This window comes from Apium graveolens, chromosome 8 (genome assembly GCF_009905375.1).
Source record: "Apium graveolens cultivar Ventura chromosome 8, ASM990537v1, whole genome shotgun sequence".
NCBI lineage: Eukaryota > Viridiplantae > Streptophyta > Magnoliopsida > Apiales > Apiaceae > Apium > Apium graveolens.
In genome coordinates this window covers 251,168,143-251,312,321 of record NC_133654.1, presented here as the reverse complement: position 1 = coordinate 251,312,321, position 144,179 = coordinate 251,168,143, and the positions used below count along the sequence as shown (strand labels likewise).

The 144,179-nt window shown below is 35.9% G+C and overlaps 8 protein-coding genes, 1 long non-coding RNA gene, 1 other non-coding gene and 2 pseudogenes across 12 annotated transcripts; 8 read left to right on the top strand and 4 right to left on the bottom strand.

Annotated features, from left to right (window-relative positions):
- The first annotated feature begins 15,273 nt into the window (after window positions 1-15,273).
- Window positions 15,274-15,380, top strand: LOC141681585 (small nucleolar RNA R71). Its single transcript, XR_012559012.1, has one exon. It is a non-coding gene; the product is annotated as a small nucleolar RNA R71 (small nucleolar RNA).
- A 22,600-nt stretch (window positions 15,381-37,980) lies between these two features.
- On the top strand, window positions 37,981-40,272 carry LOC141678555 (uncharacterized). Of its 3 annotated transcripts, XR_012557796.1 has the most exons (4): window positions 37,981-38,360; window positions 38,637-38,888; window positions 39,033-39,151; window positions 39,314-40,272. It is a non-coding gene; the product is annotated as an uncharacterized LOC141678555 (long non-coding RNA). The 3 variants fall into 3 exon arrangements; XR_012557794.1 differs by having other exon boundaries at window positions 39,033-40,272; XR_012557795.1 differs by having other exon boundaries at window positions 38,637-39,151.
- A 6,087-nt stretch (window positions 40,273-46,359) lies between these two features.
- LOC141678073 (cytochrome P450 76A2-like) lies at window positions 46,360-48,761 on the top strand (annotated as a pseudogene).
- Window positions 48,762-49,998: 1,237 nt separating this feature from the next.
- LOC141680631 (uncharacterized) lies at window positions 49,999-51,724 on the bottom strand. Its single transcript, XM_074486805.1, has 6 exons — window positions 51,549-51,724; window positions 51,283-51,456; window positions 50,559-50,666; window positions 50,378-50,447; window positions 50,193-50,291; window positions 49,999-50,094 (listed from the first exon to the last, which is right to left on the bottom strand). The coding sequence occupies exons 1-6, from the start codon at window positions 51,722-51,724 to the stop codon at window positions 49,999-50,001; spliced, it is 723 nt and encodes a 240-aa protein (XP_074342906.1).
- A 6,834-nt stretch (window positions 51,725-58,558) lies between these two features.
- On the top strand, window positions 58,559-60,391 carry LOC141680629 (uncharacterized). Its single transcript, XM_074486804.1, has one exon. It carries the CDS (start codon window positions 58,559-58,561, stop codon window positions 60,389-60,391), a length of 1,833 nt encoding a protein of 610 aa, XP_074342905.1.
- Window positions 60,392-82,388: 21,997 nt separating this feature from the next.
- On the top strand, window positions 82,389-84,281 carry LOC141680628 (cytochrome P450 76A2-like). Its single transcript, XM_074486803.1, has 3 exons — window positions 82,389-83,300; window positions 83,406-84,000; window positions 84,148-84,281. Exons 1-3 carry the CDS (start codon window positions 82,389-82,391, stop codon window positions 84,279-84,281), a joined length of 1,641 nt encoding a protein of 546 aa, XP_074342904.1.
- A 1,398-nt stretch (window positions 84,282-85,679) lies between these two features.
- On the top strand, window positions 85,680-87,266 carry LOC141677207 (cytochrome P450 76A2-like; annotated as a pseudogene).
- Window positions 87,267-88,642: 1,376 nt separating this feature from the next.
- Window positions 88,643-90,262, top strand: LOC141680627 (cytochrome P450 76A2-like). The gene is made up of 2 exons (XM_074486802.1): window positions 88,643-89,551; window positions 89,651-90,262. The coding sequence occupies exons 1-2, from the start codon at window positions 88,643-88,645 to the stop codon at window positions 90,260-90,262; spliced, it is 1,521 nt and encodes a 506-aa protein (XP_074342903.1).
- Window positions 90,263-90,983: 721 nt separating this feature from the next.
- On the bottom strand, window positions 90,984-96,026 carry LOC141678847 (inactive leucine-rich repeat receptor-like serine/threonine-protein kinase At1g60630). Its single transcript, XM_074485252.1, has 2 exons — window positions 94,187-96,026; window positions 90,984-91,816 (listed from the first exon to the last, which is right to left on the bottom strand). Exons 1-2 carry the CDS (start codon window positions 95,508-95,510, stop codon window positions 91,158-91,160), a joined length of 1,983 nt encoding a protein of 660 aa, XP_074341353.1. The 5' UTR covers window positions 95,511-96,026; the 3' UTR covers window positions 90,984-91,157.
- Window positions 96,027-104,737: 8,711 nt separating this feature from the next.
- Window positions 104,738-110,162, bottom strand: LOC141677684 (uncharacterized). Its single transcript, XM_074483719.1, has 7 exons — window positions 109,385-110,162; window positions 108,828-109,230; window positions 106,586-106,641; window positions 106,264-106,494; window positions 105,746-106,037; window positions 105,283-105,479; window positions 104,738-105,154 (listed from the first exon to the last, which is right to left on the bottom strand). The coding sequence occupies exons 1-7, from the start codon at window positions 110,047-110,049 to the stop codon at window positions 105,001-105,003; spliced, it is 1,998 nt and encodes a 665-aa protein (XP_074339820.1). The 5' UTR covers window positions 110,050-110,162; the 3' UTR covers window positions 104,738-105,000.
- A 7,624-nt stretch (window positions 110,163-117,786) lies between these two features.
- LOC141680626 (uncharacterized) lies at window positions 117,787-121,623 on the bottom strand. Its single transcript, XM_074486801.1, has 6 exons — window positions 121,531-121,623; window positions 120,953-121,275; window positions 119,633-120,496; window positions 118,925-119,269; window positions 118,262-118,381; window positions 117,787-117,904 (listed from the first exon to the last, which is right to left on the bottom strand). The coding sequence occupies exons 1-6, from the start codon at window positions 121,621-121,623 to the stop codon at window positions 117,787-117,789; spliced, it is 1,863 nt and encodes a 620-aa protein (XP_074342902.1).
- A 2,478-nt stretch (window positions 121,624-124,101) lies between these two features.
- On the top strand, window positions 124,102-124,731 carry LOC141680625 (secreted RxLR effector protein 161-like). Its single transcript, XM_074486800.1, has one exon. The coding sequence runs from the start codon at window positions 124,102-124,104 to the stop codon at window positions 124,729-124,731; it is 630 nt and encodes a 209-aa protein (XP_074342901.1).
- Window positions 124,732-144,179: the final 19,448 nt, after the last annotated feature.

Here is a 144,179-nt window from a genome sequence, read left to right as displayed (position 1 = left end):
TCCTGTTATTCAAGATCTGAAAACTAAACACAAATCATTATTAGACATGACATCACAAATATATCTAACAATCTCCCCCAACTTGTAAATTAGCATAATATACAAGTTCAATAGATATTTGATGATGTCAAAAACATTAAGTACAAATACATATAAGAATTTGACTAAGTAACTACAACTCACAGTCCTTGTAGCTTTTACCATCCTTAAAGTCTGATATCAGCTTTAGCCTGTATATCCTTCAAAATTTATCAGCTGTAGTTCTTGACTTGGCTTCAGTGTGTGATCTCTTTAATGTCAGGAGTTATTCCGAGATAGTTCTTCAACAGACTTCTCTCAGCATATTCAAGTTCATTCTGCATCCTCCTTTTTGCATCTTTAAGTTCAACTGTATCTTCTCATGTCTGAAAGATAGCAACCCTAAGATCATTTATTTTTGCTTTCCTTATCTCCTGATCCAGTCTGATGACATAGGCTTTATCAGACTCTAGATTGAATTCAAGTCCCTTAATACCAAGAAATGTAGTGATTTTGGCGGTACTTAGGATAGTATGGCATGTCAGACTTTACAGAGTAAAGTTTCTTCTGCCTTTGAATATCAGATTTTAAGTAACTGGCAGCACCATCTGTTGATCTGTTTTTCACTTGAAGTAGAAATAGCACATGTTGCAACTCTTCAAAGTACTTCAAACGAATAACATTCTTTCTAATCTGGAATACCCTCCCATTTGTCATGAAATATAGCATGATATCTTCTTTCAATACAGAGTGGTAGACCATTTGTACAGACTCCAGTTGATTCAATCTTTCAGGAGTTGTTCCTACTTTTGGTTCACTCAAAGAAGTTGGATCAGAGGTAGTATTATTTACTCTCTTTTCTTTAGAACTACCCAATCCTGATTTTTCTCTAGCTTCCTTCCCTCGAATAACTCTTGCTTCAAAACCACTTGATGTAGTCTTCAAAGGTTGAGTAGATTGTTGAGCTTTAGTAAACCCAGGTAGTAGAATTTTTGAAGGTTTAATATGAGCAATGTCAGAGGTTTTCTTTTCTTTATCTTCTGATATCAAGACAACTTGAGCTCTGTCAGAGGTTGCTTGCTTTATTGTAATATCAGAATTTACTAAGTCCTGATCTTGAACAATATGAGCTCTGTCAGAGGTTGTTTGAATATTCTTCTTTTTCAAAATCAGACTAGTATCTTCATCATATTTTGCTTGCAGATCCATAATTGGCATATTTATCTTTACAGTTTCATCAACTTTAACTTTGCCTTTGAATCTTGGATCTACCTCTACTTGTGATTTGGTTTTGGATTCAAATTTGGTTGCCTCAGAGTTTGTCTTCTCTTTAATCACAATGCCCTTAGGCTTTGGAGGTTTCTTTGCAGTAATAGAAGCTTTAGACTTGGATTTGACATTTTCTGCTTTAAGTCTGGCTTCTTCTTCCTTCAGACTTTCAAGGTCCATTCCTGGATTGTCTTTGAGAAATAGTCTTTTTGAAATTTCTTCATCTAGCTTCTGTAACTTGGGGTCTTGATAGTAGACTGATGTTTTCTTCCCCTTAAGCTTCAGTGTCTGCATAAACTTTTGTGATTCTTGACTTTCACCCTATATCAGAACATCAGGCTTAGTCAGAACTTGCTTATCAGAACTTTTTCTTCTATCAGCATCAGAACTTGATCTCTGTGTAGAAGTTCCTGCTTTCCTGGATGAAAAGCCTTTGACTTGACCATAACCTCTACCCCTTTCAGAGTTTCCCTGGTCTTCATTATCATCATCCTTACCCTTCAGTGGTTGATCAATTTTGCATTTGGACTTAATCACTTTCTCCCCCTTTTTGGCATCATCTGGTAGAAGGAGAGAGACAAGCAATTCCACAGAGTTTTGGATTTCATTGAGTTGATCTTGTTGAGCAGCTTGATTCTTTAAAATATCAGATATTTTAGCTTGCTGCTTTTCTTGAGTCTTTTCTATATACCCAATGCGGTCAAAGGCTGGCTTAAAAAACCTGTTCTTTTCCAATTTTACATTCATGTCTTGTTGAATCAGGGTTTCTTGAATTTTGTTCACTTTGGCTTGAGTTATTGAGTGTTGACCTTGAAGGTGCCTTGTACTCAATGCAGTAACTCTGAGATGTGATTTGAAGTCATCATTCACCAGCATCTCATCAGCTTTAGCCAGGTGCTCAGTAAGAATATTTGCAGTAGGAACAAAATCAACTTTGTTTCACTCCTTGATCCATTATTTTCCTCTTGGAGTTTCACTCCAAGGTACTGGTACATCCTCTATAACAAAGTTCTTGATTAGATCAGCTTTTCCTAAAACTTGTTGAGGTGCATGTCCTGAAGGACCAGCTGCATCAGCATATAGATTTGTAGCAGTTTCACCAGTATTGTCAGCATTTGCAGCATCGGAACTTACAGAGCCTGCAGAATCAGCTTCCTCTTATAAAATGATAGTGTGTGAGGCTATAGAGGTTTCAAAATCATCCTCTAAGTTCTGATCTGGCAGAAAATTCTAATCAACATCCAAATTCTGATGCTCACCTAATATCTGATCTTCATCATCTAGATTTAGAAGAGGTGTTGTTGGAATATCTGCATTGAAATCGGCATCTAAAATTGGTGTTGTTGGTAGAGTATGTTGAAGAATGGTTGGAGCTTCTAAGTACAGAACCTCAGACACAACCAAGTTGTGAATATCTATTTCAGCACTTGTACCTGGGTCTTCAGCATGTACTTGTTCAATGATAGGAGACACGGGAGGTGTAGTCACTCTGTCTTGAGCAGTTTCTTCAGCTTGAATTGGTGATAGTGGAGGTGTAGATTCAATGGCTTCAGTAAATTCTGGTAGTGTAGATGGAAGGGATTCAATCACAATTGGCTCCTTTGGGATCAGAGATTCCTGATCCCCTTCCTTAGCTGCTGCTTCCACATCCTCTGAATCTGACTCAACTGTGTCCCTGTTATCTCTTTGTTTCTTCCATCTCTTCAAGGGTGGAGAGACTTTGGGAGATTTGTCATCAGAATTTCTTTTTCTAAGCCTTTTGATGGGCCTAAAACTCCCAGTTTCCTTTGTTTTCTGAGGAGACACTTCCTCAGCTGCTTCCACAACAGGTTCTGATGTTTGAACCTGTACCTCCTCATCATCAGACTCATCTCTTAAAATTATTTTCCTTCTTTTCTGTTGTGTCTGAGGTACAGTCTTTGTCCTCTTTGCTCTAGAAGAAGAAGGCTTCACAGGAATATGTGCTGATGGTTGATTGGCATGTTCTGATGTGAGTGGTTGTTGAGTGACAGGAGTAGGTGCTGATGGCTGTTGTGTGTTGGTGGGCTTGGCATCAGGATATAAATTTGTATAGGTTTCTGGATCAGCATTTACCAAGACTTGTTTTACTGATTGAGGGATTTGTAAAGGTCTCAAAACTCCCTTCTTGTTGTCAGTAGATAAAAGATTAGTAAATGTCCTTTTTGCTAACCTAAAAGGTTCTATGATTTCACGTGCTAGTTGTGGTTCATCTGATGTACAGTAATTGTAAATTAACTGACAGAACCTAGCAAAGTAAACTACATTCCTGTCCTCGTTCATTCTATCTCCTATAAAACATAACACAGTCTTTGCATAATCAAAATGAGACTGGTTTAGGAGTGCATACCCAATTTGTTGTGTCAGTATGGGAATGGCATCAAAATTGGAGCATTTGTTGGCAAACGTCTTCGTGATGTAATCGAAGAAGAAGCTCCATTCATTTCGAATATATGGACGTTTGAGTTGACCCAACTTAGCCAAACTCTTTTCATATCCAAGATTAGCCATCATTTGCTGTAGCAAGGGCTCCTCCACAGCAGAACTGAATTGACAGGATTCAGGTAGGTGTAGAGCTTTTCGAACTGCTTCCGGAGTAACAACATACTCAACCTCATTTGCTGTAAACACGATGCCTGGAGTCCCATTCTTACCACCATCATCATAATGTCCAGTACGCCAGAATGTCAGAACCTGAGTTCCAGATATACTGGATGGCTGTGTCAATGCGAACCCAATTTCACTATGAGATAAGAAATCCTGAATAAAATGAAGTTCCGAAGGAGCTTCACTCTTAGTGAGAGTGGCAGCATAGTTGTTGGGGACGAACTTTGCTCCATTAAAGATTATATCCTTGGCTGCCATTGAAAATAGGTGAGAAGTTAGAATGCCAGAAAAATGTTTGATAAAATGTCTGTGTAGAAAACCGTCAGAGAATGTGAGAAGATAAGAAAAAAGAGAGAGTAAATAGAATAGAAATGTAAATAAAAGATTTGAAAATCTTGTATCTCTTTTACTTAGACACCCCACGTGACAACAGTTATTGAGAAGTGGAACAGACGTTACACTTATCAGGCATGCAGTAGTTAAGACAGTAGTTAATGGGCACAGGAAATAAGTAATGATTACTATGCACATGCAGTTTTTAAAAAAAAACTGTTCCCACTAAACAAATGATCATGACTGTCTTTATCTCACATAAACTAATATTCTGATAAAATATAACCGTTCAAGTATTGACTTGAAAAAAAATCAAGAAAATAAATACTGCCACGTCAGCATCAGAACTTGATTGTTATCAGAATTTAAAAGTCATCAGAATATGGCTTCTTAACTTAAAAAGTGAATGTTTATTTCTATAATTCTTCACACAAATACTGATATGTTTTCAACAAAACTTAATCATCAGAACTTCCATCAGAACTTGTCCTCAGAATTTATGCAACTGACACTTAAACTGTTCATCTAAAACAACATTGATCACCACAGTAATTTTCATCATTCATATGGAGTGTAAGTGTGTGCATTAAGCTAAATATCAGACAAAGAGTAAATTCTGATTCGCTTCAGTACATCTTAGAAATAAGGCATAACTAAGAAATTTGCTCAAAATCTGTCATTAGTCTGAAGTCTACTATAGAATGAGGTCATGCATGAATCCACCTCAACTGTTTTGTGCTCATTTTATGCATCTTTTGAAATTTCTTTTTACAGTGGCTTCTCAGTGTAAGTGAGTCACGACTGCTTATCAAAATTTATGTTGTTATCAAAGTATTTCTCCAGTAATCAGAGAATGTGAAAAGTCACTAAAAAAATTTTATTTTGCTTTTCTAATGCATATTACTTAATACCAACAATGCACTTGGGTCTTCCCTTCCACATACATTTTTCTCTAGATCTCAAAGGAGTACCTGATATTTATTTCTTTTTTTTTTACTTTTTCTTTTGATAAGTGAGGCTTATCAGCACTTAGTACGCCCATAAGATTTACAAACATCAGAACTTAACAGATAAGAAGCACCATTCTAGTTTTTGACTTAGTAATAAGATACACAAAGTAAACCTAACCAAGCTCAATATCAGAATTTGCTTGTGTTAAAAGATTTCCACATAAATAATTACTTCAAACATGGGATCTTTAGTATATTAGAGACTAATAGGTCAGCATCTAGCACAGTTATTCTCATTGGATTGAATAGTCACAGAAACATTCATATCACTATCAGAGTTTAGAAATTCACATCAGACAACAATCATCACTTAGATAAATTTCAATTTAATCACAGATTACACAAAGATAGTAATATCTGTCAATACTGATCATATAGTCTGATGTATCAGAACATAAACTAAACAGATTTAGAGAAAGAACCTGAACCATTCTAAGTTCATTTACCAATCTTGTAAAAGTAGCTTCACACAGTGGTTTTGTGAAGATAACTGCTAGTTGTTGATCTGTTGGAACAAAATGCAATTCCACTGTACCCTTCATCACATGTTCCCTTATGAAGTGGTACCTTATGCTGATGTGCTTTATCATTGAGTGTTGAACTGGATTACCTGTCATAGTAATAGCACTTTGATTATCACAGTAAATAAGAATTTTAGAAAATTCTAACCCATAATCTAGTAACTGATTTTTTATCCAAAGAATCTGTGCACAACAGCTTCCTGCAGCAATGTACTCTGCCTCTGTAGTTGATGTGGAAATTGACTTTTGTTTCTTGCTAAACCAAGAAACTAATCTGCCTCCAAGAAATTGGCAGCTTCCACTTGTGCTTTTCCTGTCAATTTTGCACCCTGCAAAATCTGTATTTGAGTAACCTATTAGCTTAAATTCTGATTCCCTAGGATACCACAATCCTAGAACAGCTGTACATTTAAGGTACTTGAAAATTCTTTTCACAGCTGTTAAGTGAGGTTCTCTTGGATCTGCTTGAACTCTTGCACAAAGACAGGTAGCATACATGACATCAGGTCTACTTGCAGTTAGCAAGAGTAACGAGCCAATCATACCTCTGTAATCAGTAATATCTACTGATATATGTTAGGGCGAAAACACGCGCTAATATTCACGCAAGTATACGCGTTCGCAAGTAATATAGAATATTTTCTAGTTCGTTCCCTCAGAGACTCAGACTAAATTATTGTCTAATTAAACTCACTCACCAATGTATGATTACTTCTCAATGTTAAGACACTAACACTTAAAATTGTTGATTAAATATTAACTATAATTAACTACTTAATTAATCACTTAACTAACACTTCAATTTATCAATAATAAAACACTCATGAGATCACAACTTCATTATTACTTCCTTCTATAGCCATTGTTATTACCTTTAGCATGTGACATTGATGATATTAATCGAATAATATGAAACTGATAAAAGCCAACTTTCATTGTACTAATACCATTCTACCAAGCATCCACAATTAAGATAGAAGTTGAATAGTCATCAATTATGTTGAGTTCCTATATGTCTACAGAAATTGACAACACAACGATTTAAGCACAAGTTATTCCTTTTGATTACATAGGGCAAATAAAACTGTTAGAGTTACCCACTAATCATGCACAACGTACATGAACCTATGCTAGCATGGCAAGTTCTAAATCTCAAGATCCACCGTCGCTTCACAAGAGATTAACACCCTATCTTATATGTTCGCGACGCACATAAGACGAATACGCACAACCAATACTAGATATCATGCAATCATCATACACTAAAGTATTAAACGATTAACTAAAGAATTCCATAATAAATCCGTTGCAACCCCATGATCACGATTAGCCCATAATAGCACTTATCGTCATCATGGGTTCATATGAAATCATGATAAACAAACACAAGAAAATAATAACTAAACTAATTATATTAAAACAGAGTACGTCACAAGAGTAAATAAGTTCAAAGCAAGAAAACTAGCATCCAACGTTATAATGAAACAAGAATCACAAGAAGATATGCTTCCTCTTCATTGCGGTGTGCTAAATCGGTCTTCTTCCTTATCTCCTTCGCTTCTTGCGTAAAAACACAATCTTCTTCAATCCACCCTTGTGAAAACGTCTCAAATCTACTTATATAATAGTCCCATAAAACTCAGATTACATAGAAGTGGAAACCAAACAGAAGTAGAAGTCCTAAAATAATTTGTCTTTTTTCCAGACCCTGCGCGGCCGCTCAGCATAGCTGAGCGGGCGCTCAGCTTGCTGCGCGGCCGCTCAGCAATGCTGAGCGGGCGCTCAGACCTCTACTGGAAAAAAAATGATTTTGCTCCGTTTCTTCGCCGTAATCTGCCCGTTTCTTTCCTCTCGCTATGGTGAACACATGCCAAGGCTTATTCTTGATGATTCCTCCCCCGAAATGCAACTAAAACCCTGAAATGCATAAACACTAGAAAAACGCATCAAATACACAAAATACTTGATTTCAAGACACCAATTTAAGCCATTTTAAGACGTTCTAAGTGGTATAAAATGCCACTTATCACACCCCCAAACTTAAATCGATGCTTGCCCTCAAGCGTCACAGACTCAAAAACAAATAAAAACATGCATGAATGCAATCTATATGAAAATGCAGCGATCCCCCTTACTATGATTAACCAACCAAATTGCCACATCTCAACGAATGCAGTTAGACAACCAAAGATCAATAAACTCATGCAAACGGACATACAGCCAGAAACGTGGTGTGTGCAAATGCTTAACAGATATGCTTCGGAATTAGACCAATTACTATGACTAGACTATCCGCAAGGCAATCCTACGATTATACAAAGAATAAAAAATTCTAGGCACAAAGTGATATACAACACTACAAGAACTCTGGAGCTTATTACGGAATCGTGCTTTTTATTTACAACTCAAATGCTTGTTTGACCGTGCAATGAGTGAGGTCCACAAAAGACTTATACAATGGTATCCATGTAACGAGCGTTAGGTTAGCGGATCCCAGACTCTAAAAGCCTTAGGTCACTAGGCACAAAGTCCCCTAAGAACTTAATAACTCGAATACCAAATAGCACACTCTTGATCAATTATGCATAAACTAATTTTTTTTTTATAACTTCTGAGCAAGTGCGTTTTGCTCCTTGCTCAACCCTAGACTACTCGCACCATATGCGAGCCGGCTACTAGCCATTTGACGCCTAGCCACAACTAGCAACAACTTCCATATTTTTTTTCTCCAAATTTTTTTTTTCTTTTTCATGCCTTTATCACTAAGAACCTATAATCGAATTCTAAGCATAATAAGTAGATTGACCTTGAAAACAACCAAATCATAACAACAATCTAGCCCTTACGCATTCTCTAAGACTTAGTGGACTTACAATTATTTCTAGCATACATATCAACCTACACGACTTAATATCACTTTAATGCTATCACTACACTCGCATCAATATCACAATTCAGTCGATAAATCATTACAAAAGGGATCATGGTAAATGCATGAGCTACATGACATTAATAACAAAAAAAAACTATATGGCATAAATTATGCAACTATATGAACTAAACTATCATGAATATGCAACTATATGACACACACAATATTCCTTAACTACCACCCCCAAACTAAAAATCTTCACTGTCCTCAGTGAAAGTAGTAGAAAGGAACACAGGGTATACCTACTCGGAGTCATCATCATCATCACCTCAGTGGGTGGAGTATCAGGCGGCGGGTATGCAGAGTCCTCACCAAAAACTGGCCACTGGATATCAGCTTCAAGGCCTCGAAAAGCAGTCCCTAACGCAAGGGTGAGCTCCTGAGCAAACCTGCTCTGCGTCTCATACATGGCATCCATCCGCCGTGAAAGCCTCCTATACTGGGCATCAACCATCCCAGCACCCTCCTGAGCTCTCGAAGAACCAGCCTCATCACGCCCTGGCCTAGCCATAGTAGCACCTCGTGCTAGACGCCCTCCTGGAAGACGATAACCCAGCCCATGCTCCTCAGGCTCACCACCGGTCCACTCCTGCATCCCATTCAGAGTGCCAGAATCAATCGGAGCTGCTGGCAACTGCAACTGCTCATGAGCCGGCCAGTTCACTCCCACTGCTCGGCATAGCTTCGTAACCGTAGATGTATAAGGGATGTTCATATGCTTCACTCCCCTAAAAAACTTCAGAATTCCTTGGTAGATAAACTCACCAAGGTCCACATAGTATTCCTCATTCAGAATTCCCCACAACAACTGTGCTCTCTCAACTGTGACCTCGTGTGCATGCGAAGAAGGCAAAATATTAGCACAAATAAATGCATTCCATGCACGGGCATACCTGTTCATGGCGATCGCCGGAAAGTGACGATACTCATTAGTGCCGGTCCTGCAGGTCCAAACTGTGCCCGGTCGACAGAGAGTCGCACAAATCAAATCCAAGTCAAAATCCTCAGCAGTCTTTTCATTCCATTTCTCCTCCTCGGGCTTCCTCTCTCGCTGTCCAATCACACGGCGAATCGCCGCAGGATGATAATCAACCGTCAGCCCACGGACCACAGAAAACCCATTCTTTTCGGCCTTCGCGTTCGCGTAGAACTCGCGAACAACGCTCATCGGTACCGCTTCGGGTGACTCACAAAAAGCTATCCACCCCTTCTCTGCAATCATGGGCAGCAACTCACCATCCCTCCCCGATGGTAAAAACCCCCTCTCCTTCAGAATCGGCTTCCCCAACAGCCTAGTGTACTCCTCCTCCGCGGCTCTGTCAGTTAACCGAGGCCTTGCAGCAGTACCCCTCGATGAATCAGTAGTAGGAACTGTGCTGCTGCTGTCAATAGTGCGTGCTCTCTTGGGTGCCATTGATTCGTGAATAAAAGTGTGTAAGAACTGATTTTTGATGTTTGTGAGAGGGTTTAAGTGTAGGAAGTTTTGTTGGAGATATGTAGGATAGGTGTATGTATATATAGGGTGTGGATTAGATTAGGGTTTGGGAATTAAGGGGTAAAATGATGGGGTAGTGGTAACAAATCGTGGGTTTATGGGCTAAAACTGTTTTTGTGTTTTTTTTTCTGAACTGTAAAAAAAATTCTGGTACTCGACCCCTGAGCGGGCGCTCAGGGGGTCACTGGGAAAAAAAATTTTCAGCCCCTATTTTCTGATTTTTTTGTGTTTTTGGATAGGTTATTAACTTCTAAGGGTTCCTGTAACAACAATTCATGGGTTGCCTCCCACGCAGCACTTCTTTTTCGTCATTAGCTTGACGTTTCGTACCTTTCTCAAGTAGTCAACAAAATGGCACTAACCACTTCTCGGTTTGCCATGTCCCCATAGTACTGCTTCAACCGCTGACCGTTAACCTTGAATGCTTGGTCCGGATCATTCTCAAAAATTTCCACCGCTCCATGTGGAAACACAGTTTTGACAATAAAAGGTCCATACCACCTTGATTTCAACTTTCCAGGAAAAAGTCGGAGCCGAGAGTTGAATAAAAGAACTTATTGCCCTGGCACAAATAACTTAGGATGTAGCTTCCTATCGTGCCACCTCTTCACCTTTTTCTTATACATTTTGTTATTCTCGTACGCTTGAAGTCGAAATTCATCAAGTTCATTAAGCTGAAGCATTCTTTTCTTACCAGCTGCATCTAAATCCAGGTTCAACTTCTTCAATGCCCAGTAGGCCTTATGCTCAAGCTCCGCAGGTAGATGACATCCCTTACCGTACACCAACTGAAATGGTGACATCCCAAGTGGAGTTTTGTATGCTGTTCTGTAAGCCCAAACAGCTTCATCGAGCTTTAAAGACCAATCCTTCCTTGACGGACAAACAACCTTCTCTAGAATGCGCTTTATCTCTCTGTTAGACACTTCCGCTTGACCATTTTTTTGCGGATGATAGGCAGTGGCTATTCGATGATTCACATTATAACGCTACATCATAGAAGTGAACTTACGATTGCAAAAATGCGATCCTTCATCACTTATGATTACCCGAGGTGTTCCAAACCTTGTGAAAATTTGTTTATGAAGAAAATTTAGCACTGCCTTTGCATCATTTGTCGGTAAAGCTTTAACTTCGACCCATTTTGAGACATAATCGACTGCCAGGAAGATGTACTGATTATTGCAAGATGAGATAAAAGGCCCCATGAAATCGATTCCCCACACATCAAAGACCTCGACTTCAAGCATAACATTTAATGGCATCTCATCCTTCCTTGACAAATTTCCCACTCTTTGGCAACGATCACACCTTAAAACAAACTGATGAGCATCCTTGAACAAAGTAGTCCAGAAAAAACCTGCTTGCAGAATACGAGCTGCCATCTTCTCACCACCATAGTGTCCACCATAAACCGTGGAATGGCAGTCTCGTAATATCCCCTCCGTCTCACAGAACGGGATACATCTCCTGATGATCTGGTCAGCTCCCTGTCTAAACAAATATGGTTCATCCCACATATACCACTTCATCTCATGCAGAAACTTCTTCTTTTGAGCGGATGTCAAATTAGGAGGTATTATATTGCTGACGAGATAGTTTACAATATCTGTAAACCATGGTTCTTCCTCCTGAATTGCAAACAACTGCTCATCCGGAAAAGATTCGTAGATTAACGTCCTATCCTGTGAAGTAGAATCGGGATTCTCCATTCTAGAGAGATGGTCAGCTACTTGATTCTCAGTACCTTTTCTATCTTTGATCTCTAACTCAAATTCCTGAAGTAAAAGCACCCAACGAATGAGTCTCAGCTTCGAATCCTTCTTGGAAACTAGATAGCGAATAGCTGCATGATCAGTGAATACTGTTACTTTTGTACCAAGTAGATACGATCGAAATTTCTCAAAACCAAAGACTATAGCCAAAAGCTCCTTCTCAGTAGTGGTGTAGTTCAATTGGGCACCATTTAAAGTCTTACTCGCATAGTAGACCACATGGAAGAGGTTTTTCTTGCGCTGTCCCAGAACTGCACCTACCGCATAATCATTCGCATCACACATCATCTCAAACGGTTCTGTCCAATCTGGTGCTGTAATAACTGGTGCAGTGATCAAACTCTTCTTGAGAGTCTCGAATGCTGCCAAACATTCGTCATCGAATTTGAAAGGCACATCTTTCTCAAGCAAATTGCACAACGGCTTAGATATCTTTGAAAAGTCCTTGATGAATCGCCGATAAAAACCCGCATGACCAAGAAAACTACGGATTCCTTTCACAGAATTAGGTGGGGGAAGATTTTCAATGACTCCCACCTTGGCCTTGTCCACCTCCAGACCCTTGCTAGAGACCTTATGCCCAAGGATAATGCCTTCACGCACCATAAAATGACATTTCTCCCAATTGAGCACCAAATTAGTTTCCACGCATCTTTTGAGTATGGCGCGTAGATTATTCAAACATTCATCATATGAGTGTCCAAAGACGGAGAAGTCATCCATGAACACTTCGACATTATTTCCAATCATGTCAGAGAATATAGCCATCATACATCTCTGAAAAGTGGCCGGGGCGCCACATAATCCAAATGAAACTCTGCGAAAAGCAAACATGCCAAATAGACAAGTGAAGGTAGTCTTTTCCTGATCCTCTGGTGCAATACAAATCTGATTATACCCGGAATAACCATCCAGAAGATAAAAATACTCATGACCCGCCAATCTGTCAAGCATCTGATCAATAAATGGAAGAGGGAAGTGATCCTTCCTTGTGGCTTTGTTCAATTTTCTATAATCCATGCATACTCTCCATCCTGTAACTGTTCGAGTAGGGATGAGCTCATTCTTTTCATTTGCGACCACAGTGATACCTCCTTTCTTAGGTACACATTGTACGGGGCTCACCCACGAGCTGTCAGAAATAGGATAAATGATGCCTGCATCCAGCCATTTCAGAATTTCTTTCTTCACCACTTCCTTCATGATGGGATTCAGTCTTCGCTGCTGTTCCACAGTTGGCTTACTACCTTCTTCTAGCAGAATTTTATGCATACAATATGAAGGACTTATCCCCTTGATGTCTGCTATGGTCCATCCTATAGCCGATTTGAATTCTCTCAAAATCCTTAAGAGCTTGTCTTCCTCACTACCTGAAAGGTCAGATGAAATAATAACAGGTAACATAGATGAATCACCTAAAAAAACATACCTCAAGTGTTCAGGTAATGGCTTGAGCTCCAAGGTAGGTGCTTCCTCTATTGATGGTTTGAGCTTTCCTTCAGCATTCTTAAGGTCAGAAGTACCAGGAGATTCAAATGGTATGTCCAGCTTTCGCTTCCAGGGAGAAGCGTTCAGATATTGTAATTGCTCGTTGCCATCTTCATCATCACTGTCAAAATCCCCCATTAAGGCCTTTTCCAATGCATCAGACATTAGCATGCGATCGAGTTCCGAAGTAACCGCAGAATCAATCACATCCAATTTTAAGCACTCCTCATCTTCTGTAGGGAATTTCATTGCCTTGAATACGTTGAAGGTCACATCCTGATCTTGGACCCGCATAGTAAGTTCACCTTTTTGCACATCTATCAAGGTACGGCCAGTAGCCAAGAAAGGCCTTCCCAAGATTATGGGAATCTTCTTATCTTCCTCAAAATCCAGAATAACAAAATCTGCAGGAAAGAAGAGCTTATCCACCTTGACGAGCACATCCTCAACTATGCCCCTTGGGTAAGTAATGGAACGGTCAGCCAATTGTAGCGACATGTATGTGGGTTTTGGATCAGGCAGATCCAGCTTTTTAAAGATCGACAACGGCATCAGATTAATGCTTGCTCCCAAATCACAAAGGCACTTGTCAAAAGTCAGATTGCCAATGGTGCAAGGAATGGTGAAGCTTCCTGGATCTTTCAGTTTTGGTGGTAACTTTTGCTGCAGAACAGCGCTGCATTCTTCCGTGAGAGCAACGGTTTCAAGGTCATCCAGTTTCACCTTCCTTGAAAGAATAGTCTTCATAAACTTCGCATAACTAGGCATTTGTTCCAGAGCCTCAGCGAAAGGTATATTGATGTGAAGTTTCTTGAACACCTCCAGAAACATCCCGAACTGTCTATCCAGCTTTTGTTGCTGCAATCTCTTAGGAAAAGGAGGTGGAGGATAGAGCTGTTTCTCCCCTGTATTAGCCTCAGGCAGAGTGTGTTCAACAGTAGTCTTCCTTGGTTCCGCCGCTTTCTCCTTTTGCTTAGATTCTTCATCTCTTATTTCAGCGTCTACTTCTTTTGCCTTTTCAGCATCAGCCACTTTTCCAGACCTTAAGGTAATAGTCTTGACTTGCTCTTTAACTTCCTTCCTGCCTGGTACTTCCGTGTCACTGGGAAGAGTGCCAGGTTGACAATTGAGCACTGCATTGGCTAATTGACCGATTTGATTTTCCAAGGTCTTGATAGAAACTGCCTGACTCTTGCACAACAGCTTAAGTTCCTCAAAATCAGCACTAGTAGGTGCAGCTGTACTTCCCTGTTAAGGATATGATTGCCTTGTAGCATACTGCTGTGGTTGCTGGAATCCAGGTGGGTTAAACTGTTTACTCACTCCTTGCTGATATGGTGGCTGAATAGCATTCTGATTATTCCCCCAGCTGAAATTTGGATGATTTTTGTTGTTAGGATGATAGGTCGCTGGCACAGGCTGCTGTTGTCGCTGATAATTATTCACATACTGAACAGATTCGTTGACAAGAGAACACTGATCCGTAGCATGAGAACCTGCACAAAGCTCACAAACCATAGTTATTTGATTAACTACATATGTAGCCAGAGAATCAACCTTCATTGATAGCGCTTGGAGTTGGGCTGCAATAGCGGTGGCTGCATCAACTTCCAGAATACCTGCTACCTTGCCTGACGTCATCCTCTGAGTTGGGTTTTGATGCTCATTTGCAGCCATCGTCTCTATAAGATTATACGCCTCAGTATAGCTTTTAGCCCATAAGGCGCCTCCAGCTGCTGCATCGAGCATGGGCCGAGATTGGGCCCCCAAACCATTATAGAAACCAGTGATCACCATCCAATCCGGCATTCCATGATGTGGACATTTTCTCAACATTTCCTTGTAGCGTTCCCAAGCCTCGCACATAGATTCTGTAGGTTGCTGCGCAAACTGAGTAAGAGCACTCCTCATAGCAGCAGTCTTTGCCATCGGATAAAACTTCACCAGAAACTTTTGCGCAAGATCTTGCCACGTAGTGATGGACCTAGCTGGTTCAGAATGTAACCAGTCTTTAGCCTTGTCCCTCAGTGAGAATGGGAAAAGCCTCAACTTGATAGCCTCATCAGTCACGCCATTATACTTAAAAGTGCTGCAGATCTCGACAAAATTCCTTATGTGCATGTTGGGGTCTTCAGTTGCCGCTCCTCCAAAAGAAACAAAATTCTGCACCATCTGAATAGTGCCCGGCTTGATTTCAAAGGTGTTAGCTTGAATAGCCGGATGAAGGATGCTTGACTGAATGTCATTAATTTTAGGCCGAGAAAAATCCATAAGAGCTGGATCAGCTTGAACAATACGATCTCCCATGTTTACTGGTTCTTTCTGCTCAGTTCCTGAATCCGAATCCTCAAAATCTAACTTCTCCGGAATATCAAGAACTTCGTCTGTCTCCTCAGCTGTATCTAAAGTCCTCTTGCGAGCACGAGAACGAGTTTGCATAAACGCTTGCTAAAGTACCTGAAACACAACCGGAAAAAATAAGTAACTACTATGTCCTACTCACTGAGTCCTAATGACCAATGATGGTAAGTACATAAAATAAACAAATATGCCGAGTCCCCGGCAGCGGCGCCAAAAACTTGTTAGGGTGAAAACACGCGCTAATATTCACGCAAGTATACGCGTTCGCAAGTAATATAGAATATTTTCTAGTTCGTTCCCTCAGAGACTCAGACTAAATTATTGTCTAATTAAACTCACTCACCAATGTATGATTACTTCTCAATGTTAAGACACTAACACTTAAAATTGTTGATTAAATATTAACTATAATTAACTACTTAATTAATCACTTATCTAACACTTCAATTTATCAATAATAAAACACTCATGAGATCATAACTTCATTATTACTTCCTTCTATAGCCATTGTTATTACCTTTAGCATGTGACATTGATGATATTAATCGAATAACACGAAACTGATAAAAGCCAACTTTCATTGTACTAATACCGTTCTACCAAGCATCCACAATTAAGATAGAAGTTGAATAGTCATCAATTATGTTGAGTTCCTATATGTCTACAGAAATTGACAACACAACGATTTAAGCACAAGTTATTCCTTTTGATTACATAGGGCAAATAAAACTGTTAGAGTTACCCACTAATCATGCACAACGTACATGAACCTACGCTAGCATGGCAAGTTCTAAATCTCAAGATCCACCGTCGCTTCACAAGAGATTAACACCCTATCTTATATGTTCGCGACGCACATAAGACGAATACGCACAACTAATACTAGATATCATGCAATCATCACACACTAAAGTATTAAATGATTAACTAAAGAATTCCATAATAAATCCGTTGCAACCCCATGATCACGATTAGCCCATAATAGCACTTATCGTCATCATGGGTTCATATGAAATCATGATAAACAAACACAAGAAAATAATAACTAAACTAATTATATTAAAACAGAGTACGTCACAAGAGTAAATAAGTTCAAAGCAAGAAAACTAGCATCCAACGTTACAACGAAACAAGAATCACAAGAAGATATGCTTCCTCTTCGTTGCGGTGTGCTAAATCGGTCTTCTTCCTTATCTCCTTCGCTTCTTGCGTAAAAACACAATCTTCTTCAATCCACCCTTGTGAAAACGTCTCAAATCTACTTATATAATAGTCCCATAAAACTCAGATTACATAGAAGTGGAAACCAAACAGAAGTAGAAGTCCTAAAATAATTTGTCTTTTTTCCCGACCCTGCGCGGCCGCTCAGCATAGCTGAGCGGGCGCTCAGACCTCTACTGGAAAAAAAATGATTTTGCTCCGTTTCTTCGCCGTAATCTGCCCGTTTCTTTCCTCTCGCTATGGTGAACACATGCCAAGGCTTATTCTTGATGATTCCTCCCCCGAAATGCAACTAAAACCCTGAAATGCATAAACACTAGAAAAACACATCAAATACACAAAATACTTGATTTCAAGACACCAATTTAAGCCATTTTAAGAAGTTCTAAGTGGTATAAAATGCCACTTATCAATATACCAGTATCCTTATCTAATTTTGTTGTAATGGCCATAGGAGTGGATGCACTTGAACAGTCTTGCATTCCAAATTTCTTCAACAAATTTCTGGTGTACTTAGATTGACAAATAAAAGTTCCTTCTTCATTCTGCTTGACTTGAAGGCCCAGAAAATAGCTAAGTTCTCCCACCATACTCATTTGATATATTGACTGCATTAGCTTGGCAAACCTTTTACAAAGTCTGTCATTTGTAGAACCAAAAATGATATCATCAACATATCTGTGTACCAAAAGTAAGTCCTTTCTATGGTTGAGATAGAATAAAGTTTTGTCAATTTTCCCTCTGTTAAATCCATTTTCCAGAAGAAACAGAGCTAATGTCTCATACCATGCTCTTGGAGCTTGCTTAAGGCCATAAAGTGCTTTATCAAGTCTGTAGACATGATGAGGAAATTTTGAATCTACAAAACCTGGAGGTTGTTCAACATATACTTCTTCTTCCAATTCTCCATTAAGAAAGGCACTTTTTACATCCATTTGAAAGACTGTAAATTTTTTGTGAGCAGCATAAGCCAAAAATATTCTTATGGCTTCCAATTTAGCAACTGGTGCAAATATTTCATCATAATCAATTCCCTCCTGTTGAGAATATCCTTTTGCAACCAGCCTTGCTTTATTCCTTGTAATTATGCCATCACTATCAGTTTTGTTTCTGAACACCCATTTTGTACCAACAACTGATCTGTTCTTTGGTCTTGGCACTAGGGTCCAGACTTTATTTCTTTTAAATTCATTTAACTCTTCCTGCATTGCTTGCACCCAATCAGCATCTTGAAGAGCTTCTTCCACTTTCTTTGGTTCAGCCTGAGAAAGAAAAGAATGATAGAGACATTCATTTGATGTTGCTGTTCAAGTTCTAATACCTGCTTCAGGATCTCCAATAATCAAGTCAGGTGTATGTGCTTTAGTCCACTTCCTTGCAGATGGAAGGTTATCTCTAGAACTGGATGCTCCCTCATGATCCATGCTATCTCCATCAACATTTTCTGATGCTCCCCCGAAATTATGCTCTCTGAGTTGGATCCTTCAGAATTTGAGTTTCCAGAATTATCAGAACTTGGCCCATCAGAACTTGATGAATCAGAATTTGAGTTTTCAGAATTATCAGAACTTGGCCCATCAGATTTTGATGAATCAGAACTTGAAGAGCCTGTTCTTGGTTCTGATGCTTCTTGAGATGTGGTTGGATCTTTAATATGCTTCCCCTGTACAGGTGCATTTTCCTTTGTTGTAGTCACCACAGTTTCAATAACATCAGAGTTTAACCCATCAGAGTTTACAGTATCAGGATTTAGACTATCAGAATTTACAGAATCAGAATTTAAAGCTTCATTCTCAAATCTCAACTGATCATGATCATTGAAATCTTCAAGTCCAGTAATATTCTTATTATCAAAAGAGACATTGATAGATTCTATGACAACCCTTGTTCTTAAATTGTAGACTCTGAAGGCTTTTGTGGAAAGTGGATATCCAACAAAAATTCCTTCATCAGCTTTTAGATCAAATTTGGATAGCTGTTCAGGATGAGTCTTAAGAACAAAATACTTGCATCCAAATACATGAAAGTACTTCAGATTTGGCTTCTTTTTCTTCACCATCTCATATGGTGTCTTTCCATTCTTGTTGATAAGTGTTGTATTCTGAGTAAAACAAGCAGTCTGCACAGCTTCAGCCCAAAAGTAGGTTGGTAATTTTGCTTCATCAAGCATAGTTCGTGCAGCTTTAATAAGAGTTTTATTCTTTCTTTCAACAACTCCATTTTGTTGTGGAGTTTCAGGAGCATAGAATTCCTGCTTTATTCCATGGTCTTTGCAGAACTCTTCCATAACCATATTCTTGAACTCAGTGCCATTATCACTTCTTATGATTTTCACAGAGTCTTTGACCAATTTATCCAGTTGTTTGACATGATCAATCAAGATGGATGCTGTTTCACTTTTTGTGTGCAAGAAATACACCCATGTGTATCTGGTAAACTCATCTACTATGACCATAGCATATTTCTTCTTTGCAATAGACATGACATTTACTGGACCAAATAGATCAACATGTAGTAGGTGATAAGGCTCAAGAATTGAAGATTCAGTCTTGCTCTTGAATGAAGATTTTCTTTGTTTTGCCTTTTGACATGAATCACAAAGGCCATCAGGAGCAAATACTGATTTTGACAGTCCTCTCACAAGATCTTTCTTGACTAGTTCATTTATATTATTGAAATTTAAATGAGAGAGTTTCTTGTGCCCATCCCAGCTTTCTTCAATTGATGCTCTACTTAACAGACATATTACAGAACCATCAGAACTTGTTGAAAGCTTGGCTTCATAAATGTTACCATGCCTGTATCCCTTAGAACAACTTTGCATGTAGAATTGCTTACAACTTCACAGTGTTCTTCAAAGAAATCCACATGATAACCTCTGTCACAGATTTGACTAACACTTAGCAGATTGTGTTTAAGTCCTGAGACTAGAGCTACTTTTTCAATAATGACATTCCCAAGTTTGATATTACCATATCCCAGAGTTTTTCCCATGTTGCCATCTCCATAAGAAACTCCTGGGCCAGTTTTCTCCACAAAGTCTGATAGCAGGGCTTTATTTCCAGTCATATGTCCTGAACATCCACTGTCCAGAACTAGGATGTTTTTCATGTTGCCCTGCAATCACAAAGACCACTAATGATTAGTTTTAAGGACCCAGACTTGCTTGGATCCTTTGGCCTTATTAAGTTTGTTAACATTTGCAGCGGATTTAATATCAGAGTTTATGTTAACATTTTTTTTATCAGAATTTACAGTATCAGACTTTGCATCAGAACTTACACTAGAAGGAATAATGCTAACTTTCTCTAAAGAAGGTTTTATTTGATAATAATCATAGTACAAACTATGATATTCCTTACAAGTATAAATGGAATGCCATAACTACCACAATGAAAACAAGGATTTTGTGGCTTAAACCTAACAGACTGACTCTTAACTCCTGACTTAGAAGGTAAGGAGTTTATATTCTTATTCTTCCTGCAAAAAGAAGCCAAATGGTTAGAATTTCCATAGTTATAGAATTTCTTTCTAGGAGCATCAGGAAGAGGCATAGAATTATTGCTTTTATTCACACCTACCTTTCCATTCCTATTTTTCCTAGGTGGTTTTACCTTGTTTACATCCTTAATCTCTTTCAGCTTGTACTTAAGCTGCTTCTTTGTCATTAAGCCTATGTTAACTTCAGCTGGTTTATCCTGTTTTAATTTGTCAGAAGTTGACTCTGCCTTAACCTCTGTATCAATATCTTTCATCTTTTCAGAATCAGACTTTGCAGATTTAGCTACAAACTTAACAAGATTTACCTTTGGCTTAGTAGTCTGTTTAACAATAATTGGCTTAATTTGTTTAGTTCCTGTTTCACTTTTATCATCTCCATAACCTAAGCCCTCTTTCCAGTTTTCACTACTTAGTAAATTCTGAGTTGTTCTCCCAGAGTTAGTCCAAGTCCTGGTAATCTCTTTTTCCTTTTCTAACTCAGTTTTTAGAGATTGATTCAGTTTTAACACTTCATCTCTAACATAAAAAGCATCATCTCTTTCTTTCTGAGTTTGATGGAACATAACTAACACTTTTTTCTAAATAGTCATTCCTTTTCTTAAAAGCCAGATTTTCAGAAGTTAACCTATCACAAGTTAAAGTCTGATCTCTATAACTAATGAATATGGTTTTAAGATAAGATCTCAACTCAGTAATATCATCAGTATGAAAAGCATAAGTTGTTTGAGGTACCTTTAACTCAGCAGTTTCAGAACTGCTATCAGTATTTGCCATCAAGGCATAGTTCACCTCATATTCAGAATCTGAAGTGTATGTCCAACTTTTCTTCTTTGTGACAAGTGCCTTGCCTTTGTCACTTTTTCCTTTCTTGCAATCAGGAGATATATGGCCATTCTCACCACAATTGTAGCATTTGACATTTGAGTAATCTCCTCTATCAGGCTTTCATGTTTTGCCTTCAGATTTTCCGAATCCCTTTTTATCAGAACTTCCACTTTTCCTGGAAAACTTCTTCCCCCTTTTGAATTTCCTGTAGGTTATCTTTGTGATACCCTTCACCATAAGAGCACACAATTTCATCATCTCTTCATCAGCATCCATCTCAGATAGACTTTCAGTTTCCGAATCCTCATCATCATCAGAACTTGATGAATCTGAATCAGACTTTGTGATGAGAGCCTTTCCTTTGCCTTTCTTTGAGACAACCACTTTGGGGGATTCCTCCTCAGCCTTAAGAGCAACTGTTCTTGACCTTCTCCCATGCCTCTTGCTTCTTTGATCTATCTCAAGTTCATGAGTTTTGAGCATACCATAAATTTCATCAAGAGTAGTTTCATCAAGAGCATAATTGTCTCTTATAGTAGTTGCCTTCAAATCCCAACTTTCAGGAAGAGCTAAATGGAAATTAAGATTAGAATCTTCAAGATCATATTCCTTATCCACCAGTGACAGATCATTGAAGAGTTTGACAAATCTGTCATATAAACCAGTTAATGACTCATCAGGTTTTAAGTCAAAGTGCTCATATTCTTGAGTTAGTATAGTCCTCATGTTCTTCTTAATTGAATCAGTTCCCTGGCATCTTATCTCCAAGGCATCCCATATCTCCTTTGCAGTCTTGTAGTTACTTACCCTGTTTGACATGACATTATCAATGGCACTATGCAGCAAATTTCTTACCTTTGCATCCTTGGCAATAGATGAGATATCTCCAGCTGTATATTCATATTTCTCCTTTGGTACAGTCATTGCTGGCTGGTCTGCAACTACCACAGAGAGCTTGGTTGGCTTATGTGATCCTTCATTAATTCTGTCAAGGTATTCTGGATCTGTAGCTTCCAGAAACATAGTCATCCTCACTTTCCGTATGGGATACTCAGAAGGTTTCAGTATGGGAACCCTAATAGTCTCATATCGATTATGGATATGAGTCTTTGGAGTTTCTTCAGTTTTGTGGGCTTGGTTGGAGTTTTCTCTTCTTCGGACATGATTGTTTTGGATCTTTACTGTATATGTGTTAACAGACTGCTCTGATACCACTTGTTAGGTCACACACACTGTAGAAGGGGGTTGAATACAATGTATACTACAATCAAATCGAATTAAGAACACAAGTATGAAACACAGAATAATCTTATTAATAAAACAGTATTACAATGGAACCGTTCTCTCTCAGTGATGAATAAATATCACGAGAGCTGCTAGGGTTACAATGAATAATATTCTCGATTAAGATAACACATATAGTGTAAACCCTATGCTGTGTTTATATAGACACACAGTTACAAGATAATCTTCTAATTGATATCGAATATAAGTCTGCATCCTAAAATATATCAATTAGTTATCTTTTCCTCCAAGTATTTTATTCTTCATAGAATTCTCCTCCATGCATATCTCTTCTTGTTTTAGTCTTGATCTTCTTTCCTTTAAATCAGTCGCTTTCCTTATCTGAAAGTCTTCTCAAGTCCTGATATTATCTCCTGATAAATATCTTCTGATATCTTAAGTTCTGATAACTTAAATTTTGATATTGTTATTCCCAGTGGACTAACAATGAGATTTACAGAAGGGGGGTTGAATGTAAATCTCAAAACTTTTTCAAGTTTTGAGCAGTTTCTAAGGCTAAGTATTTGAGTGATCAAATGTGTGTGAATTGCTTGAAGCTGATGCAGACAGATATATATTCAAACACAAATGTAATGAACACAAAGAACTTAAAAAAAACTTTTCTGGTGGATTTGTTGTTCCACCAAAGATGTGTTATTTCAGAAAAATCTGTGATTCAAAGAATTAAATCACAGCTGCTTCCTAGTACAAACTAGATGATTTTCTCTTTTGATATTTCTAAACAGCTCAAGGAAAATTCATATCTAATTACTAGCTGCTACTTGGTTTATATATATCACCAAGTTTACAAGTGAAGATAAACTGTAAAATACAATTGAAAAGATTCTTCACATGTTTCTTCTTCATTTCTCTATCCAATGCAATCTAGAGTAATCTGTAAATCTTTGAATACTTCCTTGTTTGCATCAGAATGGAAATGCTGCATTTTCTTGATTCCTCCTAGAGGCTTCCACATTCCAGTATGTCTCTGTCAATCCATGTGCCTCTGTCAGCTTGTGAATTGTCACTATCAACTGCTAATGTACTAAGCATCCGTTGAAGCTTTCATCCGTTGATGCCTTATCCGTTGAGGCTTTATCCATTGAAGCTTTATCCGTTGATGCATTATCAGTTGAAGTCTTTATCCGTTGAAGCACTTATCCGTTGATGGATATTATCCGTTGAAGCATTATTTCTTATCCGTTGAAGGTCTTCAATATCCGTTGACACTTCTTCACTTATAAAAAATTACAAGGCATGAAACATTTACAATTAGCCCTCCTATTTGTACATCCATTAGTAGTCAACATGACTGATTATTTCTTAACAACATCTAAGAATTACAGCTTGATACCAGAGAGTGAAATGTGCTACAATACTAAACTTATTGCTAAGTAAAGCTACTCCTTCAACGGATAGCCAAGATGGTCTTATCCGTTGAGGCTACAAACACTAGATTTCTACTTAAGTGTTTTGCTTAACTTATCATCAAACTAATACACATATTCCTAACAATCTCCCCCTATTTATGTCTAATAGAACTGTAGGCATAAATTTGGGTTTAGCTTGATGATAACAAAACACTTAACAAATATATAAACTGTACCAAAGTAGAAATTCAAAAGTGCTACAAAAATGTATATGCTGAGATGGAATTGAAGAATTACATTGTTTCCAAGGGTGCTCCTTTAGCCTGAGCAAATTACTTTCTTTTCCTTTGATCCCTGGTTTTCTTTCCTAGCCTCCTGTCATTCTCCTCTATTTGAAGTTGAAGTTGTCTGTAGAATTCAGCTTCATCTTCTTCTTTGATATCTAACTTAGATTGCATATCCTTGAGAGTTTCATTACTGGCAATCTTTAGCTGATCTTCAATTCTGAAAAATCTTCTGACTCCTTTGTTGTCTCTGAACTCCATCAACCAATGAGGTGATTTGTGAATTGTAATTTCTCTTTCTTGAATGAGTAAAGTTCTAGGCAAGGCATTTGGCTCCCTCCAAGTTTTCCTTATGTTGGCAATCTTGTTGAGAATCTCAGTCTTGGCAGTCCTGGTAAAGCCAGAATCCTTCTGTATGGCTGAGTAGACTCTAATCAAGGTAGAGTAGCCTTCATTCAGAATTCTGTGAAGAGGCCATGTTCTTTCCCCAGCTCCTTTGTATTTGAACACTAGTCTCTCAGGTAGCTGTCTGTAGGCAGCTATTCCCCTTACATCCTCCAGCTCATCCAGATAGAGTTCAATATTTGAAAATTCTTTTATGTCACAGATGTGAACATAATCATCTTTAGAGGTTTGAGATTTAGGCTTAGGCTTCTGTGTGAATTTGATTGAGGCTTTAAAGGGTGTTGATTTGATTCTTCTTTTCTGCTTCTTTGATGGTGGAGAAGAGGTTAGGAAGGTGGGCAATTTGATGGTGTCCCAATCAATTGGTTCCTCCTTGGGAATGATTGTTTCACCATGAATATTTATGAAGGGGTCAGGTACAATTGGTTCAGAAATAGAGGGTAGTGGTTTGGATATTGATTGGGTTTCTTCAGTCTTATCTACCTTCTTTCTCTTTGCATTGACCTTCTTTCTTTTCCCTTTCTGCCATTCTTCCTTACTTCTTTCCTCCATCTCAGTACCAACCATGTCCCCCATAGCTTCATCTTCACCTTTGTCTTCAATTTCTTTTTGTTCTTCAGCCTGACTTGACTTTAGCTGTTTGGCTTCTTCCTTCAACCTTTTGGTTTCTTCCCTCTTGGCTATTGAGAATTTGGGATGTCCTTGCATCACACATATGCTATTTCCCTCTCTGAAGATAATAGCCATGTTTCTCCTTACAGCCTCATCCATGGTCTCTTTGAGATATGCAATACTTCTACCTAAAAGCTTGTCCTAATCAGCTTTTGGAAGAGGAAAATCCACCTCTTTTAGAGGATTCTTTGTAGAGTCCTTATTGGATCTGTTGTTGGGCTTGAGAACCATAGGTTGCAGATCTTTGGAAGAAGTTTCTCCATCCTTATGCCTCCCTACTGGCTTGAGTTCCATAATAATTGATTCCACTTTTGTGCTATGCTTCACAGATTGTGATTGGGAAGTTGTAGAACCAAATATTAGTTGCATCTTTTCATCAATCTTCTTCCTTTGCTCTTTGACTTGCAATTCAGCTGCTGCTATCTGGATTAGATCAATTCCATCTAGCTTTCCTTTGACTTGAATAGTTGGAGAAGTTGAGATGACAGGAACTAGCACTTGAGAAATCTGAAATGTTGTAGATGGCTCTCCTTCCCTTTCCCTTTTATTCTCCCCCTTTTTGTTATCATCAAGGGTAGGGGTCAAGCCTTGTGCTTGTTCCAACTGTATGAGTAGATTTGTTTGAGTTTGTTGATTCTGAAGAATGGTGACCATAGAGTCTTCAATGATTTGAACCCTATCTTCCAGTCTGGCCAGCCTCTTGTCAGCATCAGATACTTTCATCAGTCTCCCCAACAAATCTTGCATAGTACCATAGGGTATAAGTGAATCCAATTTCTCAGCATTGTAGGATTTCAGATCAGCAATGTCCAGCTTGAGCTCATCCACACTTAGATTTTGCTGGTAATGCTGCAACTGCAAGAGATGCAGAGAGTCCAGATGAGCTTGAAGAATTGCCTTGGTACCAGCATCCTGAGTCTCCTGAAGGGCCTGCTGAATTGTCATGACTTTTCTGACCAAAGTGACACCAAACTCGCCTGGTATTGATGGTTTTGCCCATGCCCATGCAGGAAGATTAGGAACAGAACTTGGGCCTGCTACTCCCCCTAAGTTCATGCTCTCATTCAAAGAGTTAGAGTCATCATCATTAGAATTTACTCCAAATTCTTCAGATGGCTCACCAGCTTGAGAAGGTAGCCTGTTGACAGCAGCTTTGTCTCTGAGAAGAGATTCTGAAGTGTGTACAATGTGTAGTGTCTGTTCTGCCTTCACATTGCCCTGTGCAGCCAATAATTGATTGGCTGAAACAGGGTGAGTAAAAGTGTCAGCATCCAAGGAAATGTTATCAATGACAGCTTTGTAATGTTGCTGAAATTGTCTTTCCTTATCTGCATCATCCACTTCATTAACTCACTAGCAATGGTTGGATCCACCCTTATAGCTTCTGTACCTGCCTTTCTCTCAATTTCTCCCTGTTCTTGCATCAGGGGCTCCCCCTGGCTCACACACACCCTCACACCCTCACCTTCACCTTCTAAGGTGGCACTCCTCTCACTCACTTTTGCCATGCTGGAAGAAATAGCATGCATTTGGTGACTCTCAACCTCTCCTTTTGCCTGGGAGCAACCCAGCCCCTCACTCAAAAGATCATTCCCTTCCCTCAAACCTAAAAGTGATTGTACAGTTGCCATGTCCTCTACAGTTGGAATTGTTTCTGTTAAGTGTGTAGAGACCATCAACGGATAGGGAGTATCCGTTGAAGTAGAAACTGATGGTATCAACGGATAACTGCTGTTAAGCTTATCCGTTGAAGAACAACCACTTGTCAACGGATGAGAGATATCCGTTGAGGAAGGAAAAGATGTAGATATAGAAAGTGACATAATTGTTGAATCTGTGTGGATTGATTTTAAGTGAGGTAACACAGATTCTTCAACTACATCTGAAAGAATTGGCTGATGATCCAACAAATCATCTAAAAGATGATGATCATCAGGTTTTGAGTGGGGCTCCTCCCTGAGTTTTAATGAGGGAGAATCAGGAATTGATGTGAATATCATATCCACATCCAGAGAGGGTGTTAGAGAGTTTGATGAATGGTGTGTTTCTATATTGAGAGAATGGGGCTGTGATTCCACATTTGCTGGAATCACATCAAGCTGAATTTGAGAAGGCACAGATACTGGTGGATGTATCTGTGCTGTGTGTGTCCCTTGTGTGGAGACTAGGGTTTTGACCTTCTTCTTCCTTGAAAAGGCTTTAAATGGTGAATGTGTGGCTTCAGTGTCCCTCCCTCTTTTGTTCTGTGTCCCTTGTTGGGGACTTTTTTCAATAGTTACATCCTTTTGGGAGGATGCAACTAGGGATGTGCTGGACTCCTTTTGAACCACCACAGTCTTTTGAGAGACTGGGGCTTGGCTGGTTTGGGTACCACTCACCTCTCCCACCTTATCCTGGGGGGCTTTTTGATGTTCAGCCCTCCCCTCACCACTCACACCCTGTTCACTCCCTTCAGGGTTTATGGTAGTTGTTACAACTGTTGTCTTTTAAGAAACAACAGAGGTAGGTTTCTTTGACTTGACTTTGGAAACTTTAGATTTGGTGGCTTTGGTAGGAGCCTGTTTGGACAAAGACACAAGTTCCATAGCCACAGTAGAAGGCAAAGAAATAGTGGGGTTGGAAGTAGTAGGAGTTATAGAAGTATTTACCTCACTTACCTGTGGTGCATTCATGAATGGCAAGTATACCAATGACACCTGGCTGTTGAGGTTCATTCTCAAAAGGTCTGCAAGGACCCTTTTCTCTTGTGCCCAGCATTTGAGTTTATTATTCTCATTGGATATAACCAAACCTTCAGCAACATGGTTAGCCAATAACATAAAGAATCTAGCATAGTAGATGTTATGTGGTCTATTAGCTTTGTTACCTAATCTGGAACCTAATTCTAGCATAACACAGTTGCTAAAATTAAAGTACCTATCAGAAACTAGCATGTAGAGCATATTAACAAGAGATGAAGTGATAGCATCAAAATTGCTAATCTTCCCAGAGAAAACCTTAATAAAGGCATCTCCAAGAAAACTCTATTCTTTCCTAAGGCCTTTCCTTCTAATACTACCTAAACTAGCAGAATCAAAAGCATAGCCTATGGAATCTAGCATAGCAGAGACATCTTTATCAGTGTGTGGTGTCATGGCATTATTCTCAGGCAACTTAAAGCAAGATTGTAAATCATCACAATTAATTCAATAGTCCTTACCTTTGAGAGAGAAGACAATAGTCATATCTGTGGAGTTGAACTCTGCAGTTGTCCAAAGCTCCTCAATTACCTCACAGTAGATGGTTGGGGCTTCCAGCATTGCATAGCTTAGTTTGCAGTTTTTGATGAAGTCCATCATCTTGTGATAATCAGAATGGGCTTCATTCTTTTCAACCAAGGCTATGAAATTATTCTTTTCATAAACAAATCCTGTTTGAGACATAATTTTGACTACTGGTGCCATTGTTGTGAGTAGAGGTTGCAGAGAAAAACTTGAAAATTTAGAGAGAAAGAGAATAAGAATTGCAAGAAAGCGTAAAATGAGAATAAGAGTTCAAATGGGTTTTTATACTTTCTTGAATTAAAACGTAAATAAAATGATTAAATGATACTTTTAAGTAAGTTACAGTCGTTCAAGAACAAAGAAAACTGTAGAAATTCTGAAAACTACCTTAAATACAATTACATACAACACTGTATATCTGTATCAACGGTTGAGTAAAAGAATCAACGGCTGTGACTCACTTATAGTAACTGACGTGACACTTTAACGGATAAGGGAAATAGTTATCCGTTGATGAACAACACCATTTTATCCGTTGAAGGATAAAATTACCAGAAATGTATTTGTCTTTCAACGGATAATGAATATCCGTTGATAGAACAATTTTGGCTTTCAACGGATAGAGAATATCCGTTGATAGGATAAGTCTTAATTAAAGCCAACTTTATTCTTGCAGCAAATTTCATTTCAGGCTTCAAGACAGTTTATATAAATGACATAGATTATGAATAATTAAGCATACCTAACTCACTTACTAATCTTGTGAATGTTGATTCATCAAGTGGCTTGGTAAATATGTCTGTAATCTGCTTTTCACTTGGAACAAAATGAAGTTCCACTGTACCTTTCATCACATGTTCCCTAATGAAGTGGTACTTGATATCAATGTGCTTGGTTCTTGAGTGTTGCACTGGATTTTCAGTAATGGCAATGGCACTTGTGTTGTCACAGAATATTGGAATTTTGTCAACAGTCAGACCATAGTCAAATAGTTGATTCCTCATCCATAGTATCTGTGCACAGCAACTACCAGCAGTAATGTACTCAGCTTTAGCTGTTGATGTGGAAACAGAATTCTGCTTCTTGCTGAACCATGATACAAGCTTGTTCCCTAGAAATTGATAGGTGCCTGTTGTGCTTTTCCTGTCTATTTTGCAACCTGCATAATCTGCATCTGAGTAGCCAATTAGATCAAAACCAGACTCTCTAGGGTACCAAATTCCTAGATTTGGAGTCCCCTTGAGATATCTGAAAATTCTTTTAATAGCCACTAAGTGAGATTCTTTAGGGTCAGCTTGAAATCTAGCACAGAGACATGTAGAAAACATTATATCAGGTCTACTAGCAGTTAAATATAAAAGTGAGCCAACCATGCCTCTATAACTTGTAATATCCACAGACTTTTCAGCCTTGTTTAATTCAAGCTTAGTGGCAGTGGCCATGGGAGTTTTTGCAGGTGAACAATCCATTAAGTCAAACTTCTTTAAAAGATCATAAATATATTTAGTTTAACTAATGAAAATTCCACCACTAACTTGTTTAACTTGTAAACCAAGAAAGTAAGTTAGCTCTCCCATCATGCTCATTTCATATTTACTTTGCATTAATTTAGTAAACTTTTTACAAAGCTTATCATCTGTAGATCCAAATATAATATCATCTACATAAATTTGTACCAGTATCTTAGAGCCATTAACATTTCTAAAGAAGAGAGTTTTGTCAACAGTACCTCTTGTGAAATGATTATCTAGAAGGAACTTTGACAAAGTCTCATACCAGGCTCTAGGTGCTTGCTTTAGTCCATAGAGTGCTTTCAACAGATAATATACATGGTCTGGAAAATTTTGATCTTCAAAACCTGGAGGTTGGCTTACATAAACTTCTTCCTCCAATTCCCCATTTAGAAATGCACTCTTGACATCCATCTGATAGACTTTGAAATTGGCATTAGCTGCATAGGCTAGAAAGATTCTGATGGCTTCAAGTCTGGCAACTGGAGCAAATGTTTCATCAAAATCTATTCCCTCTTGTTGAGAATAGCCTTTAGCAACCAATCTGGCTTTATTCCTTATGACAATGCCATTTTCATCCATCTTGTTTCTGAATACCCATTTTGTGTCAATAGAACTCTTGTTCTTTGGCTTGGGTACCAGCTTCCATACTTTGTTCCTCTCAAATTGGTTTAGCTCCTCTTGCATTGCTAAAATCCAATCTGGATCCAATAGAGCTTCTTCCACTCTCTTAGGTTCCTCCGGTGATAGAAAGCTACTATACAGACATTCATCTTGAGTAGCCCTTCTAGTTTGTACTTTTGATGTAGCATCACCAATGATCAGTTAAAAAGGGTGATTCTTGGTCCATTTCCTTTGAGGTGGTAGATTAGCCCTAGATGAGGTTGCCTCAGTATTGTCATGATGTGAGATAGAATGTTGATTTGTTGAAACTCCCCCTGAGTTGCTGATCCTTTGAAAGGAATTGGGAGCTCTATCAACTGATGAAGTGAATTGATTATCCGTTGACAGACTGCGATCAACGGATGCTTCATTATGAACTTCAACGGATGATGCACTTTGTCTTTCAACGGATGCTGCAATGCTTCTTTCAACGGAAGCTGAATTATGACTTTCAACGGATGCAGCATTCTGTGCATTATCCAAAGGCAGATTCTGAATTCTTCTTGAGATGCCTTCTTCATCATTCTCACTTTCACTATCATCACAGTATATCTCAAAGTTGTCAAATTTGAGTCCTTCATGATGTCCCTTATCTGTTAGTCCATCAATCTTTTTATCATCAAACACAACATGTACAGATTCCATGACAATGTTGGTTCTTAGATTGTAGACCCTATATGATTTTCCAGCAGAATAACCAACAAATATTCCTTCATCAGCCTTTGCATCAAACTTCCCTTTGTGATCAGATTGATTCCTTAAGATGTAGCATTTGTAACCAAAGACATGTAGAAAGTTTAAAGTTGGTTTTCTTCTCTTGAATAATTGATAGGGAGTCATGCATTTTGCCTGATTGATTAGAGAAATATTCTGAGTGTAACATGCACAGTTGACAGCCTCAGCCCAAAAATAAGTTGGGAGTTTTGACTCTTCAAGCATTGTCCTTGCAGCTTCAATTAGTGATCTGTTCTTCCTTTCCACCACACCATTTTGTTGTGGAGTTCTTGGAGCTGAGAACTCATGCATGATCCCACTTTCTTCACAGAACAACTTCATGGTTGAATTCTTGAACTCAGTTCCATTGTCACTCCTAATATTCCTTACTTTGAAATCAGGATGATTGTTGACTTGCTTGATATGATTGATGATGATTTCACTAGCTTCATCCTTTGATTTAAGAAAATAAACCCATGAAAACTTTGAGAAATCATCTACAATCACTAGGCAGTATCTTTTCCTTGAAATTGACAATACATTGACTGGTCCAAAAAGATCCATGTGTAGAAGTTGTAGTGGTTCATCAATTGCAGATTCAAGCTTCTTACTGAATGATACTTTCTTTTGCTTTCCTTTCTGACAAGCATCACACAGCCCATCCCTTGTGAATTCCACTAGAGGCATTCCTCTAAATAAGTCCTTTTTGACTAGATCATTCATTGTCTTGAAATTCAAATGGGACAGCTTCTTGTGCCTTAGCCAACTTTCAACTGGACTTGCTTTGCTGAGAAGACAAGTTATGGATTCTGCATCTGTAGAGTTGAAATCAGCTAAGTACACATTCCCTTTTCTAACTCCAGTTAGAACCACTTTATTGTCCTTTTTACTTGTGACAATACAGGCTTCAGAATTGAAGGAAACAGTATTCCCTCTGTCACATAGTTGACTGATGCTCAATAAAATTGTGTTTGAGACCATCAACCAATGCAACTTCATCAATGATGACATTTTTTTTTGAAATCAAGCCATATCCCATAGTGAATCCTTTGCTGTCATCTCCAAAGGTTATGCTAGGGCCAGCTCTTTCCTTGAACTCTGTGAGCAGGGTGAAATCTCCTGTCATGTGTCTTGAACAACCACTGTCCAAGTACCATAGATTTCTTCTTTGTCCCTGCACACAACAAAATCAATCAAGTTGATTTTGGTACCCAAGTTTCCTTGGGTCCAGCCTTGTTAGTCTTTTTCCTAGACTTCATTCCTCCTGCATCTTTTGACTTAGGTAACTTTGGGTCACCCTTGGTCTTAGATGTGGTTGGTTGAAGTGTAGGGTTAGCCACAGAATCATTTAACACATTTGTTTGAATTTGATAAGGCATAGGTTGTGCAAACATGTTATTCCATATAGGCATATTGTATGGCATTTGAGGCATACTAAATGCAGTAAAATAAGGATTGTTAATATATGGCATGTTTGCAAAATGTGCATGGGGATTCTGGTGAGACATAACAGGCATAGCATGCAGAGGTGACATAGACATTTTAGGCATGGAGGGATTTGAAGGCATGGGAGCATTTTTAACAGATTTGCAATTATCAGATAGGTGATTAACACTTTTACAATACACACAGCTTTTTCTAGGAGCATACCTATCAGGTGTGTAATTGTTATGTTTATTAATCCCTATCTTCCCATTTCTTTTAGATTTTCTTTTAGTTTCCTTCTTATCCTCAACCAACTTGAGCCTATCTTTTAGCTGATCTAAAGTCATGTGTCCTATATTCACCTTACTGACATCTCTGGATGTGCTAGCTCCTTCTTTGACCAAGTTCTTGAGAGTTGAATCATTCTTTTTATTGAGACTTTTATTTTTAAAAGAACTTGCCTATTTTAATTGATGAGCCTTCAACGGATGCTCCTTTTCTTCCTTCAACGGATAACTTTCATCATCCGTTGATTCCACATCCGTTGACAATCCATCAATTAATTCTAACTCCTTTTTATTTTTCTTCCAGGCATCCTCACAGAATGATTCAATTCCCTGAACCTTTGCAATCTGAACACTAACATCCCTAGATGTTTTCCAGGCCTTGATTACCTCTTGCTCACTTTCTAACTGTGTAGAAAGAATTTCTACTTTCTTAACAGCTTCTGCTAGTTCACTCTCAACAGTCAAGCATTTAAGTATCATCTTTTCAAGCTCAATTACCTGATCCTCTAACACAGCATTCCTATCACTTAAAAATACATTATTCTCTTTGATCCTAGTGTTTTCTTTTGCTAGTGATTTAAGGGAAACACGCAAATGATATAATTCATTGGTCATGTCATTTATGGCTTCATTGCATTCATGTTTAGAAAGCTGAGAGAGATCAGTAGTAATTACCTGATTGCTTGATGAACTAGTTTCATTTTCATCAGAATTAGCCATCAGGGCTAGGTTGACATATTCCATATCATCATCTTCATTTACCCCATCTGCTGCCCAATCATCTTGAGTGAGAAAAGCTCTTTCCTTTTGTTTGAGCAAATCAAAATACTTCTTTTTGTAATCAACTTGCTCAAATTTCTTTTTCTCAGAATTTGGCTTCCTACGCTCACTTGCAAAGTGTCCACTAATGCCACAGTTGTAACATTTGAACTTTGATTTGTCCACCATGTTTTTGTTTGGCTTAGTGAACTTTGTGTTTTTTCTGAACTTCATTTTTGCAAACCTCCTGGAAAGAAAGGCCAAATATTCTTCAATATCATCAGATTCATCCTGACTGGAATTGTCTTCATCCTCAGCAACTTGCTCTTTACCCTTGCTTGATTCTGATTTGCTTGTACCAATTTTGAGACTTGGCATTATCTTCTCCTCATTCCTGGCTTCCATCTTCTCACTGTCAGCTACAAGAGCAACTGTTCCTCCTTTTCTCTTTCCCTTTTCCAACAGCTCATCCTGCTCCATTTCAAGTTCATAAGTCTTCAGAATTCCATATAATCTTTCAAGTGTGAAGTTCTTATAATCTTGAGAATTTCTCAAAGAGACAGTCATGGGCTTCCACTCCTTTGGAAGAGACCTAAGAAATTTTAAGTTGGAATCCTTGACTTGGTACACTCTACCATACAGCTTCAATCCATTCAACAGTTTCTGAAACCTGTTGAAGGTATCATTTAGTGATTCACCTTCTTCAAAGTGAAAATATTCATACTGTTGAATAAGAAGCTGCATCTTGTTTTCTCTGACCTGCTCAGTACCTTCACAGATGATTTGTACAGTATCCCAAACTTCCTTTGCCGTTTGGCTATTGATGACATTGTCAAACATATCTTGATCTAAGCCATTAAATAAAATGTTCATGGCTCTCTTATCCTTGCGGATTTCTTCCATGTCTTCAATAGTCCATTCTGCTTTTGGCTTGGGAATGGACTGTCCAACAGCAACTGTTGCAGTAGCAGCTGTGGCTACTTTGTGAGGGATGTGAGGACCATTTTCAATACAGTTGATGTAGCTTTCATCTTGAGAAAGAAGATGTAAATGCATCTTCACTTTCCAGTGATGATAATTATCTTTTTCCAGGACTGGGATCTTTACACCAATATCCTTCCTATTCATGATGTTAGCAGGAGGATTCTTCTGTGCACTCATGATGTTAGCAGAATAGATCTTTAAACTCTTTGTATGTTAAGAGCTTGCTCTGATACCAATTGTTATTCCCAGTGGACTAACAATGAGATTTACAGAAGGGGGGTTGAATGTAAATCTCAAAACTTTTTCAAGTTTTGAGCAGTTTCTAAGGCTAAGTGTTTGAGTGATCAAATGTGTGTGAATTGCTTGAAGCTGATGCAGACAGATATATATTCAAACACAAATGTAATGAACACAAAGAACTTAAAAAAAAAACTTTTCTGGTGGATTTGTTGTTCCACCAGAGATGTGTTATTTTAGAAAAATCTGTGATTCAAAGAATTAAATCACAGCTGCTTCCTAGTACAAACTAGATAATTTTCTCTTTTGATATTTCTAAACAGCTCAAGGAAAATTCATATCTAATTATTAGCTGCTACTTGGTTTATATATATCACCAAGTTTACAAGTGAAGACAAACTGTAAAATACAATTGAAAAGATTCTTCACATGTTTCTTCTCCATTTCTCTATCCAATGCAATCTAGAGTAATCTGTAAATCTTTGAATACTTCCTTGTTTGCATCAGAATGGAAATGCTGCATTTTCTTGATTCCTCCTAGAGGCTTCCACATTCCAGTATGTCTCTGTCAATCCATGTGCCTCTGTCAGCTTGTGAATTGTCACTATCAACTGCTAATGAACTAAGCATCCGTTGAAGCTTTCATCCGTTGATGCCTTATCCGTTGAGGCTTTATCCGTTGAAGCTTTATCCGTTGATGCATTATCAGTTGAAGTCTTTATCCGTTGAAGCACTTATCTGTTGATGGATATTATCCGTTGAAGCATTGTTTCTTATCCGTTGAAGGTCTTCAATATCCGTTGACACTTCTTCACTTATATAAAATTACAAGGCATGAAACATTTACAATTAGCCCTCCTATTTGTACATCCATTAGTAGTCAACATGACTGATTATTTCCTAACAACATCTAAGAATTACAGCTTGATACCAGAGAGTGAAATGTGCTACAATACTAAACTTATTGCTAAGTAAAGCTACTCCTTCAACGGATAGCCAAGATGGTCTTATTCGTTGAGGCTACAAACACTAGATTTCTACTTAAGTGTTTTGCTTAACTTATCATCAAACTAATACACATATTCCTAACAGATATCTTAAGTTCTGACTTCAGTATAAGTACTGATTTTTAGTTAAGTCCTGATTTGTCATGTTATTCAAGATCTGAAAACTAAACACAAATCATTATTAGACATGACATCACAAATATATCTAACCATTTTGTTTTAAAGTCTATATTATTTATATAATGTAATAACCGGAATAAGGTACATTTTGGTTCAATAATTATCCCTTTATTTTGATTATTAAAAATAAAAAATATTATAAACATGCTAAATTACTAAATTGTTTACATTACTAGATATATTATTCTGCTCCCATAAAGTACAACTAAAACATATCCTATAAAACTACGATCCCAGCTACTTCCTAATTCTTTTATTATTTTTATTATAAATCTATAATTTTATATATTTATATAAATATATTAAAATTAATATATGATTTGATAAATAAAATTTATAAAATTTATTTAAATATTAAAGAAATCGTGCATCGCCTAATTATCTATCCTATTAAACATTAAAATTTTGGTTGTTGGTCCTTAATCACTCAATTTAGAGCCGTCAGATCAAATTGATGAAAACCGTTAAATTTAATTTTAAAATTTATTATTCAAATGATATAAAATCGAATTCTACCAGTAATATATTATTAAAATAAAAATTTATAATATATAATGATATGGGTTATATATTACTCCCTCCGTCCCCAGATAGTATACATTTACTATTTACACGTATTTCGAGACTTCTATAAAGTATAGTTTTATAATATTTTTTTGAAAAAAAAATTGAATAAAAATTTAAACATTAATATTTTATTCAGAAAAAAAATTAAAAAATATATTATTAAAATTATGCTTTAAAGGAGTATTGAAAATCGTGCAAAAAATAATATATATAATTTAATGACACATAGGGAGTAGTAATAATAAGAGCATCTCCAATAGGGGTTGCCAAGCTTATGTGGCATGACACCCTTAGTTGCCTACCTATTGGAGTTAGGAGGTTGCCAAAAGGTTGCCTACCAAGGTTGCCAAAACTTGGCAACCCCTTGATAACTTCCTAAATTAGCAAAAAATCATAAAACATCTAAAGTGTATATTACTTAACCCACTTTTATATTGAACTAAATATAAAATTAATATAGAGGGACCATATGGGCAACCTTTAAAGTTGTTTAACTATTGGAGCAAAATTTTAATAAATGTTGCCAAGAGTGACATAGATGTGAGAGAAAATTAAAAAATAATATATTTAATGATTTGGCAACTTTGTTAGCAACCTCTATTGGAGATGCCCTAAGAAGCCCATACTGTTTCTTTTGTTTTTCCTCTTAGAGCGTCTCTAATAGGGGTTGTTAAGAAGTTATCGATGCTTATGTGGCATGACAACTTTGGTTGCCAACCTATTGGAGTTATGGGATTGCCAAGAGATTGCCAACTAAGGTTGCCAAAACTTAACAACTTCCTTATTTAGTTAAATGTAACTTTTGTCTAAAAAATATATTCAAACTCATTTCCATTTTTAAGTTCCCAATTTGGCAATTTATTTTTATTATACTAATGTAGGGATCATATTGACAACTATTGGAGTGTATTTTTGAAAAAGATTGGAAATTTATTTTTAAAAATTGGATGAGTAAAGGAACAGAATTTAAAGATTCTATAGAAGAACAAATTGGAGATGCTTAATTGCCCCAGGCAAGGCATTAACCAAACTTTTTAGTTAGGATTTGAATGATGAAAACAGAGGAGATTGGGTGGTCCGATGAAGAATATGGGTGGTCCGATGAAGCATACGCCTTGAAGGGTAAACCTGGAGTTGTTTCAAATGTAGTTCATGATTACGGGATGTCGGATTCGGACTCGGACCCCGAACCCGAACCGGAACCGGAACGAAAATTGCAATCGGAATGGAAGACATCATACAAGTTCGACGTTAATGACATGGAAATTGGTGGTCCAACAATGATTTATCCAGGACTGGACCTTGACCATTACTCGCCATGCTCATGTTCATGATTTCTTCAAAACAGCCCTCGCAAACTATAATAGCGACCATGTACGTACTTAGGGGCATTTTTCTCTTAATTTTAACGATGAATTTGGGCGAGTCAATTGCTTGCTTTCGATATTCAATAGTAATGCACAATGTCCTAATTGTTGCTGTACTTATCTATATATGTATGTTAATGCTACGGTGTTGATGTTTTCTTTTAAATACGCATTTCTAATATTCCCACATACTCGAAAATGGGAATGTCAATTGTGTGAGTTAGTCGTTGATAAATAGGTTTGTGTATCGACCAATTAAATAAATTAATTATACTACGTGTAGGGACATAGATATGAGTTTGTGGAACTGGTGGAGGCTTTTGTTACTTGTGACTCGGGTACTCATGTAGTCACAACCATTTTCAAAGCAACTCAACATGATGATCACTTGAGTATGGCCTCCTTTGAGGCAGAGACGTACACTCCTTCTAGATCCTTAACTGACTCTAATCTAGATATCAAGGTTGTTCGCTTGCACTCTGAATCTCATTCGGGATTTCAAGCCCCTCATTCTCATCAATCTAATGTACCGTTGGTATGTGATCTGTCTTAAGCCTCCGCATTTCTAGTTCGCCTTTTTTCTGGATACTATATTCATATTTATATTATCATCTAGTAGATATATGTATATGCTGCTTCTAATCTCAGGTTGTGCTTGTCTAAATGTAATTGCTTTCAGTTGGTCATAATTTGTGAGGAATGGTGAATTGTCTGTTCTAGCTATTACAAAAAGGTGCATTTTTCTTATCAATGCTAATCAATTTCGGAAGGAATACGAGTTCCATCAATATTTACACAGTTGAGCATTCAAATTTTTAAATATTTTTTTTACAACTTTATTATCATATAGTTATTCTACTCATGGGAGCTCAGGTCTAACACGATTCTAACTTTTACTCTGCTCTTGCTTTTCCACCGCAAATTGGTTGAATCAACTAACTCTTTGGTGCTTCCTTTTAGCTTATTGATCCAGAAATGCTAAACTTTTGGTAAAACTTAAAAAGCACCAGGAGAGGCCAGAACAACACAATACCAATGGAATGTTAGACATTGACTTATGTTTCACGAAGCGATTTCAGAGATATCATTGCTTAGCTTGTCCATCTAAAACGTTTTTCTAATGCCTTCCTCCCGCAACACAGATTCATGCACATCCATAGTTCTTCGGTCTTGTCAAACGGACCCAGGAGTCCACCAGTGTGAATGAAAAGGACCCTTCTTCCTTCCCATTTGGTTGGATTCTCAGCCATCTCCTTCATCATTCCATAAGCAGCTTTTCCGCTGTAAACAGGGTCAAGTATAAAGCCCGTGACCTCAGCAACTTCTTTGACAAATTTAAGCTCCTCGGTTGTGCTCATAGCATAGCCAACTTCTTTGGCGTTCTCAATGTTAACTATATCATGTGATCTAACACCAGCAACATAAAAATCTTTGTTCAGGTTCCTGGCACTACAACTATTGCTCCATAATCTCAACAACAAACTCAAATGTTCTCTAACCCTGGTCCTGTGAGTCAGAAATAAGGAATGCATGCTAAATGGTTCTGATATAATCGAAAGAAATGAAGATTGCTCGGACAATAATGACTAAACTATAATGATAATGGGGTATTGCATGATACAGAATAAAGTGGACGTTGTCAAAGTCCTATTATTTCTGATCGGCTGCGAGATGAGTCGGACAATCTCATGACACATCTTTTTTCAGGTTTGTGTCCTCCATATTGTGTTTAGCAGGGGAGCAGTGTCCAAATTTTTCCCCAAATTACTTGACATTACACATGGTGAATTTTGATTTAGGACGCATATTTATACCTTCATGATCCTATATTATTATTAAAGAAAGTTACCATCTACATATTGACATATCATCATTTGGGAAAAAGTTTGAGCAAAAATGTGGAATATGTGGCAATTCTCTTAGGGAATGTATTCAATTCAGATTTTAGAGAATTTATAACAATCCATTAATTCTGAACGATTATTGCTAATTTTGCCTTATTTTAATTATACGCGGATTTTAGCGAAGTTGTTGAATAAATCTCGTAGAGTATTCCTGATTTGAGTAGTGATTTATACAAATCTATCAATCTCTTCGATTTTGCTAAAATTTCCAAAAACATAAAATACACTAGCAAATTCATCAAAATCTACAATTTTATAAAATACAAAAAATATTGACTTTTGAATCCCACCAGATTTTAAAATTTTAATTGAATACCCCAGATTTTAAAATTATAATTGAATACCCCAAATTTTAAAAGACTTTTTTCAATCTCCGTTGAATACCATCAGTTTTGAAAGGATTTTTTATAATTCAGATTGAATACCCTAGAATTTTCAAAATCTAAAAAAAATAATTAAAATTTCATTTAAATACACCCCTCTTAGTAACTTTTAGTAGAAATAAGCGTGGTTATATCTGTATTGACGAGCGAGCAAGTGGGAATAACTTTACATAAAATATTATTATAATTCATAATTAATATTTTATATTTGTATATGTATAGCAATAATAATTTAATTTAACATATATATTTTATAAAAATAAAATTATAATACATCCGATTTTATTCCGATTTCGTATTCCGATAAATCCCCAATTTCCGATAAATCGTAAATCGGTAGCTCAACTGATTTACTCTGATTTCTGATTTCCGATTTCCGATTTCTATAACACTGAGTTTATAACGTAATCACACGTAAATCACATGTCTGGCTGGGTCTACCCATTAAGGGTAGTGGCCCTTAGTATCACAATTTGAAAAAAAAGGCTCAAAATCTCATATGCGCTGAAATATGACCTTTACTATCACTCAGAAATGTATAATTTTGTTGCATTTTATTTTCAAATTCAAAAACACAATTTTTTCTTGCGTTTAGTAGCTAGAATCATATGATTGGTTTTGAAATTTATAAAAGGAAACGCAAAATTTTGATGTGTTAAGTAAGCTACACATTGCAAAAATGCGTTTACCTAAAAAACCCATTAAGTAATTGGCTGAATTTTCAATTGTTGGATAAACACATTATTTTTTTGGGTTTCGGATTGATAATAAAGGTCATTTTCCTGATATGTTATATTTTGCCATTACTCCCAAATTATGAGATAAAGGACTTTTTTTTTGCCAATTAGTGCAAGCGTAGGGGTCAAATTAACGCATTTTCTTACCTGTTAGGTGTATGATATTTCAAAAACTAATAGACAAGAGGACAAATAGCCAAGAGGATTTAAATATGACCCATATCATTTACATTATGTGTGTATAGGGATTAAGTTCTAATAATAGGCGAAATGAGGAAGCTGGACTGTTACATGGTTGTACTATTGCTAGGGGGCACCTCCACTATCGCATCTCTTGTTTATGGACGTTTGCTACTTTTTCTTCAAAGCTACTAGTTCTGAAGCCGGTGTAATGAAGCGGATTCTTGACAGATATGAAACTGTTTCTGCAGACTATTAACTATACGAAATCAGCACTTACATTTTCTCCAAACACAACAGAGATTGTTGGGGTTAAACCCAATAGGTAGTATGGTCTTGGTGATAGAAAACATAATTGAATTGGGTAATAATTGTATGGGTAGACAATTATTATCATAATTGAGTTGGGTAATAATTGTATGTGTTGACAATTATTATTATAATGAGAATGGGTAATAATTGTATGGGGTATACAATTATTATTGTAATCAAATTAGGTATGTCTTGTTGGCTAAATTTGTGATGACCATATATACATAGTCATGTTATTGTTTTGATGTATGTTTGAGTATTGTTTGACTTAAGTATCGCTTGAGTGAATACCGTTTGGTGAGATTGATTGTATTATTGATAATTGTTTTGATTAATAATACAAGTTGGGACGTAGGTTTTTTCGCGTCATATATTGAGTGTGTGTTTTGCATTGTTTGTTTGGTTCTATAATTGTGTGTGTTCCCCCTAACAATTGGTATCAAGAGCCAAGGTTCATGATGAAGAAGGTTGGAGGATTTTAAATTGAATTGTTTAATGGAATAAACAATTTTACCTTGTGGCAAAGTACGGTAAAAGATCTGTTAATTCAACGAGGGTTATATGCGACTCTCGGAGGGAAGAAGCCTACTGAAGTTGATGATACAAAGTGGGGAGACATGAAGTTACGTGCGGCATCAACGATCCGGTTGGCCCTTGCACCGGAAATCAAGTATGATGTTCTTGAAGAGGACAATCCCAAGAATTTGTAGGAGAAGTTAACGAAGACTTATCACTCAAAGTCTTTGGCCAACAAGCTGTTTCTCAAGAAATATTTGTTTGGGCTCAAGATGGAAGAAGACGGAGATTTAAGAGATCATCTGAATCGTTTTAATGGCTTAATCAACCATCTAAATAATTTGGATGAAAAATTAAAGGATGAGGACAAAGCTGTTCTACTACTAGTGTCTCTACCGAAGAAGTATAATATTGTGATGATTTCTTTATTGGTTGGGAAAACGAAGTTAGATTTGGATGAGACTATTGTTGTTCTTCTGGAGGCCGAAAGATTGATGAAACAAGAATCGAGTGACACATCTGATGGAAGTGCATTTGTGGTACGTGCGCGTGACACGGAAAAGAAGTATGCAAAGAAACATAACCCTAATATCAGGTGTTTTTATTGTGAGGAATTGGGTCATATACAATTTATGTGTCCAAAGGCAAGAGAAGACTTGAGAGAGTTGAAGAAAAATCGAGGGGGTAGTGTTTCGCTTGTAGAAGCTGATGAAGATGTTCTTTTGGTTCAAGAAGAGAAGGGATCAAAAGAAGAATGGGTGCTTGACTCGGGATGTTCTCATCACATATGTGGTGGGAGGGAGTGGTTCTCGTCCTATAAAAAGTGTGAGGGAAAGATTGTAACTTTACCAAACGGTAAAACGGTAAAGGTTGCTGGCATTGGTGAGGTAACAATGAAACGTCACAACGGTCGTGTTCAGAAGTTAACTCAAGTAAGATACATACCGGAGTTAAATCGAAATCTGATTTCGTTGGGTAAATTAGTTGATTTGGGATATACTGTTATGATGAAGAACAGTATGTTGAAAGTCACTAAAGGAGATTTAGAGATACTCAAAGGTCGAAAAGATAAGAGAAATCTTTTTGTACTAGAAGGAGGGGTTATTGTTCAAGAGGAGGTATTGGGCGATCGACGTCGATGGCTTGATGGTGACCGTTAATTCGGTTGTGCATGAAATCATATTGGGTTGAAGGGGAGGATTGTTGGGGTTAAACCCAATAGGTAGTATGGTCTTGGTGATAGAAAACATAATTGAATTGGGTAATAATTGTATGGGTAGACAATTATTATCATAATTGAGTTGGGTAATAATTGTATGTGTTGGCAATTATTATTATAATGAGAATAAGTAATAATTGTATGGGTAGACAATTATTATTGTAATCAGATTAGGTATGTCTTGTTGGCTAAGTTTGTGATGGCTATATATACATAGTCATGTTATTGTTTTGATGTATACTTGAGTATTGTTTGACTTAAGTATCGCTTGAGTGAATACCGTTTGGTGAGATTGATTGTATTATTGATAATTGTTTTGATTAATAATACAAGTTGGAACGTGGGTTTTTCCGCGTCATATATTGAGTGTGTGTTTTGCATTGTTTGTTTGTTTCTATACTTGTGTGTGTTCCCCCTAACAGAGATATGTCGCAAACTTGCCGCGCCGCAGATTCTTCCAGACAGCTCCAAGTATCAAATCTAATCTCCAGGTATCATTAATTCTTATTAATCTTCAATAATCAAAATAGTATATTCATCTTAATTTGGTAGTTTTTTCTCTGTCTCTTGTACTTGCTAGTTTGTTTAATTAATAGTTAAGTTCTTGATTTATATCATGTATGCTGTATAAGTATAACTACATATAATCAATATTGGTTGCTGAATTTATTTCATTGTTCACTAATTCACTTGTAACTTTATGCAGTCAGCCAACACTCAGTAGCAAAATGTCTTAATCGCAATCCCAGACTTTCGAGATTGAGAGAGAGATTTGAATGATCCGAGTAGTGAGGAAACCTCTGCAAAAAGGAAAAGAAAGCCCATGAAAGAAAGGTCGATGATGTGGGATCATTTTGACAAGTTTATGGATACGGAACACTAAAAAAGCGAGGTGCAAGTAGTATTATTCTTATAGTAGTTCAAATTGCATTTCATCACTTAATGCACACTTTAAAATTTGTAAAAAACTTTCACTTAGTGGTGAATCGAAGCAAACATAACTATCTTTGCAACCGATATGAGAAAACGAGAGCACTCTTAAGAAATGGTTTTTTGATAAAAAATTTCTAGGTATATATTAGCTTCTATGATTATTATTGATGAGTTTCCGTTTAGATTTGCTAAGGATGAGGGATTTATTGATTTTATGCGTATTACCCAAGGTTACAGTTAATCACGTTATATATATTATATACGCTTCTTCACTATTAGAAATTACCCCAGACATTGATTATGATGACAAAAAGAGTACTTTTAAATATGTTTTTCATATTAGTTGGATGATATTTTCATGGTTATTCAAGAAGTAATAAATAGTTGCTCTCGTAATATGTGCCTGTTTGGTACCACCTCCGTTGGCCATATATGGATGAAAAGCCCATTATCATTTTAACAGGACTGTTTGGCATACTGGGAAAAATGATCACATAGCATCATAAATGAAGAAAATCAGAAAATTGGGTTTCTTTACTTTTTCATTCTCATTTTGAGTTTGACTTCTTCTCTGTCTTACTTGTGCAATTTATATTTCTTTGTTATTTATATTTCAGTTTTCCTATTTTTCAAATTTTATCTTTTTAATTCTCTATTTATGTATTAAAATTATTATATTTAATTATCTATTTTCTAATAGATAATTATAACGTATAAGTTATAATTTACTAAACACATTATCAATTTATAATTAAAATATATATCATATTTGAATTTTAATTTTTTAAAATATTTTAATTATCTATATCATTTTTTAATAAGCGAAATTATATTAGTAGTACAAATTAAATAATCGGTTTAAGTAACTGGAATCTCCATTTTAAAAATTCTATAATTTTCTCCTGATGTAATTATCTTTTTTTTAAAAAAAAATCTCTTTTTTATTTTATATTCATGTATCAAAATTATTAATTCATGTAATTTGTATTTATATTTTAATTTTATTTAAAAAAAAATTATTTATCTTATAAGTTATAATTTACCAAAAACATTATCAACTTGTAAGTAATTTATACTTAAAATTATCCAAACACCTAAATAAATTATAATTTATAATATTCATATCACTTATATACACTTTACAACTTTAAGTTAAGAAACCCCAAACTGGCCCTATATTTCAAGAGTAAGATGTGCATATCAATTATGACAAACATAAATTGGCCGAGTTAAAACTTGTCAAGGAAGATTGGGATAATATAAATGTGAGTACTAAGTAGTTATTTCACTCGTGAAGTTTTTAAGTGTCACATAGTCAAAGAAACATTAGCATTGAAATATCAAGTGATTCGAGAAAAATTGAATGACAAAATAAAACAAATGGTGGAGCTGTAGAAGAAAATTTAGCAGATAATTTTGTAAAGCCATTGAAGCCGGACGTGTTTCGTATACAAAAATGAAAAAGAAACTTGAAATACAAAGTTAGGGGGAGTGTCAGGATTTCAAACTCTCCAGAAGCATAATGAATAAATAGAACAAATGTGTTAAATGAGATCAACTATACTCAGCAAATACGGAGCAGCTAGGTCAAATAAATGAGGTGGGTTCATGAAGATGAGATGTGTGGGCAGTCAATATTGGTCCATGTACATAGCTGAAGTTTCAAAGATAATGATCTAGAAAAAAAAAATTCAAACATAATGCAGAAAACAAAAACGAAACAACCTGCACAGTTACAAAAATTCTAGAAGAATGGAAATAAAAAACTTACATAAGTGGAACAAAGAAATCAAATGAAAGCTGTGTAATCAGGTGACTAGACATAGATGTGAGTATAAGACAAGAAACTCCTAAATAAAGAAGGCTGTCAAGGAGACTATACATACCAGAAAACTTGCAGTGAAGCTAGTGGTCTGTTATTCTTTATTTGGTAGGCTTGTATTAAGTAACAGGTATGTAATCAGTGATGTCGATCGTATTATTGGCCGAAGCCTTCAAATTACAAGTCTAATTTGGCAGGCTTGTAATAAGTAGCAGGTACGTAATCAACGCTCAGGGTGGAAGTAGAAAACCACTACACCAAGTTTTAACAGTATGGCCAGAAAACGAGCTGAAGCTTAGTTAAAAGAAAACAAAAGCTGTAGTCTTTGTTTCCAACAGTATTGAGCTATTCATCACTCTCGGTCTCAGGCATGCTACTCGCGATTTTGGCAGTTTATATTATGTTTCTTTGGTTTCCTTAAGCTGTTCCAGATCACTTTTTGTTATTGTTACATTTCCTGTTTCTTGTTTGCTGTTGTGCAATTCTTTTTTATGTTAATTTTAACTGTTTTTTCTTTACAGGGAACTCTAATTAATTTTGAAGCGCGGGATCTGAAATTTTGGCATGGAGTCGAACTGGTACTATGTTACGTGGTTGACATTAATAAGCTTTATTTCATTTGTTTGGCACATGAGGAAAAAGAATAGTTACAGAAGTTCTAAGCTCCCTCCTGGTCCTAGGGGATGGCCAGTTTTTGGCAATCTTTTCGATCTTGGAAGTTTGCCCCACAGGAGTCTAGAAGCACTCAGACAACAATATGGTCCTGTTATTTGGCTAAATCTTGGTTCTGTTAAGACAATGGTGCTTCTTTCTGCTGGGGCAGCCGAAGAGTTTTTCAAAAACCATGATCTCTCCTTTGTTGACCGGTTCACTATTGATTCCACGAGGTCACATGACTACTATACGGTGTCTATGGCTTTAGGCTCACACAACACCTACTGGCGCACCTTGAAGCGGATATGTACCACTGAGCTATTCGCTAACAAGAAGATAAACGACACAATGTCAATTAGGAAAAAGCGCGTGGATGAACTATTATTGTGGATTGAACACGACATAGAAAAAAGTCCAACTAATAAAATTGAGGTTAGAGACTTTGTGTTCCCAGCATTATTTAACATGATCGGAAATCTCACGCTGTCATGCAACTTGATGGATCCACGGTCTGAAATATCATCTGAATTTAGCACAGCTTTGGCAGGTTTTAACGAATGTTTGGGCCGTCCCAATATCTCAGATTTTTTACCCTGGCTTAGATGGCTTGATCTCCAAGGAATAAGGAAGACTATGGATTTCAGTTTAGCAAAAGCGATACAAATTACCTCCACGTATGTGAAGGAGCGTGTGATAGAGAGGCAACAAAAGCAGGAATTACCATCTGAGCAGAAGGACTTCTTGGATGTGTTGTTAGATTACAGGGGCACCGGAAAGGCTGAACCAGCTAAATTGTCAGAGTTCCAAGTCATAATTTTCCTAATGGTAAGCATAAGTAACTTTATCAAAGTGTAAATTATAGTTATCATTATTTCAAGCACAATTTGGGGCATAAAGTTTGTTATAACCACAGTACAGGTTAAGAGGAGTAACATTTGTGCAGGAAATGTTTATCGGTGCAACAGAATCATCAAGTGCCACTATTGAGTGGGCGATGTGCGAGCTCTTACAAAATCCTGACCAAATGAAGAAGATTAAATCTGAGCTTGATCTAGTTGTTGGAGCAAATAAAAAACTGTAAGAGAGTGACATTGATAATCTTCCTTATTTGCATGCAGTTGTAGAGGAAACACTACGCATACATCCCCCAGTCCCCCTGTTAGTTCCAAGGAAAGCAGTTCGAGAGGCTAATTTCATGGGATTTAGTATTCCTAAAAATACACAAGTTCTGATCAATTACTGGGCAATTGGAAGAGATGAAGATTGTTGGGAGGATGCTTTGTCATTTAAGCCTGAAAGGTTTCTGGACTCGACTATTAATTACAAGGGTCAAAGTTATGAGTATATCCCTTTTGGGTCTGGAAGAAGGATGTGCCTAGGTCTTCCATTGGCTCATCGAATGGCACACTTAGTTCTAGGCTCCTTACTTCACCATTTTGAGTGGGAGCTTTGTGATGATGGGAAGATAACAGATATGTGGGAGACAATGGGGACAGGGGCAAGAAAACTGGAGCTCTTGCAAGCAATTCCAAAACGAAAGAGGACATGATCATATAGGAATATTTTCTGTGCTTTTAGTGTTGTCCTAATTTGATTTAGCAGAGTAACTCTAGTTTACTTTATTCTCAGTGATCTTTATGTCTATGTATAGTCACAGCTTTTGAGATTTTCGACGTTAATGATGCATTATGTCTGGTATAATGTATTCTTAAGGATATTGCAGAAATCTACTTCACCCTCTGTCATGAAAGCACAAAGTAATATGAACAAAGAACTCAAACTTATGCGCACATACATGCATGTCATGCCAATGGAACCCCTCCACACTTCACCTACTCGAAAGGAGAAACATTAGTAAAACCATGCCTGATTTAAGCATAATGTACCTTTTTACTTATTAGTCTATCACCCGGTTTTGCATATTAGTAAAAACATTTTAAATTTCATCATAAAAATCAAATTAAGGGCAACATATCATGATATGTTTATATATCACTACAACATTTTTGCAATCATACAACTATTTTTTTTCCGTTGTCTGAAAGGTAGTTTTTCCGTTGTCTATCCAACACTCGTGTGATCGAAGGTTGGACAACGGTTGTTAATACAGTTGTAATAAGGGAGATTCAACAACAGTGTTTAACACTGGTTACAATCTGGATGACACAACGGTTGTTTTAGAAAAACAATTGTTGGAACATTTTTAACATGACAGTTTTCTTAGTAATAAACAACGGTTTATTTACGTCAAGAGAAAGTTCTAAATTTTCTTTCCAATTTTAAATATCTTTTCCAAACAACAGTTATTTTATCCATCTATTATTTATATAATAGAACACCAACAGTTATTTTCAGAGGTAGTAATATAAGTATCTTTTAGACAACAGTTTTAGGGTGGTGTTATAATGCAAAAGAGATAACGGATTACTTTTCGGGAACCATTAAAGAAACATTTGTAACACAACAGTTTACTAAGTAATAGACAACAGTTTAAAAAACCATTATCTTATTTGGTATATGCATTTTGCATATCAATTTCATATTTAATTAAAACCAGCTGCATAAAAAACCACAAAAATTAGTCCCCTGCCAAAATAAAAATACCATAATCCATACCATAATCCAAAACAAAATCATACCATAATCTAGGCCCCCGCCAAAACAAAACCAATTCACTACCATACCATAATCCATACCATACCATAATCCATCCGTTCAACAATCCAAAACAACCAGATCTACCTACCAAACTACCAGCAATCCACCGAACACAAAATACATTATCGCAAGTCTACTTATCACCAACTACATACATAAAACATCCACTTTACGATAAGTTCAAACGAGTCTACTTATCAACATACGATAAGTTCAAACGAGTCTACTTGTCAACATACGATAAGTTCAAACGAGTCTACTTGTCACCAACTACATACATAAAACATCCAGTTTACGATAAGTTCAAAAGAAAAGAAAGGCGAGGACCTAGCTTGCACAATGTTTCATAAAATATTTTGCAAACTCAACCCTGATCTCGTTGATGTCATCCTCAGTGTAAACCAGGTTTGATCTACGCAGCCACTGAAATATGATCCAAAATTTTATATAAGTAACATGTTCTGCCCTTATAAGAGTAAATACAAAGTGGATGAAAAGACCCATAGATAGTCAATTGTCACCTTATTAGCAAAGTCCAGCTCCTTATCATGAATGATTTCCATCATGTATCGCATCGTAAACAGGCCACAATCCTTGTTCCCGGTCTGCACTGGAACTCCCTAAAATATCAAACAAAAAATCATTTAAAATATCCAGTCTCCTTTAATAACATAATTAATATATGATCACAAAAATAAATAAATACCGCCATGTTCTCCCACAATACTTTCTTCTTCGGAACCTTTTTCAAATCCTCCTTGTACATTTTAATGGCACTGCAACCAAAACGAGATATATCAAAACACAAAATAACCACTACAAAATATGGTCGGACAAGATTTATAAGTCAAGACTTAATAATCAAATTTTATAACGTGAACTCTTACTTGTCGACAACATCCACCCATTCTCCATTTGCAATTCGGCGTTTAAGAGGGTCCATATAGTAGACTACCTCTGCGTCTGGATTGACAACTGTCAGGGTCCAGTGGTTGCTACAAAAAATAAACAGAGGTGCTTGTTAAATAGTAAAGCCTAAATTTGATGTTTTTTTGTCACTCAAACAACTTAAATATCATAAAAAAAAATTACATTTCTATTGAATTAAAATCAACCTAAAAATTATTTAAACTCACTATTTGTGAAAAATAATCTAAAATGTGATACTAGTAGAGTGTAATTTACTGTAATAAACATGATCAGGTATAACATCAAAAATTGAAGGCTCATACTGATAAAATTTAAATTCCAGTAAATAAATCAACTTTAAAACTGAACCTATACAATTATCATCAAATTTGAACTTCAAATATTATGAGGTTGAACTATACAATTTCCCCCGTCTTAGAAACAAACCTAACATCTAGTAACAAAATCAATTAAATACTGTAAGCCATTTGATTACTTTTATATTAACTTCAAAACTGTCAAGGCATTTGATTACGTTTATACTGAACCAATGCAATTAATATAAATTTCAACAAATATTATCGAGTTTAACTATACAATTGAACCCATTCCTTACAAAATAAAAGCTAAATTCTTGAAAAAAATTAATAAAAAACTGGCAAGGCTTAACAACTTAATAGCTTGGGATAGTAAAATACTTACACATCATTGTACGGCAGGAGAAAATGCTGCCCTTTCCTAGAATCTTTAAATCTTGTACACAATTCAAGCGACCTCTGCACTGCACTGCCACATCCAATGGCACTGATTGTGCCCGGATCTACAAAGCTAATCATGTTGACCATCTTATGCTTCTTCACATATTCATTCAAGAAGCTACAAATTAAATTAAGCAGTCCTTAGTAAAGATTGTCATATTTATTCCAAGGCTATATACTCCGAAAAAAAACTTTGAATGAAAAGCTTACTGAATAAAAAGGCAAATGACAGAGCCGGCCATTTCACCTCCAGAGCACATTGCATGTATATCAGATAAGAACATGATTTGCTTCTTTGTAAAGCCAAATGCTTCTTTGCTTAGCTCAAAAGAAATTGTTCGGCCACCACTCAAGGCTTCCTTTGCCCATGTCCACAAACGTTTCATTGCGGAAGGATAATTCAGACCAATTTGAACAACAAGCTCTGGTTCAACATCTTCAATTACTTTATACGTCTTCTTCATTTTCTTAGCACGGGCTTTCTTGGTTTTCTAAAATAATTGCAAATAAAAATAATTAAAAAAACAGACTAAACAAACACATAGTACATATATTAACCATACTAAAAAAGCATTCTGACCTTGGCGGCCAAAACATGAGAAGTACTGCTATTGTTTCCTGCAATTATCATGTTTCTCGGCCATGCAATAAAAGTTCCCATGGCTTCTTGAACAGTCAAAATTTCATCCCCGATAGGGAAGGGAATCTTAGCATCTCCTTGAATGACTTTAGTGATAGACACCCTTGCGTTCTTTTCTCCAAGACTTACTCCATGGATAGTCTTCTCATGTCCTTCGGGAACGCGTACTTCATCAATTGTTGCACAAGCAACAATGTTGCTCAACGATCCAACAGCCAATCGGCATACAGAACCACCTGAAGAATCCACTTTCATTTCCTCAACAGCCCTTCCATTATCATCCTCACCTGCCACCTTTTTATTATTCTCAAGCTCCACCGCTAAATCCACAAACAAATTATCTATCAATGTCACATTTTTATAATCACCTACAGCCACATCCACATCCACATTAACCCCACCCTTAGAGTGACAGCTTGCCTGCTGGGAATTTGGTTTCGGACTACCATCATGTTGTACACCATTTTTCGATGAATGTGCATTGTATTTTTCAAATTCAGCAGCCCAAAATGCATCTCTCTCTTTAATAATTTTTGGAGTCTCCTCTGCCATGTACTTTTGAATTGTCTCACGTACCCTTTCTTCCACTGTCCTCGCTTTTTTTCCCCTCGGAAGATCAAAATAAACCGACTGCTTCACATGAATTCCCTGACCACGTACTCTGCCTCCGTGCTCAGGCTTACCGAGCGCCATTGTTAACACATCATTAGTACCTTCAACTTTAAGCTTTCCTTCCTTAACCACCTCCTTCATCTTTTTCTACAAAAAATTCAGTAACATTTTTTACCATAAGCACATACATCCTTTAAGCACATTCATCCTTTAATTAAAATATTACACAACTAACACCAATTTGTTTTTACTAGTTATAAGCACATTCATCCTTTAATATATTTAATTTAATAGATTCAATTGCAAGCACAAGAGACAACTTAGTTTACTTGGTGGTACAGGGGACCTAGTAAGTACATTCATTGACAAACTAATCCAAGGATAAAAAATATTAAAATAAAATATTAACCAACACAGAATACAAAATCTAGACATTTAATATTATGAACCAATTTTCAATGTAAACATGTGTATTTGACTCTCTTAGTGAACAGGGGATTATTAAAATATATAATTAATTACTAATTTTAAATATGATACAATCAACATGCTACTAGCACTAAAGGCATACAAACAAATCCTAAGTTAAACTAGAGACCACTAATTCGAATTATACATTGTAATAGAAAAAGATAAACTATTGAAAGGCTTCATGTGTATATAATTTATTAAAATTTAACTTTTGAAACTTCAGTTCTTTATTAAAAAATACACAAATATGTGCATCAAATAGAATGGACAATTATATTAATAACTTACAATTTTCTTAGCTTTTTCTGCAACTTCATCATTTAAAAAATTACCATCTTCGTCCATCCTTGCTAGGATCCAAGTGTCCGACCGATCTACTTCCTCTGCATCTGGATGAGATTCAGTCTACATTTATATGTAAAGGATCACCTTAGTAATAACATAAACATGCTTGTAAAATTAATATGAAGCAAAAAATGTGCATGTTATTTCATTTCACCAACCCATTCATTCTCGAGATTAGCATAACCTTTTCGAGACATTCGATGTGGATATTTACTCAGCTTCCTTCTTTCTTGTTGTTCTTTATGAATTTTCTTCATAAAAAGCAGCAATAAGGCTAGAAGATCATAAGTAAGTAAATATTAAAATGAATAAAGCTAAGTAGAAATATACCAGAAACTCAGGCGACGTGCGATCAGCAACAAATATGTCCCAGTGTGATTTTTCTATAAAAGTAAAATCTGCAGGAGGATGTGCAAAAAATTGAGGTTGATCCAGATAAGGAAGAATGTAGTACTTGGTCAGCCGACATTTAAATTCCCTCCATTTTGCCCCGACCGATCTGAATACCAACTTTTTTGCAGACTCAGGTACAACATAAGCCATCTACGTACATATACCAACAAATTTAAAGTTAAAAGGTGCTAGTTAATGAAGAACAAATAATAAAAATAAAAGTTAAAATGATGGAAGTTATTTATATTCATTTTACCTGCACACAGTCCCAAATTTTTGTCTTTGTCTCTTTAGGAACACATTTCTAAGAATCATGCCAGATCGGGGTTTTGGTTCTTGCCAAAACTCCAATATATGATTGCATCTCTTTACCTTCTTCACCATATGGCTCTCCTTTTGCATTAAAAGACACAGTAAGTTTGATCCCTCAGATCTTGCGTTTCACAATTCGGTGCATCGTTACACAGCCTCGCTTCAATAGTTTTAGTCCTTGAGTATTGTCCGGTTTGGTAACAACTTTTTCTCGTTTTCTTTTCTTTGATATTTTCTTTTGTAAGTTTTCAGAAATGACCTTCTTCATAGTTTTTGGGGAAGAACTCAATGGAGTGGAGGTCTCGCTATTCGTGGACTTTGTCTTTCTTAAAGCCCTTAGCACACTCATTGTCCTTGGATGGGGTAAAGATTGTGTCTTTTTGAACCCATTCCTGTGAGACGCTTTCTTTTTCAAATTTCCCTTATCTGCCTTGGTCTTCTTCTTAGGAGTAGCCATAACCTATGAAGTACACAAACAAGGAATAAGTACAACATTAACATGACAGTAAACTCAATAAAACTCAAAGACATTACAGGTAAAAGAACCTAAAAACAACAAAAGAATAACCATCTGAGATATCTTAACTTTCCAACTTAAAAGCATATTATAAATTTTACTTAAAATGACACACTTTGAGTGCCTAAACTAATCAGAGATGTACACAAACAAACATTCAACCACCAATAAAATCTAGCTTATAATCGTACAACTTACGGCATGTGAATAAAGATAAATTATCCATTTATTATAGGACAGTAGCACATGGCACATTCAACTAACTAATCGACTGCAGAATTATAACAAACAAACCAGTAATTTCATCTCAAAAATCAATAGAAACATGAAACAAAAAACAAGAAATTAGCACAGTTACAAGATTTCAAACAGAAATTAGCACCCTGTTAATATCCATTTGGAACAAAAAATAAGAGAATAGCAAGAACCAGGGGTTTCATCATGAGATAATTACAGTTTAAAACCAGGGGTTTCATCATCAACACTCAACACTCCACAATTGCATGCAAAATTTACATAATAAAACAAACCAAAGACACTCCACAATACCATCAAACATTGCATGCAACATTCCGCAAAGCAAAGACACTCCACAATACCATCAAACATTGCATGCAACATTTAAATCTCATAAAATATTGAGTTAAAAATAAAAAAACCCCAACATAAATTGAAGAGGGTTTTAGAGTTCTAAAATAAATCAAAAAACCCCAAATAAATTGAATAGCATTTTAGAAACTTATTAAAAACATGTAAAAATCAAAAACCCCCAAATATAGATGAGGGCTTTACGGTCTCTAATTGAATTAGAAACATACCAGTATAATCAAATGGAAGAAGAGGAAGAAGATTGTGTGAAGAAGAGGAAGAAGATTGTGTGAAGAAGAGGAAGAAGATTGTGTGAAGAAGAGGAAGAAGATTGTGTGAAGAAAATCGCCGTGAAGAAGAGTAACTGATGATGGGGAAGAAGGGGGTTGGGGAGTTATGACGAGGAGTAACTGATGGGGAAGAAGGGGGCTGGGGAGTAAAGTTTTTGGGGGGATATTTCGGGGGGATACTAAAAAAATAAAGGGGGGAGATGAAATTTAAAAGAGAGGGAAAATGAAAAAAAATCACTTCAAACCAACAGCCTAGATACAGATCTGGTTTAATCCAACGATCAACAAAATCTGTTATTATTTAATTTTTTTAAAACCTAAAAATCAAAAATTAAAATATATATAAATTATCCATATATTTGGAGATATTGTAACTGTTGTAAGATCAACTATCACATAACGGTTCTTACAGGATACCGTTATCGTATGCTATATTATTTAAATAGTAGTTGTGTAACGGTTTCTTACACAAACCGTTGTCTCATATATTTTCCAACAAGAGTTTTTTGTCCTAAACCGTTGTCTATAATCTAAAACAAAAATAAGAATAATCTATTGTAAAACTTTTAATTTTTAAATGTTCGATGTTTGCGAGTGCACATATGTTGATAAAACATTTGACGTAATCCATAAAAGTTAAATTTTTGGTACCTTAAAAGTTCGATAATCTGATTCGAAGACTTCGATTATATCACTATAAACAAATAATAATAATAATTAAGAATATTACTATAAACAAACGTAGATTACGCTGACAGAGACGTTTGTGAATAAAAATTTATTAAACAACTAATAATTAAGGATATTAAGTTTCTCTTTGTAAAATTTTAAAATAATTAAAGATGGAGTTGTAACTATTGTGGAGCACGGTTTGGTTCGTGACATTTTTTGGCCAAAACTGAAACTAAAACCGTATGTCCTTAATTTTAATATTTAATAAATATAAGTTGAATTTACGACTTATAAGTTGATAAGTAATTTATGTTTCAAGATGTCAATCTAATCAAAATTCATTAATTTTAATTAGATGTTGAATTGTTGAATTATGATTTTAGTGAAAATAAATGTAAAGCTATTTTATTGAAAGCTGAAAAAGACTTTCATTCATAAGAAAAAAGAATTACTATCGTTGGGATCTGATTCTGCAGTAGAATCAGATCCCAGCGATAGTAATTCTTTTTTCTTATGAATGAAAGTCTTTTTCAACTTTCAATAAAATAGCTTTACATTTATTTTCACTAAAATTATAATTCAACAATTCAACATCTAATTAAAATTAATGAATTTTGATTAGATTGACATCTTGAAACATAACTTTATAAAATAAAGTTGATGAAGAAGAAAAAATCAAAATATATTCAGAACAAAGTACGTCGTTACTAACATTCAACTTATCAGCTTATAAGTCGTAAATTCAACTTATAAGTAGGGTCGACTGATAAGGTGACTTATAAGGGGTTGCGGTTACGATATAAGGATCACTAGGGGAGGAGAATTTATGATTATGCCTCCTGAGTTAGAGTCTGTCGCTAAATACGGTTTAGCTTGGTTCACGTGGTTTGCAGGCTATTGCGTGAACCCGTAGGGTTTACCCAGTGCGCACCTGAAGGGTAGCGGCTGCGGGTTACCTACAATAAAAAAAATTATTCGGGGTTAAGATAGGGTTTAAAGTATAATGTTTAGAATAATTGATGAATATGCTTAATAAGAAAGATTCAATTAATATAAAAACACATCGGAACATCTTTTTCTAGAAAAGGTAACAATATTGTATATGATAATCATATTCATATTCGAAGCACATCCATATGTTTGGATCATTGAAAGGGTGATTTAAACATCCGTATAATTGGATCGTCGAAAATATTTACAAATTTAGAAAATATCGATAAACATGGGATATCAACTCCAAAAAGTCGAACTTATCGCTAGTGAGTTATATGTAACAGTTTACAAACAACTATTTAATCTAGTGTTGGGCAATAGTTTTTCAAAAACACTATTATGTAAAACAATATATAGTTCGGAACTCCCAATTATCGATACGATCAAGTTGTAAAAATAAATAACAAACTAAAGATAATTAGATGATTTATTTATCGATCGTTTAACACTAATAATATAAAAAATATTGAAATTGAAAATGATAATAAAGACATTCTAAACGATTCAAACTACACTAATATATATTAAAGAACAACTTCACAATTTTTCGTGTAATATAAATTCGATATTCTTATTACCGACATACTATTTCGTTAAAATAATTTGTGATTATTTATTTTTTAATAAATTATATAATTTATTCCTCTATATTAATTTATTCAAATACATAAAATCCAAATTATTGTGGTCCTAGAAAATAAATGAATTAATATTATTCAAAATATTTTAATTTATGAGCCATGTAATTCTTATATAATAATTTAGTTGAGACTTAAACATATTATTAATTACTTTTTATTTCAGACATATATTTGTTCAGACATATGTATCTGTCGGAACAAGAACACATTTATTTACTTGGTAGTTAGGCCGTTCATCCATGTCCATGTGCTCTCAAATCCATAATACTCTCAAATCTATGCTCAAATTCGTGCTAATACTCTCAAATCTATGCTCAAAATCGTGCTCATACCCTCAAGTCCTCAAATCTAGATATCAAATCCATGTCACATCAAGATTCCAAGACATCAAGATCTCGGGTTTTAAATTTCTTTTCACACTTGAACAGGTAAGTACAGTCTTTTATGAAGTCGGGTTTATATGTACTCTCTTTTGAATTCATTTTGATGAATTCATTCTTTTGTGATTCTGAACTAGGGTTCATATTGATTTGGGGGAAATATAAAGACTTCACAATTCATTTTTAAGAAGCTATAAGGACAGGTAAGTACTTTAATTTATGCATTTGGGTTATATAAGTCCTCTATTTTAAATTCATTTTGATGTTTTTTTTACTTCAATTAGGGTTCAGTTATAAAGATTTTGGGGAAATATAAAGATTTCATAATTTAGTCTGAATTTGAGGTTCTATTCAGACTTTTAAAAGATGGATAGGTCATGGTTAAAAGCGGATAGAAGAACAAAAGAGTTCAAAAAAGGAGTGGAAGATTTGTTAATATTTGCATTTGAGAATGGTTATAATGCAGAAAAAATCAGTTGTCCATGTGTAAACTGCGCACATAGTAAATCATGGAGAGCGCAGATAGTTAAAAACCATCTTTTTCAAAATGGTATTGATCAAACTTATACACGTTGGATATGGTACGGGGAGAATAATTCTGTAGAAAGTTCTAATGAAACCGACACTTCGGAATCTATCAATCAAGGCACCTCAAGAATGGGTGAACGTGACGAGGACGACGACGATGATATGTCTTCTGATGAAAGTTCTGACGAAACCGACACTTCTGATTTCATTAACCATATTAAAGGTGAACATCAACCTCTTTATCCTGGATGTGGGAGGTACACTAAGATGAAAGCTCTGGTCCAGTTATACAACTTGAAAGTGAAGCATGGTATGTCTGATTCATACTTCAGTGATATTCTGTTATTACTTGGCTCTTTACTTCCAGAAGGCAACAACATCCCTTCTTCCTTCAATGAAGCAAAAAAAACCTTATGTGCATTAGGAATGGGGTATGAAAAGATACACGCATGTCCGAATAATTGTCTCTTATACCGTGGCAATTTAGATGAAGAACAAACTACTTGTCGCGTATGTAAGGCCTCTAGATGGAAATTGAACAAAAAAGGAGATGAACTTGAAGGGGTCCCTGCTAAAGTTCTATGGTATTTCCCGCTGATACCAAGATTACGAAATTTATTCAATACACCTCACATTGCAAAGGACATGACGTGGCATGACACCGAGCGACAAAAGGATGGTAAAATGAGGCATCCGGCTGATTCAATAACATGGAAGGATGTCGACCAAAAATGGCCTGATTTTGCATCAGAGACTAGGAACCTTCGATTAGCTTTATCTTCCGATGGTTTCAATCCTTTTCATGAAAACCGTACTGATTACTCAAGCTGGCCTGTTTTGCTATCAATTTATAACCTTCCTACATGGCTTTGTATGAAGAGAAGGTATATTATGCTCTGCTTGTTAATATCTGGACCGACTGAGCCTGGAAATGATATCGACGTGTTCCTTCAACCACTAATAGAAGATCTGCAAGAGTTGTGGCGTAGGAAACAAATGTACGACACTTATAAGAAAGAGTCTTTCATGCTTAAGGGCATTTTATTATGGACAATAAGTGATTATCCTGCCTTAGGGAACTTGTCAGGAAATGTTATTAAAGGGTATAATGCGTGTACTATTTGTATTGATGAAACGAAAGCTACTAGGTTGGTTAATTACCGTAAGACGGTGATTATGAGGCATCGAAGATGGTTGCCCCGTAATCATCCTTATAGAAGGCAGAAATCAGCTTTTGATAACACTGTGGAGAAGGGGGTCGCCCCTGTTCCATTAACCGGAGAAGAGGTTTTTCAAAGAGTACAGCATTTAAGGGCCCATGTATTTGGAAAGAAACAACGGCAACCACGATGGAAGAAAGGTGAACCTCGACCTGTTTGGAAAAAGGTTTCAATATTCTTCCAACTTGAGTATTGGGAATTTTTGCCAGTTAGGCATGTTCTCGATGTGATGCACATCGAGAAAAATATATGCGAAGCCCTTGTTGGAACTTTATTAAATATTCCGGGGAAGACAAAAGATAGGGAATATGTCCGTCTTGATATGGCTGAAATGGGAATAAGAACGGAGCTGAGACCTAAGACTCCTGGAAAGAAAGAAAAGGTACCGTTGGCATCATGGAACTTAACGCATGCAGAAAAAAAAAAGTTTGCTCATCATTTCTTAAAATGAAGTTGACAGATGGATTTTGTTCAAATATTAAGAATCTTGTAAACATGGAAAATCTTCGGCTTGTTGGAATAAAATCTCATGATTGTCACACGATATTGCATCATTTACTTCCAATCTCAATTCGATCAGTATTACAAAAACAAGTCAGGTGCACAATTATTAGGTTTTGCCTTTTCTTCAAGGCAATTTGCAGTAAAGTGATCGATGTAGACAAGTTGGAAAAAATGCAGAGTGAGTTAGTGGAAACATTGTGCCAGCTTGAAAAGCACTTTCCCCCTTCGTTCTTTGATGTGATGATCCATCTCTCAGTTCATCTCATGAGAGAGGTTAAACTTTGTGGGCCAATATTTCTTCGTTGGATGTATCCCTTCGAGAGATATCTAAAAGCGTTTAAAGGATATGTACGGAACCCGGCTGATGAGGATCAAGGAATGAATATGTTAATTTGGATTTGGTTATGCGTACTTGTGGTGATGTTCAATTGGAGAGGATGCAAACATGGGTTATGCAGCTTACTTGGACAACAAGGAATAAAGGAGCGATGCATGAAGTTGGACAAGTAGCTGATTATTATATAATTATTAATTCGAATTTTGCTTGTAAGTTTTTATCTTTCACTTGAAAGGGTTTTTCTTATTTTAAGCACTTAGGATTTTATTTTCCTATTTGGATTTGGTTTTTGTCTTTTTTCTATTCGGATTTGGTTTTTAAATTTGTTTCCTAAAAGGATTCAGATATTGGCTAATTCAAGCTGATATTGAATTTCTCTCGGAATCCTATTGGGTTTGGGTTATTGTCTAAGCCTATAAATACCCTTCTAATGTAATCTTTTAAGAGAGACAATGGATGATATAAAAGCAATTTGAGATTCAAAGTTCACGTTTCTGGATTGATTGTGTTCTTTTGAAATATCCTCTTCTTCTCTTATCCTTTTTCTTCTTCTTCTTTTCTTTCTTTGTGGAGAGATCCACATCAATTTGGTATCAGAGCCAAGGTTTTTTCTCCAATTTCTTAATTGTTGGGAGATCTAGGTTTCAAAAAAAAAAATTATTATTCACGAGTACTGTTCACGTGCCACTGTTCACAAAATTACTGTTCATCGGTACTGTTCACGGGCACTGTTCATCGGCACTGTTCACGGGTACTGTTCACCAAAAAAAATTTTCCCCGCTTTTTCTTATGGCTACGGATGAATTGCTCATAAAATTACTTGAAAAATTGGATGAGATTGATAAACGTACTCAAAAGCTTGCTAATTCAACGGAATCGAGGTTTAATGAATTGGATAAAATTTTAGTTAAGGTGAAAGATAGTGATGAAGTCTATGATCCTGGTATAGAGCTTGGTTATTTTACAGGTTTGGGTAGCATAGATGATTTTGTTGAATGGGTTACACAAGTCGACAAGATTTCTGCTTATACAGGTTGGACTGAGATGAGAATATTCAAGATTGCAGCGCTTAAACTTACAAAGAAAGCAGGCTTGTGGTTTGATAATCTAAACACAAAAAGAGTTAGATCTGGAAAAGAAAAGATTATGACTTGGACATCTCTGAAGAAGAAACTTCGTGCAAAATATATACCTTTGCATTATAAATTCGAATGTATAATGAAGATGACATCCCTCTCTCAAGGTACTATGAGTGTTTTCGAGTATACTTCTGAATTTTATAGATTGCGCCTTATTTGTGACTTGGAGGAGACGGAAATAATTAAAATTGGAAGATTTATTCGTATATTGAATTTGCCTATTTATCGAAAGGTTAAATCAAGTCCATATATCTCGTTTAATGATGTATGCAATCTTGCATTGGAATTTGAATCTTTTCAAAAAGACGAGAAATTGAAGTCTTCCCTTCACGAGTTCACTCTTTCAGAAGAAAATAAAGAAGAAGACTGTGTCGGTGTGGAGAATGTTACGGATCTTGTTGTTGATTACCAGGTATTACGTGTGGCGTCTACATTAAGTTTCGATGAAAAGGATGAACCAGTTACAAAAGAAGCTATAATAGAGAAGTATGAAGAAAGAAAGTCACATGATGATAAATTCTTGGTTGTTGAAAAAAATCAAATAGATACATCTCTTAAACTTATGTGTCATGACATGGTTGAAGAGAAAAAGGTACTTGAGGATACGTTCCAAACTAAAGAGGTTGTGTACAAGGAAAACAACATCATCCACGTGGAACACATTGATTTTTTGGGGGTAGAGAACTTGTTGAATGCACCTATCTCATCAAACTATCTTATTCTTTCGAGTTTACTTCCAAATATATTGCTGATGGAATTGAAATTTAAGGCTTTCAAGTTCTACGAGAAATTACCTCGTTATGTGCTTATTCTTAAATACTTTAGAACTCGAGGACGAGTTTTCTTCAAAGGAGAGGAGAATGATGAGGATCAAGGAATGAATATGTTAATTTGGATTTGGTTATGCGTACTTGTGGTGATGTTCAATTGGAGAGGATGCAAACATGGGTTATGCAGCTTACTTGGACAACAAGGAATAAAGGAGCGATGCATGAAGTTGGACAAGTAGCTGATTATTATATAATTATTAATTCGAATTTTGCTTGCAAGTTTTTACCTTTCACTTGAAAGGGTTTTTCTTATTTTAAGCACTTAGGATTTTATTTTCCTATTTGGATTTGGTTTTTGTCTTTTTTCTATTCGGATTTGGTTTTTAAATTTGTTTCCTAGAAGGATTCAGATATTGGCTAAATCAAGCTGATATTGAATTTCTCTCGGAATCGTATTGGGTTTGGATTATTGTCTAAGCCTATAAATACCCTTCTAATGTAATCTTTTAAGAGAGACAATGGATGATATAAAACTTTTGTTTTGAGATAAACTATGAGTAGTTTTTCTTCCCTCTAAACTTCAATTACTGGATTGTTTTGAAGGTTAGATTCAAATTACTTAGTTTCTGGATTGATCTAAGCAATTTGAAATCCATTGTCTCTCTTAAAAGATTACATTAGAAGGGTATTTATAGGCTTAGACAATAACCCAAACCCAATAGGATTCCGAGAGAAATTCAATATCAGCTTGAATTAGCCAATATCTGAATCCTTCTAGGAAATAAATTTAAAAACCAAATCCGAATAGAAAAAAGACAAAAACCAAATCCAAATAGGAAAATAAAATCCTAAGTGCTTAAAATAAGAAAAACCCTTTCAAGTGAAAGGTAAAAACTTGCAAGCAAAATTCGAATTAATAATTATATAATAATCAGCTACTTGTCCAACTTCATGCATCGCTCCTTTATTCCTTGTTGTCCAAGTAAGCTGCATAACCCATGTTTGCATCCTCTCCAATTGAACATCACCACAAGTACGCATAACCAAATCCAAATTAACATATTCATTCCTTGATCCTCATCACCGGCTCATCCCGAAGGGTGTATTGCTGAGGCATACATTGCCGAAGAGGCGGTGGAGTGTTTGGTGAATTTTGAAAAATCTACCGTAGGAGTGTCTCAAAATGCAAAGTATGAGCAGAATGCAAGACCTCTATCTGGTGCGACATTGATAAAGCCGAGCGATGAGGACTTGCATCTAGCACATTTGTGTTTTCTCCAAAATACAACTAACATTAGACCATATTTTGAGTAAGTTAGTGATATTTAAGTGTGTGTTATTTCATTATTTTATGCACTTTGATTAATATACTAAAGAAAGTGATTTTTCTCGCAGCGAGCATATGGCATCTTTGATGACAAGAAACCAACAACATGAAAATGATGAAGTCTGGCTTAAAAACAAGCAAAATGCAGAATTTCATAAATGGTTCAGGAAAAAGGTATAATTGTTATTTGAATAAAAACATCATAAATAGGCCTAGTTTATATTTTTCTGGTAAATGTATTTGTTATTTGTTTATTTAAGCAAACATCATAATTAATATTTATCAATTTGTTTTAAATAGATTCAATCAGAATTGTTGGATGACCATAACAAGATACCTGAGGAGATAAGGTGGATTGCTGAAGGGCCCAACAAGAATGTCCCTACATTTAGCGGATATAGAATCAATGGTGTTACGTTTAGCACCAAGGAGCGTGATGACACTCGACAAGTTCAGTGTAGTGGTGTCTGTGTCGTTGTAGATACAATGCTTGTACAGGGTAAGGAGAAGAATATTGAACATACTTCACAGACCTACTATGGAGTTATAACAAGTATATGGGAGTTGGACTATAACAAATTTAGAGTCCCAATATTTCGTTGTAATTGGGTAGATATGAACCAGGGGGTTAAGGTAGATGACTTGGGATATACAATTGTTAATTTGAACAAATTAGGTTTCGTAAATGATCCGTTCGTGCTAGGGAAACATGTTAAGCAGGTTTGTTACATTGATGATCCTCTTGAAAAACATTGGTATGTCGTGTTGAAATTACCGGAAAAGAACTGTTATGAACAATGTGACGATGAAAATGATGGATCAGTAGAAATAGAACTTGAGAATGAGCTGCACTTGCCAATGTTTCCCAATGTTAACGAACTTGATGAGGAAAAAGCTAGTTATATGCGGGACGAAGATGAATGGATTCAACTCCCATGATGGTAAAAATTACCTTCTTTTAAGTTAAATTGTCTAGAAAATTACCCCAGCATGAGTTACCTCTCTGCCTTCTATAATTTATTTATTCGTAAATCTTTTTTTATTTCTCGAATTATTATTTGCCAAAATTTGATAATTTTAATTAATCAGTGTCAATTACGATTACTGTTTTAATATATATGAAGTTAGCTGTTTTTTTAATTTTTATAAATGATTTATCATACTGGAATTTGTCATTTTCTAATTTATCGCTCCCTTTTTCTTGATTATTTGGACTGTCTGGCATTTATATGTTGGATTCAGTGTCATCTAATTATTGGACAGTAGTGTTGATGGGCCATAAACCCTTTTAATCTTAAATTTGTAACCACGTTCAGTTTTTTAATTTTTCTTTCAGTGACCAATGTGATTATTGATCCGGATTTCATTGTTTCCCATTTTTGCCCATTTTCGTGGAAAAGCCTGTTTGATTGCATTATTGGTTTTATGGACATGCCTAATTAAAACTGTTGGTCGCTTGTCAAGGTTTTGGTTGGAATTCTGATCGAATAAGGTGTTCAATATATGATACCCTGTTAGGAATATATGTGCATTAGTTTGATGATATGTTTAACAAAACACTTAAGTAGAAATTTAGTGTCTGTAGCCTCAACGGATAAGACCACTTTGGCTATCCGTTGATGGTGTAGCTTTACTTAGAAATAAGTCTAGTATTGTAGCATATTTCAGTCTCTGTATTTAAAATGTAATTCTTAGAAGTTGAGAGAAACTATAAGTCATGTTGACTACTAGATGATATGCAGATAGGAAGGCCAATTGTAAATATTTCATGCCTTGTAATTTTGTATAAATGAAGTGGTATCAACGGATGACTTAAAGACCTTCAACGGATGAGAAGCTAAGCTTCAACGGATGTCTCTAAAGCTTCAACGGATAACATCCTTCAACGGATGAGAGCATCAACGGATGAAAGCTTCAACGGATAACATCCTTCAACGGATGAAGTCATCAACGGATGAAAGCTTCAACGGATGTTCTGCTAATTAGCCGTTGATAAGTGGTAGTTGTACCTACAAACAGAGGCACATGGGTTGACAGAGAAAAGTGAGATGTGGTAGCCGAATTTCAGGATCAACAGAAAAAGCAGCCGTTCTTCTTTAGTACAAAGATGCAATAGTCAACAAAGTACTTGAGTGAACAGGAAAAGAAGCAAGTGAAGAACTTATTTTACTATTGTAATTTTATATTGTTTTTCACTTGTACACTTGGTAATATATAAACCAAGAAGAAGCTAGTAATTAGTGTGAGATTTTCCAGAGCTGTTAAGAAATATCTTGAGAGAAAATTCATCTAGTTTGTACTAGGATGCAGCTGTGATCAACATTGTTGAACACAGATTTTCTAATATACCATCTCTGGTGGAACAACAAATCCACCAGAAAAGTTTTTAAAGTTTGTTGTGTTCTTTACATTTTGTGTTTGAATATATATCTGTCTGCATTAGCTCAAAGCAATTCATATACTTGTTCATCTAGAACACACTGCTTTAATAAACTTCTCAAAACCTGAAAAAGTTTTGAGATTTACATTCAACCCCCCTTCTGTAAATCTCATTGTTAGTCCTCTAGGAATAACAATTGGTATCAGAGCAGGCTCTTGACATACAAAGAGTTTAAAGATCTTGGAATCTAACAAAGATGAGTAAGAAGGATATTGGAGTAAAGATCCCAGTTCTTGACAAAGACAGTTATCACCACTGGAAGGTGAAAATGCACCTTCATCTACTCTCCCAAGATGAAGGTTATGTAAACTGCATTGAGAATGGTCCTCACATTCCCCACAAAGTAGCCACAGTTGCTACGGCCACAATTGCTGTTGGTCAATCCATTCCAAAACCTAGAGCAGAATGGACAATGGAAGACACAGAAGAAGTCCACAAGGATAAGAAGGCTATGAACATTTTGTTTAATGGTCTTGACAAGGATATGTTTGATAATGTGATAAATTGTTCAACTGCCAAAGAGGTTTGGGACACAGTTCAGTTGCTGTGTGAAGGTACAGAACAAGTAAAAGAGAACAAAATGCAGCTTCTCATTCAACAGTATGAGTACTTTCATTTTGAAGAGAATGAATCTTTAAATGACACATTTAATAGATTCCAAAAGCTGTTGAATGGACTGAAGCTGTATGGTAGAGTGTACCAGGTGAAGGATTCAAATCTTAAATTTTTGAGATCCTTACCAAAGGAATGGAAACCCATGACTGTTTCCTTAAGAAACTCTCAGGATTATAAGGACTTTACTCTTGAAAGATTATATGGAATCTTGAAGACTTATGAACTAGAGTTGGAACAGGATGAGGTATTGGAGAGGGGGAGAAAGAAAGGAGGTTCAGTTGCATTGGTAGCTGAAAATGAGAAAGAATGCAGAAAAGAAACTGTGAGATCTACATCAAGCTCCAAAGATGGTGTAAGAAATCCAGAATCAGACAAGGGTAAAGAGCAAGTTGCTGAAAATGAAGACAACTCCAGTCAAGATGACTCTGATGGTATTGATGAGCATCTTGCATTTCTGTCCAGGAGATTTGCAAAGATGAAGTTCAGGAAAAACACTAGAGCCACTAAACCCTATAAGAACATGGTGGACAAATCCAAGTTCAAGTGTTTTAATTGTGGTATAAGTGGACACTTTGCAAGTGAGTGCAGAAAGCCAACCTCTGAAAAGAAGAAATTTGAACAAGTAGATTACAAAAAGAAATATTTTGATCTACTCAAACAGAAGGAAAGGGCTTTCATTACTCAAGAAAAGGACTGGGCAGCTGATGGAGATGAAGAGGATGAAGATGTGGATTATGTCAACCTTGCTCTCATGGCTGATTCTGAAGAAAACGAAGTTAGTTCATCAAGCAATCAGGTAATCACTACTGATTTAACACAGCTTACTAAAGAAGAGTGCAATGATGCTTTCAATGACATGTCTACTGAATTGTATCATTTGCGTGTGTCTCTTAAATCTCTTGCTAAAGAAAATAGTAGGATCAAAGAGAACAATCTGTTTTTAAGTAATAGAAATACTGTGTTAGAAAATAAGTTGATTGACCTAGAGAAAACCAAATTGCATTGTATATCTGTTGAAAATGAACTAGCTGAATCTGTTAAGAAAGTAGAAATACTTTCCAATCAATTAGAGAAAGAGCAAGAGGTGATTAAAGCCTGGAAAACATCTAGGGATGTAAGTGCTCAAATTGCCAAAGTCCAAGGAATTGAATCATTCTGTGAAACTGCCTGGGATAAAAATAAAAAGAAACTGGAATTAATTGATGGACTGTCAACGGATGTGGAATCAACGGATAATGAAAGTTATCCGTTGAAGGAAGAAAAGGAACATCCGTTAAAGGTTCCTCAATTAAAACAGGCAGATGTTTCTAAAAGAGAAAATCTAAAGAAACTCAACAAAAAGTTTGGTTCAACTTCAAAGAACTTTGTCAAAGAAGGAGCAAGCACATCCAAAGATGTCAGAAAGGTGAATGTAGGGCACATGACCTTAGAACAGTTAAACAATAGGCTCAAGATGGTTGAGGATAAAAAGGAATCCAAAAGGAAATCCAACAGAAATGGGAAGGTAGGAGTTAACAAACATAACAATTACACACCTGACAAGTATGCTCCTAGAAAAAGCTGTGTGCATTGTAGTAGTGTTAATCATCTATCTGCTAATTGTAAATCTATTAAGAAATCTCCCATAACTGTACCCTCTTCCATGCCTAACATGTCTGTATCACCTCTACATGCTATGCCTGTTATGTCTCAACAAAATCCTTATGCACATTTTGCAAACATGCCATATTTTAACAATCCTTATCTTGCTGCATTCAGTATGCCTCAAATGCCATACAATATGCCAATGTGGAATAACATGTATGCACAATCCATGCCTAATAATTCTATAAATGTGCTGGATAATGTTGTGACTAACCCTACACCTCAACCAACCACATCTAAGACCAAGGTTGACTCAAACTCACCTAAGTCTAAAGATGCAGGAGGAATGAAGTCTAGGAGAAAGGCTAACAAGAATGGACCCAAGGAAACTTGGGTACCAAAATCAAATTGATTGATTTTGTGGTGTGCAGGAAAATAGAAGAAATCTATGGTACTTGGACAGTGGCTGTTCAAGACACATGACTGGAGATTTCTCCCTGCTCACAGAGTTTAAAGAGAGAGCTGGCCCCAGCATAACCTTTGGAGATGACAGCAAAGGGTTTACTATGGGATATGGCTTGATTTCAACAAGGAATGTCATCATTGAAGAAGTTGCATTAGTTGATGGTCTCAAGCACAACTTACTGAGTATCAGTCAACTATGTGATAGAGGGAATACAGTTTCCTTCAATTCTGAAGCCTGTGTTGTCACTAGTAAGGAAGACAACAAAGTGGTTCTAACTGGAGTTAGAAAAGGAAATGTGTACTTAGCTGACTTCAACTCTACAGATGCAGAATCTATTACTTGTCTCTTCAGCAAAGCAAGTTCAGTTGAGAGTTGGCTATGGCACAAGAAGCTATCCCATTTGAATTTCAAAACAATGAATGATCTAGTCAAAAAGGACTTAGTAAGAGGAATTCCTCTTGTTGAATTCTCAAGGGATGGTCTGTGTGATGCTTGTCAGAAAGGCAAACAAAGGAAAGCATCATTTCAGAAGAAGCTTGAAACAACAATTGATGAACCATTACAGCTGCTACATATGGATTTGTTTGGACCAGTCAATGTATTGTCAATAGCAAGAAAAAGATATTGCTTAGTGATTGTAGATGATTTCTCAAAGTTCTCATGGGTCTGTTTTCTTGGATCAAAGGATGAAGCAAGTGAAATCATTATCAATCACATCAGGCAAGTCAACAATCATCCTGACTTGAAGGTTAGAAATATCAGGAGTGACAATGGAACTGAGTTCAAGAATTTGACATTAAGGCTGTTCTGTGAAGAAAATGGAATCATGCATGAGTTCTCAGCTCCAAGAACACCTCAGCAAAATGGGGTTGTTGAAAGAAAGAACAGATCTTTAATTGAAGCTGCCAGAACAATGCTTGAAGAATCAAAGTTACCAACATATTTCTGGGCTGAAGCTGTTAATTGTGCCTGCTTCACTCAGAATATTTCTTTGATCAATCAAGCTAAAGGCATGACTCCTTATCAGTTGTTCAAGAGAAGAAAACCAACTCTAAACTTTCTTCATGTCTTTGGATGTAAATGCTTTATACTGAGGAATCAATCTGACCATAAAGGGAAGTTTGATGCAAAGGCTGATGAAGGAATATTTGTTGGTTATTCAGCTGGAAAATCTTATAGGGTCTACAATCTAAGAACCAACATTGTTATGGAATCTGTGCATGTTGTGTTTGATGATAAAAAGATTGATGGACTAACAGATGAGGGACATAATGAGAGACTCAAATTTGACAACATTGAGATATATTGTGATGATAGTGAAGAGGAGACTGATGGAGATGACACTTCAAAAGGGATTCAAAACATGCCCCTGGATAATGCACAAAATACTGCATCCATTGATAGAAGCAATGCAGTATCCGTTGAAAGACATAGTGCATCATCCGTTGAAGTACAAAATGAAGCATCCGTTGATCATAGTTCATCAACGGATAATCGATTTACATCATCAGTTGATAGAACTCCAAGTTCCCTGCAAAGGACCAACAACTCAGGGGGAGTTTCAACTAGTCAACACTCTGTCTCACATCATGACAATACTGAGGCCACCTCATCTAGAGCACATCTTCCACCACAAAGGAAATGGACCAAGAATCATCCCTTTGAACTGATCATTGGTGATGCTTCATCTAAAGTGCAAACAAGAAGAGCTACTCAAGATGAATGTCTGTACAGTAGTTTTCTATCTCAGGAGGAACCTAAGAAAGTGGAAGAAGCTCTATTGGATCCAGATTGGATATTAGCTATGCAGGAAGAGCTAAACCAATTTGAGAGAAACCAAGTTTGGAAGCTGGTACCCAAACCAAAGAACAAGAGTCCTATTGACACAAAGTGGGTATTCAGAAACAAGATGGATGAAAATGGCATTATCATAAAGAATAAAGCCAGACTGGTTGCTAAAGGCTATTCTCAGCAAGAGGGAATAGATTTTGATGAAATATATGCTCCTGTTGCAAGACTTGAAGCCATCAGAATATTTCTAGCCCATGCAGCCCATGCCAATTTCAAAGTCTATCAAATGGATGTCAAGAGTGCATTTCTAAATGGGAAATTAGAGGAAGAAGTCTATGTAAGTCAACCTCCAGGATTTGAAGATCCAAATTTTCCAGACTATGTGTATTATCTGTTGAAAGCACTCTATGGACTGAAGCAAGCACCTAGAGCCTGGTATGAAACCTTATCAAAATTTCTTTTGGAGAATCACTTCACTAGAGGTACTGTTGATAAAACTCTCTTCTTTAGGGATGTTAATGGCTCTAGTATACTTGTTCAAATTTATGTAGATGACATAATATTTGGCTCTATAGATGATAAACTTTGCAAAAAGTTTGCTAAGCTAATGCAAAGTAAATATGAAATGAGCCTAATGGGAGAACTAACCTATTTTCTTGGTTTACAAGTTAAACAAGTTAGTGATGGAATTTTCATTAGTCAAACTAAATATATTTATGATCTTTTAAAGAAGTTTGACTTAATGGAATGCTCATCTGCAAAAACTCCCATGGCCACTGCCACCAAACTTGAATTAAATAAGACTGAAAGGTCTGTGGACATTACAAGTTATAGAGGCATGGTTGGTTCACTTTTATATTTAACTGCTAGCAGACCAGATATAATGTTTGCTACATGTCTGTGTGCTAGATTTCAAGCTGATCCTAGGGAGTCTCACTTAATTGCTATCAAGAGAATTTTCAGATATCTCAAGGGTACACCAAATTTAGGAATTTGGTATCCTAGAGAATCTGGCTTTGATCTAATTGGTTATTCAGATGCAGACTATGCAGGTTGCAAAATAGACAGGAAAAGTACAACAGGCTCCTGCCAATTCCTGGGAAACAAGCTTGTATCATGGTTTAGCAAAAAGCAAAATTCAGTCTCTACTTCTACAGCTGAGGCTGAATACATTGCTGCTGGAAGTTGCTGTTCTCAAATGTTATGGATGAGGAATCAACTCCTTGATTATGGACTTCATGTTGATAGAATACCTATCTTTTATGACAACACAAGTGCCATAGCCATAACAGAGAATCCTGTACAGCACTCAAGGACCAAGCACATTGATATCAAGTACCACTTCATTAGGGAGCATGTCATGAATGGTACAGTGGAACTACATTTTGTTCCAAGTGAACAACAAATTGCTGACATATTTACCAAGCCACTTGATGAATCAACATTCACAAGATTGGTAAGTGAGCTAGGTATGCTTAATTACTCTTAAAATTCATGTCTTCTTTGCAATTTGATGAGAAGCCTGAAATATATTAGTTGCTAGAACAAATTTGACTTTTAACAAAGTTTATTCCATCAACGGATGTTCCCTATCCGTTGAAAGTCAAAATTGCTCTATCAACGGATATTCATTATCCGTTGAAAGACAAGTATATCTCTGGAACTTTTATCCGTCAACGGATAAAGCTGAAGTACCTTTCAACGGATGACAATTTACATTATCCGTTGAAATGTCACATCAGACGTTTGAGGTGTTTCACAGCCGTTGATTCTATTTTCTTAACCGTTGATACCATACATACATCTGTATGTATTGGTTTTAAAGGTAGTTATTAGAATACTTACAGTTTATTCTTAAACGGCTGAAATTCACTAACACCTACTTATTGATTAATCCTTTATTTATTTCTTTTTCTTTGAAAGCATATAAGCCCTTCTGATTGTTCATTATTACTTTACGCTTTCTTAGAATTTCAAGCATTTACCATTTTCTCTCTGCAAAACCTTCAAGTTATTCTCTGCAATTTCTACTCACAACAATGGCACCAGTCGTGAAGATTATGTCTCAATCTGGGTTCATCTACGAGAAGAACAATTTCATAGCTCTGGTAGAAAAGAATGAAGCCCACTCAGATTATCACAAAATGATGGACTTCATCAAAAACTGTAAACTTAGCTATGCAATGCTGGAAGCCCCAACGATTTTCTGTGAAGTAGTTGAGGAGATTTGGACAACTGCTGAGTTCAACTCCATGGATATGACTATCTCCTTCACTCTCAAAGGTAAAAATCACTGTATTAACTGTGATGACTTACAAGCATGTTTTAAATTACCTGAGAACAATGCCATGACACCACACACTGATAGTGATGTATCCAGCATGTTAGATTCCATAGGTTACTCTCTTAACTCTGCTAATTTAGGGGGTATTAGACGAAAAGGCCTTAGGAAAGAATGGAGTTTTCTTGGGGATGCCTTCATAAAGGTTTTCTCTGGGAAAATTAGTAATTTTGATGCCATAACTTCATCTCTTGTTAATATGTTCTATATGCTTGTTTCTGATAGGTACTTTAACTTTAGCAACTATGTGATGCTAGAATTAGGTACTAGATTGGGTAACAAAGCTAATAGACCTAATAACATCTATTATGCTAGATTCTTTATGTTATTGGCTAACCATGTTGCTGAAGGTTTAGTCATAATCAATGAGAATAATAAACTCAAGTGCTGGGCACAAGAGAAAAGAGTTCTTGCAGACTTGAAGAGAATGGATCTTAACAGCAGTGTGCCATTGGTGTATTTACCAATCATGAATGCACCTCAGGTAGGTGAGGTAATTGCTTCTACAACTCCTACTTCTTCCAACCTCTCTATTTCTTTATCTTCTAGTGTGGCCATGAAATCTGTGTCAATGCCCCAACAGATTTCTACCAAGGTCACCAAATCTAAACTTTCAAAATCCAAGACAAAGAAAACCACCTCTGTTGTTTCTCAAAAGACAACAGTTGTAACAACAACCATTAACCCTGAGGGAAGTGAACAGGGTGTGAGTGGTGAGGGGAGGGGTGAATATCAAAGAAACCCCCAGGATAAGGAAGGAGAGTTGAGTGCTTCCCAAGCTAGCCAAGCCCCAGTTTCTCAAAAAGCTGTGGTGGTTGAAAAGGTTTCTAGCACATCCCTAGTAGCATCCTCCCAAAAGGATGTTACTATTGAAAAGAGTTCCCAACCAGGAACACAGAACAAAAGAGGGAGGGACACTAAAGCCAAACACTCACCTACAAAAGCTTTTATTAGAAGGAAGAAGGCTAGAACCCAATCTTCTACACAGGGTGCACACACTGCACAGATACATCCATCTGTCTCTGTGCCTTCTCAAACTCAGTTTGATGTGACTCCAATAAATGTGGAGTCACAGCCCCATTCTCTCACAATAACTACACATCAATCACCAAATACTTCTTCACCATCTCTGGATGTGGATATGTTATTCCCATCAATTCCTGATTCTCCCTCTTTACAACTCAGGGAGGAGCCCCACTCAAATACAGGTGATCATCATCTTTTAGATGATTTGTTGGATCACCCGCAAATTCTTTCAGATATAATTGAAGGATCTGTATCAACACATATCAAATCAATCTATACAGATTCAACAATTATATCACTTTCAATTTCATCTTCTTTTCCTTCTTCAACGGATATCACTCATCCGTTGACAAGTGGTTGCTCTTCAACGGATAAGCTTAACAGCAGTTATCCGTTGATAACAACAGTTTCAACTTCAACGGATATTCCACATCCGTTGATAGTCTCTACACAAATAACTGAAATGATTCCAAGTGTAGAAGACATGAATACTGTGCAATCACTTTTAGGATTGAGGGCAGGGAGTGAAAATTTGAGTGAGAGGCTGGGTTGCTCCCAGGCAAAAGGAGAGATTGAGAGCACAAAAATGCATGCTATTTCTTCCAGCATGGCAAAAGTCAGTGAGTGGAGTACCACCTTAGAAGGTGAAGGTGAGGGAGTGAGATGTGTGAGCCAGGGGGAGCCCCTGATGCAAGAACATAGAGAAAAAGAGAGAAAAGCAGGTACAGTTGATACAAGGATGGAACCAGCCATTGCTCATGAGTCAATGATTGTGGATGATGCTGAAAAGGAAAGACAATTTCAGCAACATTACAAAGCTGTAATTGATAACATTTCCTTGGATGCTAACACTTTTACTCATCCTGTGACAGCCTATCAAATGTTGGCTGCTCAGGGCAATGAGAAGGCAGAAAGGACACTACATCTAGTGCACTCAACAGAATCTCTTCAAAGGGATAAAGCTGCTATTAACAGGATGCCTTCTACAGCTGGTGAGCCATCTGAGGAATTTGGAGTAAATTCTGATGATGATGACTCTATTTCTTCTGATGGAAGCATGAACATAGGGGGAGATGAAGACCCTAGTTCCATTCCTAATCTACCTGAATGGGCCCTGACTAAGGAGCATAGAACAGGTGAATTCAATGTCCACTTGGTCAAACAAATCATCACTATTCAACAGGCCATTCAGAACACTTCAAATGCAAATATCAAGGCTATCCTCCAAGCTCACCTGGACTCACTGCATCTCATGAAGTTGCAGAAAGTAAAGCAAAATATGAGTCTAGATGATCTCAGGAAAGATATTGCTGACTTGAAATCCTTCACTTCAGAAAAATTGGATTCAGTCATGCCCTATGGTACTTTGCAGGACTTGGTTTCGAGATTGAAAAAGGAATCAGTTACTGAACAAAGGCTGGCCAAGTTGGAAGACAGAGTTCAAGGAATTGAAGATTCTGTGGCCACCCTTCTTCTCAACCAACAATCTCAAACCAATCTCCTAATACAGCTGGCAAAAGCACAAGGCTTGACCCCTCTCCTTGATGATAACAAAAAGGGGGAGAATAAAAGGGAAGGGGAAGGAGAGCCCTCTACAAAGATTCAGATATCTAAAGTGCTAGTTCCTGCCATCACTACCTCTCCAATCATTCAAATCAAGGGAAAACCTGATGGAATTGATTTGATTCAGCTAGCAGCAGCTGAAATACAAATGAAAGAACAATGGAGGAGAATTGATGAAAGGTTGCAATTGGTGTTTGGTTCTACACAAAATAAATCAACATCTGTGAAATTTAGCACAAAGATTGAACCAATCAACATGGAGCTCAAGCCAGTAGGGAGAAATAAGGTTGGAGAGACTTCTTTCAAGAATTTAAAACCTATGGTTCTAAAGCCTAACACTAGATCCAGTATGGACTCCACAAAGAATCCCCTAGACTTTGCTCAGATGCAGGAAGTAGACTTTCCTCTTCCAAAACCTGATGGAGACAAAGTTCTAAGTGCAAGCATCATAAAGAAGAAGGAGACCAAGGACAAGGGTGAGAGAATGAACATGGCCTTTATCTATAGAGAGGGAAAGAGTATCTGTGTGATGCAAGGACATCCCAAATTTCTAAAGGCCAAAAGGGAAGAAACCAGAAGGTTGAAGAAAGAAGCTGTAAAACTCAAGGCTGACAAAAGAGCACAAGCAAAGCTTGAAAAACAGCTAAAGTCAAGCCAAGTTGAAGAAATGAAAGGAATTGAAGTCAGGGGTGAAGAAAAGATTGCTAACTTAGATGAGGTTCTTGGGAGCATATTTGGTGAAAATATGGAAGAAAGAGAGGAATGGCAGAAGGGAAACAGAAGAAAGGCCAAGGCACACAGAAGGAGTGAAGATAACCCTGAAGATACCAAATCTATATCTAAACCACTACCTTCCATACCTAAACCTTTTGTTGCTGATCCCTCTATAAATATCCATGGTGAACCAATCATTCCAAAAGAGGAACCTATTGATTGGGACAACATCACATTGCCTACCTTTTTAACCACTCTACCACTACCAAAGAAACAGAAAAGAAAATCTAAATCTACACCTCCCCTAACCTCTAAGAAATTCACTCAAAAACAAAAACCTAACCCTAAGCCACCCATTTCTAAAGATGATTATGTTCACATCTGTGACATAAAAGAAGCTTCAGACATTAATCTCTATCTGGATGAGCTGGAGGAAGTAAGGGGAATAGCTGCCTACAGACAGCTACCAGAGAGATTGGTTTTCAGATATAAGGGAGCTGGGGAAAGAACATGGCCTCTCTACAGGATTCTAAATGAAGGCTACTCTACCTTGATCAGAGTCTTTTCAGCCATCAAAAAGGATTCTGGCTTTACCAGAACAGCCAAGACTGAAATTCTCAACAAGATTGCCAACATAAGGAAGACTTGGAGGGAACCAAATGCTTTGCCCAGAACCTTACTCATACAAGAAAGGGGAACTAAAATTCACAAATCACCTCATTGGTTGATGGAATTTAGAGATGACAAAGGAGTCAGAAGATTTTTCAGACTTGAAGACCAACTCAAGATTGCCAGCAATGAAACTCTCAAGGAAATGCAATCTAAGTTGGATATCAGTGATGAAGATGAAGCTGAATTCTTCAGACAACTCCAACTCCAATTTGAGGAAAATGACAAAGGGCTAGGAAAGAAAACCAGGGAACAAAGAAGAAAATGATGATTTGCTCAGGCTAGAGGAGCACCCTTGGAAATACTGTAAATCTTCAATTACCTCCTAGTACATACACTTTTGCAGCACTTTTATATTTCTACTTAGTTTCAATTCAAATATTTGTTAAGTGTTTTGTTATCATCAAGTTAACCCTGAATTTATGCCTACAATTCTTATAGACATAAATAGGGGGAGATTGTTAGGAATATATGTGCATTAGTTTGATGATATGTTTAACAAAACACTTAAGTAGAAATTTAGTGTCTGTAGCCTCAACGGATAAGACCACTTTGGCTATCCGTTGATGGTGTAGCTTTACTTAGAAATAAGTCTAGTATTGTAGCATATTTCAGTCTCTGTATTTAAAATGTAATTCTTAGAAGTTGAGAGAAACTATAAGTCATGTTGACTACTAGATGATATGCAGATAGGAAGGCCAATTGTAAATATTTCATGCCTTGTAATTTTGTATAAATGAAGTGGTATCAACGGATGACTTAAAGACCTTCAACGGATGAGAAGCTAAGCTTCAACGGATGTCTCTAAAGCTTCAACGGATAACATCCTTCAACGGATGAGAGCATCAACGGATGAAAGCTTCAACGGATAACATCCTTCAACGGATGAAGTCATCAACGGATGAAAGCTTCAACGGATGTTCTGCTAATTAGCCGTTGATAAGTGGTAGTTGTACCTACAAACAGAGGCACATGGGTTGACAGAGAAAAGTGAGATGTGGTAGCCGAATTTCAGGATCAACAGAAAAAGCAGCCGTTCTTCTTTAGTACAAAGATGCAATAGTCAACAAAGTACTTGAGTGAACAGGAAAAGAAGCAAGTGAAGAACTTATTTTACTATTGTAATTTTATATTGTTTTTCACTTGTACACTTGGTAATATATAAACCAAGAAGAAGCTAGTAATTAGTGTGAGATTTTCCAGAGCTGTTAAGAAATATCTTGAGAGAAAATTCATCTAGTTTGTACTAGGATGCAGCTGTGATCAACATTGTTGAACACAGATTTTCTAATATACCATCTCTGGTGGAACAACAAATCCACCAGAAAAGTTTTTAAAGTTTGTTGTGTTCTTTACATTTTGTGTTTGAATATATATCTGTCTGCATTAGCTCAAAGCAATTCATACACTTGTTCATCTAGAACACACTGCTTTAATAAACTTCTCAAAACCTGAAAAAGTTTTGAGATTTACATTCAACCCCCCTTCTGTAAATCTCATTGTTAGTCCTCTAGGAATAACATACCCTGCTTCTTCTCTGCCAAGAACTTGTTACTGGGGGTGGAGGGTTACCAGCACCTTCTTCCACTGTCTTCAGCTGGAGGAATTTGGTCCAAGTCAACTGGTGACGATTAAAAAACGGGAACTTACTGCCAATAAAAAGACCCTGGTCTAGCTGCAGAAAAAGTCAAGAACACGGGTATTAGAAAGACACAACGAGGAAGAAAATACTCAGTAATCATTTAACATCAACTCATCAAGTTTCTTCAAGAAATACTCTTGATATTTTACTTATTTATGAACTTTTATCAATTTGCTTACCTGGAATACATTTCTTTCACCCACAATTGCTCAATTGACAAACTTTGTGTTGTCTCTTGTTATATTAGCCTGTAAGAATGCCATTCGGTCAATGCTAGTGCCACTGAGGGTTGTCGGAGGTCCATCAGCACTTACGCCTCCACTTGGCAACACCCTTTGCTCAGCTGGACATATATTACTGCTTTCATCTCGTGTTGTTATCTCTTCCATCACAATTCCATAAGTGAACTTGCTTTGACGAGTGAAATTCTGCAATAAGTAATTATTTGTTGGGTGTGATAAGTAAGCTTACATAACATCTTAATAAGTAATTTGGTTTGTGAATTATCCAATTGAAATTAGTTGTTGACTTGAGGAAATATTCTGATTTGCCAACTTGTTTGAGGGTTTTTTGCTAGTCTATATTGGTTGGATGATATTTTGTTAGGTAGTCATTGGTTGGCTACTTTTGGATTAATTTTCTGGGGATTTAATATATATACAACTCATTTTTTTCATTTTAACATTACTCAGAGACAACAGTTTATAGATAATCTATTAAACCATCTTCTACCTAGAGTTTAGACAACATGCATGAAGAACCAAACCATTGTGTGTTTAAGTTTCTAACAAGTTTTTTACATCTCAAACCGTTGTCTATTAGTTGATAGATGAAAAAAGTAAACTGCTGAGTTGTTAAAATTTTGTGGGAGATTAAATTAAAATAGGAGGGAGAATGAAAAATAAATAATTCAAAACAACCTCTAAAAGTATCTTTTAAAGTGTGGTGTTTAGACAACGCGTTATAAATCCGTCGTGTAAATCTTATAAATATAATGCTTTAAAACACCATTATCTGTGGCCTTTCCTTTTAACAATGGTATAAACGCACAGTTGTTTGATTTTTAATGAGACAAGGGTAAGAATAAGCACTTGTCCAAATTACACAACATAAGCAGCAAAACCATCGTCTTAATCTGATAAATGGTTGTTATTTAACAACAGTTCTAGCGTGTTGTCTTAGTATTCTAAGACAACATTTTAGTTTGCACACTGTTGTCTGATTCCATGGGAGGGCATAACAAAGACAACAGTTTTTGAACTGATAGATAACTATTGTCTGTCCTTAAGCTCACACAACTGTTTTTTTTTCAAAATCATTTCACCGTTGTTGTATTTTTTAGGACAACGGTATTTTTTTAACCGTTGTCTTTCAACCGTTGTCTGATGCTGGGGGGCGGGATAAGAATGGTATTGTCATGCATTTTTCTTGTAGTGTATGTACATGATCTTTACCAAAAACAATCCTTGTATAAATCCTGTTCATGGATTAACGAACATGTGCAAAAGCTCCTTGCCATCTAGGCCAGATTGGAGCAACATTGTATGAGAACATTGTTCAAAAGTCTGGTTAGGAGTCTGAGGAACCTAATATTACTTATCTCAGATAACATAGTTGGATTGGCGAGTAGGTAGATGGAGAAGGCGATGCAAGATCACTTAAGGCGAGATCACTTTATTGCAGTTAATTTTTTTTAAGATACATTAATTGTACAGTTGATCACAATTTATTTTATACACACCCAGAAGAGAAATGCTAGAGTTCTCAGGAGCGTTCCTGAATCGTTCCCAAATGGTGAGTTGTCTAAGTGTTATTGGTTGTTTCTTCATGAATATGAGTCCCACTAATAAAATAACTCAACGTATTATTTGAGAACATATTATTTTTTCGGGGTATGTAGCATTGCTCCCCACAAAATATAAAATTAGTTGATAACCTAGACGGTGGTGATTCTGATGACGGGAAAGTACTTCTGGTCATACTCTTAATATCAGTTCAGCGATATTTTCACGGTCATTAAAGAAGAAACAAATAGTCTCTCGACAAACTCTCCAGAAGCTATGTAGATAAGAACAGGTACACCCTAGAAATACGATAATTAGCAGCAGCTAGGTCAAATATTTGTGGTGGGTTTGAACATGAGATGCGTGGACAGTCAATATTGGTACATGGATGGATTCGAAGATAATGCAGAAGAAACAAAAATGATACACACATGCACTGCCATTAAAATTCTGGAAGCATGGAATAGAAGGGAAATAAACCCTAAATAAAAGAGGCTGTCCAGGGAGACTATGCAGTGAAGCTGTTAGTCTTATTTAGACCGGGCAAAATAGGTCTGGATCCGAAGAACCGAACCGAAATTCATGAAACCAAAATCCGATCCGAGATCCGAATTATACAATCCGATAATTATCCGAAAACCGATTTAAACCGATCCGAAAAATATCTGAACCGAAAATTTAACTGAAAATGATCCGAAATACAAGATCCGATTATAACTTGGAACCGATTAAAATCGAATAATATATTACCCGAACCGAATATACCCCGAAATAAGCAAAATTTATATTTTAAACAATTTTATGTTTATGATATATTACTTATTTAATCATATTCTTTTGTAAAAGTACATTATATTACATTAAAAATACTAAATTAAATAAAAAGGATATTTTTTGAATCTCAAAAATTGAAAAAATAAATAGGTTATGATCCGAAAATATCCGAACCGAATTTGATCTGAACAGAATTTTGTCCGATCTTAATCCGAATTTTATCCGATTTTAATCCGAATTAGACCCGAACTGAATCACATCCGATCCGATCCGATCCGATCCGATCCGAATAGTCTTCAAATATATTATAATCCAAAAGTAGATCCGATCCGAAATTGAACCGATCCGAAACCGAACCGATTATCCGAATTGTCGGGTCTAGTCTTATTTGGTAGGCTTGTAATAAATAGCAAGCATGTGACAGTGATGTCAACTGTACTGTTTGCTGAAGCTCAATTGAAAGAAAACAAAAGTTGTAGTCTCTGTTTGGGTGAATACAAAATAGGACTCTGTATATCAGGTCTGTTATAATTATATATACAAGCTAACAAGTATGCGATACACGGACTTATTTTAATATGACATTATCGATGTTAGGATTCAAATATTATTTAACTTATAATCAGGTGCTGTGAAGTTAAAAATATATTTGGTGTGAACCTACCTAAATATACTCAAATCTCAGATTCTCTGAAGGTATGCTACTCAAACTTCTACTGTATAAATTATATTTCTTTTAGGTACATGCCCTGTATCCTATTTTCTGTTTCATATCACTTCTTTCAGTTGCATGTCCTGTTTTCTAATTTCTGTTACACAAAATCAGCTGGGAAAAAATGTTATTTATGCTATAGCCTAATGCATTTTAGTATTTCATGACACTACTGAAGACCACTGAACTAACCAGGTCTCTACATAAGCAACTAAAATTTGACTTGGAACAGCAGATACTTAAATTTAGCATGGATTGGAACGCGAACTATGTCATTTGGGCCGCCTTGATAATTTTTACTCTACTTGTTTGGCACCTGAGGAAAAAGAACAGTTACAGAAGTTCTAAGCTCCCTCCTGGTCCCAGGGGATGGCCAGTTTTTGGCAATCTTTTCGATCTTGGAAGTTTGCCTCACAGGAGTCTAGAAGCATTAAGACAAGAATATGGTCATGTTGTGTGGCTAAATCTTGGTTTTGTCAAAACCATGGTGCTTCTTTCCGCTGGTGCAGCAGAAGAGTGTTTTAAAAACCATGATCTCTCGTTTATTGACCGGTTCACTACTGACTCGATGAGGTCACATGACTACTACACGGTCTCTTTACCTTTTGGCTCATACAACACCTCCTGGCGCACCATGAGGCGAATTTGTACCTCGGAGCTATTCACTAACAAGAAGATTAACGCCACCATGCCACTTAGGCAAAAGCGTGTCAATGAACTATTGTTGTGGATTGAACATGAAGTAAAAAGAAGTGGAACCAGTAAAATTGCGGTTAGAGACTTTGTGTCCCCAGCATTATTTAACATCATCGGGAATCTCACACTGTCTCGCAACTTGATGGATCCACACTCGGAAATTTCCTCTGAATTTCTCGCAGCTATGGCAGGTTTCAACGAGGCTGTGGGTCGTCCCAATATCTCTGATTTAGTACCCTGGCTTAGAAAGCTTGATCTCCAAGGAATAAGGAAGAACATGGACCGTAGTTTAGCAAAAGCCACAAAAATTATCTCCACATTTGTAAAGGAGCGTGTGTTAGAGAGGCAACAAAATCAGGAATTATCATCAAAACCGGACTTTTTGGATGTGTTGTTAGATTATAGGGGCAATGGAGAGGCTGAACCAGCTAAATTGTCAGAGTTCCAAATCTCAATTTTCCTAATGGTAAGCTTAAGCATAGGTAGTGTGGTCAAAATGTAAATTATGGCTAATGTTTTTATAGCAAAATTAATACTACAAGACATGTTTAAGTGCGTCAGATTTGTGCAGGAGATGTTTTTTGCCGGAACAGAAACATCAACCGCCACTATTGAGTGGGCACTGTGCGAGCTCCTACAATGTTCTGGTCAAATGAAAAAGATTAAAGCTGAGCTTGGTAAAGTTGTTGGGGAAAGCAAAAAACTGCAAGAAAGTGATATTGATAATCTTCCCTATTTGCATGCAATTGTGGAGGAAACACTACGTCTACATCCTCCTGCTCCACTATTAATTCCAAGGAAGGCAGTTCGAGATACCAATTTCATGGGTTATAGTATTCCGAAAAATGCACAAGTTATGGTCAATTACTGGGCAATTGGAAGAGATGAAGATAGTTGGAAGGATGCATTGTCTTTTAAGCCTGAGAGGTTTCTGGACTCGAATGTTAATTACAAGGGTCAAAGCTATGAGTTTATCCCTTTCGGGTCTGGGAGAAGGATTTGCCCCGGTCTTCCATTGGCCCATCGAATGGTACACTTAGTTCTAGGCTCTTTACTTCACCATTTTGAGTGGGAACTTTGTGATGATGGGAAGATAATAGATATGATGGAGACAATGGGGACATCGGCAAGAAAACTAAAGCCCTTGCATGCAATTCCAAAACGATGTTAAAAAAGGATTGTCAATATATACCCCGTAATGTCTTTGTTTGGCAGATGTTATGTCACATGTAATATATCAAGCTAATGATCTCAGATGAAGTATGCTAATGGTCTTCTTAAATGTTTCAATATGCTGATTTGTAAAACTGCAGGCACTCCTGTGAACATGAATGATAAACTGTGTGTTGGTGATGATGATACGGAATCAGTCAATGCGAGCTACTTCAGAAGTCTGGTAGGAGGACTAATGTGTTTAACTAATACTAGACCAGACTTTGTGTTTTGAGTTAGTGTCATTTCAAGGTTCATGCATAAGCCTACCAAACATCATCTTGGAGCCGAAAAAGGGATACTTATGTAGCTGGGATAATCACTGTGTCAGATAAATCAGTGTAAAAGACACCTTCTTGCAGAAGATATGTACTGCTTTTTTATTATGTTATAGCTCAATATATTGGCTTTACAAAATACCTGTAACTAATACTACATTCTTAAATACTAGTTTTCTTTAATAATTAATCCATCACTAAAATTTAATAAGTAAAATACAACTAAATAAATACTCTTTGCATGTCAACAATAAATAAATAAATACTCTTTGAAGCAGAATATGTAACACACAACCTTATTTTGAAGCACTTCTCTTCAATTTTGTGACGTCTTTCACATCACCTATACATTTTCAAGTGTTTAGTGAAATTGTAGATAAGCAGTTCCAGCTTCAGTTATATTTGTAGCCTATATAGGCATCCATGTTTCAAGTATGAAGTAGTTTTAATTGGAAAGCTGCATTTTCTTTCAGCAGTTGCAGTGCAAATCTATTAGAAATTAGCAGGTGTTCCATCAGATATAATAAGAAAAAGGTATAATAAAAAATATGGTAAGCAACATCTAGGCCAAATGTATGAGGTGGGTTTCAACATGAGATGTGTGCCAATTCAATATTTGAGCATCTACATAGCTGCATTCAAAGATAATGCAGAAGAAACAAATATGATACAACACATGCACATCTATAAGAATTCTGGGAGCATGGACTAGAACACAGACACTTGAAACAAAGAAATCAATATGGTAGCTTTGTGATCAGGTGACTGTTAACTCTAATCGCGAAATAAACGAGGCTGCCCAAGACTATGCATAGGAAATCTGCAGTAAGCTATTTGGTCTTTTTTTGGTAGGTTTGTATGTAGTAGGTATGTTATCTGTGATGTCAACAATTTGTTATAATCTTATATTTTATACAGCATATATACAACAATCAGGCGCTTTGAAGTTGAAAATATGTCTGGTGTAAACACATCATGTTTCCAATCAAATTGAGCTATTACTCTCAGTCTCAGGTAGTATTTCTTTGTTTTCCTTTTAGCTGTTTCATTTCACTTTTTTAGTTACATTCATTTCTGTGCAATTTCATTCCATTTTATTAAAGAATAATGCAATTTGAAATTTCAGTATTTTCAGATTGTCTATAAAATCTGTACCAGCACCATCTCACATCAAGATCACATTTTTTGTTAAGTCACAGATAAATAAGTACTTCAAATTATACATGTAAATGTGAATAAAATCTTTAACAAGGGACATATAATTGTTCGTATGTTATTTAACATGGTACATATAATTGTTCGTTCTTTATAAGCAACTCCAATTTGACTTTACACAGCAAACATTACAGTCTGGGATGGAGTGGAACGGGAACTATGTCATTTGGTCCTCTTTAATAAGTTTGATTTTACTACTTTGGCACCTGAAAAAGAACAGAGACAGACGTTCTGAGCTCCCTCCGGGTCCTAAAGGATGGCCAGTTTTTGGCAATTTTTTCGATCTTGGAAATTTGCCCCACAGGAGTCTAGAAGCACTAAGACAAGAATATGGTTCTGGTGTGGCTAAATCTTGGTTTTGTTAAGACCATGGTGCTTCTTTCTGCTGGTGCAGCCGAAGAGTTTTTCAAAAACCATGATCTCTCCTTTGCTGACCGTTTCACTAATGACTCCATGAGGTCACATGACTACAACACGGTCTCTATAGCTTTTGGCTCATACAACACTTACTGGCGCACCTTAAAGCGAATATGTACCTCAGAGCTATTTTCCAAGAAGAGGATTAACGACACAATGTTGATTAGGCAAAAGTGTGTGGAAGAGATGTTGTTGTGGATTGAACATGCAATAGAAAAAAGTGCTATCAGGGGAATTGCAATTAAAGACTTTGTGTTCCCTGCATCATTTAACATGATCGGGAATATCACGCTGTCTCGCAATTTGATGGATCCACAGTCGAAAATATCCTCTGAATTTTAAACGGCTTTGGCAGGTTTCAACGAAGGTGTGGGCCGTCCCAACATCTCTGATTTATTACCCTGGCTTAGAAATCTTGATCTCCAGGGAATACGAAAGACCATGGATTGTAGTTTAGAGAAAACCATAGAAATAATCTCCACATTTGTGAAGGAACGTGTGTTGGAGAGGCAACAAAATCAGGAATTATCATCAGAACAGAAGGACTTCTTGGATGTGTTGTTAGATTATAGGGGCACAGGAAAGACTGAACCGGCTTATTTGTCAGAGTTCCAAGTTTCAATTTTCTTAATGGTAAGTTTAAGCACAAGTAATATTCATAGTGTAGATTATGACCATTTTTTCTTACAGGACATGTTTAAGTGCATTAGATTTGTGCAGGAAATGTTTTTTGGTGGAACAGAAACATCAAGCACCACCATTGAGTGGGCAATGTGCGAGCTCCTACAAAATCCTAATCAAATGAAGAAGATTAAAGCTGAGCTTGTTAGAGTTGTCGGAGAAAATAACAAAGTGCAAGAGAATGACATCGGTAGTCTTCCTTATTTGCATGCAATTGTGGAGGAAACACTACGTCTACATCCTCCAGCTCCACTATTGATTCCAAGGAAGGCCGTTCGAGATACCAACTTCATGGGCTATAGTATTCCGAAAAACACACAAGTCATGGTCAATTACTGGGCAATTGGAAGAGATGAAGATACTTGGGAAGATGCATTGTCTTTTAAGCCCGAAAGGTTTCTGGACTCAAATATTAACTACAAGGGTCAAAGCTTCATGTTTATTCCTTTTGGGTCTGGAAGAAGGATGTGCCCAGGTCTTCCATTGGCTCATCAAATGGTGCACTTAGTTCTAGGCTCCTTCACCATTTTGAGTGGGAGCTTTGCGATGATGGGAAGATAAAAGATATGAGGGAGACAATGGGGACAGCGGCAAGAAAACTAGAGCCCTTGCAAGCATTTCCAAAATGAAAGACAGCGTGATCAAACAAGTACTCTTACTTTGATCTAGCATTGTCCTAATAAGAATGGAAACAAACGCAATAACTGTAGTTTGCTGTATCTTTAATTTTTCTAATAAGAGTAAAATTGAAATTGTGTTATTTACAAGGTTGTGTTACCTACTCACCAGTACTATGCACACTGCCATTATCTAATTTGTATTTTGATACATATACTGTTACCTTAATTTTGACATATCAACTCATTCCCATGCATAAATGTCGATACTATCACAGCTGAGCTTATCAAAATAGTTAATTTTGCATTACCAGAGAATGATGTTTAACCTGCAATGTAAGGTGACTGTGTTGAGTTGTCCACTACTGGTGGAAGGTGCAGATATTGTATTTTAAAGGATGTTCTTGCGTGTCGATCAAGTGTTCCTGAATATGTCAAGAACTTCTGTTGATTTCTAATCTTGATCAATAATTTCCAGACACTATATTAAAGAAATTTCATATCATTGACGTTGGTTATTTAGGTAGGATACTGGATACCGATTCTTGGAGTAAAGTGGATAATGTTTACCCTAAAACAAGATGATAACAGTTTCAGTTATGGTGGACTTGTGGACTTGGGAAAATTTTGCAGTGTGCTGTAATTATTAGGCTTGTACATGAAAATGTAACTAGTACCAAGTAACTACATTGAAGTCGTCATTGCCTGAGCTGTAGAGGAGCCGTTTCTAGTGCTAGAGAAGATACGAAAACTGCCAAAATAATAGAGGGAAAAGTTTTGGATATTGAGATGGATTCCAGCACTCTCACCTTGTGTCATGGAAGCACAATGTGATATGAAGAAATATCTTTAACTTATGTGCAAATACACGCATGTCACGCCAGTGGTATCCCCCTCCACTCCACCTACTCGAAAATAAGGCAAAGAGGAAAGACATAAAAAGTGAGGATGATGCAGAAGAAACATCAGTAGTATATCTATGTCAAGAGGCATAATATAGTTAAGTCCGTGCTATATTTGTATTTTCTGATAATGACATAATGTCCTATCATTCCATTGGTTCTCACTTTTTATTTTCTTCAACAAATCTTGGCCGGCTGCCAGCTCGATTCAAGACGTAAACCGTGTGCCCCCTTCAGAGGCGAAAAGAAGTTTTATGTCTCTAGCAGAGGATGAACATATGTATAAATAGTATTATCGTTTATAGAGCTGTCTGATCTTAGTCTCAGAAGTTAAGAAAAGCAAATCAAGTGAATTTTATTTGAAAATTTAGTACATCAGAGTATGTTATAAATCTTACTGGTATATCGAGTGTATTTCAAATATTGAAACATTGATCTTAGCTTGTTGAATTTTTAGTTCAATAAACTGTAGTATCTTATATGAGCATGGAGTGGATTTGGAACTACATTCTCTGCTCTGTACTGATAGGTTTGTTGTCATTTCTTTGGCATTTGAGAAGTATACGTTACAATCGTAAACTTCCACCAGGCCCTAGGGGTTGGCCAATATTTGGCAACATATTCGAATTGGGAAATCTACCGCATAGAAGCCTAGCAGCACTAAAACCAAAATATGGTCCTGTTGTGTGGACAAACCTTGGTTCAGTCAAGACCATGACTGTTCTTTCTGCAGCTGCAGCCGAAGAGTTGTTCAGGAACCATGACCTCTCCTTCATCAACAGGACTATTGTTGACACAATGTGGTCACATGACTTTGGCAAGTGCTCTACAGGTTCAGTTCCTTATGGAGACTATTGGCGCACTTTGAGGCGGATATGTGCTGTTGAGCTATTCACTACTAAGAAGCTAAACGAAACAAAGTTGATTAGACAAAAATGTGTGGATAACATGGTGTTGTGGATCCAAAAAGAAATAAAAGAACGTGGAAGCACCGGGTTTGAGCTGACACACTTTGTTTTCCCTGCATTATATAACATGATGGGAAATATTTTGATATCTCGCGACTTGGTGGATCCACATTCAAAGATTGCCTCTGAATTTTACTTGGCGATGGCAGGATTTTTAGAATGCATGGGTCGGCCTAATGTGTCAGACATATTTCCATGGCTTAGATGGCTTGACCTGCAAGGACTGAGGAAGAGAATGGATCATGATTTGGGAAAAACGATAGAAATTACTTCTGGATTTGTGGAGGATCGTGTGAAACAGCGGAAAAAGAAGGAAGGGAGACTATCAGAGAGCAAGGACTTCTTAGATGTCTTGCTAGATTCCAAGGACACCGAAAAGGATGAACCAGTCAAGCTATCAGACCACCAAATCATTATTTTCCTACTGGTAAGTTGAACTAGAAATGATGTTGCTTATCAGTATATAATTATAGCATGTATACATTACATGCATTCTAAAAAATGTATATGTGGAAAATGGATGCAGGAAATGTTTTTTGGTGGGACAGAAACGTTTAGTGCCACGATAGAGTGGGCTATGTCTGAGCTCCTGCAAAATCCTGCAGCAATGATTAAGATTAAAGCTGAGCTTGCTAGAGTTATCGGAAAAAATAGTAAGCTGGAAGATAGAGATATCGATTCTCTGCCTTATTTACAAGCAACTGTGGAGGAGACACTACGCTTGCATCCTCCACTTCCACTTCTAATTCCAAGAAAGGCAGTTACTGAAACCAACTTCATGGGTTATAGAATTCCGAAAGATACACAAGTTTTAATCAATGCTTGGGCAATTGGAAGAGATGAAGAAAGGTGGGAAGATGCTTTGTCTTTCAAACCTGAAAGGTTCTTAGGTTCAGATGTTGAATACAGGGGACAAAATTTTGAGTTTATACCATTTGGGGCCGGGAGAAGGATTTGCCCAGGTATTTCTTTGGCTCATCGTCTGCTGCCACTGATTCTGGGCTCATTACTCTATCATTTTGACTGGGAGGTTTGTAAAGATGTTCATGGTAAGGGGGAAATGGACATGATGGAGACAATGGGGACAACAGCAAAAAAACTAGAACACTTGATTGTAGTAGCTACACGGTGTGCATAAAAGTAAACATGTTCTTGTATCATAGTAAATCTAATATGCAGCTCTACATGGCTGTTCCCTTTTGCAGCAACAGAAGTAAAACCATGCTTGACATGAATATGGTGTACCTTATAGTTTTCACTTGTCAATATGTTTATCGTTATATGCTTATCATCTTTAGATCTGACTATTCATTCTGCTGTGGCTGTTATGCAAAAATCAGCATGAGACTGTTATCAGCTGTATACTCCTGTGACTCTAGCCTCTTTAGCTGTTCTGCAAACTTCAGAATTAATGTGTGGATACATTGTTGCATTTTGTTAGTTTACGCTGTTAGAACGTCACAGCACAGCGTGCTGGATGATTATTGTTAATTCTGCACAGGGCCAAACTCTAGTTGGGCGTTAGACAAACATGTGCCCATCACATTTATTATAGGAACTTAGAGAATCACTGAAAGAGTCACTAGTGCAGACACTAAACCATCTTTTCAGCAAATAGTCCATGCACCCAATTTTCCTACTAAACGGATAAGTCTTTTCCTACTGGAGTATACTACATGAATTTTTTCCAGAACCCAGAACCTTTCTTCCAGTTTCTATCTTTACCAGAAATCTGAGTTGGTGGCAATGTTGGTAAAACTCTTATAGTTCAATCATTCAATTCTTCCAAAATATGCAAACACTGATTATTTGACAGAGGTAAATCAAGAAAATTTTAAAAAAAGTTACATTATTCTGCATAATAAAATAAATAGAACCTTTTTCACAAATTAGCTTGAAGCTCACTCTACAAATGCCTTCGAAAACAAAAAGACCTCAGCTACCGTGCCTACTTATTAAAAAAGGAGCTACAAAAACAACAAATGAACCCTTTCTGGGCTTGATTCTTGAATGTCTAAAAGTTACTCTGATACTCATATGCTCAAGTGTTCATCCCTAGGCAAGCTCTGAACAGTATCGGACCATCTCCCTGGAGAATGATCACTGCTGTTAGAAGACCCTTGTGCTTCTGCTCTCGCATCTTTAATCATCTTCAGAACCTCCCTCATTCCTGGCCTACTATCTGGCGCAAGTGCAACACAAGCCATTGCAATGTTCAAAAGAGCTGCAAGTTTCTCCTCTGATCCTTCATTGCCTGAGGCAGGATCATCACCGGATTCAGTCTCTTCTTCCCGTACTGCTCGAACCCAACTTGGAATATCAGAGCCATGTTCTTGGACAAGGTCCTGGAATGCAGTTTTTCCTGTGAGGAGCTCCAAGAGAATGATGCCAAAGCTGTAGACATCAGCTTGTTGGGTAAGGAGACGACGTGTGTCGCGACATTCAGGTGCTCTATAAAAAAGGGCAGAGGCAGTGGATTCTTCGGTTGAATCAGGTTTCCGGAATGTGGTAAGGCAGTAGTCTGTAAGGCAAGATTCGAAGTCAGATCCTAAAAGTACATTGGACGATTTCAGGTTGCCATGTGTTAGGCCAGGGTTTTGGTGGATGTAGTTTAGCCCAGTGGCTAAATCTTCTGCTATTTTGAGACATGATGTCCAGTGAAGAGGCTTTCCACCAGCTGATGTTCTCGATCCTGCAAGAACATCAATCATACTACGATTACTTACGTAAATGTAATGGTAAATGATAAATTCTAAATCTACACAAATATAAAGAAAAATCTTGAATATTATGCATTTTCACACAAGCAAATCTCATATATTGTTGAACAGAACCGAATTTATTATTGAGAGTAACAGTCAGTATTGATCATTTCAATTTCACAAATGACCTTTCATATGCGTAGAAACACGCCATAAATTTTTTTTATTTTTTTTACCAAAAACAAGTGCCATAGATTATACATATTCAAGTGTTTAGTCAAAAATACAGTTACATTTAACACTTGATGTGTCATTTTCTGTAGATGGAGATATGAAAATCTGAACTAAAGTGGTTGTGAAATGTGACTGGCCAATGGATGCGCAGCTCAACTATTTAAAACTAAAAGGGACAGAGCTTTTGGAGAATAAAGTTCATGGAACAGGAAACCATTGGTATCTTTCACAGTTTCACCCAGATCAAGGTGAAGCGATGGCTTGACAAGGAAAGCTGATAGAGAATAATAGAGCATCATAATCATTTCCCAGTTTAAATGCATATTATTACCTTAAAGTTAATCCTCTTTGATTATGCATTATATTATAAGGACCCTACATATTCAGAAATTATGTCCATCCAAAAGTTCAGACCCCTGTCAAATTCGATGTTTGGGGACCTAGTTCAGATTCACTCTATATTTCATAAAAAGAAGCAGCAAGTTTTACATATACTTTTCATTAAATATTACAACTTGGCCTGCGTTTGGTACTGTTACTAAATTATGAACTAGAGAAAGATCATGCAAGTGTTGTAGCATCATGTAACAAAAAAATTGATGTATATCTGTTGATGAATGAACACATGATTTAGATTTTGCAAAAGCAAAATTGACATATCAGGCTAATAGTTAGACAGGGCTAACTGATGAAGAAACTTTTAAGTGTATGAATTTCTAAATTGAGAAAAGTTGTTGTGCTGATGTCTGATTATAATGGCGAGGTCCACCATGGATGACTACTTCAAAAAACAGTTGAGTGGAATTAGAAGCTGAGGTTTATAGAGTAAATAATTAGTATCTACCTAAACCTTTCCAGATTTTTTGAAAGGCCTGGGATCTTCACAAAACAGTACTGCCTATATTATTAAGAATAGAGAAAAATTCTGAGAACCCTTCTTGGCCTTGTAAACGTAAATTTTGCTTATATCTCATCCTTCTCGGACCCTATATAACTCTTCGATGCCATATTCTACTAAGAGATAAGTATAATGTTTGATTTGGTTTAGAATACAGATACATCGATATTCTAGATCATGATCATGCTAATTACATATTGTACTGAATGCTTGATTTAAATCTAGCGCGGAGAAATTTCAAACAAAATTCTGTTTTATACCCCACGCCCATCCACATTTCTAATCATGGGTTACTTTGTATTTGATTTTATTGTAAAGTGACACAGCACTGGAAATTTAAAATTGAATACTTGAGTGTGGATGCTTAAACTACCAGTACAAATCTTGACGAAAAGGTACAAAACGACACAGACTTATTATTCTTCCTTTTTCTTTTTGTCTAGTTACTGCATTTAGCTGGATATCTATGCTAATAACTTTCAATGCTAGAGAAAACATCTAAAATTTACCTACAGTATAGTTCAGTTGTTTCTTTAACAATACAGAGTAATTCTAAGAAGCATGAATTCATTTTGAATTATGATGCCTAGCTAGCGAAAATATATCAAACTGTATGATTTAACTAAATTAGTCAAATTTATTTCATCACTTTCTTTGATGATTAATATTCATTTGTTTTATTGGTTTAAATGTATGTTTTATACATAATAATGATAAGTTGGTGCAAAATCAGTACTCAAAATGAATGGTACTACAATTGGATACATTACTCAATGTCATCACATATTTATGTCTGTATCTTATGGCATTACTAGAGTAGTTTGTACTTTTATGTTTTAGGAGACACATAAGTGTTCCCTGTATCATATTCTCAATCTAAAAATGTATTGATGATGCTAACAGATGACCTAATTTAAGAATTATACAGCAGAAATTAAAGATCAACACTGATTCTAAATGAAGATAATATTTTCCGGTTAACCAGTGTAAACAGTTCAAAGGCATTTCTGCACATTGAGCCAAAGGAATTGCACATCATTGCTGATGTATTTATATTTCTGCTCGAAATACTACCTCTAAAATTTCTTAGCATCTGAAAATTTCTAAACAAAAGGTCCAGTTTTGGATTCTAACTGGAGGTTTTATGAATGTGAATATTTAGATTTCTTTGACCCAGGATAACCAAGAACAAAATGGTACCACATATATAACACAAAGAAAAACATACCGTGAATGAGAGAAAAAAGACTGCCATTGGGGAAGTAATCAAACACAAGAAGCCTTTCTTCTTTGGCTTGAAAATAAGCTCGGATAGGCACCAAATTTGGATGCCGGAGTTTTCCCACCACCGCCATTTGCCTCCTGAATTCCTCTACCCTCGGATATCGTGCATCCTTTAACCTCTTCACCGTCACAATATAACCGGACTCCATAACTGCCTTATAAGTACTCCCCATCGTTCCTCTTCCTAATGTCTCTGCTGATGCCTTCAATAAATCCTCCAAACTATAGTTCATTTCTTGATCTCCTGGCCCACAAAACACCAAATTTCCCATTCCCCCATCTCCCTCCCAGTTGTGTCCACCCCCTTTCCCACCTCCTCCTTCGTCTTCCTCCACTACCGGTGCCACTGCAACCACCTGGCCACCGCCAATGGCCTTACTCCGGTCTTCCCTAGTCTCATATTTGCCCCTCTTTTTCATACAAAATACTAATAGCCAAATCAAAATGCACAACAAAAGAACCCCACCTACACTACCAACAACCACCCATATAATCTTCTTCCTTTTCCGGTGCTTCGTTTCATGTCCAGAACTCACACCAGGGCTCCTCAACGGAGGAGCCCCAATCAAATTACCATTACATGGGGTATTAATCTGTTCACCACACAACTCAAAATTCCCAGAAAATGACGAAAAATTAAATCTAACCAATGCAGGAGTCACCGGAATCTCCCCAGAAAGTAAATTGTTCGAAACATTAAAAAATCTAAGCCCCGTTTGATTAAACCCCGGAATAAAACCTGTCAAAAGATTGTCCTCCAAATACAGAACATACAGTCTCCGAATGCTGACAACCGACACTGGAATATCCCCGGAAATTTGATTTTGCGAAAAGACCACAACCTTAAGACGGTGAAGAACCGAAATAGACCCCGGAAAATCACCCGAAAAGTTGTTCTCATTCAGAAATATAGCCTTAAGATTAACAAGGCCAGAAAGATTTGGGATTTGACCATAAAGTGAATTGTTCTTGAAACTAAGAACTCTAAGTTGATCTAAACTATTTAAACTCCTTTCATCTAATGTTCCACTTAAGTTCAAATGTTCTAACACAAGCTTTCTAACTCTTCCATTCAAACATTCTTTAACACCATACCATTTACAAACATTCTCACCACTCCATTGAAGTGAATTCAATGGATCAATTGAAGATTTCAAGGCTAAAAGAGCTTCAACATCATCATTACTACTTGATCCAACAACAAAACACAAATATGTAATCAAGAAAAAGATAGAATAAAGATTGTACCTTGAAAAAAGATGCAACATTTTGATCAAAGCTCTCAATATTGACCTTGCATGTCAAGAATCTTGAACTTTCTTGAATGTGAATGTGCTAACAAAACCATCTTTTTTACAAAAATGACAAAGTTCAAGAATCAAGATCTATACAACTAATAATTTCAAGTGTGTGTTTATACATTTATGTAAATGGGAATTATATATGAATCTTCAAGGAGCTCATCTGAGTAAATTTAATAAAATAAAGGCGCCAATTAAAGTGTCATTATCACTTTACTAAGGTCACAAGCTTTTTGACTAGCTAGCTAACAAACGTGACAGAATTAAACTAAAAATGTTTTCACAAGTTAAGATTTATGTGTATAATTTAAAGCCTCTCAGTCAATGTTGCAGAAAGAATGGGGACAAGTGTAATTTACAATCTGGAATTCCAAGAACTGACAGCTATTTTGATTTATTTTTCAATGCATGCCCTATTTTTTATGCTTTTCGTCGCAGCAAAATGTACGCGGATCTTTTCTCTACTCATGTTCATGTACGTGTCCACTCAAAAAATATTATTATTGTAAAACTTGGTCGAACTCTTTTTTGATAACGTTAGCGAAAATCTAAGAAAATAAACAAAAGCATGTGTAATTTAACGAAAATGTTTTATCTATGAAAGTTGTGTACGTGAGTATTTAAATTTTATGGTTAAGATCGGAAGCTAAATTAAGTTGAGTGAAAATAGCTGAATGCTTGCCTGAAAAATACAGAATCGGATGGTCTAATAGCAGTGGGTTGTTGGGATATATTGGGAAGTGGGACGTCTTGGTTTCTCGAACTTGTTTGTTCGCAAAACTCACGGACACATGGCTTCTCTTTCACGTGAAACTTTCAGATACTTAAATATAATATTAAACAGCCTTTTATAATGTAACTGCAGCCTTCTGTATTCTCTTGTTCTCTCTCCATATATTTGTTGTGTATTTTTTTTAGTGTTTTGTATAGGTTCGAAATTATACAAACAGGTTGGTATCTTGATTCTTGATACACAATGTCAAGTTTGTTGTGTAGTAGCATAATTTGACCAGTTGCTAAGAGGGTGTTCAGTTCGTAGACAATGTGGCTTGTTAACAATAATCAGAACCTTAAATTCAAACGCCAAGCAAATAGTGTTTAAATAAGAAAATTAGTGGTATAGAATAGAACTCATTATCTTGGTTAAATCAAACTCATCGTATCCCCTAAATTTTCATTTCATCGATATATACTCATTAATTCTCATGCACATGCCCGTCAATCGTCTTCATATTCTCATATTTTTGTATCTAATCCGGCGTTTCTTTGAAATGAAAAGGACTATTCTCGCAGGCTGTGATATTTTGGACACCTATTTGTGAAAAAAATATATGATCTTAAATTTGCTTAAAAGGGAGAATTAGACACCTTGATTTACAGCTCATATTTTATGGAATCAAATTCGAGTGTAACTAATAATCTGACTCAGTTGATGCTGCTGTTAACTGATTTTAATAGTAGAATTCTGTGAAGAACAAATAAGTTGACCATATCATGAAGATGGATCCATTTCAATACCCCACAAATTCAGAGCTAGACATGGGTTTTTCCAACTTCTAATAATGTGGAATTATTAAACAGTAATATAATAAATGCTCTTATGAGCGATAAAAAAGAATGCCCATTTTTGTGAGGTGAATCTGAAATAATTCAAGAGAGAAGGAAGAGAAAATTAAGAACAGAAGAGGGCAGGGCTTGATGAAACAGAGATGGGTCATGTGTGAGGAAATTGAAGGGGTTGTGGTCTGGCTGTCTTTTGTAATTATATCCTTCAGTTGGATTCAACACTCTCCTCTTTTAGCGGATAGATTTAATGTCAAAAATTGACGTGAATATAAGGGTGTCATGTCACTCTCTCCGGACTTAATTTTTAGGTTGCAACAAAAAAAGTTTGTCGACAAACAAAACCATCTCATGTATTAGTAGTTGTTGAGTAACCAGAGCACTCTCTGATATCATTTTGACTAATCAGCTCGTCTAAAATTTTATACTGTTAGAGGAAGCCCAAATAGAATCGTATATTTAATAATAGTATACACCTACTAGTTCGATAGTACTAGTTTAAATTTTCATACATAAACTGAAGTAAACATCAAACACAGCTCAGACTCCTGCAAAGCATGGTAGGTGAATTTGTCTGTGCTTCAAATGTAAGAAATTGTCATACATTTGTTCGATTGAGACCAGACTGCGATTTTAAATAGATCTCACATTGTATACACTGTAAAATCCGACACAAATTTTGACAATCACCTAAGTTTCTAATATTCCTCCCATAAAATAAATTCCACCTTTGAGGGATGAAATTTTTAACATTAATTAACCGAATTGAGGTATCAAATGTGTTGAAAATCTCCCATATGAGAAACACACTTCAACCATAACTTATTGCAACTACGTAACTGACTCACTTAAAATCAAGTCTCGAAATAACATTCCTATCTACAGGCTAGACTAACATTTTACAACATGTTACTGTTAGCAATCTTGTACGATAAAGACATTGTTATATATATATATATTGAATATATAACTACTTCACAAAACATTGTTAATTCTTAAATCACATAAGCATATGAGAATTAACAATTAAATTAGGAGAAGGGTTTGAGAAAACAAACAGAGATTGGATTTAATCTCGAGTCCAGAAAACTGTCTCCTTAAAGCAGTTTCGCCCCGCACCATCCGTGTTTAGCGACCTGCTTCCCAGGATAAAACGAGATACTAGTATAATCGATAGATCGAATATACTCTCAGCGAACTTGAACTGAGCCCGAGAACTATCACCGGAATATTGGAAAAATTTAAGACTAAAGAGACCGAGAATGAAAGAGATGACTCTTATTTCCTCGACTTAATAAAACTGGTGCCCTAAGACTCTATTTATAAAGAGAGGCTTGAAAGGACTTGTTTTTCTTTTCGATGTGGTACATGGTATTTATAAGAAAAACTAAGGAATAGGTTTGTGCTACTCTCGATGTGGTACAAAACCACTTTTCATATTAAAAGGTAAAACTTTGGAACATCAGTTCTCATTCACCTTTTACTCATTTTGAGCGTGTTAATATGCGTTGGAATCCCCTCGAAGAGAAGAATATGTTCCAATAAATACACACCACTAACACATAATGTGTCTCACTCATATAGAGTCTCAAAATGATTGACAACTTAGTCTAAAATACTAAGTTTGTCCAACAATCCCCCACAAATGAGATTGATGGTCCAGTAGCACGCACCATATAGACAGACAGACGCGGAGCTTGACTTGGTGATAGTTCCGGCGGTCGGATATAGCATACGATAGGTAGAGAATGCTCCTTGAACCTTCGCTCGAATAAGTATATCGACTTTACTGGTAGACAGTATGACGCGATGTCCTTGAACTGTTCGACCGTTTGTGTAAATGATGACATACTCATCACTATAACTTTCCTGACTCATTCAGTTCTCATGATTATGTCCATTTTGGCCCTGGAACATCGTCCTGGTTCTGCAAGAGTTTCTAAAGAATTGTGCCTCGCAATTCTCCTTTGAAGCGGCCATACTTCTCTCTTACATAGGTGATCTTTATCTTATAGAGTAACCCGCGTTTACTTAACCGAATATTATGTATTCAAACTTGAAATCCCTGTATTCGTCAAAGATCATTAAAAGCATAAAGCTTAACCTCGTACCTTACGGGTCTCACTGTTTCATCATCATAGAAATAGGCCAGGGGTTACCCCCACAGTGATTTGGTCATCATGATTTAGTTGTCCCATTGAACCAAGTTCTTGGGATCTCCAGTCAGCAAGGTTGGGTGTCCACCATGACGCCGTTAAGCAATAGGCAAGGCTCATTCCTCTCGATGATTTGACAACTATCTCTCGGTCTAACTAGATTCCCTTGGCTTAAACAGATTCGCTCAGTTTAACCATCTGGTTAGTGGATCCAAACATTATCATTTAACTTTACATAGTCAATCATGATAATTCTCGTTGAGAATAGTTGTTTAATGATATTATGTCCTCATCATAGATGTGAGACATACCATTTCATACACAATAATGTGATCTCCCAATTTGCATATTGATTACACGATATATGCATATTGAAGACACATTTTCCTTGTCATTTAGGAATATCCTTACAAAGTGGCTACTCGGCCTTTTAACTGCATTTATTTTATGCACCAGACTCGTATTCCATCATGAATCGAGCTAAGTTTAGGATTTCCATGACACGACTGCTAAGTGTGAAATGTATTCTCGAATGACTTTTAAGTTCTTAAAGTCAAATATCTAATTTACATACTATATTCACATAGTACAATTAGATATCTTTCGTATTGAAGTCCAAGCTCACGAGCACATATCATACACCTTAAATCTCATTGCAATCACTTCCAAGTGACCAATTTCCATTGTACTCGTGCATCTACCCAGTTTACCAACTGTGTAGCCTATGTCTAATTTTGTACAATTTTAAAAAGTACAACAGACTTGCAATCCTTCTTGAGAGATCCTTGTTCATCTACGCTTGGATATATATAAATCCATTCCAGCTATGACAACTTTAGCTTCGTTGACCTCTTCAAAATTCACATCACCAACATGTGACATGTATCATCTAAAACTTTTAAAGTCACGAAGATTGTAATCTTCAAATCAAAACTTTTCAATCTCATCAAGATTTTCAGAGATGATCCTCTTGTCATTACTTCTCGTAATGATCAGATCACTCACATGCAATCAATTATGACTTGCATATCATGTGTAAATAACACATGCACACTTGTCAATTCTCTGATTTTGAATCAGTTTGACATCTCATATTGACATATTTCATATTTGTGAAATAACTTTACTAGTTATTACTTAAGGCTTCACTTGTTATTGATATTACCAGATTTTAGCGTCCCAAAAACCAGCAATTTCAGTTTGCATCATTACCGAGTTTAAGCGTCCTTAAACTGGCAATCATTATTCACATAGCAACCAATATTGAGCGTCCTCAAAATGGCAACCATGTCATTTATTTGAAGCCATTGCTTATCATAGCAATATCAAATTTAATATGCCATTATTTCGTGTCAATGTTGTTTCACTCAACATGATCACCGAAAATACAGATTTTCTACTCTTGTTTTATCTAGAGCAACCCTCGGGTTCACGTAAATAGATATTTCTCCAAATATCTATTTAGAAAGACCATCTCAATGTTCATTGATGTACTTTTAAATTTCACAATACGATAATTTTAGTATCATCTTAATGAACCTTATTCTCAAAACTCGAGAATATTTCATAAATTATATAAGGTCATCACTTTCGACTGTAATATTTTTGTATCAGTCTGACCTTATACTTCCTTCAGACCCAGATATATTTTCCCAATTTAAAAATTCATTTGGGTCCTAATGCTTCTATCTCGTAAGAAGATCTATATATTTTTTTAAACAAGATTCTGTCAAACAGAACCACTCTCTCTATTTCTTAACATCCTTTCCCCCACAAAGGACATAGAGAGAACATGCACAATCCATTTTCTAGTACACGTGCTAGAAAATCTTGATTTATTGACTCTCAGTAATAGTCAAATTTTCTCTTGATATATTCACTTATCAAGAAATTATAAATGAAGCGCATTGCTTCTATTAAATTTACGAGTTCACCTTCAAGCAAATTATCAAGACATTCGGGACTAGCAATTATCCAAGTCTTTTGCTCTCTGCAGGTTCATCCTCACATTCATCCAATAACTCGTAAGTTCATTTAGATGACTTTTAATTACAGATCTACTAGGATCTACTAGCTTATCGCATAAGCATTCCTAAACTCTGTAATAGTATTCTTACGAATCTCAAAAATTAGATTCATATATCGGATATTATTAGACTCAACCATTGTCTATGTATCCATCCAAAATATCTCAATTGATTTTGGATCTCATGCTACCAACAGAGGTATTGATATCAAGTTTCGAGATACCCCCACATTTCAATTATTTTCAAGAATGTTTCATTACATTCCACTATTCATAGAAAATTCAATAATTTTCTATTTTAGATACCCCCACAATTTTAATATTTTACAGAATGTCAGAAAATATTCCAAAACTAATAGGAAATTTAATTATTTCCTTCTGTGGTATCATGTTTAAGGAACGATTAGCCCTTCGTAACTAATATCCTCAAATTCAGTGATAGTCTGAGCTGATCACAATCGTTTTGCATCTTTTTCAGAGCGCAACTCAAGTCTGCATCTACTCCATTTATATAATGCGAGTAAGGTGCAACGACCTCATGAATATTCACGTTGCAAACAGAATTTGCCCGGTGATTATTCATCATCAAACTTATTCACAGCCATCTTAATTATCTGTATTAAGTTGGATTTACCCTTGAGTTTATAGAGCACACATCTCTCTATTTAGCTTCAATATTGACTCGACTACGAGTACGAGTGACAAATGTTTTACTATCAAACTAGACAGTAAACACGTATCGTGTCACTACCTCTCATCTGAGCAGGTTTTACGTTATTCATTAAAACCTATAAGATTTTAATATCATGTTAAAAGAACTTCCCGTAGTTCTTATCATTAAAAATTCAATTACCGAATTTCTCGAAAATATTTACATGGTTCACACGAACCTACATTTATGGCTCACCTACTGGTACAACCAGAAAAGGCCCAAGGAAGAACATAAATCTTCAATAAACCCACATTCAGTGATCCTTGATCAACTGATGCGTTAGGGTTAACAACTTTTCGGATTCTCTCCAAAGTTCAGCATAAATACTGATATCAATATTCGCCGTATTAAGTATCACATGGATCACTATAATAGGCTCGTGTGTCACTGCCGCAGCAGACCGACACCAACACGTGAAATTACTATTTAACTGGAGGAAAAATCCAACCAGAAAAATATAATTTATGTGCCGACCCATAACCTGTACTCCAGGCCCATTAGGTTTTTTAATGTGGAGAATCCTGAGCAATTGTAAATCTGGTTCACTTCAGCTGCCCACCTCGTCACATTATTTAACAACAAACATGTTACTGCATTCTATCCAGTATTACAAGTTTGTGATATAACTCCATTATTAAAGATTAAACAATAATAATTGATGCCTTATCATCACTCAACAATGATTAAAAAATTAATCACCAAATAATCAAGTTCCATCATGAAGGGTCACATTTATGTAGCCATATCATTTAATTGCATAGCAATATCATGTTATGAACTTGCAAACATGCATGTAAACTATAGCATATATGATTCTTGTATCAGTGTACTAATAATTCCAAAATCAATTCAGAATTAAGAAATCAATCACCATGTTAACAAAACATAATAAGCTATCCATTAATAGCAAAAACATGGACGAATTATAAATTTGGGTTTAATCTACCAATTTATAATGATCAACCCGAAAGAGATGTCACCAAATATGTCCACTTGAATATAAGTTGATCATAAATCAATAACCATTAAAGCATCAATAGCCTTATAAGAAACCAATTATCCAACAACTTTGTGCTTACTTTTGCCTCGTACCTGTTATGCTTAAACAAAGCACCACTTAAAATCAAATTTATATTAATTTCAAGCACATGGCAACAAGTGATCAAAGAAATTAACGCACTAAATTTAATTTAATTAATGAGGCAAATAATGGCCACTCATATACCCATAAATAAATCCAATTTAAACAATCAAATTGACTTTTGCGTCTACTCACAAGAAAGTATGAAAATTGAAGAAAACTGCTTTAAGATTGTTAGCAATCTTGTACGATAAAGACATTGTTATATATATATATATTGAATATATAACTACTTCACAAAACATTGTTAATTCTTAAATCACATAAGCATATGAGAATTAACAATTAAATTAGGAGAAGGGTTTGAGAAAACAAACAGAGATTGGATTTAATCTCGAGTCCAGAAAACTGTCTCCTTAAAGCAGTTTCGCCCCGCACCATCCGTGTTTAGCGACCTGCTTCCCAGGATAAAACGAGATACTAGTATAATCGATAGATCGAATATACTCTCAGCGAACTTGAACTGAGCCCGAGAACTATCACCGGAATATTGGAAAAATTTAAGACTAAAGAGACCGAGAATGAAAGAGATGACTCTTATTTACTCGACTTAATAAAACTGGTGCCCTAAGACTCTATTTATAAAGAGAGGCTTGAAAGGACTTGTTTTTCTTTTCGATGTGGTACATGGTATTTATAAGAAAAACTAAGGAATAGGTTTGTGCTACTCTCGATGTGGTACAAAACCACTTTTCATATTAAAAGGTAAAACTTTGGAACATCAGTTCTCATTCACCTTTTACTCATTTTGAGCGTGTTAATATGCGTTGGAATCCCCTCGAAGAGAAGAATATGTTCCAATAAATACACACCACTAACACATAATGTGTCTCACTCATATAGAGTCTCAAAATGATTGACAACTTAGTCTAAAATACTAAGTTTGTCCAACAGTTACTAGGGGAACAAAACAAAATAAATTGTATCGTTTACTTGCAACATTTTGTGGAACCAACTCGTTCGACCTGAGCGTGACGGGATGATGCAAGTGTAAAAGTTTATCCATCTTCGTCCTAGATTCGATATCCACTCGCCCCTAAATTTATCTCTTGGCTTACAAACTATTTTAAAAAAAAACTTGTTCAACCTTATGCAGAAACTAATCAAATCTGTACCAGGAAAATATTAAGAAAAAGGAAAAAGGTACCAGGAAGCAAATGTAAGTTCCAATGAGAATACAGTTCAAGCCCAACTGAACCATTGAAAAAGGGAAGGAAATCAAATCACGGGTGTGGTCTTTTAGATTAAAAGCCCAACTGGACTATTCAACATTTAAAACACACACAATTTCTGGAAGTTGGCGCCAGCCCTTTGTCAGGCTTGAGTGATGAGAAGTTACAACTATAGTAAAAAAAATATTGCAAGGGAAAAAAAACCTTAGAGTCCGGGTATCAGATACGATGAATATCTTTCATAACAAAAACATTGTACTTTTTTTTTTAATAATTAGGCCAATCTCGAGCGTGGATGAGAATCGAACCCAAAAACCGGGATGAAATGAGATAAGCTCTTATCACTTGAACTATTTCAAGGCGCCCACAAAAATATTGTACTTGGGTTATACTAAAATTTGATGTAATGAAAAGTTGACTTGCATTAAATCAAATAAATACACCTATCCAGAAGATGATATGCTGTTGAGCTAGAATCATACTAGTCTGGAAGGTCATTACATCAGCGACTTATATATTAGAAATATAAAGAAACCATGAACCCTTACTCTTTAAACAAACAAAAACTCTTTTCTCTACCCCTTCAAATCAATACAGCCATTTTTCTAAGTTTATGATTTTATATACACAAATCTCATCACCTATTTATAGGTTGGATTCTACTGTCTTTCATCAATACCAAGTTTCTCAAAAATTTGCAGACCAGTCATACTTTTGGTAAACAACATTAACCGAACCTCCATCTGCCAAGAGATGTGTCAAAAGACCTGCCTTGGTTGCATCCAAGTATTTCATTATCCACTTCAACATCTCCTTCTCCTGTCCAAAATCCATATCGAACCTGGAAAAAGATGTAAAGAATATAAGAAAAAAATAGTCCAGCACGTTGCATTTCACAATATAATTTGTAGTAGACTATGCTACTAATCATCTACAAATAAATAGTGATTTGTTTATTGTCAAGCGCACCATTTGATGATACGAGTGAGATGGACAGTCCTCTTTGCCAGATTCACCTCTATACCATCCTTCTGGAAAAACTCCCTAGCAGCATGTCTTAACTCGGATTCTATTGCTTTAAGAGTAAAGAATCTAACAGTTGGGCTTGATCTTGTGCCATTACAGAGTCCGAAATGAATCAATGGATTCATTTTTTCGAGTGCCATCTGTGGAAATAGAAATTAAGATCATAAGCAATAATAAAGAACAGAGGATAGAGGATCAATTTTAATTTTAGCATGCAAGTACAACATTTAATAGAATAATAGAGGATGAATTGAGTGAGCACAAGCTAAGACCTTCCAAATATCCAATTATTATTATTATTATTATTATTATTATTATTATTATTATTATTATTATTATTATTATTATTATTTAAAAAGATAGCATACGAAATTGCAGACAATTTAAGCATAGTATTTATGCTCACCTCCAAGCGCCTGTCTCCACCACCAAAGGGTTTGACCAATGAGTAAGGTGCTCTTCGGTTAGCTCTAAGGATACCATTTCTTATATCATTAAGTGAATAATGGTGACCTCCAATTATGTAGAGGAAATCAGAATTGAAGGATCTCCGGTCGACAACTCCCCCAGGATGTCCAATCCTAATTGCAGCATGAATGACCATGGCGTTGAACAAGTTTAGGAAAAAAGCTAACTTTTCATCTGGGGATAGAGACATGATGTTCAGCCTTTGAAGATCTTGTACCAGATTTACATATCTGTAGTGGTAAACGAGGAGAAACATCAGAGAAGATAACAAAGAAGTATTCATGCTACAACAACAGTAAGGTAAAGGCTTCTTATGTTAGGGTCAACAACACAAGAAAATTGGTTGTATATTGTTGTGTTTTGAGGATATGCCACTTATTTCATAATATGGGTAGATAAAACGTCACATTTAAGGCATAATGATCATGAATATATCAAGTACACTGCTGAAAATACCTCCTGAATTCTTCACTATTGCTTATTGCAACATAATCAAGATGCTGACGATCATCGGAAGCATAAGATTCAAGTATTGCCGACATTAACTTGGAAAGCCTTTGGCTAACTACGGAAGCAGCCTTTGGCTCGATGTCATTGGTAGATCCTCGGAAATTGAAGCATCTAGGAATGAAAGTCTCGTGCTCAAGAAATCTATAGTAGTGGTTTCCATCCTCGAATTTAACTTCTCTGTAAAGAGAAAAGAAAATAAGAATATTGTATGTCTACAAAAATTTCTGCAATTCAATAAAAGTGGCCCTATTCACACTAATTTTCTTACCCAAAGACGTTATGTATAAAGTGTTTCTGTTGCAGCCTCTTTCCAATTTCAACTGCCTGTAAGTGTTTCAAGATAGAATAGAAAATCGATTAGAAGCATGTAGTACAGAGAGGACCACAAGTATGAACATATATTGATAACAAATTTATGGTAACCAAAATATTCCATCACACATCAGAAGAGATTAAGTGAAAATTTGCGCACATACTGTGAGACCTACTGCACCAAACTCATTTCATTAGTTTAATCCAAGTACACACTTAAGGACATCCTAAAAAGTTTAGATAACCTTTTAATTTGCTCAGACTTATGCCTAAACATTTAACCAGGTCAGTGCACACATCAAATGAGATCATTTGAACAATTGAAATATTGAATACACAGTGTAAACCTACTTGTCATGCACCAAACTCATTCGTCTAAGTACACACTATAACCTTTTAATGTGGTCACACTTATGTTTAAACATTGCACCAGATTATTAACTGAGGTAATACAAAAAATTACATGCATGTGCATATTAAAAAGGAGTTGACTATTACAGTATAATAGTGTATTAGTGTCAAGACATAAAATCATTGTTTTATTATGTTAATAAATTACTGATACTGGGAACAGCATCGCGGATCTCAGAGTAAATCAGGCCCTAACAACTTGAGTAGTACAATAGTTTAAGTGAAATGTGACTATGCTAGTAGAATAGCATGTGACTGGAAAGAGTACAATTTACATCATAATAAAATATTAACAATATCCTGAGGAGCACACAGGGGTATCGAGTGCTTTTTTAATATTAAGCGATAGTTATAAAGTACAGTATACAAAAAAAGATGCAGATTTAAACAAGTATAGTGAAGACCTCAAAAGGATCAAAACAACTATACTGATGAAGTAATAAATTAATTTAAGATCTTATTGCGTCACAATCATATTGACGCAAGGGGTGGTAGGAGAACTAAATTAACTGAAAAAGATATGACACTGCTATTTGATTTTAACACTCGTCCAAACTGGCATGGACATATCTGATTTTAGTATTTTATGAAAAAAAAATAAACAGTTTCAAATTTCAGATCAAATGCCTAAAGTTATAATTTGGCACGATCAGGTCTATAAAGGTGATAAATAGATTCACGAGGTATCAAATGGAAATGTCCGTTTGAAGTGTGCCTTGCCTAGAAATTGAGTTCATTTAGGTAAATATTTAAACTTTTAACAGTTTTTCGGAAGAAACGATGATTTGATGATGTTTGCACTCATATAATTTACACTTAGATAAAAACAAAGTCACAAGTGGAGATCACGTTGGTGTGGATAATGATATGCAACCTATATATGATTGCAGAAATAGCATATTTTGATTTGAAGTCAAAAACATTGTTAGCAACAACCATGGGATTTGAATTAAAAGCATATAGATTATTCTTGATATTATAGCTTTCCACAAAGAGGGTGCTGAAAACAGAAATTCAATCAAGTTGTAAAAGAAAGAAATATGAAATATCCAATTTAATCCACCGACTCCGTGATTTGGAAACAGGTCTGTATACAAAAATAACAAGTACATAAGGAGAAGAACCTGTTTCCAAGTAAAATAATTTCTACATTAATTTTTTGAGCTCCTATTTCGAAGTCAAATCGAGACAAACCGTAACACAACGTCAGACTGTTGCTTTCCCTCAACTAGAAGTTCATAAAATAACCTAAGTCATCATACAACAGCATGCATGTTACTCATTTTAAATCTTGGTTGGTTATAGTTACTAGTTAGTCCCCACAGCCTACGTAATTTATAAGCAATTGGCTTTTAAAAAAAGGCCTTCAGTATGGACCTACCCATCAAAATTCTTTGCATACTTAAAACAAACAGGAGCCTTAAAGTCTACAAAGACATATTCAAAAAACAAAAGAAAATCCAATTTTAAATGATTAAAATAGTACACCAGAACAACATTGCTTGCCATACCTTAGTTTTAAATATCCAACCAACTAAAATAGAATCATATCGAAATCAAACATATGAAATACTTATGGTTATACCAGTCTTAGGATCCTTGCCATCATAAATATTGCAGACTCATAAAAACATCTATGCAAATAACTTGTCCGAAAAAAGTCTGTATTGTTTCGTAACGAGATTGGTATTAAGTGGTTTCAACACATATGCTAACAGATATCTATCAGACATTAAGCGACATGGAACTTAAACAACAATCTTCAAAATTAAAAGTAAAAAGATTACCTTGATCCTGTCTGAGACCTCATAATGTTTCATAACGGCATCCACCATCTCAGTTCCAGAGAAGCAATTCTTAACAATTTTCATCTTCATCATCCTATCCTGAATCGGTAACTTCTGCCTTAAAACCCTAACAATTCCCACCATCTCGTCCATCCTCTCATCCTCCTCAGATTGATCATCAAATCCATAAACCGGAGGGGCAGGCGCACTAGCCGGACATTTCCTCGACAACAAATCCTTCAATTTTTGTTCCAACATCCCACTATTCCTCAACGAATTCAACACCACTAATCCCCCAACTAATTTCTCGTTAAAAAATATTTGCGGAACGGATGCACTTCCCGCTCTTTCTTTCAATTCCTTCTCCCTCCCCGGAAACACATCAATATTAATTTCCACATACCTAATCACAAACACATATTAACTTCATAAAAAAAAACAAAACCCCTACCTACATTTCAATTTACCTAAAAATACCACAAAATGTCAAATAAAATACGTGCAAAAAAGTCAAACGGACAAATAAAAACGAACAAACGGAGAATCACTTCAATTACCTCAAATTACGTTCTCTGAGGAAATGTCGAACAGCGCTACAATCTCGACAATTCGACCTCGAAAAAAAGCTAATTTGTCCTTTAAACTCAACTCTATCGACCTCATCATCCTCATTTTTCGTCTTAACAATCACTTTAACTCCCGATAAATTAAACTCCGTCACTTTACTCAGCCTAAACCTCTCCGACTCATCTTTCAACGTCGACAATCCTTTCGTAATCGAACTCGACAAACTACTACTCTTCTCCCGGAAAAACTTCCCGATCGCCGGCATATTCATTCCGACTGCACTTTCCGGCGCCGATTGAGACCGACTATACACTATCCCCGCCGGCGCCTCCGGCTTCGGCAGCTTCGAATTCGGCGAAATCACCGTTGTCGTCATCTCCTCCGCCTCGATTTTCTCGCCAACGGCTAGTTTTTCATTTTCAAATTCTCCTTCTACTTTCTCCACCGCCGGCGACTCCTCACTCGCATCCACCTCCACATCGCCGCCGTCGCCGAGCTTTTCGCCGGAATTCTTCTTCTCAACCAACCGGAGCTCCGAGAAATCAGAAACGTCGTCGTTTAACGGCACGATCTTGTACTTTCCGGCGACCGGAATAGCGTGATTAGTAATAACAGTGTTATCGTCTTCTCCGTTGAGTAATTCCATTTCAGTCATTGTTTTGAAAATTTTTGTGTGTATAGGTGTAAGTATAGGTGAGTGAAATTCGGGGTGAATAGAAATGTAAGTATAGGTGTGTGTATTTATATGAAGATGATAGAGGACAAATGGAGTTAAGTTGGCGAAGTAAGATTTATATTATGAATTGAACCGGCGAGGCTTACTGAGTCTACCGTTTGTGCCGGCTTGGGCCCACCCCTCTCTCTTTAATTTTGTTTTTCAAATTTTATTTTATTGTTACTATTAACTTTAATCCCAAATTTTAAAAATCGAGGAATTTAGGTAACGTTTATAAGCTGGATGATTTTAAATTTGAAAAAAAAATTACTCGAAAATGAAATGAAAATGTTTTAAATTTTAATTAATTACTTACTTTTATTTTAACATTTCAGAATCAGAATATTAAAGAACACCAAAATTGATTATACTCTGATCATTTTTCAAAACTCGAATAAATGTTATTTGATTTTTAAATATTTATTTTCAACATCGGTTGAGTATTCACCTGACATCGATTCCAAAGTATTTATTTGAGTACACTACTCGGTCATCTTATACGTTTGTTTAAATTAATTTAATGTTTATTTATGATTGTCCAACTAGAAAAATGAGGTTGAAAGTAGACTATATTTGAACAATTCTTTATTGATATTTATATTAGTTTACTATCTAAGTTTAGGGATTTTTTCAAAGTTTTAATTAGTTTATATACTTAGAAAATAAGATTGGAGTAAAAGATCTTTTAACAGGAATACAATGGGATTTGAATAATAAAAATATAAAAATTGTGGCGGTGAGTATGAGATAGAATCCAATATATATTGACCTGACCATTATAAAGAGAAGCATTCACATTTTGACTTGTTAATTCGTTGTTATTTGAGTTAAACGTGTGTTTGAAATTGCTATTTGCATGATCCATTTATTACTTTCCCTATTTACAAAAACATTACTATAATCGAATTTAAAGGAAAAGAAATTGCAAGCTGACTCAAGTTTCAAATGAATGCAATTTCAGTTTTTCAAAAAAAAAGTCTTAATTCTTATCACGTGAGTTGCGAATTCAAAAAGTGCTATCGACGTCAATATTTTCGCGACTTAATAATTATATATTCTGTATTTATCTTTACGTTTTCCTTATTCCTTATTGCTTAAGTTATTAATCCCACCAAATTGAGCTTCCGATTTAATCAACAAAAATTAAATTCATTCAAAGAAGGTTTCTCCAAAGTTTTATCATGATTAGCCTACTGATTATAAACTTTTTTTTTAATGATAAAAAATGAAGTGTTCCAAATATTAAAGTGAAATATATGTGAATAAAGCTTTTTTTTACAAATTGATCTTAAATATAAGTTTAATAATAATTAATTGTGATTATATAAGTTACATAATATTGGTCATGACTACGTGCAGGCAGTTGGTTCCACTTCCAGTAATCATTTAGGATCTTGATCGTGTGTGTATAATATAAAAAGATGATCCGATGCAGCAGTAACATGTGCAGTAAATACAATATCACCAACAGGCAACAACAACAATTAACAGTATACTTGTAATCATCGCCGCAATTGATGTAGCCGTTGTCTTATTGCTACCAACCTTGATACTCCATTTCTTGTCAGTAATTTTCATATATTTCTGGTACAATGACTGGGCGTGATTTAAATTCCAGATTATATTTTTCGAAAAAAAGTTTTGATATATAATCCATTTACGATATAAATTTGAAACTAAATACAAAAATTATCACAAATTTATACTAATGATTTTTAATACATTTGAATTTTTTACTTTCGATGTATTTGACATTTTACGAAAATTACAGAAAGTTATGAACAAATATGTAATGACAATAAGTTCAACTGAATACGCATTTTGAATATTAGATTTTGCAATTTAATAAAAATTGACGGTATATATTATATTGCGCGTTCATGTCACACGCCTGTAACTTGATTGATTTGATATATTATGAACTATGTATATAATAAAAATACTGTCTTTAAGACATAATAGTAGGAAAACTCAAATTCCTGATTATAAAAAAAAAAAAAAAAACTCAAACTAATAATAGACCAATTATAAGTCTTAAGGTTCCGAATCTTTCTACTAGATAGACATGGCATCCACCACAACACATATAAATTCATAACTGCAATAATAACAATTATAATAGTAATTTTAATTTGTACACAATCAATTATGGTTGGAGCGTCTTAAATAAAGTTTCTGTATATAGTGAATTTTAAGTAGTGACGATTTTAAAGTCTGTAATAAGGGCTTGTTTGGATTTTATTGATAAAGCGAGGTGACACATGGGATGTTTGTGATAATGGTCAAGGTCATCCGAATAAATATATCTCTGCATTGAGCGCAAGTATGTCTTCCACGACGAAAATAAACGGCAATCGCAAGTATTTATATTATTTTTGTATAATTTTTAAATTAAAATTATATATAAATTACATTATATTCAACTCTAATTCCAATTTATTTAAACTAAATTTTACACTATTTTTGTACTATATAAATTATTTTATTACTAAAATCATTAATAATCCGTCTCCCTCTACGTATCAATATCTATATATCATAAATTGATGGGTAACCCTCTACTCTCTGATTCGGTATCCATATTTTGGTTCAGATATAATTTTTAATTTTAATTTAACCCAATGATTTATCTATTTTTAGGTTTGGTATTCATATTAGATTTATAAAATATTCATTTACTTATTATTACCCATTTTAATTATAGAAATTTTGCAACACAACTTTAAATATGAATTGTATTACTTATGATAAGTTTTTAATACAAATTTGAAGTAAAGTTTAAATTTTGGCAAATTCATTTATAGAAATGACTCATAAAATATATAATATATATAACATATAAAATAATATATGTAACGAAAGTAATTTTTAAATAAATTTATCATAATATATAAATGCAATACGCTTATTATATAGTAACTTAATTAATATTTCGGAATCATATTATTCTATTTTAATTATAAAATTAATTTATTTATTTTTATTAAATAATTTTTAAGATACCCGTGTGCTCTATAATCTAGTATATCTTAAAAATAAAGGGCGTATAAATATATATTTTAGTTAAAGATAGATAGAAATATTTTATTAAGGTTATATTAGTAAATATTTTACTTTAGTCCCCGGTATTTTTGAAATTCTGATCCGGGTAGCTCTAAAATTAACGTATTATTTTTGTTCATATACTTTTTTTCTTCCTTTAAAATTACTCTACTATTTCCTTTAGAGAAACAATCTAAGTTACAATTTTAAGTTATGTCTTAGACTTACGTTAGTAAAAACAAAATCAAATAGAAAAAATAGGCCTTTGTGTAAGTTAGAGCAAGAACACGGGCTTGACATTGTAGTAGTGTAGTGCCATCATTAATCCACTAATGACAAACACAAAACACGGTTTCACAATCTACACTACAGTTTACTTTAACTAATCAAAATGTTTTATTTGACTACACTAAACACTAACAGCGACTCATTCTTGTCAACTCGTAAGTTGTCCGTTTTATCTTCTCAGCCATTTGTCTGGCGCAAAACACACGCATTTAAATTTGACTTTAAACAAGATAAACTAATAGTATGTGATTACAACTTTACAAGATCAAGTCTTGGCTATTGAATTCATGAATATGGATGAATGAGAACAAGTCTGGTATAAAAATATCTACACTCTTAACTAAAAACTACTACTTAAATAATAAATATTATTAGTTCACTGTTTGCACATATTTCGAGTCTTTTATAAAATATAATTTCATAATATTTATTTAATTTTTTTTCGAATAAAAGTTTAAACATAAAACTTTTATTCAGAAATTTTTATAAAAAAAATATTATGGAATTATGTTTTAAATGAGTATTGAAAAATGTGTCAAAAAATAATGTATAGAAATGAATGAGATAAAAGGAATATATAGTATGTTGGAATTGAAATATTCTAGACCCTAAAAAAGGTTCCGTTGCAGATTTTCAATTCATTTGATTTCATATCTTTCAATATTATACGGTTAAATTAGAAACTAATTTAATAACTTCTTTTACGGGGTCGTCATACAATCTTTATATTATTAAAAGCCTGGGACTAAAAGCAAATTCACTCCATTTCATTTTTCAAAATTATATACATTTTATGACCGTTTGAAATTTTTTAAAATAAATAACTTACGACTGAAAATGAATATATAAATTACAAGTGATAAGTAGAAGAATACCTATAAGTTAAATAAGTGTTTGGATAATTTTACTTATTAGTTAAAATTATTTTTTCTTAAATGAAATAAAATAAATAATTATTAAATATAATTATCTTAATTCTTGAATTTTAAGTTAAATTAACATTTAAAATATATATTTTAAAACAGGGGTTAATAAATCAGTGAAAAATCAAAATAAGTTGAGAAAAATTACGTCGTTACTAACATTCAACTTATCAGCTTATAAGTTACAAATTCAACTTATAAGTTGAGTTTATAAACAATTGTGGACTTCGTACTAGGAAGGAAACAAATTGTATAACTTTTAGAATTCTTTATATATACTCCCTCTTTTCCCCTCATTAATATACTTATGGGGTATTGTAACACCCCCTTCTTAAAATAGAAGGGAAATATTACTTAAAATCCATAAACCTGCAAACAGAGCACTAATATATTTCTAACAATAATTAAACAGTCTAAATCTCCAAAATAATATTAAATCTCCAAAATGTCTAAACCAAATATATAAATGCTGAAATCTCTAATAAGTTATTATGTCTGAATAATGATAGAAGTCTGAAATCCTAAGAACGAAATAAAGGGAGCTCTCCATCACTCAGTCCCAGATCCCCCTAAGCACCTGCCAGAAAAAGAATACGGCATGAGCCAAACGCCCAGTACGGATTTGGAATACAATTTATAAAACAAAAGATCAGAAATAAATAATCAGCAATTTTCAAATAAACAACAATTTTAAAAATAAGTAAGGCTGAAACAACGAGGGGTTAGGATATTTCATACCGAGATCAGAACAGATACAAATACACACATCATAGGGTACCTAATGCGTGCAACAGAATGGTTAACGTGTACGGCATATACAACGTCACCATAAATCAAATCACAAATCAAATCCTGGGTGCACCCACGTATCCTGAACAAATATCAAATGCGCAAAAGCTCCTCCCAAGAGCTAACAGAAGGATACGCCGTGACCAATCACACTGTCACGGAAGTGTCATGTCACTGGTGCCGCAATGACATGGCTGTAGTACCCCTACAGCTGGTTAACTTGGTATACCCTAAATCACTAAGGGTTCAAAATAAAATATTCTCGCAAATTTAAAATCACCTGATACAAGTAATTCAGATTACCAAAACAAAGGGTGTCATAAATAATTTTTGAAAATCGCATAAACAGATATCTAAAATTTTCCAAATCAAATTTTAAAAATAATTTTCGGAGTCAAAATGATCAGATAATATTAACGGAGCAAATAAAATATGGAATTGAGTGAATCAGAGACATTCAATTTTAAGATGAGTAGCGCTGAATAAAAAGGGGATAGAATCCGTACCTTGGATATCGCGAATTAAAACACTAATAAAATCCGTAAATGCTCCGCTAAATTCCCCGACCTCGATCTAAATAATAAAATATAATTTATAATTAAAATGCATTATATATAATCATTTATTAATTAGTCATTTACTACTTATAACTTATTTACATTGATTCTTAATCCGGTTATTAGCCTCGTTAGACACTGCTACCATATTTTTAATATATGTTACTTAAATCTGGTTAACCAAACCAAAGTATATACTAGTGCGCTTGTGAGCATGCCAACAATAAAATGATTAACAAATAAACTAACAACTAAACCCCCTCATACAGACACTAATTAATAAATTAATATAAGTCAAAAGCAAGAATATACTTGATTGCTATGATATAAGAACATGCATATACACCCCCGCGACTACACACTTGTACCACGACTCTTAAAAAAAAGGAATTAACCTTAAACTCTAATCATAAGGTCATGATAAATATATTAATAAATCATAATTTATCAACATAAAATCAATTAAAACATATGGCTACACGCAGTCAGAATATACGAAATAAATTAGCATATAAAATCTATTTACAAAAATTCATAACTAATGTCAAGTAATAAATAAATTCGTATAATATATAATAATGACACGCTAAACTTATACAAATAACATGACTCCCAGATAACAATTATTATTGAACAAACTTACAATATATATATATATTATAAATTTATGACTATAATAAGTAATCAAAATCAAGCTTTTATATTAATCTTACAAATACAAATTTCAGTGCAAGTGTAACCAAAGGACAAAAGGATTGAATATATATAATTCATATCACATCAAAACTTGAAGACTGTAACAACGATTATTAAATAATAAGAATAGAAATAGTTTACCCTTTGGTCAAACTGAAAACAGAGTACAACTCTCTCTCTTCCTCGAATCTCAATCGGCTCTCTTCCTCGAATCTCAGTCGGCTCTGCTTCTTTCTAGTTCTCTATTCCACTCCCTGCGGCTTTTACGAAGAGGTTTTCAAGAATAGGGTTTTATTCTTATGTGCTGAATTATATATAGTCGTACTAGCTCACCTATTTCAATTAGAATTCTAATAATTTTAATAAATTAAAACTGAACTATGAGATCTATTTTTGTTTCCAACCCTTCTCTTAATAGTAAATGCAAAATAATATAAAGTCTAATTTTATTCTCTTTATTATTATTATTATTACTACTACCTAAAATTCACGTATATTACATATATACCCCCTTAAAAAGGATTCCGTCCCCGGAATCAAACAAAACTAAAACTCGTACATGAATCGAATAAATGTGGATATTTCTCACGAATAGATTCTTCTAATTCCCAAGTAGCCTCTCTTTCCGAATGATTTTTCCACAAAACTTTCACAAACGGAATGGTGTTCTTCCTCAAAACTCGCTCCTCTCGAGCTAAGATAGCCTCAGCTTCCTCCTCACAAGAAAGATCCTCTTTAATCTTATGTAATGGATACTGAACTACATGTAATGGATGATATTTGTAACCCCTCAAAACTGACACATGAAACACATTATGTACATGAGATAGTTGTGGCGGCAACGCAACTCTATAAGACACTTCCCCCACTTTCTCCATAACATCAAAAGGTCCAACATATCTCGGACTAAGTTTTCCCTTCATACCAAAACGTTTCACACCCTTACAAGGCGACACCTTTAAGAACACATGATCACCTGGCTCAAATCCCCCAAACTTCCTATGTTGGTCCGCGTAACTCTTTTGACGAGATCGAGCTTCCTTCAAACTTTCTTTAACTTTCTCCACCTTCTCATTAGTGATTCTAACCAACTCTGGCCCTTCAATAACTCTCTCACCAACTTCATCCCAACAAGATGGTGCCCTACACCTCCTACCATACAAAGCTTCAAATGGTGGCATACCAATACTCGCGTGCCAACTATTATTGTACGCAAACTCAACCAGATACAGGTACTTGTCCCAATCACCTGTCCACTCTAACGCGCAAGCCCTCAACATATCCTCCAATGTCTGAATCGTCCTCTCTGACTGTCCATCGGTCTGCGGATGATAAGCTGTACTGAAATTAAGCCTCGTACCCCAAGCTTGCTGGAATCCCTTTCAAAAACGCGATGTAAACCTCGTATCTCTGTCAGAAACTATCGACACAGGCACACCATGAAGCCTAACAATATCTCGCTGAAAAATCTCTGCTAACTCATGAATAGGAGTAGTCTCTCTAATAGGCAAGAAGTGAGCGGACTTAGTAAGTCTATCAACCACCACCCATATGACATCGTTCTTCTTGAAGGTCCTCGGCAAATGAGTCACAAAATCCATAGTAATGTTTTCCCACTTCCAAACTGGAATATCTAGCTGCTGCAACAATCCACTAGGCCTCTGATGGTCTATCTTCACTTGTTGACATGTAAGACATTTTCCCACAAATTCTGCTATATCTTCCTTCATTCCACTCCACCAAAAGTGCTTCTTCAAATCCCTATACATCTTGGTGGAACCTGGATGGATAGAGAATGAAGAACTATGAGCCTCCTTCAAAATTTCCTCACGAATCGTCGGGTCTGCGGGCACGCACAATTTACTACCCAACCACATCACACCCTCATCATCGACATGAAATTGTGTTTGCTTTCCACCTGCCACCTCGGATCTAATAGCTTCCAAACCTGTATCACTCTTCTGAGCTTCCTTAACCCTTGAAACAAGATTCGGTTCCACTTTCAAATTTGCAATGCTACCACTTGATCCTCTAACATACAACTCAACACCCAAGCGCTCCAAATCTGAAATAAGGTGCGGCTGAGTAATGAGGGATGCAACACTCCCCAAGTTCTTCCTACTAAGAGCATCTGCCACTACATTCGCCTTCCCCGGATGGTACTGAATATTTGCATCATAATCCTTAAGAAGTTCAAGCCACCTCCGCTGCCTCATGTTAAGCTCCTTCTGAGTAAAGATGTATTTGAGACTCTTGTGATCAGTAAAGATGTCACAAGTCTCTCCATAAAGATAGTGTCTCCAGATCTTCAAAGCAAAGACCACTGCTGCTAACTTCAAGTCATGGGTAGGATAATTCACCTCATATGGTTTAAGCTGCCTAGAAGCGTAAGAAATCACTTTCCCATGTTGCATAAGAACACATCCCAATCCTCTCTTAGAAGCATCACTATACACCTGAAAACCTCCACTCCCTGATGGCAACACAAGTATTGGAGCTGACACCAACCTCTTCTTTAACTCTTGAAAGCTCTTCTCACGATCATCATTCCACTCGAACTTAATTCCCTTCCTCATTAGCTGAGTCAATGGTAAAGCTATGGAAGAGAAACCTTCCACAAAACGCCTATAGTAGCCTGCCAAACCCAAGAAACTCCTTACCTCCATCACATTGCTAGGTCTGGGCCAATTAGTAATAGCCTCGACTTTCGCAGGATCCAACTCAATGCCCCTACTAGATACAACATGCCCCAAGAATGCCACTTCCTCCAACCAGAATTCACACTTGTAAAATTTCGCAAACAACTTCCTCTCCCTCAAAATTTTAAGTACAGTACGTAAATGCTCCTCATGCTCCTCTCTGCTCCTAGAGTATATCAAGATATCATCGATGAAGACCACCACGAATTTATCCAGATAATCATGAAAGACCCGATTCATCAAATCCATAAATACCGCTGGTGCATTCGTCAACCCAAAGGACATCACGAGAAACTCATAATGACCATAACGAGTGCGAAATGCAGTCTTCGGAATATCTTCCTCCCTAACTCGTAACTGATGGTAGCCAGATCTCAAATCTATCTTCGAAAAGTACTTCGCCCCTTGTAACTGATCAAACAAGTCATCAATGCGTGGCAAAGGATACCTGTTTCTGATAGTCACCTTATTCAACTCCCTGTAGTCAATGCACAACCTCATGGAACCATCCTTCTTCTTCACAAATAACACAGGAGCGCCCCAAGGAGACACACTTGGCCTAATAAATCCCCTATCCAATAACTCTTGCAACTGCTCCTTCAATTCTTGCAACTCAAGTGGTGCCATACGGTAAGGCGCCTTGGAAATAGGCTCGGCACCTGGAACAAGTTCAATAGTAAACTCCACCTCTCTATGTGGTGGCAAACCTGGTAGCTCGTCGGGGAACACATCTTCATACTCCTTCACAACTGGATAATTCTCGATGCGAGGTTCATCCTTCGATATATCCTTCACGAAAGCAAGGTAGCCATCACAGCCCTTAGACAACAATTTACTCGCCTTTAGAGCAGAAATTAACTTAACATCCCCCTTCGGCTGAGACCCTTGGTATACAAATTCTGGTTTATCTGCATCCCCAAAGATCACCCTTTTTCCTTGACAATCAATTGTGGCACGATGTTCACTCAACCAATCCATACCCAAGATAACATCAAAGTCATGCATCTCCATCAGAAGCAAGTTAACCTTATAATTTCTATCTCCAACAGCTATCAGACACTCTCGATACACATCAGAAATAACAACAGAATTCCCCATCGGGGTAGAAATAGACATATGAGGATATAATAATGAAGGTGCAACGTCAAGATGACGAACAAACGATAAAGACACAACAGAATGGGTTGAACCAGTATCAAATAACACATAAGCATCACGTCTACCAACAAGAAGTGTTCCTGAAACGGTACCTGAATTAGCTGCTGCTTGATTTGCAGTCAATGCAAACACTCTGGCTGTAGGATTCTGCTGACTTCCACTGCCACTACCACCGCCAGCTCCTCCTCCACCAGGGTTGCGTGACACTGTGCAATCCTTTGCCCTATGGGACAAGCTACCACACAAGAAACAAGCCCCAGTCTGTCTGTAACAAGCTCTACCTGGATGATGTCCACCACATGTAGCACAAGGAGCCACTGGAATCATATTGGGGTTTCCCCCATATACTGAGTAACGGCTCTGTCCCTGCTGACGATTCTGCCACTGTCTAGGCTGCTTCTGTCGCTGAAACTGCTGATTCTGATTCTGACCAACATACTGATTCCGGCCGTGGAATGACTGACCACCCCTATTCTGATTCTGTCCGCGCCACTGTCCCTGCTGACCATTCTGACCTCCATACCACTGTCTACCCTGTGCAAAACCCTGATCATCCCTAGTCCTCTTTCTACCACTGTTAGACCTGGAAGTCCTGAAATCTATGCGCTCCTTCTCAACATCCTTTGCTGCATCAGCCGCCTCTGCCACATTATCAAATTTAAAAGAAATTATGGAACCCCTCAGATGAGACTTCAACCCCCATTTAAATTTATCAGCCTGCTGCGCAGCAGTCCCTGCAACTGTCCCAGCAAATCCAGCCAGCCTTATAAACCTCGCCATATAATCAGTAATGCTCTCATCCTGGTGCTGCATAATAGAATGAAACTCCCTCAAATAAGCCTCCCTATCAGCATTAGAGAAGTACTGCTCATAGAATACTTCCTTTAATCCCTGCCATTCCAAAGCCTCTGCATACTGCTCCCCTTTAGTAGCTTTCACTCCTCTCCACCACCTCTGAGCATCGCCCTCCAACTTATACACAGCTAACCTGACCTTCTGAATCTCATCACAACCCTGTGCATCAAAAATCTTCTCGAGATGAACAATCCAATTTTCAACATCAATGGGAGTCGGTGCTGCACTAAAAGAGTCTGGTTTCTGCTTCACAAACCTCTCCAACCATACAAACGGCTCCAGCTGATGGCCCTGACCATTCTGATTCTGATTACCATTGCCATTCTGATTTCCGTGTCCATTTTGATTTCCCTCTCCATTCTGATTTCCTTCTCCATTCTGATTTCCCTCTCCATTCTGATTTCCTTGGTTTGCCAAAGCCTGCTGTACAGCCTGAGCCACTGCTTGCCCTATCATCTCAGTAAGCTGAACGGGGTCAATATGAAAAGGATCACGTCTAGGAGGCATCTACAATATAAGATAGCGAACGAATGAAGATTACGAGAATAAATATGATGAAGCAGTTATAAACAGATTTCAAATGATAAAGCAGAATGAAACGAAATTAAATAGAATACCCATCCTATCGTCTACCCAAACTCACAGGTCAACCTAAGTAGGTTTTCTACAAGAAAGAACCTAAGCTCTGATACCATCTCTGTAACACCCCCTTCTTAAAATAGAAGGGAAATATTACTTAAAATCCATAAACCTGCAAACAGAGCACTAATATATTTCTAACAATAATTAAACAGTCTAAATCTCCAAAATAATATTAAATCTCCAAAATGTCTAAACCAAATATATAAATGCTGAAATCTCTAATAAGTTATTATGTCTGAATAATGATAGAAGTCTGAAATCCTAAGAACGAAATAAAGGGAGCTCTCCATCACCCAGTCCCAGATCCCCCTAAGCACCTGCCAGAAAAAGAATACGGCATGAGCCAAACGCCCAGTACGGATTTGGAATACAATTTATAAAACAAAAGATCAGAAATAAATAATCAGCAATTTTCAAATAAACAACAATTTTAAAAATAAGTAAGGCTGAAACAACGAGGGGTTAGGATATTTCATACCGAGATCAGAACAGATACAAATACACACATCATAGGGTACCTAATGCGTGCAACAGAATGGTTAACGTGTACGGCATATACAACGTCACCATAAATCAAATCACAAATCAAATCCTGGGTGCACCCACGTATCCTGAACAAATATCAAATGCGCAAAAGCTCCTCCCAAGAGCTAACAGAAGGATACGCCGTGACCAATCACACTGTCACGGAAGTGTCATGTCACTGGTGCCGCAATGACATGGCTGTAGTACCCCTACAGCTGGTTAACTCGGTATACCCTAAATCACTAAGGGTTCAAAATAAAATATTCTCGCAAATTTAAAATCACCTGATACAAGTAATTCAGATTACCAAAACAAAGGGTGTCATAAATAATTTTTGAAAATCGCATAAACAGATATCTAAAATTTTCCAAATCAAATTTTAAAAATAATTTTCGGAGTCAAAATGATCAGATAATATTAACGGAGCAAATAAAATATGGAATTGAGTGAATCAGAGACATTCAATTTTAAGATGAGTAGCGCTGAATAAAAAGGGGATAGAATCCGTACCTTGGATATCGCGAATTAAAACACTAATAAAATCCGTAAATGCTCCGCTAAATTCCCCGACCTCGATCTAAATAATAAAATATAATTTATAATTAAAATGCATTATATATAATCATTTATTAATTAGTCATTTACTACTTATAACTTATTTACATTGATTCTTAATCCGGTTATTAGCCTCGTTAGACACTGCTACCATATTTTTAATATATGTTACTTAAATCTGGTTAACCAAACCAAAGTATATACTAGTGCGCTTGTGAGCATGCCAACAATAAAATGATTAACAAATAAACTAACAACTAAACCCCTCATACAGACACTAATTAATAAATTAATATAAGTCAAAAGCAAGAATATACTTGATTGCTATGATATAAGAACATGCATATACACCCCCGCGACTACACACTTGTACCACGACTCTTAAAAAAAAGGAATTAACCTTAAACTCTAATCATAAGGTCATGATAAATATATTAATAAATCATAATTTATCAACATAAAATCAATTAAAACATATGGCTACACGCAGTCAGAATATACGAAATAAATTAGCATATAAAATCTATTTACAAAAATTCATAACTAATGTCAAGTAATAAATAAATTCGTATAATATATAATAATGACACGCTAAACTTATACAAATAACATGACTCCCAGATAACAATTATTATTGAACAAACTTACAATATATATATATATATATTATAAATTTATGACTATAATAAGTAATCAAAATCAAGCTTTTATATTAATCTTACAAATACAAATTTCAGTGCAAGTGTAACCAAAGGACAAAAGGATTGAATATATATAATTCATATCACATCAAAACTTGAAGACTGTAACAACGATTATTAAATAATAAGAATAGAAATAGTTTACCCTTTGGTCAAACTGAAAACAGAGTACAACTCTCTCTCTTCCTCGAATCTCAATCGGCTCTCTTCCTCGAATCTCAGTCGGCTCTGCTTCTTTCTAGTTCTCTATTCCACTCCCTGCGGCTTTTACGAAGAGGTTTTCAAGAATAGGGTTTTATTCTTATGTGCTGAATTATATATAGTCGTACTAGCTCACCTATTTCAATTAGAATTCTAATAATTTTAATAAATTAAAACTGAACTATGAGATCTATTTTTGTTTCCAACCCTTCTCTTAATAGTAAATGCAAAATAATATAAAGTCTAATTTTATTCTCTTTATTATTATTATTATTATTATTACTACTACCTAAAATTCACGTATATTACAGGTATGGTACGGAGATTAAAAAAATATAATTTAGTGATAAAAATAAGAAAAATGGATAAAATAATGAGCTATATCGAGAAGGTACTTGCTAAGTTCGGCATGAAAGATTGTGCACAAATAAGTACTCTTGTTGCTAAAGGCGACAAGTTTAGTCTCAAACAGTCCCCTAAGAATGATCTTGAAGGAAAGGAGATGCAGAACATTCCCTATGCTTCAGCTATTGGGAGTCTTATGTACGCTCAAGTTTGTACCCGGCCGGATTTGGCATTAATTGTGGGTATGTTAAGCAGATATACAAGTAAATCTGGAATGGATCATTGGATTGCGATCAAACGGATTATGAGGTACTTGCAAGGAACAAAAGATTACATGCTTGTTTATCGGAAATCGAAAAAGTTGGAGATCATTGGGTATTCCGATTCTGATCTTGCTGGTTGCATGGATACAAGAAAATCTACTTCTGGTTATGTTTTCATGTTAGCTGGAGGAGCTATATCTTGGAAAAGTGCCAAGAAGACACTCATGGCTCAGTCTACCGTGGAAGCAGAATTTGTAGCTTGTTATAAGGCAACCAATCATGCTATATGGTTGCAAAATTTTATTACAGGATTACGGGTTGTTGATGGAATTGAAAGACCATTGAAAGTTACCGTGACAATCGTTCGGCAACTGAGTTTTTAAATAATAATGGGAGCTCCGCAGCTTCTAAACATATAGATATTAAATATCTAGTTGTCATAGAGAGAGTGCAAAATCAGATAGTGTCTATTGAGCATATAGGAACAAATTTTAATCTAGCTGACTCACTTACTAAAGCCTTGACACCTAAAGTATTTCTTGGGCATATTGCTCAAATGGGTGTTGTCTCTTTGAAGGATATTTAGTTTTAGTGGGAGTTTTGTTTTGTTCTTGTATTAGGTACTCAGTTTTTTTGTTGACATTATTGTGATACTTTATATATTTGAGTTTTCTGCAGAATAAAGTTTTTGTTTTATTTTATTCTCTCTATTGTTCTATATGAGATATATCTTTCAACCGTGGTTTGACATAAATTTGAAAGAATAAAATTGATCTCTCTTAGGTATTAAGGATCAATTGGAAATAGGTATGATTGAGATCACATTGCATATAATTTTCAGTTACACATCCATACTTAATCTATGTCATTGAATATATTTATGTGGTGATCATTGAGGGCCGAGTTACGATAATGTGACGAAGGTCGCTTTGGTTTCATGTTTATATATGAGATGAACCAGATTGAATAAGGAAGATGTTTGTCAAGAATAAATAATTTTGTGCGCACTTAAGGTTATTGAATGTAATTGTTATTCGGAACAATTTGTAGCTCAAGTGGGAGATTGTTAGATTATTTTATTAATAATCTTAATTTATGAGCTTACAAATTAAATACAATTATATTTAATATTTATTCTATATTTGGACTAATTAAGTGGTCTAAAATAAAGGGTCCAATAACATCTTATTTGGTATGTACTTTGTAATGTGTAATACCTAATAGTAATCTAATTAGGGTTAATGGGGTCTAATTGGACTGCTATATAAAGAATATAATAGGGTTTTGGTCCCCAATGCTATTTCACAACCTCTACTCCTCTATTCCCATAAACACGAGCGAGATACGGCTAGAGGCGAATCAAGTCTGTGGAAGATCAAGTCCCATAATTTGTATACATATTCATCGTCATGGAATCAGGTAGGCTTTTGCGTTACAGTTTTTTTATGTAACCTTGATAATATTGCATAAGATGATCTGTGGTTAATTATTTAGATGTATTAATATCTAACACTTCTTTCTTCCTTTACTATCAACCATACAGCCAATACAGACCTCCATGTCATTGTATCAGTATCCTTATCCTTCAGTAAGCTTATCAGCCTATTTATCTCTGTGGTTGAAAATATATCCATTAGATTCTTATTTCCCTCAAAGATATAACCCAAACTTTGACCATTTGAAAGTAGTCTTCATCTGTGATGCACCAGTTCAGATGCAGAAAATCTTTTTGATTAAAGCAGTTCCAGATGGCCCTCTCAGTAATTTGCATTTTCTTTGATATTCTTCCAACAGATTTGTAATGAGTTTTGGTTGGTGGCTTAAAAGAAAGTAGGTTTGGAGATTTTCTTTGGAGAGTTTTGCCTTGAGGTGATTGGTATTTTCAGTAAGGTGTTACGAGTTTGTTTTCACAGAAATTTGGGCTTAAAAGTTTGAGGTGGTATAGTGTTTGAGTTTGTTGGCTTAGAGGATTGAGCTTGATTGATTTGGATTTGTAGGGTTTTCTTTTGTGGTTCTGAACTATCTTCCTTCTTCTTATTTCTTCTCTCTTCACTTTTTTTCTTATCATCTCCCCTCTTCCAATTTCTTTCTTCTCTTTGCTACCAGTTGCTCTAGAAGTTTGACCTGGATTTGAGCCATAAGGTGGTTGATCATCTTGTTTCTTCTTATCATCATCCTTGTCATCCTTTAAGTTGAATTGTGAAGTTGGCAACATGGTCTCTGTATTTTGAAGGTATCTCCCCAAGATTCTGATCATTTTCTCATTTTCCGGTTTCTTGTTTATCTGGGTCTTGAGATCAGATTCAAGGGTCATTATCAATCTCACATTATTTCTTATACAATTCTTTGGAACTGTGAAGAATCTGCATTTTCTGGATTATGAACAGATGTAGGCAATCCCCTTACCTAGATAAAGATAGATTTCAGGAAAAGCAGCATGAGTTCATTTAACAGTTGGGTGTCCTATGAAATTACTGTATGTACTTTATCAATTATTATATCCAGCTCAGATAAGTTGGAAAATATCTCCCAGAACAACTTTTAGGCTCCGTTTATTTGTTGGAAAATATTTTTCAGGAAAATGTTTTTCGAATTTTTCGAAAATTTTCAAAATATTTGGCAAATTTTTGAAAAAAAATATTTAAGATAATAATTTTCCGAAAAATATTTAAAACAAACATATTTTGCATAATATATTTTCTAGTAATATATTTTCCTGATAAATATTTTCTGACAAACAAACAGAGCCTTAGAATAGAAACAAACTACCGGCAAAATGAGTACAACTTGTGCTTGGGCAACATATTTTTTCCGTAAGGATCATCGACCATTTAAAAGAAATGAGTGCTAATTATGAGCTCCTGAATTTTGGTAAGGATGCGTTCTTCTCCAGCATATACAAGGCATTTCATCACAATATACCAAGTTAGTACTCTCTCCATCTAATATTATATGTTATGTTTTGACTATTTTATTATATTTTAACTTCAAATTATACTTAATTTATTATTAATTAAATTTGAAAATTTATGTTATTAGAAAATATATCTAATATTCTTTAAAATATATCTTTTAATTTTTTAAAATGATATATAATTTTTTTAATTATCAGTCAAAAACTATTCAACTTGACTACATAAAATCAAAACATGATATATAATATGAGATGGAGGGAATATATCATAGGCACTAAAGAAACAATAAATCATGTGAGAAGGATGGTGCATTATTCAAATATTGAAATAATTATTTAAACAAAAAAGTGAAGACAATAAAAAAAGAATGATATACTAACTTGGGTCTTGTTTGTCTAAACTCGGGATACACCGGATCTAGATGTCAATAGCCACATTATGCTGGTAATAACTAATTAGTGTTAAATGCACAAGATGATGGTAACATTAAACTATCTGGTCCAATATAAGCCTGGCTAGGCTGAACTACAGAACAGTCCTGGATCCACAAACGTAGGCCCAAAAATTTTTGTTAGTCAAGTTTTAAAATATTTAAATGAAGCAAGCACCACTACCACGTACCTTTTCTGATCTGGGTACCAAAGATGTTCGTTATACACACATCAATCAGAAGAATTGAAGCATGCACACAAAAAGCTGCATAATTTTGAGGAGGGGATTGTTTGTATGCACCCAAAGATTGGCAGCTAACCTTGCACAAGTAAGCCATGATTCAATCTTGTACTGTAATAATATTACTCCCTTGTATTTAAATAAATGTCCATTTTGACTTTTAACCGATCAATTTAATTAAAATTTGACTGAAATTTACATCTGCTATATAATTAATAATAATAATAATAATAAATATATCATTAGAATATATATTTAGTCTATTTTAGAATGTAATTTTCAGATTTTAAAAATAATCGATTAATAATTTTTAATATTAAATCAAAAATTAGTCAATTTGACTATTAGAAAAATAAAATAAACATATCATTAAGGACATAGGGAGTATTTATCAGTCCTCCATTATAGAGATTTCGGAGGCATAATTGATTTCTTCCTCGAATTGAGGAAACCATCAGTTATAGGTGGCAACAAAGCAAAATATTGAAAGGTTTATTACAGGGGTAAATTAGTAATTTTAGCTGAATAAATTTTCTTATGAAAGTGTTGGGTATTGGACCAATTTAGCACAAACATAATCTTGGGATATGGAAAAATCAAAGTTGGAAATGTCATCATAGAAAATATAGCTCTAGTTGCAGGACTCAAACATAATCTGATCAGTGTGAGTCAAATCTGTGACAAAGGTTACCATGTCAATTTCTATGAGGAGCATTGTGAAATTGTCAGTAAGTCCGATGGAAAGATTGCAATGACTGGTGTAAGACATGGTAGTTTATATGAAACCAGGGTCTCCACAAGTTCTGATGAATCAGAAGTTTGTCTACTGAGTAGAGTATATGTGGAAGACCGCTGGAACTGGCATAAAAGACTTTCTCACCTCAACTTCAACAATGATACTTGTGAGGAAATATCTTGTGAGGGGATTTCCTAATACAGTGTTTACTCCTGATGGCTTATGTGACTCATGCCTTAAAGTCAAGCAAAGGAAAACGTCTTTCAAGAGTAAAACTGAATCCTCCATTCTTCAACCATATCATCTACTTCATATTGATCTCTTTGGTCCAGTGAATGCTATGTCAATTACCAAGAAGAGGTATGCACTCATAATTGTTGATGAACATACAAGATACACATGGGTGTATTTTCTGCACACCAATGATGAATCTCCATCCATTCTTCTTAATCATATGAGGGAGATGAAAAAAGGATCAACATACAAAGTGAAGATCATCAGAAGTGACAATGGAACTGAATTCAAGAATAGCTCTATGAAAGAGTTCTGCAAACTTAAGGGGATAAAACAAGAGTTTTCTGCTACCGGAACTCCACAAAAAAATGGAGTTATTTAAAGGAAGAATAGAACTCTCAAAGATGCTGCAAGAACCATGCTAGAGAAGGAAAGATTGCCTACCTACTTCTGGGCTGAGGCTGTGCAAACCGCTTGTTTTACACAAAATGCAACATTGATCAACATGCATGGAAAAACACCATTTGAAATGGTGAAGGGAAATAAGCCAAATTTGAAGTACTTTCACATTTTTGGTTGTTAGTATTTTGTTCTTAAAACTCATACGGAGCAGCTGACCAAGTTTGATCTAAAAGATGATAAAGGAATTTTGTGGGATTCCATTGTCCACAAAAGCCTTCAGAGTTTATAATCTGAGAACAAGAACAGTCATGAAACCTATACATGTATTTTTGATGATAAGAAGATAACATTTCTAGAAGATGTAGATGCCCATGACAAATTGAGATTTGAAAATGAAGTACCTTATGCTGAACTTTTAAATTCTGATCCTGAAACAGTAAATTCTGATATCACTCAAAGCTCTGATGATCCACATAACAGTGGAAATTCTTTTAACACTGAAGCATATGTTGAGGGGGAGCAACATGATTCAAATCCAGAGACTTCTACAAGTGATTCAACTCAAGAAACATCAGTAGATAGATCATCAGAGTCAAATTCCTCAAAATCTGATGAGTCAAATGCTGATAACAATTGGAACACTGATTCAGAAGGGGCATCAGGAAATAACAGTGGTACTAGTCAAAGAAATAACAGAGAGTTCATGAGTAGTGAGTCTATATTAATAGGTATTGGGAAGATGTTGTGAACTTGATAATTTCATTAACAAAATACCTTAGTAGATTTTACTTAGTGTAAAATGTAGCACTCGATGGATGTCAAATCATCATCCGTCGGGACTATATTGAGTCATCCTTCGGGACTATACTTGGTCATCCCTCGAGTGCTACATTTTACACTAAGTAAAATATACTAAGGTGTTTTGTTAATGAAATCATCAAGTTCACAACATCTTCCCAACAATCTCCCCCAATTTATGTCTACTAGAATTGTAGCCATAAATCTTGATGATAACAAAACACCCTAAAAATACAAATTTAAATGAAAGTAGATGAAACTGTAAAGTGCTGCAAAAATTACTTGAAAAATTTACAAGGCAAAGTGTACAAAGATTTGCTCACAGTCATTTTCAAGGTGCTCCTCTAGTCTGAGCATATTAATCTATTTCCATGATCTGGATCTCTTTCCAAGCTTTCTGTTATTTTCTTCTATTTGATTTTGGAGCTGTCTGTAAAATTCCAATTCATCAGATTCTGAGAGATTTAGCATTCCTTGCCTTTCCAGAAGAGTCTCATTGCTAGAGATGCTCAACTGGTCCTCTAATATGAAGAATCTTCTAACTCCCTTTTCATCCCTGAATTTCATCAGCCAGTAGGGCCGTAGATGCACTCTACTTCCAGTGTAAGGAATAGTTAAAGTCTTTGGGAGTGCATCCTTGGCTCTAATACTCCTTAGCTCTTCAATCTTCTTTAGAACTAGTCTTCTAACTGTCACATTGAATCCAAAGTTCTTCTTGAAGGATGAATAAACCTTTATCATCACATATTGGCTTTCTAGAAGGATCCTGTGAAGTGGCCATTGTATCTCTTTTCCTCCCTTGTACTTGAATACTAACCTTTCAGGTAGATTTCTGTAAGCATCAATCCCTCTAACTTCTTCCAGTTCATCTAGATAGAGGTTTAGATATGAGAATTCCTTGATGTCACAGATGTACATTATGTCTCCCTTATTTACTTTAGTTTGAGCTTTTGTTAGGGACTTGGATCTGAGAGTTGAGGGCTTCACTTTCTTGACTGCTCTAGTCTTTGTTTTCTTGGCTTCATGAAATGAGGTAGATTAAGTTCATGAATTGGTAGACTATCCCAGTCTATTGGCTCATCCTTTGGAATGATAGGTTCACCATAGAAATTCTTTGATGTATCTATCTTGAATTCTTCATGTGCCACAGAGGGTATGGATGTTTGAGTTGTTGTAGAGATAGACTCTTTGGGAAAGTATCCTTCCTTCTCCTCATCACTGAAATCCAATTTCCTCTTGATTCTTTGCTTGTACCTTGGCTTCTTTGTCTGTCGAGGTTCATTTTTCATTACTTGATCTTGAGATTCGGGAATTGCAGATGGTTGTGCAGAAGTGCAACTTGGCTAAGATAGCAGCTTGCTCCTTCTTTTGTTTGAGCTTTTTAGCATCTAGAGCAGCTTGCTTCTTTTCTTGCTTCAGTCTTGCCTTTTCTTCCCTTTTTGCTTCAGCAAAATGAGGGTGTCCAACCACCACACAAATTTCCTTACCATTTATGAAAATCTTGGCAATTCTCCTTTTTAGAACTGAATCTGCAGGATTCTTGTAAAATATTATGGACCTGGCCAACAGCTTCTTCTCATCAGGCTTTGGTGTCTCATACACTATGTCCAAAGGGTTCTTTAGTGAAGATTTTGGATAGTTCACCTTTGTCCGCATACTTAGTTCAGCCTTTGGAGATTTGATGCAGGATGGTTGTCCTCTTTCCAGATTATTCATGCTCATAATTCACAGATATTTGCCTGACTTGAGAGTGATGAATGGCTGATTTTTCTGGCTCCTTTGCTAGCCCAAACTTCTTTTGAATATCCTCATCAATTTTCTCCCAGTTGATTGGACTTAACTGCTTCTTTTCAGCTGCTCTCAAATTGGCTGTTGCTTCATTTATCAGATCAATGCTATCTTTAGCTGGTGGCTTTGTGAAAGCAATTGTTGGCATAATTGCTTTACTCACTTGAATGTTAAGCACTTTTTGCTCCCCCTCACTTCTAGAACTCTCTTTCTCCCCCTTTTTGTTATCAGCAAGTTGAGTGGAGGAGGTCTGTGCAACCACCAGTTTCTGAAGCAAGTCTGTTTGTTGAGCTTGGTGTAGATGAATTGCTGTAAGAGAAGCTTCCATAGCAATCATTCTTTTGTCCAGGGAATCCACCTTGGTTGCAAGATCTGAGTTTTTCCTGAGTTGTCTTTTGATGTCTGTCATTGTTGTCTCTGGAAGTCTAGCTTCCAATCTCTTAGAAATGTCCTTCTTGATTTCACCATTTCAGCTTTGATGGTGGTGACATTTAGATTTTGTTGATAGCCTTGAATTTGATATAGTTGAAGATAAGTAAGATGTGATTGCAGAAGATTCTTGGTGCTGGCATTTGTGGATGATTGAAGTGCATAATGTGTTTGACTGATTAGCTGGATGAGAGTAGTCTTGAAGTGATGTTCATCACATTTCTTGGAGAAGGCCCATGATGGCATGCCTGACCTTGAACTAGGGTTTGCTTCTCCCCCTAAGTCCAATAGCTCTTCTTCAATCTCTGCATCCTCACCTCCAAAGAAATCTTCTGAACCACCAGTCTCATAATCAACACCACCAGCTGTAGAGAGAAAAGCTGTGATAGCATCCTTAGCTCTTAGCATGGACTGTGTGGTGTGCACCAGATTGAGCATTCTTTCTGCATTGTCATTGCCCTGTTCAGCTAGAAGTTGATATGATGGAACAAGGTGAGTAAATGTCTCAGCATCAAGGGAGGTAGAATCTATAACAACTTGATTTTGCTGAAATAGTCCCTCCTTGTCTGCATCCTGGACATTCATTAATTCACTTGCAATAACATCCACCCTTATATCTCCAGTACCTGCATTTCTCTCATTATCTCTCTTTTCTTGCATCAAGGTCTCACCTTGGCTCCCCACCCTCACACCCTCACCTTCACCATCTAAGGTGGGACTCCTCACACTCACTTTTGCCAGTCCTGAATAAACGGATTGCATTGTTTCACTATTTTCCTCTCCTTTTTCCATGGAGCAACCCAGACTCTCACTCATTTCACTTCCTTCCCTCAGTCCTAGAAGTGATTGCACTACTACCAAGTCTTCTGCACTTGTAAGAATTGATGAAATTTGAGGTTGTGCAGAGATACTCGATGGATAAGGAATATCCGTTGGTGTAGCAGTTTGACTATCCGACAGATAACTGTTGTTAAGCTTATCCGTCGGGATACAATCACTACTCGACGGATGAACAGTATCCATCGAGAGAGTATAAATAAGTAAGTTTGGAGTGGAGATTATTGTGGACTCTGTGCAGATTGATGAAACTTTTGGCACAGATGTCTCAATAGTCTCAGAAAGAAATGACAAGTGAGCCAACAAATCATCTAGAAGATGATGCTCACTTGCTTGGATTTTTGGCTTCTCCATGAGAGTTAAAGATGGAGAATTTGGAAGTGATGTGTTTATCATGTCAACATCCAAATAGTGTGTGGGAGAATATGGTGTTTCAGGTGCTTCTACTGTTAAAGATTTTGGCTGTGACTCCACATTTATTGGAGCCACATCAACCTGACTTTGAGAAGGTGCAGTGACTGTGTCTTTAGCACCAGTTTACACAGTGTGTGAACCCTGTGCATCCCCAAGGGTCTTTGATTTCTTCTTTCTTGTGTAAGTTTGGGTAAGCTTGTGTCCATTGCCCTTTTGGTCTATGATCTTGGCTGAGAGCTTGTTTCAATGGTAACATCTTTTTAGGAGGATGAAACCAGTAATGAGCTAATGTCCTTATTAAGCACTGCAGTTTGTTGGGAAACTGCAGTGTGGCTAGGCTGGGAAACACTCACCTTTCCAACCTTATCCTTAGGGTTTCTTTGATGTTCACCCTGTCCCTCACCTTTCTTACCCACCTTCACACTCCCCTCTTTAGGTTTGGTGGATTTTGCAACTGGCATCTTTTGAGAGACACCAGAGGGGGCTTTCTTTGTCTTTATTTTTAAAATAGTGGATTTGGTAGCTTGGGTAGGCAGCTTGGGTAGGAAGCTGTTGGTTCAATGACACAGTTGCCATAGCTACACTAAAATGCAAAGAAGTTTGTGAGATTGGAAGAGTAGACACAGTGGAAATTACCTCACGTACCTGAGGTGCCTCCATTACAGGGAAGTAGAAGAGTGGCACCTCTTTGTGATGGTTTTCCCTGTTCAAATCTACAATGATTCTCTTTTCTTGAACCCAACAATCTAATTTGTTGGTTGGGTTCTCAAACACAATATCCTCAGAGAGGTGGTTAGCAAGCATCATTAAAAATCTAGCATAGTAAACATTTTTACCCCTCTTATTCAGCTCCCCTAATTTAAACCCCAACTCAAATATGACAAGATCACTAAAGTTGAAAAACTAATCAGTTACTAGCATGTAAAGCATGTTGAGTATAGAGATATTAACTGAATCAAAATTGCTAATTTTACCAGAAAATACCTTAGTAATTACATCACACAGATAACTCCATTCCTTCCTCAGACCCAACCTCCTAATTTTACTTAATTTGGAAGTAGTGAGTGCATATCCCATGGAATTAAGCATATTAACAATATCAGTGTCTGTGTGTGGAGAAGTTACAGTATTATCAGGAATTTTGAAACATGCTTTAACAATATCACTATTAACACATAATTCCTTACCTTTAATAGTGAATGTGATAGTCTTATCAGTTGAGTTATACACTGCAGTCGACCACATTTCTTCAACAACCTCACAGAAAATGGTGGGTGATTCCAGCATGGCATAGTTGAGTTTGCAGTTCTTCACAAAATCCATCATTTTGTGGTAGTCACCAGACTGCTGAATCCCCGTATTTACTAGAGCCGTGAAGTTGTTCTTCTCATAGATAAATCTAGTTTGAGACATGATCTTGACGGCTGGTGCCATTGTTAGAGAGTGAAAATTACAGAGATAGGGATGATAATTGCTTTTGAGAAAGAGAGAAGTTAGAGCAGATGATTTGAGAATGATAAAAGAAAAGCAATAAAGATGAATTATGCTTTATACTATCTCAAAAATAACTGTCAAAATAATAAAGTAAAATAAAGTAACCAATAAGAATTGTCCAAAATAATCGTTTAAAAATAATCTGTAAAAATTCTATCAATTATCCGTCGTGTTATGGTTATAAACTGTAAGTATACTCGATGGATAATGTTTAGAGAATCAACTGCTAAGAGTAAGACAATTCGACAGATGAGATAAATCAGTTATCTATCGAGACATAAAATATTCCAGAAAAATAATCGATTTTTTATTAACAAATTGTATATCGACGGATGATCAAACTTGATGGATAATGATCATCCGTGGAGATGTAAATTAGTGACTTAGCCAAAATTTCATCCAAGACTAAAAAATCAATTAAATTTTTGGCTGTATACCAACTTGCAAATTATCTGAAAAGATTCAAGAGTAATTGAGCATACCTAACTCACTTACCAACCTTAAAAAGGTGGATTCATCCAGTGGCTTGTTAAATATATCTACAAGCTGCTTTTCACTTGGAACAAAATGTAGTTCCACAGTACCATTCATTACATGTTCCCTTATGAAGTGGTACTTGATGTCTATGTGCTTTGTTCTTGAATGCTGTACTGGATTTTCAGTGATGGCAATTGCACTTGTGTTATCACAGAAAATAGGAATTCTTTCCAATTGCAGACCATAGTCTAGCAATTGGTTTTTCATCCACAAAATCTGTGCACAGCAACTGCCAGCAACAATATATTCAGCTTCAGCTGTAGAAGTAGAAACTGAATTTTGCTTTTTACTGAACCAGGACACAAGCTTGTTTCCCAGAAATTGACAGGTTCCTGTTGTACTTTTTCTATCAATTCTACAACCAGGCTCTAGGTGCTTGCTTCAGTCCATAAAGTGCTTTCAAAAGATAGTAGACATATTCTGGAAAATTTGGATCTTCAAAACCAGGAGGCTGACTGACATAGACTTCCTCCTCCAAATCTCCATTCAGAAAGGCACTTTTGACATCCATTTGATAGACCTTGAAATTGGCATGGGCTGCATAGGCTAAGAAGATTCTGATGGCTTCAAGTCTTAGAACAGGAGCAAATATTTCATCAAAATCTATTCCTTCTTGTTGACAATAGCCCTTAGCAACCAATCTAGCTTTGTTCCTGATTACTATGCCATTTTCATCCATCTTGTTCCTGAATACCCATTTGATGTCTATTGGATTCTTTCCTTTAGGCTTGGGTACCAGCTTCCATACTTTGTTCCTTTCAAACTGGCTTAGCTCCTCCTGCATAGCTAAAATCCAATCAGGATCCAACAAAGCTTCTTCTACCTTCTTTGGTTCTTCCTTAGAGAGGAAGCTGCTATATAGACATTCTTCTTGAGTTGCTCTCCTTGTTTGAACTCTAGAGGATATATCACCAATGATGAGGTCAAAGGGGTGATCCTTTGTCCATTTCCTTTGTTGAGGTAGATTAGCTCTAGATGAAGAGGCCTCATTGTTGTCTTGATGTGTGATTGAGTTTTGATTATTAGAAACTCCCCCTGAGTTTGTGGATCTTTGATTTGAGAGTGGGAAATTTTCTGTAAGTGATCTGTTCTGACTTTCAGCTCTTTTTGATATCCCGACGGATGGTGAATTTTGAGTATCGACGGATGAAGCTGGTTGTCTCCCGACGGATAAAGCAGATTGTCTCCCGACGGATGAAGCATTTTGTAACTCGACAGATGTTGAATTGTGTGCTTCATTGATAGTAGATTTTTCTACATTATCCTTTGATACAGTTTCTTGATCACTCTCATCATCACTGTCATCACTAATAATCTTAAAATTGTCAAATTTGAGGCTCTCATGATAATCTCCATCTTGAAGTCCTTCAATCTTTTTATCATCAAACACAACATGTATTGATTCCACAACAATGTTGGTTCTCAGATTGTAGACTCTGTATGCTTTACCAACAACATATCCGACAAAAATTCCTTCATCTGCTTTAGCATCAAACTTCCCATTCTGATCAGTTTGATTCCTCAAGATGTAGCATTTGCAGCCAAAGACATGAAGAAAATTTAGAGTTGGCTTCTTGTTCTTGAACAATTGGTAGGGAGTCATGCATTTTGCTTGATTTATCAGAGAAATATTCTGAGATAGCATGCAGTATTTACAACTTCAGCCCAGAAATATGTTGGCAACTTTGATTCTTCAAGCATTGTTCTTGCAGCTTCAATAAGTGATCCGTTCTTTCTTTCTACAACTCCATTTTGTTCTGGAGTTCTTGCTGCTGAAAATTCATGCATAATCCCATTCTCTTCACATAATACTCTCATAACAGAATTCTTGAACTCAGTTCCATTATCACTCCTGATTCTCCTTACTTTGAAATCAGGATGATTGTTGACTTGCCTTATGTGATTGATGATGATTTCACTAGCCTCATCTTTATATTTGAGGAAATATGTCCAAGATGGACAACACATTGACTGGTCCAAACAAATCCATGTGTAACAGTTGCAAAAGTTCTTCAATTGTCGAATCAAGCTTCTTTCTGAATGATACTTTACTTTGCTTTCCCTTTTGGCAAGCATCACACAGTCCATCCTTAGAAAACTCCACTTGAGGAATGCCTCTAACCAGTTCTTTCTTTACTAGTTCATTCATGGTCTTGAAGTTTAGATGGGATAGCTTCTAGTGCCATAACCAACTTTCATCTTGACTTGCTTTACTGAGAAGACAAGTAACAGATTCTGTATTTGATGAGTTGAAGTCAGCTAGGTACATATTTCCTTTTCTCACTCCAGTGAGAACCACTTTGTTTCTCCTCTTGTTTGTCACAACACAGGCTCCTGAGTTGAAGGTTACTGAATTACCTTTATCACAATGCTGGCTGATACTCAACAAATTGTGCTTGAGACCATCCACTAAGGCAACCTCCTCAATGATGACATTGTCTTTTGAAATCAAGCCATATCCCACAGTATAACCCTTGCTGTCATCTCCAAAAGTAATACTTGGGCCAGCTCTCTCCTTGAACTCTGTGAGTATGGTAGAATCTCCAGTCATGTGTCTTGAACAACCACTATCCAAGTACCATAAATTCTTTCTGTTTCCATGCACACATTAAAATCAAATCAAGTTGATTTTGGTACCCAAGTTTCCTTGGGTCCTGCCTTGTTAGCTTACTTCTTCTGTTTCTTAGGTTTGATTTCATTTGACTTGGGGATATCAGATTCATCCTTAGTCATCTAAGTTGGACCTTTGAATCCATTCATTAAAACAGATTTATCATGCACATTTTGATTAACAGGAAATGGCATGCTATTTGAAAACATGTTATTCCAGTAGGGCATGCTAAATGGCATTTGAGGCATACTAAATACATCATAATAAGGATTAGGTGCAAATGGCATATTAACAAATTGTGCATTCATATTCTGTGTAGGCATAGCATTTATAGGCATAGAAGGCATGACATTCATGTTGGGAAAGGGGAGGGTATAGACATAGGAATAGGCATGGCAAGTTTGTTATCATCAATTTTTTCTTAATTTGTGGCTACAATTTTAGTAGACATAAATTGGGGGAGATTGTTGGGAAGATGTTGTGAACTTGATGATTTTATTAACAAAACACCTTAGTAGATTTTACTTAGTGTAAAATGTAGCACTCGACGGATGACCAAGTATAGTCCCGACGGATGACTCAATATAGTCCCGATGGATGACGATTTGACATCCATCGAGTGAGTAGCTTATGTAACAATAAGTCATGGAGCACATTTCTGTAAACACCTTTGTATAGATCCTGTAGTAGCATATAAGTCATGTTGACTTTAATTAGATATGCAGAATAGGTTGATTAACTGTAAATATTTGATGTCTTGTAATTCTGCATAAATGAAATGAAGTCAAGTGCCAAATAGCTACCCGACGGATGATAAACAAAGTTACCCTACAGATGATCAACAAGACAATCCGACGGATGATCATGTACCCGACGGATGCTCCATTCAAACATCCGTTGACAGTGACAACACAGTCACATGCGTCGAGTGTTTACAAAAGGAATGTGGCAGCCTATTCAACTGGGTTTTTGATAACAAGAAGCATTGCCATTTCTATGCTAGTTTGAAGATATTCAAAGATGCTGGAATAGAGTAATGAAGCAGCACTGTATGAGACTGGATAAGTTTTGTTTTATTATCTTGCCTTATTACTGTGTAATCTTGGTGATATATAAACCAAGAGTAGCAAGTAGAACAACAACAAGACTAAGCAATACATTTTCTCAGAGAAACAATTGTAATCTGAATCCTTAGCATTTCTCTGTAAGTTTAGTTGTTCTTATTTGTAAGCAGCTGTGAGCTATTCAAGCTTTATAGGGTTCTCTCGATATATATATATATATATATATATCTGGTGGATACATTCAAATCCACCAGAAAGTTTTAAAGACTTGTGTTTTTATTACTTTGTGTTTTGATTCATTTCAATTTATCATTTCGCACTTTGCAAATCAAATCACTCACATATATATTTTAAGTTAGAACATTTTATAACAAAGAAAAAGTTTCAAGAATTCCATTCAACCCCCCTTCTGTAATTCTTGTTGCATTGTTAGGGACTACCATAAGCTGAATCCTTAACATTTCTCTGAAAATTTAGTTGTTCTTATTTGTAAGCAGTTGTGAGCTATTTAAGCTTTACAGGGTTCTCTTGTAATATCTGGGATATATCGTGTATTATTTTTGCTAATAAATAAATATTCTGTATGTTCTGTATTTACTTCTGTGAATTATTTGTTAAGTGGTATATGTGTTTGGATGTTTAAAAATAATATAAACTGAGTATTTAAATTTTTATATGTCCAAAATAAAATATAGATAATTGTCATATCTTCCTGTTTATTTTTTATGTTGATTTATGACTTTATAGGAAGTTTATGGATTTAATAGATTCTTTTTCTGAGTATTTATAAATTATTTCGTATGATCGAAAACCAGCCGACTTCAACCATTTTTACGTTTTTATAACCCGAAACTTTCCTGAGGACTCCTTCCTAACCTAATTGCAATATTCCGAGCATTTTCCATGTTTTGACTTTTTCGATCCGGCGTACGGTTTGTCCTGTGCGGGTCCCGGCGCAATATTTTCGATACAAAATTCGTTTCGATAAATCAATAAAACCAGTATTTTCGATAAACGAGATCTTTTTATTAAACTTTTATAATTATCACCTCGTAATACGTGTAACAAGGCACTGAGACCAAGACCGCAGTAGAAATTGTACAGATTTGGATAATTATCTCGAAAACCAGTACCGTTTGGATCCGTTTTTACAAATAAACGTACTATTTTATATCCAGAATGATCCAACGGGGTATTAATTTTCCGTAAATATAAATAGCCCTTACTGTAATTTATTTCGTACAGAAAATCATTTGCAGTCAGTAAAAATTATAATTTTCAGAGAAAATACTATATTTATAAACTGTTCTTCATAATCAAACACAAATTCGGAGGTATTATCGATATCCGATTTTGGCGTACATATACTCAAAACGAAGCTACTGAAATCTAGAATCCATATCTTTCATCAATTTCAACCCAGAAACATCAGGTAATTTGCTATTTAATTATTTATATTCAAAATTTTAAGAATTAAAATTAGGGTTTTGAGTTTGAGCAATTATTTGTATGATTTGATGCTTGCATGTTGTAGATCTTGTCTTCCTGATCATTTTGGTATGTCATGTGACTGATTTGGAGTTCAATAACATGTTTAAAATTGAGTTTGATTCTCGAATTTTAAAATTAGGGTTTATATTCGTTTGAATGTTCTTAATTGAATTTGGGGGTTTCTTATTTAGGGATTATCAGATGTTCTAATGGGGTGGATTTTGTTCCCCTTGAACTTTGCAATCGTTTGGTGTATAGGTAGTTAACAGACGATCCCTGGTTCGAAGGGAGTTGTGTTTTGAAGTTTACGTCGAGCTCGCCGGAAACCGGCGAACTTCTCGGCCAATTTCTGGCCAACTCAGGGGTTAATAGAATGAATTGATTGTTGGGTTGTGTTCCTTGTGAGTTGTAGATCATATCTGGAGGAGTTGGTGGTATGAGGATGCCGGGAACGTGTTCTCCGGCCATCTCCGTAATTTTCCGGCGACTGAACTGTTTACAGTTCAGTCCCTGAACTTTTGGGGACGATGAAGTTTAGTCCCTGTAGTTTCCAGAACTTGCAAATTTAGGATTCCTGTTTATAAAATATTTAAAAATCATATTTTCTATTTATTTTAATTATAAAAATTCGTGTTTAATTTCTGAAAATTCCAAAAATTATTATTTTAATCCCAAAAATTATTTTTAATTCAAAAATAAATTTGAATTAATTAGTTAATTAGTCAATTAATTCAAAAATTAATTGATTAATTAATTAATTATTAATTGATTTTAATTAATTATTTAATTAGATTTAATTATTTATTAATGATTTAAAAATCCTGAAAAATAGTTTCGAGCTTTGAAATATTATTTTAAATTATTTCCAAGGCTCGATAATTATTAAAAAATTATTTTGAAACAAGATTTGGCCGACCGAACTCTGTTTATTGCTTTAAAATTTATCCAACGACCCGTTTTGACTCTGAAAAATGTTTTAAAAATCATATTAAATACCCGGAAGACTGTTTATGACCCGAGACTTCCTTACAAATAAAATTTCATTGATTGTTTGACGTGTTATATGTTATATGTGACTTGCTGTTTGATTGTTGGACCATGTTTACTTGTTTTTAGCGTAACTTGTAATCCGTTAGTCGGATTTGGGTAAAAGGAAGGGTAGATAGAAGTGTATACCAAATAGAATCGTATGAGTTGGGTATTGATAAATACTTATGATATATGAACAGAAGAGACTAGGTGTAGGAAAGGAAAACAAGTAGTCGAGGAGGAAGAGATTGTGACTGAAAGTTAGTGAAGCGTAGCAGACTAATATCAGGCAAGTGTTCTGAACTTTCTCGAGATATTGTGAATAGTTGATAATTCTATTTCTTATTGCAAGTGCATTGAAGCTCTAAACCCTGAATCTTGATTTCCAGTTATGGAACCTTGAACTGTAAACCTTATTCTATCTGAACTATTGATTTTAACACCCGAAACAAACCACAAATATATGATACTACTCCATAAATACATACAAACTAAATACCAAACACTGAACCCAAATTTGCTTACATACTCAAACTATTATACCATATGCATTGAAAAACCAAATCCTTATATCTCTGACACTTTGATTATTTTATTACCTACCAATTGATAACCATTCTTCGGAATCACTATTTTGTTTCCTTGTGAAGATTGAGACCCTCTCATGATGTAGATATTCCATGTTGATTATGATTATATTTATTGTATTACATTGTTTATTCTGTTGTTATGATAGAATTGGATTGTTTTATAATATTGTGGACCAGATTCGTGGTCATACCAGATTGATGGTCAAGTTATGCCAATGTGTGCCTTAGATCCAGTAATTAGAGCAGAGCTGTGTGCCTTGCTCGGGGTTAGTGTGTGACTGATCAGCAGCCTAACCTCGGTTTTTAAAATGAAAATATAATATCCAATTCTAAATTGTTACTCATTATTCACCTGATACCTTAATTCTTTTCATTTGATGATCATTATTCTCAGTCTTGTCAATGTGACTTGCTGAGCTAGTTAGCTCATTTGTGCGATATTGTTTATGTTCTTTTTCAGTTAAGAAGGAACCTATTGGTAGCGCGGATCCCCAATCCAGTGCGAGAGCTAGGATTCCAGGTTGATCGGAATAAGCTAGCTAAAGGCTTTTGGAAGAGTTTAAGTTTGTGAAGTTGTAATAATGTTAATTATGTGGTTGTAAGTTTGAATAGTTGGGATTTGGATATTTGTAATATAAGTGTGTGCGTGTGGCTTGTGTCCATACTTTAACCTGTTGCGATCCATAGTAGCTGGTAATTCGGGTCACTGCATATTATTATATTGTTATTATAAGCAGGTTAAGTAAAGTGTGTGTGTATGTGGACCCCAAACTTCTGACCGGGTTTGGAGGGCGCCACATCTCTCGATATATATATATCTCTGGTGGATACATTCAAATCCACCAGAAAGTTTTAAAGACTTGTGTTTTTATTACTTTGTGTTTTGATTCATTTTAATTTATCATTCCGCACTTTGCAAATCAAATCACTCACATATATATTTTAAGTTAGAACATTTTATAACAAAGAAAAAGTTTCAAGAATTCCATTCAACCCCCCTTCTGTAATTCTTGTTGCATTGTTAGGGACTAACAATTGGTATTAGAGCAAGCTCTTGAAAAACAAAGAGTTTAAAGATCACAACAAACAATAAGATGAATAAGAAATATGTTGGAGTCAAGATTCCTTTTCTGGACAAAGATAATTACCATCACTGGAAGGTAAAAATGCATCTCCATTTACTTTCTCAAGATGAGGCCTATGTGGATTGCATAGAGAGAGGCCCTCATGTACCAATGAGAGCTGCAACTGGAAATGAGCCATCAGTTCCTAAGCCAAGACATGAATGGTCAGATCCTGATATTGAACAAGTGAGGAAAAATAAGAAGGCCATGAATATCCTGTTCAATGGAGTTGATGGTGACATGTTTGACAACATCATCAATTGCAAAACTGCCAAGGAAGTTTGGGATACTATTCAGATTATCTGTGATGGCACTGAACAAGTCAGGGAAAATAAGATGCAACTACTAATTCAGCAATATGAGCACTTTCATAGTGAAGATAGTGAGTCTCTCACTGACATTTTTAGTAGATTTCAAAAACTACTAAATGCTCTGAAGTTGCATGGAAGAGTCTATCAGACAAAAGACTCCAATCTAAAGTTCCTTAGATCTCTTCCAAAGGAATGGAAACCAATGACAGTCTCATTGAGAAACTCTCAAGATTACAAAAAATTTACCTTGGAGAGACTGTATGGCATCCTGAAAACTTATGAGCTTGAAATAGAGCAAGATCAGAGGATGGAGAAAGGAAAGAAGAAAGGAGGGTCCATTGCACTAGTTGCTGAA

Bases quoted from the DNA above. Each gene is read 5' to 3' on its own strand.
- LOC141680631 (XM_074486805.1), bottom strand. From the start codon at position 51,724: ATGAAACGTTTGTGGACATGGGCAAAGGAAGCCTTGAGTGGTGGCCGA. The intron at 51,457-51,548 runs GTAAGCTTTTCA...TTTAATTTGTAG, and splicing joins GTCATTTGCCTTTTTATTCA to CTTCTTGAATGAATATGTGA. The intron at 50,448-50,558 runs GTAAGAGTTCAC...TTTTGGTTGCAG, and splicing joins TGGGTGGATGTTGTCGACAA to TGCCATTAAAATGTACAAGG.
- LOC141680629 (XM_074486804.1), top strand. From the start codon at position 58,559: ATGGATAGGTCATGGTTAAAAGCGGATAGAAGAACAAAAGAGTTCAAA.
- LOC141680628 (XM_074486803.1), top strand. From the start codon at position 82,389: ATGGATTGGAACGCGAACTATGTCATTTGGGCCGCCTTGATAATTTTT. The intron at 83,301-83,405 runs GTAAGCTTAAGC...AGATTTGTGCAG, and splicing joins AAATCTCAATTTTCCTAATG to GAGATGTTTTTTGCCGGAAC. The intron at 84,001-84,147 runs GTTAAAAAAGGA...GTAAAACTGCAG, and splicing joins GCATGCAATTCCAAAACGAT to GCACTCCTGTGAACATGAAT.
- LOC141680627 (XM_074486802.1), top strand. From the start codon at position 88,643: ATGGAGTGGATTTGGAACTACATTCTCTGCTCTGTACTGATAGGTTTG. The intron at 89,552-89,650 runs GTAAGTTGAACT...AAATGGATGCAG, and splicing joins AAATCATTATTTTCCTACTG to GAAATGTTTTTTGGTGGGAC.
- LOC141678847 (XM_074485252.1), bottom strand. From the start codon at position 95,510: ATGTTGCATCTTTTTTCAAGGTACAATCTTTATTCTATCTTTTTCTTG. The intron at 91,817-94,186 runs GTATGTTTTTCT...ATGTTCTTGCAG, and splicing joins TCTTTTTTCTCTCATTCACG to GATCGAGAACATCAGCTGGT.
- LOC141677684 (XM_074483719.1), bottom strand. From the start codon at position 110,049: ATGACTGAAATGGAATTACTCAACGGAGAAGACGATAACACTGTTATT. The intron at 109,231-109,384 runs GTAATTGAAGTG...GTTTGTGATTAG, and splicing joins CTCAGAGAACGTAATTTGAG to GTATGTGGAAATTAATATTG. The intron at 106,038-106,263 runs GTATTTTCAGCA...TTACCACTACAG, and splicing joins AATAGTGAAGAATTCAGGAG to ATATGTAAATCTGGTACAAG.
- LOC141680626 (XM_074486801.1), bottom strand. From the start codon at position 121,623: ATGCCTCCTAGACGTGATCCTTTTCATATTGACCCCGTTCAGCTTACT. The intron at 120,497-120,952 runs GTCTCATCTGAG...CTTGTGTGGTAG, and splicing joins AAATTTAAATGGGGGTTGAA to CTTGTCCCATAGGGCAAAGG. The intron at 117,905-118,261 runs GTGCGTGCCCGC...CTTGCCTATTAG, and splicing joins ATGTGGTTGGGTAGTAAATT to AGAGACTACTCCTATTCATG.
- LOC141680625 (XM_074486800.1), top strand. From the start codon at position 124,102: ATGGATAAAATAATGAGCTATATCGAGAAGGTACTTGCTAAGTTCGGC.